The 127,735-nt window shown below is 44.7% G+C and overlaps 2 protein-coding genes across 4 annotated transcripts; one reads left to right on the top strand and one right to left on the bottom strand.

Moving 5' to 3' along the window:
• Positions 1–8,765: 8,765 nt before the first annotated feature.
• SMAD9 (SMAD family member 9) lies at positions 8,766–78,091 on the top strand. Of its 3 annotated transcripts, none has more exons than XM_037892479.2 (7): positions 8,837–8,976; positions 30,151–30,780; positions 41,149–41,406; positions 47,038–47,145; positions 55,560–55,781; positions 65,224–65,480; positions 70,230–78,091. In XM_037892479.2, the coding sequence occupies exons 2-7, from the start codon at positions 30,369–30,371 to the stop codon at positions 70,371–70,373; spliced, it is 1,401 nt and encodes a 466-aa protein (XP_037748407.1). In that variant the 5' UTR covers positions 8,837–8,976; positions 30,151–30,368; the 3' UTR covers positions 70,374–78,091. The 3 variants fall into 3 exon arrangements, with proteins under 3 accessions (XP_043387922.1, XP_037748407.1, XP_007070956.1); XM_007070894.4 differs by lacking the exon at positions 8,837–8,976 and adding an exon at positions 9,266–9,575; XM_043531987.1 differs by lacking the exon at positions 47,038–47,145 and having other exon boundaries at positions 8,766–8,976.
• A 13,884-nt stretch (positions 78,092–91,975) lies between these two features.
• LOC114022150 (regulatory factor X associated protein) lies at positions 91,976–98,220 on the bottom strand. The gene is made up of 3 exons (XM_037900273.2): positions 97,607–98,220; positions 95,667–95,774; positions 91,976–93,886 (listed from the first exon to the last, which is right to left on the bottom strand). Exons 1-3 carry the CDS (start codon positions 98,054–98,056, stop codon positions 93,776–93,778), a joined length of 669 nt encoding a protein of 222 aa, XP_037756201.2. The 5' UTR covers positions 98,057–98,220; the 3' UTR covers positions 91,976–93,775.
• Positions 98,221–127,735: the final 29,515 nt, after the last annotated feature.

Below are 127,735 nucleotides of genomic sequence, written 5' to 3'. Positions count from 1 at the left end.
ATGATAACTGGGAACTGTTGACGAACATTTTACTATATGACCCAAAAGCCACATTCCCACAAATTGAGAATGAAGACTATGCTGTTTTTTTTTTTTTTTTTTTTAAAAACAGCCTGACTTAGAAGGGAAGTGAAAGCAGCTATTAAAAAAATTGATAGCAATGAATATAAAGCCAAGAATTTTAGGAAAATTGATAAGGGAAGCAAAAGGACATAGGATAAATCTATAGCCAGAAGAGTTAAGGACAATAAGGAGTTTTGGTACATCAAGAACAAAATGAATCTTAACAATGGTATTGATCCATTACTAGATAGAAATGGTAGAACTGCCAATATTAATGCAGAAAAGGAAGAAGTAGTCAATAAACATGTTCTACATTTGGGGAAAAAGCAAGATGTATTTATATCATATGATGATGATAAAATACTTTCCATTCCTACAGTAACTAGGATGTTAAACAGCATCTACTAAAGTTAGATTTTTAAATTTTTAAATCAGCAGGTGCAGATATCTTGCATCTAAGAGATTTAAGATCTGGTCAAGGAGCCATCTGGCCACGATTTTCAATAAATCTGATTACCCAGGAGATGTTCTAGAAAACTGGAAGAAAGCTAATGATGTCAATAATGAAAAGGGGTACACAGGATGATCCGAGTAATAACAGACCTGTCGGCCTGACATTGTTCCCAAGTAAAACAATGGAACAGCTGTGTCAAAGAGTATAGCCTGTAGCACCCCCTGTTGGCTAGCATGGCTCTACTGCGGCCTGTCTCAGTGCTCCTCTCCCCCTTAATTCCCCACAGGCTAGATATTCTGGGGTCCAATGAACCTTTTGGGGTCCAATTTTTTAAGTCCTGCAGAGTCTTTCTAAAGAAAACTAAAACGTAGAGACTTCATCCCAGTTTCAGCTGGGCCCAGTGCCTCCATCATGAGGACCTGTCTTCCCCTCAGTTTCAACACTCCCTAGAGGGAACAGACTTCCTCCCTGGGGGGCTGTCTTCCTGCTCTCCCTGCACCTCCTGCCTGGAGTTTTTCCGTCTCCACAGACCTTCCCCCTGCTGACTCAAGGCCCTGCAGGAGTCGTCTTACTCCTGGCAGCGTCTGCAAGCATCTCCCCACAATCCGCAGCTCTTGATCTCCAATCCTCCACACCCCTGCTTTATAAGGCCCAGATGCCTTCACTAAAGTCTTATTGGGCAGCAAGTATTTAGTCCAGGTGCACTGGACCCCACTCACCCCTGCTCCCTCTTATGGGGCCAGTCACCCTGTGGCAGGCTGATATGGAATAATGCCAATAAATACAGGCTTATGGAAAATAGATCTTGTCAAATTAACTTTTGTAAGAAGCTTACAGGTTTGGCAATAAAAATAATAGTGTTGATTTAATATACTTAGACTTCTGTAAGGCATTTGAGTTGGTACCAGACAACATTTTGATTAAATCACTAGAATGATACAAAATTAACATGCCACACATTGAATAGATTAAAACTGGCTAGTGGATAGGACTCAAAACTTCATTATAAATGGGGAATCATCACCGAGCAGGGGATGTCTAGTGGGGTCCCACAAGGATCAGTTCTTGGCCCTATGCTATTTAACATTTTTCATCAGTGACCTGGAAGAAAACATAAAATCTTCACTGATAAAATCTGCAGATGAGATTAAGTTTGGAGGAATCGTAAATAAGGAGAAGGACAGGTCACTGAAACAGAGCAATTTGGATCTCTAGGCAAGCTGGGCACAAGCAAACAATATGTGTTTCAATACAGTCAAATATAAGGTCATACATCTAGGAATAAACAGCATACTTACAGGATGGGGGATTGCATCCTGGTAAGCCGAGACTCTGACAAAGATTTGACAGTTAGGATAATCAGCTGAACATGAGTTCCCAGTGTGACACTGTGAGGGGGGAAAAGATTAATGCAACCCTTGGATGTATAAAGAGGGGAATATCAAGTAGGAGTAGGGAGGTTATATTCCCTCTGTATTTGGCACTGGTGTGACTGTTACTGGAATACTGTGTCCAGTTCTGGTGTCCACAATTCAAGAAGGATATGGGAAAAATTGGAAAGGGTTCAGAAAAGAGCCATGAGAAAAATTAAAGAATTGGAAAACAACCCTTATAATGAGAGACTCAAGGAGTTCAATCTATTCTCTTATCAAAGAGAAAATTAAGGCATGACTTCATCGTAGTCTGTAAGTACCTACAAAGGGAACAGAAATTTGATAATAGATTCAGTCTAGCAGACAAAGGTATAATAAGATTCAGTGGCTGGAAGTTGAAGCTAAACAAATTCAGACTAGAAGTAAGGTGCACGTTTAATAATGAGGGTAATTAACTACAGGCACAACTGACCAACGGTTTCTAGTGGATTCTCCAACAGTGGCAATTTTAAAATCAAAACTGGATGTTTTTGTAAAAGATCTGCTTGAGTTCAACCACAGCTATTGGACTGGAATGAGGAGTTCAGGGAAGTCCCATGGCCTACTTTATGCAGGAAGTCTGACTAGACAATCACAATGGCCCCTGCTGCCCTTAAAATCTATGATTTTATGAATATTGTTTTTTTGCCCTATGGCAATATTTGACAAAACCTGAAGTAAAGGAAATGGCTCAGGTGAATGGGATAAATAGTTCAGAGAATCTTCAAGCTGAGCGTTCATATTCCTTTTTCCCAATACCATGAATGAAGTTCGGGAAGTAGTAAAGGCAGGGAACTATATTGGTTCTTGAACCAATGCCGACTGAAACTGAGAAACATATAAATATTTCAGCCAGGCCAGGCAACCGGCGGAGAAGTAATTTCTTATAACACATACTTCAGCCAGTGATGGCTAAAAGAAATGGAAACCTAATAACTGGAGAACATTACCATTATCTATCTTATCCAAGGGGTTTTTAAAGCACCAGTACCATAGGTCACTAAGTTGTGAACACCATCAAGTAAAAAGCTGAAAAAAAATCCCACAGTAGATATTCTTCTTTCTCTATCTCCCCATGGTTTCTAGTTTGGAGGTGTAGGGTTTTCTGAGTGAGAAGCAGGGAAGGCAAGACTTAATCAATAACATGGGCCTTACATTTCAGACTGACCTCAGTTAGTCTTGGGCTCAGTCAGATCTTTTTGGACAAGTGATTCTGCAGCTCAGGTCCCACCAATAATGCGCTGTACTCACTGCTTGAGAATCTTATCCTGGATTTCTTCAGCTGCATTTGCCCTGTGGAGGAACAGCTGTCTTCGTTGGTAACAAATAAAGATAGGTAGCTGGGACTTAACCTCTTACAGGCCTTGTAGATTAGGACCAGGATTTTGAATTGGGTCAGAAACACAGAATCTGTGGAGCACTGGTAATATCTGATCATGATCAATTTGATGAAGTTAATTCAGATGTATACCATTGTAACTGAGAGTAGAATTTGGCTCAAAAACTATAATCACAAATAGTAATACTTCATTCCTGAATATCCAGTAAATGACAACTAATGGAGAAGGGTACTTAGACAAGCTGAACAACAAAAATCTTCATTAACCCAAAGCTGAACCAGTGCAGTGTAGAAAAGTGCCCTATCAAGTTCTGGAACCTCAAGAAACCCAATAACTCAAGTCAGCTTGACTTCTTAAAGTGGCTGATGGTTCATCTTCATTCCCCGCCAAATACTGTGCCCTTTACATTCTTGCCATCTCCTCTGAGTCTAACAAGAAAAGTGCCACAAAAAAATAGTAACATGGCAAGTTTTAGTTCAATACTGTTTTGAACCAGCTTCTGATCTAGAGGGGACAGGCTCCACGTTCCGTTATTGGTATCTTGAGCCATTCAGTCTGGTCACTATTTACATTAATACAATTTACTCTGATAATTACTAACCTGTTGGCTTGAGCCTTGTTTTTGCTGCTGCTGCCCTAACTTTCTCTTCTCCCCCCCTCCCCGCCCCCCCCAGTCTTTTTGCATCTCTAGAATATTCTTATACAGTCTTCTCAGATCATTGTACATCATTCCACCACTGATTATTTCCCTTTTTTCCTTTGCTCCTTAACTCCTGCACTACTCAACCTGTCTCACTGCCTCCCTTGTTGTGCCTTCTTCTTCTGTCTCTTTAGCTTTATATTTTAGCTTTCAAAAGCTGCAGCTGAAATTGTGAAACAAAAGTGGTTCCAATCTCCTCGCTGTGAGAGAACAGAGAACCCAACGACTCACTATGAGCGCAGTAGTGCTGAGCCTGTTGAGATAGATGTTGCACTAGTTGGCAACTGCATCAATTTGTAAAACGTCCTGTCTTTCTTTTAGGAACTGGCTTCTCAAGTCACAAGTGGGAAGAACAGATTGATGTGTCTAGGACAGAATGTGTTTGTTGGGAACAAATGTTTTATTGTGACAATTTTAGAAAGGCTGTATTTGAAGACTGCTGCTAGTTAAAAGTTATATGGTGTACGTACCTGATCAGGGCCTTGTGGTTTTAGGTATGCAGAGGGAGATAAAGTGCCTGCTCTGAAAAGTTTACAATCTGTTGTAACCAGAACACTTCAGTTCACATTATTGTATGGGGGTTGTATTTAGCTTATATCCTAAAAGTAAAGAAAACAGAGCATCCTCTGTCTAGAAGATACCCTGCTATATTTACTCTCTGTTTCTCCTATACAGCTTCCAATCTAAAAAGACAAAATACAGACGTAAGAGTAAAGGAAGAATTGTCACATAGTTTTAGGGCTTGTGGGAAATGCTAGGTCTTGAGGAAGGATTTGAAGGAGAAGGCTACATGACATGTAGGATCAGGGAGAATGTTCTATACATAGGGGGAAGCGTGGGAGAAGCCAAGAATTTGGGTGGGAGGGAAGAGTCATGGAGAAAGGTGGGATTAGGAGAACTCAGAATTTGAACAGGAGAGTGAGAGGTGATGAGTGATGACTTGTAGGCTGAAGCAGAGCCTGAATGTGAAAACAAAGATTTTCAAATTGACACAGAAGGGGATCTGGAGCCAATGAAAGAACTCAAAGTAGGAAGGGGTGATACAGACTAGGGCTGTGATAACATATTAACTATATTCATGAGGTGTGCTATTCAATTGCTTTCCTGGGGATTGAGGCAATGCATATCGTATCCTCTCATTGTGATAAAGTGACTACATCAGGTGCATTGTATAATCTGAACTGTAACTGTGCATGCAAGAAACGTGCTCACTGTGACAGATATTGCAATCCCATGCAGTATCTTTGGGGACTGTTGTATTAATGATTTGTGTACGATTGCGTTCTATTGCATGGGGGACGGTTGCCACAGCTCCTGCAGAAACTAAAAACAGTGGGGGCTGAGTAAGGTGAGTCAATAAGACTGTAAACAATTCCAGAGGGGTGGTACCATGCCCTGGGATGGTCTGCATACACTTGTTCAAAATGGGTTTTCTGGAGATCGAGAGAGAGAGATGGATATAAAGGCTGAGTTTAAACAGAGTCAGGGTCTTCCATTTAGCTTAGCAAATTAACTGGAGCTTTGGTCCTAAAGCATCCCCAAACCCTTGCTGAAGAACTGAAAGGAACGCTGGCCCCCCAGACTCCTTATGTAGAAGATGAGTGATTACTGGTATGTTTAATAAGCATGTTGGCACTTTTATTGCTTTAGTTTTTTCTGCAATACTTTTGCCCTAAAAATAAATATACTTTGCTTTGGAAGAGTTGTGTGGTAACTTGTAGCAGCTGGCACACATTGCTCATTGTGCTTGGAGAGAAAGCACAGCTCAGGTGCTGGTGTTTAGGCAGACTGGCTTGCTGGGGATATCACAGTATAAGGGCAGGGGATTGTGCAGCCTTAAATCCCCCAGTCAGAAGGGAGTAGGACCTGGGTCCCTGCCCTGAGGCAGATGACAGCTGGAGGCCTCTCACCTGACTGTGCACTCCAGGAGTGGACCATGGAGGGAAGATACAATAGGTGCACTCGTTAGCTTCACCATTTCACTAAATCTGTTTTTAAATCAGTTTAGTTAAATCTGTGCAAGGCTTGTGTGGGCACATTTTAATTTGTTTTTAACTGGCTTATATCAATTTAACTTAAAGTCAGTAAACAATCCTGCTGCTACAGAACACTGCAGCGTATTGTGCACCTTTTCTTTACGTCTGCAATGTAATGTTTCAAGTATATAAATCTTACAGATAAACAGTATTATGGGTGTAAAGGCTCATGTAGCACCTCGGTACTATGGTGACAGCCACTTTATAAATGTTTATAATAGATTTTTGAATAATGCATCTGTTCAACCACTCATCTATCAAGAAGCCTCCAAGTAGGTGATGGAAGACAGCAATAGTAGGGATCTGGCAGAAGCCTTGAGATGTGTAGGACCAGGCAGGGAAGCTGAAGCGGTCCAAGAATTGGATAGTTCTATTATTATCCCCCCAATCCCCACTGCAAACTTTTTATTATGGAGCTATAATTACATTTGTGTGTGTGTGTGTGTGTGTGGTGGGGGGGTGTTCTAATGCCTACCCAAACCACCTAGCTTAGCTGCTATGTTTTACTATGGAGACAGTTTGTAATGAAAAAGTTGGCAGGGTGAAATTAACTGACCAACATTTGGCAGCATCTTTAATCATCCATGCAGACAGGTTTCAGAGGTTTGGGCCCTAATTCAATTCAACTGGAACCCCTCAGTGCAACTACAGCTCTAGATTTAGCCAGTGTTTGTTATGTACTATCAGTGAGGCTACGATTTAGTCATGGGTATTTTTAGTAAAAGTCATGGGCAATAAACAAAAATTCACAGCCCGTGACCTGTCCATGACTTGTACTAATACCCCTGACTAAATCTTAGCTGGGGGCAGGGGAGAGGGGTGCTGCTCTGGGGGGAGGGGCAGGAGAAGCAGGGGACCGCTGCTGGCAGGGGGGAAGGGGCAGCCCCCGGGCCCTCCCCCACACCAATTCTCCTGCCACCCCCGGCCCGCCAACACACTGCTGCTCCTGCCACCCAAGGGGCCAGGTCCTCAGGCGGGGACAGTTCCTCAGGCGGTCCCCAGGGCTAGCCACACCAGCTGCTGCTTGGGCGGTCCCCAGGGCCAGCTGCCTGCGGGGCCGCCCGAGCAGTTGGCTGCGGAGCTGCTCCAGCAGCAACCGGTGTGGCTGTCCCCGGGGCCACCTGAGCAGCTGGCCCCTGGGGTCAACCACACTGACTGCTGCAGAAGTCACAGAATCCGTGACTTCCGCGACCTCCATGACAGACACAGAGCCCTAATTATCAGTGCCTAGAGCCCTAAATTCACAAGTACCAGTTATTTCTACGGACTTCAGTTGCCAGTGGCTGTAGCCCTAGAGATCACTGGTGGCTGTCATTTCTCTTTAACGCTATGTATCACTGCTTCTATAATATACTTTGTTACAAGCTGTTAAACAGGGTGCAACTGATTATTTAAATATTTAATAGCTAATATCTAATATTACTAGGGTGACCACATAGCAAGTGTGAAAAATTGGGGCAGGAGGTGGGGGGTAATAGGCGCCTATATAAGACAAAGCCCCAAATATCGGGACTGTCCCTATAAAATCCGGACATCTGGTCACCCTAAGTATTACAGATAGGTAATATATCAGCTATGATTAACTGTTTACAAATTATGATCCTCTGGACAATTTAATCTCTTAAATTGATTTAACAATCCAAAACTCCCTTACAAATGTGGTTTGATGTTATTTACAACACATTTTGTATTAAAAGGGCAAAAGGAAGGCCCTGAGAGCCTCATGCACACAGGAGTAGAGGTAGGATCTCCAGTGCTCCAGCTATGGAGGAGAAAAGCCTTATGCCTATACTAAGCATAGTGCCTCCAGGGCTCCTGGGGTGAAGAGGAGCAGTATTGCTGTCAATGTTAGCTGGCTCCCACCCCTTGCACTTTTGACTCCTAAATGGCTGGGCTAACGGGGCCCTTTAGAACCTCTCTCGCCTTCCAACACACTGCTGTCACCCTAGCAGTGATCTGTCCCATTATATATTAGTGCAGGATATAGAGCAGTAGAACATTGTCTACGGCGGGTAAAGATGAAATGGTTTAACACCTTTTATAAACACTGTTATAACACGTTCTGTTGCAACGTACGGACAAACACGGCTGTCAGTTGGATGCATTAGGAATAAACTCATTACAGACGTACCCTCAGCATTGATTACCTGGCAGCGCCACATCCTTGGGTGGGAACAAGAGTCACAAGGGACATGCCATTGCTTTTGACAGGTGAGTGAGTAGGTAAACCCTGTACAGGGAACAATCCTGCTTTGGGTAGAGGGATGCAAGGGGGTGACCCACTGGTTATCGTCCACAGCTAACTTCCCTGCATTTCCAACCACCATGGATGCTGGGGGCTGAAGCACACTAGCCATCTGGATTCTCCAAGCACCCAAGTTAAGTCCTAGCCCCTCTAAGAGAGTGGAACACACCAGTGAAGGGGGCCCCAGGAGCCTTTTTGTTTAGGGTTTGTACAGGGCCTAGCACGCTGGGGCCTGGGGCAGACTTACCTGTTTGTACAGCGACTAGCACGCTCGGGTCTGGGGCAGACTTGCCTGTTTGTACAGCCCCTAGCACGCTGGGGGCTGGGGCAGAGGTGCCTGTTCGTACAGCTTCTAGCACGCTGGGCTCCCCTCACTGAATACCAAACACCCCCCCGCGAGGAGCCGGCCTTGCAGGTGGCGGGAGCGGGGCGGGGCGGAGCAGGGCCCCCCTCCCCCAGGGGGAGCAGGGGTTCGGCGCGGCCCTGACCCCCCCCCCGCGCGGCTGGGGTGGGCGTGGGCAGCGCCCAGGGGCGGCACCGAGGCAGACGCGCTCCCTGGCCGCGCTCCAGCTCGGCGCACTAAGGCAGGCTCGGGCTCGGCGGCTCCAGCCTGACTGACGCCGGCCGGGACTGCTGCTGCTGCTGCCGCCGCCGGCCCCTGCCGCAGCCCCGTCCCCGCCGCGAGCTGCTGAGCGAGCCGCAGAGAGGCGCGCGCGCGGGCGGCAGGTAAGAGCCTCCTTTCCCCTCCCCACGCGCGCCGGAGACGCGGCGTGGAGCTGCCCCGCGGCCAGGGCTGCGCCCCGCAGAGCCCCTCGGCCGGCCAGGGGTGGCGGAGGCTGCTGCCTGCCAACCTCCCGCGGCTCTGCAAACTTCTCGCTCGGCAGGAGCCTGCGGCACGTGCCCGCCCCGCACCTTGGGAGGAAGGTGCCGAGACGGGCACGTTTGCATGGCCGGAGAGCTGGGGGGAGGCGACGGGACCGGACCGGACCGGACCTTTCTCAGGGTCCCCTTGTCCGCGCACACAAGCGGGAACGCGCTCCCCGCCTCTCTGCCCGTCCTGAGACAGAGCAGCGGCGGCGGCGGGGCGCGGGCGCCTGGGGTGGAGGCTGCCGCTTCTGCGCGGGCGTCGCTAGCGGGCCGGGCGCGGACTCGGGGCACGCTTTCCCGTGCTGACCCAGACGAAAACGCACCTCCGTCCAGGGCTTCATAATTATAGTCCAGTGGAGGCAATGAAAGAAATGGCTTCTGCCATGGGGTGGTGGCGTGGATCTCTTCCATTTAATTGCCCTGTATTGTACTTACCTTGCAGGCATTTAAAAACAAAGGTAAGAATGTGCTTCTCAAGTGTTTTCGGGCTGCTACGCGGATTGTTTCCCTGTGCTAAAATACTTGATTCCCCCCGCTTTGCTGGCTGGTTCCTATGCCAGATATTTGCAAGAGGGAGGGAGGGGGGAAACAGATACAGGAGACAAACTGACGCCAGTATTGTGATCGAAAGGAGGAGCACAAGGAAAAACACTTTTATGGATGGCTAAACGCTGACACGTCTTCCCGCTATTATGATTTCTTTCCTTCTAATTTAGCGGGAAAAAAAAACCACATGGCACGTTTTGAAACACTTTTCCCTTCATATTTAATTTTGTAGTCTAGAAATCTTGCTACTGGAAATACCTGCCAATGAAACATCAGTATTTGTCAGATTTTGTTAGCACATTTGGGTAACTAGCATACCAATCTGAACCAGATCAGTGTCTCTTGGACAAGCAATTACTACCAGTGAGCAGGATTTCCAAAACAATCTTCTCAGCTATGGGAAGTCGCCTGATTTATTTTTTTTAAAGCAAGCCTCGACAGCTGCAAATGGAGGAAATTCATAGTTGGTTCAGTTTCTAAATTGTTATATAATATAGTGGGGAGACTTCCAGATATTTGTACTTTCAGTCTAAATGTATATGAACTGTTAGCAGTTGTACTTGCTTTAAAGGATTCTCATTAATGTGAATAAAAATGAAGAATACATGTATAGTTAAATGTTTATTCTAAATAGATATAAGGAAAAAATAAATTCTTGACAAAAAATAATCAACCTCTCAATGAATGAGTTTTCTCTTAAACTCATAGAAGCAGGAAATAAGGTACAAGTTCTTGGACTGTGTTCAGGTTTGGGATTGTGCAGGAAGGACAGTGCAGATAAGACAAAGTCATTACTTTATAAATTAGATGCACGTAAGAACGTGCTTATAGAAGTTAGGAGCACATTATTTTCTAATCTTCTGTGATGTAATCTAAAGGAAGTACTGTAAAATTCGTCTTTGAGCAATGAATCCTCACAGCAATGGCTTGGACAACTGTCATCACTCAAACTTCATCCTTTTATTCAGCCAGACAGCTCCCTTCTTTTAGATTTGATAGGTACCAACGCTATTGCTGATCTGCGCTAACATTTGTTGGCTGGTTTGTGTTTGTTTCCTATTCGCTTTTAAAACTGGGAAGTAATTTTTACGTTTCCTTTGTTATACCAGTTCAAATAAGTATATATCAACAAAGTTTTTGGTAAGTGAAATTTGTTAAGAAATATATAGCTATATATTTACTGAGCTCTACAGTGGTTTCAGATTCTCATCTCTGTCTGGCTTTTCTAGGAGAGGGAGAGGTAAACGTTTTCTTCTTCGCTTTATTCCTGGCATTTAGAAACACCAGCAGTTTTGCAAAAGTGACTAAAATATGGATCTAGTGTATTTTATTACCACTCACTGTGGTAATTAAGGTTGTAAAATTATTAAAGGCACCCAGAGTCTGGGATAGACACTTCTGTATATGTATAAACTGAAATAAAATACAATGGCGTACATCCCCAGTACCTTACAATACTCATTTTCACAGTGTGCTTTTGAGGTAGGTAAGTATCTTATTTTAACACATTTGTCCAAACCCAAGAGACACATACATATATGCCCAAAACATATGTTGAGGATAGAAATATGTTTAGAGGAATCAAATATCACGAAGGTCTGGATGCTGCTCCCATTGAAAATCAGTGGTAGCACTCACATTGAGTTCAGTGGGAACATAACTGGGGCTAACCCCCTAGAATAAGACTAGATACACAATAAAAGATGTCACAAAACATTGGATAGTTAATTCCCCCACCCCCCTTCTTTTCTTTACAAACTTTCTTCATCTTAACTATCTGCTGTTATCAGTCAGGGAGATAGTGTGTCCCACAATCCTCTCTCTTGAATACTAAACTGTTGTAATTCTAGTGGCCAGCCTAATCCATCTTGATAAAGTTTTATTTTCCCCTTGTTTAGTTCAGAGGCTGATAGCTGTTAATTATTAGTGACCTCTAACCAGAGCACTAAGTAGAGTATTACTAACGATAGTGGCTAGCTGCAATTCCAGGATCAGCTGCACTGTGCCTTCTGTCTGTTTTAAATGAAATTAATAGACTAAAGCTGGCCAAGAAGAAGAAAATGTGCTTTTGAGTAATTTGTCCATTGCAAATAATATAGTGTAACATTACTAATGAGCGTTTCTATAGATTCTATTTGCTCCGAATATTCTTTGGAAATAAGTGTGGGGGGGGGAGAAAGCATGGTAAATATTTTAAGTAAAAACAAAATACCAAAAAAACCATGTCTGCAATTGGTGGTTGTTCCATACTGTCTGATTTACTGCTGCTGGTTGCTATAAACAATAATATCGATGTTTATTTGTACATTAGCAGCACAAAATAATGAATAAGTAACAATATGAGAGCTCTATGCTGGTTTAGTACTGTCTGAGAGCATTTGACATAAGAAAAAATCAGAAACAGAATTCAGTTTCATAAAATGGCCATTCAAAAAAAATAACCTAACTCATTTTCATTGGCAGTTTTTTTGCATCATGTTCAAATAATAAGATTAATATTTATGAAAAGGTGCTTATAATAAAGCATCTGGGACTGCTCCTGAGAATGCAGTGGGAAATCTATTGTTTATTTTTAGTTAACTGAAAATCTTGCAGCCTCTACTCAAGAGAGCAGTGCCAAAGGGTTTCAGGATTGGAACCAAGACTACTAAAATCCATTCTAGTAAATGCATTTGAATTAGAATTAAGGTAAGATACCAGATTTGTGTTGCAGATGCATGTGGCTTTAGACAGATGTGGCTTTGACCATTAAAGGTTTCTGCAAGAATTGTTGCAACACCTTATACAAACAAGATATAGACTGTTTCTTTAGTTCAGAATCAGGATTGCAGCAAATAAGGCAAAGATGTAACTCCTCCAGGCAGATATATTTTTGGGATGGTGCACAGATGTAGAAAATTTCTATGGCTTTTTCTTTCCAAACCTACTTTCATATGCAATACTTCTTCACAGAGCTAATCCCCATCATTCTGGTGGTTGACTTTAAGGTTAGGGTTGCAAAATTCACCCTATACTCCCCCCTCCCCCCCATTGATTAGGAACACCTTTGTGTATCCTCACTGTTCTTAGAGCAGGAATGCAATTCCTGTATCTCCTCCCGCTTTCTCTGTCATTGTCAGTAACTTCACTATCCTCCCCTCATCCGAACTCTTGGTGACAACTTTGGCTTCTCTCTGTTTCCTCACATCCTTAGCCAAATCTTCTCTCTTTTTTTTTTTTCTTGACTGTACTTTCCAAATTCCTCCCTTCCTTTCTTTCACTGCTGCCACAGCATTAGTCCACACTGTGGCAACTTTCCATCTTTGATACTGCAGCCTCAAGCTCTCCAGCTCTGCTCCCCATCAGAAACACCACTGCCAAAATCCTGTTCCTTTTCCTCTATGCTTCAGTCATTTCTCCATATAAATACACCCTCTGGAATCTCTATACACCAGCTTTTCTTCTTTCTTTCACATTAAATTTTAAGCTTCGTACTTTCAAATCTCATATGGTAGTTTCCCATAAGCTCCAAAGCTGTGGTCCATTTAAAAACAAATCAGGATGTTTGTTCAGTGTTAGGCCTCCTTCCCCCCCCCGCCCCTCCTTCCCAGGTTTCACTGGCCATAGGAGTAGGTCCATCACCATTAGCTGGTACTCTGTTGTTTGTTCTCTATTGCATCATACTTGGTTATGCTTCTATTCTGTAAGCAGTTTGAGGTATGCAGCTGTTACGTGATTTGGTTTACACTTCTGCAATGGAGTGTTTGCTAACTTTACTGTAGTGTGTAAATAATACTTAACTGCAAATGATTGTGCTAGGCAGTCACCAACATTCAACAAAGTTGAAATGTTTTTTGGTTTTGTTCTTTATTCTGTTTTTGTTTTTTTTGCATTTAATTTTCTAGGTTGTTTTACTTAAGTGTGCAATCCTTAAAATGGTGTAAAGCTGCCTGAAATAGAAAATAAGACATTGGCCAACACTTCCACACTTCAGGTGCTTAAATTTAAGCACCTAATGCCACACATTGTCTCTTATAAAAACACCCTGATTTTTAGAGGGAGTGAGCACCCCACAACTCCAGTTGAAGTCATAAGGAAGTGCAGTTGTGCCACGGATGGGGACTATATATGTACCTGGATGGATGGGTACCCAGCTGTGTTGGTCCTTAGCCATGTTATAGTGAAATACTCAAATCCCATATAAAGAAGAAAAAATTCTGTGCGTCCTTATACCCACTTTAAACTTTGTGTGCTTAGGAGAAAATGGAGCATGATGGAATTACAGCTACTTTATTTGTACCTGCTGTCAATCGGATTGGAATCAATTCTGAAAGTTCTCTCTTCTGGAATTTTTATTTTGAAACCTCATCTGTATTTGTTTCGCATTCAACTACACCAAGCTATGTCTTTGTAAAACACATCACAACAGTGTTAACATAACATTAATAGTCAGATGCTGAAGGATTTCCAAACATCTTTGGTTTCTCCTTATTTCAGGGAAAATTGAAGGCTCTCAGCACCTAGTAGAACCTCACCGAATTGGGCCCAAAATCTCTTCTGTAATAAGCTGGAAAATTTTACGCCTATGAAGATCTAATATTTGCTTCATCTAGTACCTTTGTTTGTATGGCACAGTAGAGATCAAATAGTACATTGTGTTCTAGGGACCTGAGATACTAAATTTTCCACATAAAATATCCTCCAAATGAAAAGTCCGCATTAAGTACAGGTTAGGTAACAGCTCTTTACGTATATCTCCATTACAATATGTTGAACGTCTAATTCCGAGCTATTCCTTTTCCTAAAATGGTTGTGTGGGAAAATCTCCAGGAATCCCAGTAATTGATCACAAGGATTACAGGATCTGATTACTATGGAAATACATTCTAGCTCAGCCCTGAAACTGAAATACTTCTGCAGTCCCCGTCTTCCTGTAAGTGTTTGTCATTATGGCATTTGGATGTGCACTTCATTTGAGAAGGGCCAGCATTTATTTTAAAAATCATTAACTCTATTTTTCTAATTTTTCCAGCCGTTTCGTTTTTAGGAACAATGTTGGACATTGCTACAACTTAGATGGGAATGCTTGGTATGCAAGGAATTTGGGACTCTTCCTGCCTGTAAAATGGGGATAATATTTCCTTTCTCCTAGTCTTTGTCTTGTTTATTTAGGTTGTAAACTCTTCAGGGAAGAGACTTTGTCTTATTGTGTATCTATTAGTGCCATTCACCAAGGGGTCCTGCTATCATATGGGTAGTCTAAACACTAATAAATAATAGCAGTAATTGGTTAAGCCTCCTCTTTCATTGTCTCGGGAAACCCCTCCCAACAGTCCTTAATCAAACAAAACTCCTTATTGGCTTCAAATGGAAGTTTTGCCTGAGCAGGACTGCATGATTGGGCCCTTGTTCTTTATTCTGGTAAAGGTCTAGATCATCGATTGAAATCAACGTGTGAGGTTCAGCTGGAGAATTAAGCCCTAGCTGTGCACCAAAGACCCAGTCTACACTAGAAAACTAGATCAGTTTAACTATGTCAGTCAGGTCGTTAAGCTGGCCTAAGTCCCCAGGTAGACAACACTAGGACAATGGAAGAATTTTTCCATCCACCAAGCTACTGCTGCTGGAGGAGGAGGATTAACTACAGCAACCAGCGAACTCCTTCTGTTGGCGTAGGTAGTGTCTACTTTGAAGTGTTACAGTGGCGCAGCTGAGATGCTGTAGCACTTCAGTGTAGACACTACCTATGCCAATGGGAGAGGTTCTCCTGTCACTGTAGTTAATTCACCTCCCCGAGAGGCAGTAGCTAGGTCAATGGGAGAGTCTTTCCATCAACCTCATGCTGTTTACAGGAGGGTTAAATTGGCATAGCTATCTCTCACAGAGGCATGGATTTTTCACGCACCTGAGAGACATAGCTGTGCCAATGTAAGTTTTCTTATAGATCAGCCCTTGCTGAAGCCAAGCGTGGCTCATTATGTATAGACAGGGACATCAGTTTCCCTAAGAAGTTAATACTTTAATACCCAGAAAGCCAGTACAATCAAAGGGAGATGATTCTGAGTAATTGTGCTACTTATATGTATACTAAGCTGGGACCTGGTGGAATAGGGTGGGCCTGGGTTCCACTGACCCTGGCTCCGTATGAGGGGCTGGATGTGCACTAACCTTTAAGCCAGAAGGCTGAAGTCATAGACTTGCTGTTTGCACCAGTCAGGAGGCTGAGGGCCGTAGACTGTTTAAGTGCTTAGCCCGGCCCAGAGAACCAGGCCCATAGACTATTGTTGTTCCCACCTACCAGGACTACCAGCTCATGGGGGTTCACTAAACCCTCCTGCTGGAGACCTGAACTGCTATTCGGCTGACTTACTCAAACTTGGATATGGCATTTAGCTTCCTAAAATCTATACAAAACCTAAGAGTCCTGTCAGGTTTTGGGACGAGGACAATGGGGCTGCACCATTTGCTTTGGGACCTTTCAACTGCCCCCAGGTCCAACGTTGCTGTACCTCCTTTTCCACTATCTCCGTGTTCCTTGTAGCAGGGGCCGAGTGGTCTCTTGGACGATCAACCCTGCCATCGTCAATATCGTATGCTGCGTGAAGGTGGTCTATCCTGGTAAGGCTATGAACACCTTTAGTAGACTCCTGACCTGCCTTTGTTGTTCTTGGGTCAGGTTGTCCCCAATCTGTGGCTCTCCGGTGTCAGTCAGGATGGGCGCCAGGAGTCCTAAGTCTGACTTTGGGACATACGGGGCAATCCAGCAGCCCCTCTCAATTCTGCCATGGCTTTAGGAGATTTATATCGTAGACTTACTGTTTCTCTTTCTTGTCTGCTTGCCAGATCTCATAGGTGACCAGCCCCAGCCGGCAGATGCCTGGTGGCAAGGACCCTGTGAGGTTAGCAGTTTTGATTCATCTGAGGGGAGCAGGAGGATGACCCTCTCACCGGGCTGGAAGGTTCTCTCCCGGGCTCCCTTGTTGTAGGTCTGCTCTTGATCCTTCTGCGTGCTGGGGAGATATTTCTCTTGCTAAGACCCACTACTCTCACCAGCTGCTCTTGTGCCTGCAAGACGTTGCAGGAGGCCCTGTGATGGGGACAGTTCCTGTTCCCAGCTCTCCCACATCTGTGGCTGCCAGGCATACAACAGTTCAAAGGGGAGGACCTGCATTGATGATTGTGGGACCTTCCAGATGGCCATTAGTAGGGGTGGGATGAATTGGTCCCAATACTGGAGGACTTTTGGGGGAAACTTCGGTAGCATACCTACGGCCCTACCAAATTCATGGTCTGTTCTTGTAAATTTCACAGTCCTAAAAATCTTGAATGTAGTGGTTTCAGATATTTAAATCTTAATTTTCATTGTGTTGTAACAAAAGATGAATATATATTTAAAAACAGCAAAATATAGTCCTTAAGTGAGCATTTCTCAAACTACAGGTCCCGACCCAAGAGGGTGTCGCAGTATTGTCACCCTTGCTTCTGCGCTGCCTTCAGAGCTGGGTGGCCAGAGAGCAGCTGTCAGGACGCCCAGCTCTGAAGGCAGTGCAGAGTTAAGGGTGACAATACTGCAACCCGCCTACAATAGCTTTGCAGTCCCTTTTGGGTTAGGATCCCCAGTTTGAGAAACACTGTGTACTTTTGTATACTTTCACCCTATAGTATAGGTAAAAGTACACAAAAGACCAGATTTCACGGTCTGTGATGCGTTTTTCACAGCAATGAATTTGGTAGTGCCCCACTCGTGCCAAGCATTGCATGGTGTGGACGTCATGGTCAAGTTGCAGAATGGCTTGTTGGTGGCACTGGGGCACCACCAACTGATTCCGGGTTTCTTGCATCTGGGGGTTGCGGTCAATGTGGTATAGGCATCGCCTGTTAACTCGAATTGGAGTGCTGCCCGGCAGGGTTCCGTGATTCTCCTATCTGGCTTTAAGATTAAACTCGATAAGTTTATTGAGGAGATGGTATGATGGGATAATAGGATTTTGGCAATTAATTAATCTTTAAATATTCATGGTAAATAGGCCCAATAGCCTGTGATGGGATGTTAGATGGGGTGGAATCTGAGTTACTACAGAAAATTCTTTCCTGGGTGTCTGGCTGGTGAATCTTGCCCATATGCTCAGGGTTCAGCTGATCGCCATATTTGGGGTCGGGAAGGAATTTTCCTCCAGGTCAGATTGGCAGAGGTCCTGGGGGTTTTTCGCCTTCCTCTGTAGCATGGGGCACGGGTCACTTGCTGGAGGATTCTCTGCTCCTTGAAGTCTTTAAATCATGATTTGAGGACTTCAGTAGCTCAGACATCGGTGAGAGGTTTATCGCAGGAGTGGGTGGGTGAGATTATGTGGACTGCATTGTGCAGGAGGTCAGACTAGATGATCATAATGGTCCCTTCTGACCTTAATATCTATGAATCTGTGCTAACTGCTCATACGCTCAACTAAGCATGAGGGTCTTCCTGTTGATCTTGGCTGAAACCTGCCCCAAATTCGGCAACTCTTCATCACAGGGTTGCACAGGGTTTTTCCCCTTGTCAGCAGTGTTGAGCTCGCTATCTTGACATTCCCGGACACTCGGGTTGGGTCACTGGGCATCTCCCTCATCCCTTCAAGGAGGTCTCCCTCAAACGCCAACTGTGGATGATTGGATTTGGGATTTGCAGTACATGGGACCTCCATGAATCACCCCCAGTCGCAGCCGAGGATGGCTGGATATGCCAGCTTCAAGGCCAGAGCCTGTCATGATCCTAGTTTCACTGTTTACCATCCTGGTGACTCGAGCAGTGGGCTACGGCTTCACATCCCCGTGAATGCACTGGAGGCAGATGATCCCTTCTCGTGGGCCTTGGGGGTCCTAATGAGGTCTTGGCAGATGAGGGTCTGCCCAGACCCCAAGTCTGAGTGCAGAGACCTGCACCCTGCTAACCTCCACCAGGATCGTCAACTTGTCGGAGGGTTGTTTATGGACTTGAAGGAAGTTACAGCCCATCATTGGACGTTCCCGGCAGAGGTGGCTGAAATGGCCACAGGTGAAACATGGGCTGTTCACCATGGGATGGTGAAACATCAGCCCATCTTAGCCAAGCATCCAGGCACGGCAGGGCCGGTCTGAGTTGCTTTTCCACCAGGGTTAGGGGCAACTGGTGTTGGTAGTAGGGTAGCGAGCTGCTGCAGGCATTTGCTGCTGGTCCTGGTGCTGGGCCCCCAACTCTCTTATTGCTGCTGACTGCCCAGCTGTTGAAGGAGCTGCTGCTGGCTTTCCGCAAATCACTTTATCAGCTTCTCTATATCCACCATGGTGGGATCTCTTTCTGTCCCCTTCTGTGGGGTGGTCTCTGGTTAGCCCTTGGCTCATCCCCTTGACTCGGGTGGGATGGTGCCTGAGTTCACCACCACCTTGTAGTGTTCTTCCCTCTTGGGGTCAGGGGCACTCCTTCTGATGGCATCAGGAAGTAAGCATGCCTACCGGGTCTGACCTGCGACCATGCAAGTTGGCTGAATAGAAGTTCAGGTCTCCAGAAGGAGGGTTCAGCACACCCCGATGAGCCAGTAGTCCTGTTCTCCTGGCCAGAGTGAACAGAAGTCTATGGGCCGGGTCTTCTAGGCATGGGCTATGCACTTAAACAGTCTATGGCCCTTAGCCTCCTGATGGGGGCAAACAGCAACAGTCTACTTCAGCCTTCTAGCCTAAAGGTTAGTGTGCGTCCAGCCCCGCATACAGGACTGGGGTCAGAGGCAAAGGGGACCTGCTATATCAGGTCCCAGCCCAGGGCCCGGGCAGGAGTGGGCAATCCCGCCTAGGGTGACTGTCACTGTAGGCGGGATTTTATAGGGACAGTCCCGATATTTGGGGCTTTTTCTTATATAGGCTCCTATTACCCCCTCACCCCTGTCCTGATTTTTCACACTTGCTATCTGGTCAGGCTAATCCCGCCACAGGGAAATGTGTGGTTGCTGCCTCACGTTGCGGCAGCGCAACTGGGCCAACCTCTTGTTTCTCAGGGCTACTTCCTACTGGTTCTGGCTGGCGCTGCTCCATCACTGCTCCGTTGCCACTGGGCTCTGGCGCTCGGATTTACAGTCAGGTGACCCTTACTCTGGTGTCTTCTCAGGGTCTTTTGTCTCCTGGGGCAGTGGGTAGACTTTCTTCCTGACGGCTGGTCCTAGATTCTGCTGATGGCTTGGCTCTCTGGGAGGGATCGTCTGCCTCCTTCCCTGGTCTGGCCCCAAGTGAGCTGCAGAGCCCTACTCTTATACTTCCTGTCCTGCCTGTGCAGTTCCTGCAAGGGGGGGCGGGGCGGTATTAACTACTCCCACCATGGGGAGTTAACCCCCTCTGTAGTGAAGGGGGGCCACTCTGCCTCAGTATGGGTCCATAGTGATTCTCTTGCTTTGCTCCTTCCATCACAGCAGTAAACTGTAAGATCTGAGATGGATATTGCTCTGATGAAGACAACTGATACTTACTTTGGGCCTGATCCTGCAAGCTCTGTATCTGAAGCTACGATTGATTACAGTGGGGTTTGGAAGGGCTGCAGGATTGGGCCCTGTTTGTATGAATCAGCAGTAAGTGGATGGAAAGACTTTAAATAATGACAGGGTTCGGCAGAATGCCATGTAAAGAAATCTGAAAGGCCCAGAATTCCTCCAGAGTCTTCGTGCAGAGAGAGGAGATTTGACCCCAGTGGACATAACAGAGGGTTGAGTCCGGAAGCTCCTATGGGTGGTGTGACTCCTACACGGATGTCATTGGAGGCACAGAGATGTCTTCATGAATGCCGAGTGCCTCCATACTGGCTCAAGAGCTCACTGCTGCTCCAGCCTGAAGCTGCCCTGAGACTCTCACCCCCTTAAAGTTTCCATGGTGAAAGGAGCTGTGTAAGAAAGTTAAGTTAGCCTTATTATCTGGATTCTTTGCTAGATTGGGAGAACCTGTCCCCTCCTCAGTCCCAGACACCAGCCCCTAAAAGGTATGTTTATGTTGCAGTAAAAACCCCACGACTCTATTGTTCAGGCTCAGGTTGGAGCCCAAGTTCTGAGACCCACCCCCTTCATGCATTTTCAGAGCTTGCGCTCCAGCCCAAGCCCAAACATCTCCATTGCAGTTTTTAACCGCAGGGCCCAAACCCCGCGAGCCCGAGTCAGCTGACTTGGGCCAGCCATAGCCACGCCGCGAGTCTTTTATTGCAGTATAGGTGTACCCTGAGAAGGGTCCAAGCTAAGAGGTCTGGTGGTATAGAAGCGGCTGACTTCCTTTCCATCAGGCATGGGGAGTCACTAGCAGTACCATACAGCTGAAGTAGTTTGAGAGTCATGGGTAGAGATCCAGGACTGATTACAGTGCTCAGGGAGAAAGGAGTGAAGATCTCTCTCATCACACTACGTGTCATTCAAAGGTGAGTGAGTGAGAGAATTCTTTAAGGGTAAAATTTCTGGGGTGAAATCCTCACTGTATTGAATTTAGTAGCAGAACCCGCACTGCTTTCAATAGGGTGAGGATTTCACCCCAGCTGCTTTGCTAGTATTTGCATGTACATGTGACAAGAAGACAAGGTTTAGAATTACTATTATCAAAAATCCTTCTCTCAAGTCATAGTTAGTATAAACAACGAAAGCTAGATTATAGGGTGTCCATGTTCAGACATGTTAGGCAGCGTTTAGAAATTGTAAATGACAAAGGAGGGTGGGGCCTAGTGTTCAACTGTGTAGATAGTCTGAAACTGAAATTCACAGGCTTCAAAATACAGGCCACTTAAAAATAAACTTAATGTGTGGGTCACTGAATTCCCTTCAGCTGCAGGCCTGCTTTCATCGTTATGTTTAATCTGAAGCTGCAATAAGATTCTTCCATCTTACCTCGTATTTTTTGCTTCCCTTCAGCTTTTTTCCTCCTGTCTTGTCTGCTTTCCTAGTTTCCCTTTCTTCCCTTTCAAAATGGTTTTTCTGTCTTACTCACCCCCTCAGCTTTATTTCCATGCCTCTCAACTGTACCTTGTTATGGGAGTTAGTGTAGCCTAGTGGATACATCTCTGGACTCACACTCTGGGACCTGGATTCTGTTCACAGTTCTCCCACTGATCTCAGTTCACCTCTCTGCCTCAATTTTCCATCTGTACAATGGAGCTAATGATACTGATTTTCTGCTTTCTGTGAGATCTACTGATGAAAAACACTATATAAAAGCTAATTATGATAAAGCATTGTACTAATTTTAGACCCAAATGTATGTGACTTTACCACATTTTCATATTTTAAAAATTGTTTTTTTTGTCCTTTGCTGCTGTGTGAAAGACCTGCACAAAGAACAGGGGGAACTGACTGCAATGAAACAGAATATACACAAAGTGGTGTCAAATGCACACATTTAGAAAAACCCTGGGGGGAAAAAACACTCTTTCCCTATGATCTCTTTTAGTTACAGTAATCTGAGGTGTTAGCTGTAACAGTAGTATGTAGGAAATGTACCGATAGTATCGCTTTAAACACACAGTCCTTTATATTGGAGACATTTTCTCTGCAGATGGTTTCTTTTCCCTTTGATTCTTGTGGAGGTTTAGTTGCTGTCTTATAGATTCACTGTTTCCCAGTGTCTAGGAATATGTGATCCCAAAGCACTGCACAGTGTGTGTCTAGACAGCCCTCTGAGAATATCTTCTCTGGGCCCATATTTAGCGGTTTCAGTGACACCGAGGCTGATGACAGCAGTCTTTTTCTAGACGGGTACCCATGCTGCTTGTGAGTCAGTCGGTTGGGTGTACAGTGAGAGCAAGAGCATTGTACGCTGTGTCCTGGATGGATGTGCAGTCGGGCGCAGTTCTTACTGTAGATATGTATGTACACAGCATTAGGCAAAACTGGATTTGCTCTCTACACAGTAGCTTGTAGCCATGTCCTGTTTCCGATAAGGCCAGTGGAACTTTTCCCATTGACCTCAACAAGAGCAGATGATACCTGCTGGGTGAAATCCACCGCTGTGTAGAAGATCAGCACAAGGGCTGTGCACCACTAAACTCCTCAAAATTGGATTTAAATGGGTCATAAGTGACGCATAAGCCTTGTGCTAGTCCTCTGTGCAGGAGTAAGTGCCACTGGCTGCACCATTTCTTCGGTGGGCTCTACTTGAATTGTCCCAGAGTCTGAGGCTCCCAAGATTCATTCCTGACTACAGGGCTCTACCATGCCAGGGCTGTGTGCTGCTGCTGGACAAACTGATGCAGCTTTCATTACATTACTAGATGCCTTTTCACTGACTTCATTGGGAGTTGGATCAGGTCACAAAACAGCAAGTGTGTGATGGCTCTGTGTCCTTTGCAGTCCTCTCCTCTTAGTGTCAGGCTCCCTAGCAGCATAGGCTTCAATAGAGCCACACTGCCAGGGTATTCTGTAGCCTGCAACAGCCTTTGGGTCCTTCTTAAAGGGTCTTCCTATCACAGAAGGAGTCTGTGGAAAAGTAATATGGCTTCATGCTGTCTTACCCTTCCACCCTGAGCTCTATGGAAAGTGAGGTATGCCAGAGAAGTAACTATTGACTGAATGATGCAAGGTATTCACACAAGTGTTGCATGTGCTATCACCACAAATCTTGAAATTCAAAGACAGTAAGACCAGAACTGGTGGCAACACTGGATCTCAAATGGCAAAGCTCATGACTTTGTAAAACTGTAGAGTTTGATCAGAGTTGAGACACACTTTTCCCATGGACTCAGGTCATTCGCATAGGAAAACATGTCAGATTATCAAGGCTGGAAACATGTCAGACTCAAGCATTGCTTAAAGAATGTTAGAACTTTAACCTGGCAGTGCTGCAGGCACCCACTGCCAGTATGAGTTGCTCGATACAAGATGCTTAGGTCTGAAACAAATGTGGTCCTAAAAGATTGTCTAAATTAAATTAAGTTGTGAATTACCATATTTCTGTCTTTACAGCACTATAGCAGAGAGGCTGCCTAAGTATTTCCTAATGGAACATCCAGGCACAGGAACAAATGGTTTAGTCTGCCGAGCAGCCTGCAGTATTCTGTAATCTAATAGCACTGAGGTAGGATGCTCTGATGATAATATTAGTCAATAGCAGTATGGGGTATGTATATCTAAAAGCAGCATTTAATACCATTTATGCTTTGCATGATCATTTAGATTTTTTTTTTATTCTTGTTTTAAGAGAGAAAAGAAGGAGCACGAAAGGAAATCGTACAATATAGCCTTATCTTAGACTTCATCACATGGTTTGCAGAGCACTGCTTTTGCTTTTATACATGTACCCTTGGCTGCTCTCCCACTAACAACAATAGTGTTCAGACTCATGCTGAGGTCACTGTTGAATTATTTAATTTGACTGGAAGAGATTAATGTGTTTATTTAAAACCTTGTTCAAAATGGAAAAAAATCTCAGAACAATATTCTTACGTGTGTGAGTTTGTATTCCACGTATGCTTCAGATCTGCTAATTGTAAAATTACATTACCTTATCAAGAACAGTTGTTTACATACATTAATGCCTGGGGACACCCCTCAGATAAGAAATGTGCCCCATTTTCCCCATCAGCCTATAGCAGGTACTTACAACCATACTGATACAGCAGGATTTAGTCATTGGCTCTCTAGGTTCCCCATTCCTGCCGTAGGGCCTGATCCACTAGTCATCATCAGTGCTCCTTCCCATTCATAGAATCATAGAATATCAGGGTTGGAAGGGACCTCAGGAGGTCATCTAGTCCAACCCCCTGCTCCAAGCAGGACCAATCCCCAACTAAATCATCCCAGCCAGGGCTTTGTCAAGCCTGACCTTAAAAACCTCAAAGGAAGGAGATTTCTCCCTAGGTAACTCATTCCAGTGCTTTACCACGCTCCTAGTGAAAACGTTTTTCCTAATATCCAACCTTAACCTCCCACACTGCAACTTGAGACCATTACTCCTTGTTCAGGTTTTTGCTTTCTCTCATGAGGCTGGAATTTGGAGCAGCCCAAACTCAATAGCTGTGTATAGAGTAGAGTCTGGATATCCGACTGCTGGGTCAGACCAAAGGTCTGTCTAGCCCAGTATCCTGTCTTCTGACAGTAGACAACGCCAGATGCTTCAAAGGGAATGAACAGAACAGGGCAATTATCAAGTAATCCATTCCCTGTTGTCTAGAAGACCCAGCATCTGGCAGTCAAAGGCTTAGGGATATCCAGAGCATGGGGTTGTATCCCTGACCATCTTGACTAATACCCACTGATAGACCTATCCTCCATGAACTTATCTAATTCTTTTCTGAAACCAGTTATAGTTTTGGCCTTCACAACATTCCCTGGCAACAGGTTGACTGTGCATTGTGTGAAGAAATACTTTTTGTTTGTTTTAAACCTGCTGCCTCTTCATTTCATTGGGTGACCTCTAGTTCTTGTGTTATGTGAAGAGGTAAATAACACTTTTTTTTCCTCCACATCATTCATGATTTTATAGACCTCTATTATTTCCCCCCCTTTAGTTGTCTCTTTTCCACGCTGCACAGTTAAACACTTTTTAATCTCTCCTCATACGGAAACTCTTCCGTACCCATAATAATTTTTGTTGCCTTTCTCTGTACCTTTTCCATTTCTAATATTAGCTTTTTTGAGATAGGGTGACAGGGTGCTGGAACAATTTGTATAGTGGGGCTGCTGAGAGCCATTGAACCAAACTGAAACCAAACTGTTTATGATGGGAACCACTTCAAGCTGCTGCATCCCCAGCACTCCTAGTTCCAGCACCTATGTGGGGTGACCAAAACTGCATGCAGTATTCAAGGTGTGGAGGTACCACTGATTTATACAGTGGCATTATGATTACTGACTTATCTGTCCCTTTCCTAATGGTTCCTAGAGAGACAAGGTAGTTGAGTTAATATCTTTTATTGGACCAACCTCTGTTGGTGAGAGAGACAAGCTTTTGCGCTACACAGAACTCTTCTGATATTAACTCACTCATCTTTTCTCTCTAATATCCTACCGCTACAACACTGCATACAACTAATGGTTCCTAACATTGTTCGCTTTTTTTGACTGCTGCTGCACATTGAATGGATGTTTTCAGGAACTAACCACTCAAGAAAGAGATCTTGGAGTTATTGTGGAAACAGCTAATTTAGACTGCATCATTTTGTATGTATAGTTGAGATTGTGTTTTCCAATATGCATTACTTTGCACTTATCAGCACTGAATTTTATCTGCCAATTTGTTGCCCACTTTTGTGAGATTCCTTTGTAACTCTTCACAGACTACTTTGGACTTAACTATCTTGACTAATTTTGTATTATCTGCAAACTTTGCCACCTCACTGTTTACCCCTTTTTCCAAATCATTTATGAATATGTTGAACAGCACTGGTCCCAGTATAGATCCTTGGGGGATACTGCTGGTTCCTCTCTCCATTCTGAAAACTGACTATGTATTCCTATCTTACCCTTTGTTTCCTATCTTTCACTAGTTACTGATCCATGAGTGGACATTCCCTCTTATTTCATAACTGCATTGTTTGTTTAAGAGCCTTTCGTGAGGGACTTTGTCAAAAGCTTTCTGAAAGTCCAAATACACTATCACCACTGGATCACTCTAGTTCCTATGTTTGTTGACTCCCCTCAAAGAATTCTAATAGATTGGTAAGGCATGATTTCTCTTTACAAAAGCTGTCTTGACTCTTCTCCAATAAATTATATTCATCTATGTTTTGGATAATTCTGTGCTTCATTATCGTTTCAACCAATTTGCCTGGTACTGATTTCAGGCTTACTGGGCTGTAATTGCCAGTATCGCCCCTAGAGCCTTTTTTAAAGCATCAGCATCACACGAAGCTGATTTAAGTGCTAGGTTACATACCACACTAAGTAGTTCTGCAGTTTTATACTTGAGTTCCTTCAGAACTCTTGGGTGAATAGCATCTGGTCCTGGAGACTTATTAGTGTTTAATTTATCAATTTCTTCCAAAACCTCCTTTATTGACACCTCAATCTGGGACAGTTCCTCAGATTTGTCACCTAAAACAAATGGCTCAGGTGTGGGAGTCTCCCTCTCATCCTCTGCAGTGAAGACTGATGCAGAGTTTTCATTTAGTTTCTCTGCAATGGCCTTGTCTTTCTTGAGTGCTCCTTTAGCACCTCAATCATCCAGCGGCCCCACTGATTGTTTGGCAGGCTTCCTACTTCTGGTGTACTTAAAAAATTTACTATTAGTTTTTGTGTGTCTTTCTAATTCTTCTTCAAATTCTTATTTGGCCTGCCTAATTATACTTTTACACTTGACAGAGTTTATGCTCCTTTCTGTTTTCCTCCAGTAATATTTGACTTCCAGTTTTTAAAGGAGGTTTGTTGCCTTTAACTGCCACTTTTACTCTCTCTTTTTTTTGCTATGGTGGCATTTTCTTTTGGGTCTTTCGTACTGTTTTTTTTTAATTTGGGGGGTATATTTAGTTTGAACCTATATTATGGTGTTTTTTTTAAAAAAAAAAATCCATGTAGCTTGCAGGCATTTCACTCTTGTGACTGTACCTTTTAATTTCTGTTTCAACTAGCTTCCTTGTTTTTGGGTAGTCCCCCTTTCTGAAGTTAAACATTACTGTGCTGGCCTCCTTTGGTATTTCTTTCTCCCCAAGGATGTTAAATTTAATTATATGACAGTTGCTATGACCGAGTGGTTCGGCTATATTCACCCTCTTGGGTCAGATCCTGTGCTCCACTTAAGACTAAATCAAGAATTGCCTCTCCCACTGTGGGTTCCAGGACTAGCTGCTCCAAGAAGCAGCCATTTAAGGTGTCTAGAAACGTTCTCTCTGCATCCCTTCCTGAGGTGACATGTTCCCAGTCAATATGGAGATAGTTGAAATCCCACATTATTATTGAGTTCTCTATTCTTATATCCTCTCTAGCCTCCCCAGACATTTCACACTCCCCATCGCCAGCCTGGTCAGGTCATCGGTAGTATATTCCTACTTCTGTACTTTTCAGTTTCTATCCATAGAAATTCTATGGTACAGTTTGATTCATTTAAGCTTTTTGGTGTATTTGACTCTCTGCTTTCACATACAGTGCCACTCCCCCACCAGCATAACCTACTCTGTAATTCCTACGTATTTTTGTCCTCTGGTTTTACCATGTCCCATTGATCGTCGTCATTCCACCAAGTTTCTGTGATGCCTATTCTATCAATATCCTTACTTAATACTAGGTTTACCCATCTATTTAGAAGTATTTAGACTTCAGCATTTGTATACAAGCACTTTTATAATTTGTCACTTTTTAGTTGTCTGCTTTCATGTGATGTAATTGAATGGGACATTTTGTCATATGACTGTTTTTTTCCTCCATTTCCTAGCTTTACTTGTCAAATTCTATCCTCTTCTCTTTACTAGGATATAGCGAATCCTCGTTAATACAGCCTCCCCTATGGTATGTCTCTGTCCAAACTGTGTGCTCCTCTGCACCTCTCAGCTTTACCCTAGCCTGTAGTTTAAAAATTCCTCTATAACCTTTTTAATTTTACATGCCAGCAATCTGGTGCCATTTTGGTTTAGGTGGAGCCCATGCTTCCTGTATAGGCTCCTCCTTTCCCAAATGTTCCACAGTTCCTAATAAACCTATAACCCTTCCTACACCATCATCTTCTCCTGCAGTTTTGCCTGTCTACCTGGCCCTACACATGGAACTGGAAGCATTTCAAAGAATGTTATCTTGGAGGTTCTGGACTTCAATATCTTACCTAGCAGCCTCAATTTGGCCTCCAGGACCTATCTCCTATCCTTCTCTATGTCATTAGTGCATACACATACCACGACCACTGGCTCCTTCCCAGCACTGCATATAAGCCTATCTAGGTGTCTCGAGATCCACAATCTTTGTACCCCGCAGGCAAGTCACCATGCATTTGTCTTGGTCACCACAAACCCAGCTATCTATATTTCTAAAGATCAAATTCCCCATTACTAATATCAGTCTCTTCCCAATAACTGGTATTCCATCCCAGGAGAGGTATCCTGAGCGCAAGAGGATACCACGACATTATCTGGAAGGAAGGTCCCAACTATGGAATCGTTTCCCTCCACTCCACTTTGATGTTCTCCTTCCCCGAGATTTTCATTCTCAGCAGCACAGAGGCTGTCAGACTGGGGGTAGGACTACTCTGTTGTGTCCCGGAAACTCTCATCTGTGTTGTGCCTCTCTGTCTCCCTTAGCTTCTCTAGTTCAACCACTTTGGTCTCGAGCCCATACACGGTTTCTGAGGGCCATGAGCACGTTGTACCGAATGCACACATATGGTATCTGCCCTCAAAGCAGGTAATAATACTTGCTACATTCAGTGCAATAAACTGGATCGCTCCCACTCTGCTGCTGGACTTTTGCCTGCATTCTTTTTATTCCTGCAGCTTTTTTGGGGTGTGTGTGTGTGTGGATTGCGGTGGTTTGGGTGGGGAGTGGTTTACTGGCCTAAGTTTAGAGAATGTTTGGTGGATCTGGCTCTCTGGCTCCCTCTCAGAACTCCCCTGTTTACTGCTCCTGTTCGCTTGCTCCTCTGGTCCCTTAGGCACTGGCTTTTTAAACCCCAGTTTTCCCTAAGTAGCCCTATCCCCTGGTTAATGGATCCTAAACAGATTAAGGATCAAAGCCTCATTAAGAAGCTCGTAGCCTTGCCTAGCTGATTCCAGACAGGCCTTAGGGCCTGCTTCTAGGAGGTGCAGAGCATCAGTCAGTTGGAGTTGAGGGCACTCAACACTTCCTGGAAGGACCAGGCCATTTGTTTGGTAAACTGATCCAGTTGTTACACAAGTTTGGGAATTGCTGACCTAGACCAACTACAATTCACTGCTTTATGAGCTACTTGATTTTATTTTGATAAATCATTCTGGCTTGTTGAATTCATTTATAACGTAGCACAAAGACTGGCACTATGGCATTGAAATAAGTGTGTGTGTATTTTGTACACAGAAATGTGTTTCTTCCTCCCTGTTTTCAATTCACTCATGCTGTTCATGTTTTCATGATAAGTCTTTTCTCCCAGTGCTTGTCATATACATCTGCTGGGCAAATAGGGTCATATGGGCAACAACAAAGACCACTCTGATTTGGGGCTGCATGACAAATGTCCTTTCCTCCTTGTCCACAGAGGAAAGCACTCAGGTACAGAGCCCTGTGAGGTGCCGGGTGTACAGACTCTCTTGGGCACAGGCATTGTGGTGGTCAGCTTCTTGAGGTCCTCCACCTCCCATGCTTTAAGGAAGGCCCTCAAGAAGCTGACCACCACAGGAGAACAGGAAGTGAATTCACTAGAAGCTGACTGTAAACACTAGTTAAAGTGACTAGACTCTTTGCTCGGTCTAACGTCCAAGAAATATAAAAAACAAGGGTCCAGCTTCCAGGGATAGCATTGGGCCCAAAATAGCAAACAGAGTGAAGAGTAAACACACTTTTGAACTTATTTCTCTTTTTATCTAATTTTATTAAAAACATAAGTCAGGAAATGTATTAAACCTAACTATGGATTGTGTGTTTGTTTCAGGCTTGATCAACATTTTCTTGGTATTGGGGAGAGGTCTGAGTCCCACCCAGTTGGAATGTTCTCAAACTGTGTCTAAGATTAGGAAGACTGTTATGTGGGGAAGAGACTTTCTGTGAAGGCACCTGCCCATCTGAATATTGTGAAGACTTCACCCAGGCTTTGTAAGCAGCAGAGAGATTTGTGCTTCTGTTTACACTTACACACCATCTTTGCTTCTTATGCACTCCAGCACCCCTATTAGCTCATTGTTCTCCTTCACCAGCCCAGCAGTGAAGAGACTGCTGGGCTGGAAGCAAGGAGATGAAGAGGAGAAGTGGGCAGAGAAGGCTGTAGATTCCCTGGTGAAGAAACTGAAGAAGAAGAAAGGCGCTATGGAAGAACTTGAGAGGGCTCTGAGCTGTCCTGGTCAGCCTAGTAAGTGCGTCACAATCCCACGCTCCTTGGATGGGAGGCTGCAGGTGTCTCATCGCAAGGGGCTGCCCCATGTCATCTATTGCCGAGTGTGGCGTTGGCCCGATTTACAGTCTCACCATGAATTGAAACCACTGGAATGTTGCGAATTTCCATTTGGCTCGAAGCAGAAAGAAGTTTGCATCAACCCCTACCATTACCGGCGCGTGGAGACCCCAGGTAATATATCAGCTGAAAATGATATAAATATATATCAGCTCTTTGGGTGAAATGTCTGTACTTGCTGCATCATAACTAATCTTATTGTGAAATCATAACAAAGAAGGCTCTGTTCAGCTGGAAAGATCAGCTGTCTTTTCTGCAGAAAGGGATCCCAGATCTAGCTTTTGCCCATAACTGTGATTTACTAGGGGCTCGCCTCTCCTCTGGTAAGATAGAAGGAAATCCCATTGACGTGTGAGAGGAGAAGGACATCAGGAACTTGTCCAGGGTGCTGAAAGCTTTTTTCCTTTGATGTATTGGGTGCTAGCTGCCCTGAGAACCTCACTAGATAATGTGCTGGCACTGTTGTGCCCATTAGCATGAAATGTAGGCACAAACTAGTCTCTCCATCCTGATTGGATCTTTGCCCGACTCTAAAAGGACAAAAGCTGACTTGCTAATCCATAGTAAATGGCTGTTTTAAAGATTAGAGTGGATCTACAGCAATGGATTAATTGTCATGAAGGTACACCAAAGATCCTAGACCTTAGATCAGTTCCTCTTAAAATACCTGCTGTCCTGCTGTTGTGAGTTTTTTAGAGCTGGGTGGACATTTATACCTTCCCCCTTTCACTCCCCCCCCCCCCCCCCCCCCCCCGCAAGTCCTCATGCAACTTTAAATTTTTCTGTTGAGGGTCATCTTCAGGGTAGACTTCAACCAGGATTGTAAATCCCTGCCCTTATCACAGGATCAATCCATTGGGTTTGTGTGGCAAAGAAACTGCTGAACAATGATTGTAAAATTGTTGAGTCCAATACTGGTCTTGTGGCAATTTATTAGTGAATACGATTTGTAGTTAGTAACTAAACCAGGTACTGCCATTGATGATCCTCTGTCAGTCATAAACTTTGAAGTGACATTAAGATCAGATAAAGTGAACTGTGGGATTTTTCTTTTATTACTGTTTCATATAATTTAAGAGAGAAAAAGGCATTTGTTAACATATATGCAACAATGGCTGCACCCCTTCCTGGTGTTCCTTACTTTAAAACTGAGCTCACTCCAAAATGGATCTGAACTGCTAAAAACATTGTTTTGTCTAAAATCTTACAGGTGAATTGATAGTTGTCTAATTTGGGTGGAAATGGTTGATTTAATGATTTACTAAAATAAGCTATTCAAATTATCTCCAAAAAGACACTAAGATAATATCCATTGTGTGTATCTTTGCCTTTGAAAGGATGTTGGCTTTATTGTCATCTTACACTGGTGTAAATCAGGAGTAATTCCATTTATATCAGTATATTAACCACAAACAGCACAGATCTTATGATCTAGTCAATGTCTGCTAACAGCTGTTGTTCTGCGATAGTTTTGGATGCTGCTGCAGGAGCTCTGAAGTTTGTTGTCTTTGCCCTTAAGCCCAGAGGGTTAAGGGTCAGGCTCTGTCAGTATTTGGTCCTGGTGCCGGGCATTCCTCTCCTTTGAACAAAACGTGACAGCTCCCAATTGTCTAGGCTGCAATCCATTTAAATAACAATTCTGGTTAGCTACAGAAAAATACAACACTCTTCATATCTAACTGTGGTTCCTGTAGGCTTGTGTGAGTTTCTTTGTGTCTTAGCCTCAGGAGCTAAAGAAACTGAATCTTGAATTGTTCAATAATAAACCCAGTGATAGTCTCAGAACTGCTATGCTGTATCGATCTCCACAAATGTCCTTTTTTTTTCAACTCACTCTTTCCATAAATTCCATTGTTCCCATTCTATTGTCCCTTCTCCTGAGTGACCCATTCTGTAGTCAGGTCCATAATTTAAATTCAAAACCAGTGGTTTTGATTTATTCAGTGAGTTCTTCCTATCCCAAAGACGGACGGGACTCACCATGGAAGAGGGCGGAAGGGGAAAGAAGGGGCAGAAGATATCCACCAGGGAGACCAACTCTAAGCTCCAGCCTGGAACTCGAGATGCACTGACCCCTCCCTCTCTCCTCAGGCCACCTCGTCGGCTTTGTGACAGATGCTGAACAACAGAACGTAGGTTGCGTGTGGCTTCTGCCACTGCCAGCCTCCCTCCAGTGAAACTTCCCCAAGCCCACAACTGCTGGTGGAATCCAGGCAGTGACTTTGGCCCAGTGAACAGTAGGTGCTGTTAGAAAGCACCACTGTCACTTCCCTGGTTTTGAAACATCCCCTTTATTTGCAGGACTGAGGGTTGGAGAAAGAGAATAATCCTTCCAATTCAGAGGAGGTGGATTGGATGGCTAGAGTCATTTCCCCATTCTCCAGGTCAGAAGTCTGAGTTACAAATGGATTACTGCCAACCAAAAGTGCAATTTTAAAATAATGTGAAAACTGCCTGCTCTGTTATTTTTAAATGAGATCGCTCTGTGTACTGGGTGACAGACAATGGAGCTTCTAATATGCAGTGCTGCTGCAGACAGCAGAAGCACAGGTGAACTTTTGACTTGCTATAAATGTGTTTCATTGTCCAGAAAGGAAGATGTGGTAACTCCCCAGCCAGTGGGCTGCCTAAAAATCTACTCTACAATATTTGTATGGTTGTTAGCATGGAAAAGTGGCTGTGGTCCAAGAGTGAAAAGGACCCTGGGAAACTATTTGAATCCTTGTGAAGCTTAAAACTGACCATCTTCCCCCTTCACATGCTACATGTCGTTGTTGTTACTGTAGGGTTGCCCATGATCAAGAACACAGGGAAAGTTCAGGGAAGGGGGGAATCTCATCTAGGACTGCTTTCTCAAAAGTGCAGAACTCTGTGGCCGTGCACAAGGGTCAGACCCTGAAAATGTGCAATTGTACCCAGAAGCGGATTAGGGGTTTGTGGTGCCCTGGGCTAGAGCAAGTGGGGGCCCCTCCCCACCCCTTCCACCTGCAGTCCCCCTCACCCCCCTCCTGGTGCTCCGGCCGGGGAAATGGGGCTGGGGCGCGGGGGCTTCCCCCGCCTGCAGCTCCTGGCAGGGCGTGGGGGCTTGCCATGCCCTGCCCGTCGGGCACAGCTGCTGGGGAGTGGGGTTGGGGGACAGGGGCTTCCCCTGTTCCCTGGCAGGAGTGCCGGGGTGTGCATGGATGCCCCAATGTGGCAGGGCCCATGGGCATGGGCCCTGTTGGCACAGTTGCTAAACCGCCACTGATTGTACCCTTTATTAAACAACTGTATGGGGGATAAAAATGTGTGAAAATTTTGTTGTGTTTATTAGCAACTGCAGCCACAGGCACAACAGGCAGGTGCACGTGTAAGCTCTGAGTGCCAGACAACTGTCTTCATCTGGTGCCTGGCCAGGTTTTCAGCAAGAGCTACTGCAATAGATGAGGGTGGAAGGCAATAGCCAATAAAGAACCTAGTCCAGGAGCAGCAATGGCAGGACTCAGGGGATCAGCTCATTGGTCGCCAGCTGTGCTGGGGCACATTGTCATACTCCTGTAATGAGCAGGAGGAATAATGTACCCCCACAGGGCCAGGTACAGATATTAGACAAAAGGTAGGGCAAAGTAGAGGTGAACTAGGTAAATCACTCGTGCAGACTGGGTGTGAGGGGGTCATACAGGGTTTCAGTGTCATACCTGTGGTTATCCTGTCTCCAGCATGGCAACCTCTTACGATTCAGAGAACGGCATCTGCGGGCAAAGGAGCAGGGAGAATAAGGAACCTCTGGAGATTTACTAGCCACAAACGAAAAAAACCCGCCACTCTCCTTGCCACCCCAGTAGCTTCACCCCTCTGGGCAAGGTATGGCGCAGGCAGCAGAAAGATGGAGTGATGTGACAGAAGCAGTGCACTGGAGAAGTGTGCCAGTCAGAGCTGGATATAACAGTTTATTGAGCTTATGAAGCTGCAAGGCTTGGAAACTCCCCTTGCCCACTTATCCTGGGCAAGTAGGAAGCCTTCCCTGGCAAGTGCCATCAGCACCTGCAGACTGTCAGGGTTCATTTAGGAAAAAAATTGTTTCTAGTCCTCACGGTGGCAAAGAAAACTTTCCAAATACAAAGAGAGCACAAGTGATGCAGTGCTAGCTTCCTAAGTCTGTAGGCAGGCTACTGTAGTGTGAATGCTGCTCAGGGCTTCCACAAACTACAGTAGAGTGAAACTGACCATGACCATCCCCTCTGTGGCTGCTGTAAACCCTGTGGGCCACCAGGAAACTGACAAAAGTCTGGTCAGTTTCATGCTACTGCTTGGGGAAATTCTGAAGAGCAGGAGCATCAAGCACTGGAGCTGCTCACTGGAGAGAGAAGACTTTTAAACCCCAGCAGCTAAGGGAGAGGTTGAGCAGCAAAGACGCATCACAGTCAGGAGATTGGTGGGAGGTGGGGGACCACCAACCTGAACTCATCGCAACCAGGAGAGAGGAACACGAAAAAATATTCCTTCTTTCCGGCAGCCAGAAGGGATTGGTGTCAGGTTGGAGGGTTCCAATTTATCGTACACATTCAGGTAAGAGGCAGATTAGACAGATGGAGTCCTAGAGTAGGACCCATGGACAGCACCCTGGTAGGAATCCCAGTGCCTTCCCAGTTTCCCAGTAGTTGAGGTGATGGCTTTTCTCTTGGGCATTGCCTCTGGACAGTGAATCCCCTCCCCACTCCATCCCAACCATTTGTACTGGTTTTTAATACTCAGTCCTCAGGCTATTAGATGTTATGTGCCAGAGAGCGGGTGGGAGTGTTGGGGGAGGCAGGAGATAGGAAAAGGTTGATGGGATAAGTTATGAAAGAGTAATATGATATTGAAAGAGATTGGAGAGGTGGCAAATGGGGAAAACAGGAGAAACAGAATAACTCGGGGGGATCTAGTGGAGACAATGTTGGGCAAGAAAAAGAGAACACAATATGAAAGGATAGAGAAGGAAAACTTAAAAACAACAGATGCTACAGACAGGAAAAGTTGCACCCCCATTTTTCACAGAAAAGAGAGAGAATGAAGTGAAACCAGGAAGTGAAAGGAAGTCTAACAAAAAAGGTGACCGTAAGTTTCGTTCATAAAAATTTATTAAATGGAAAATTAATTGACAATATGCTATGATTAAATACAACACACAGCTCTGTCCCTTTCCATTGCTGGGGGCATGACCTTTGGAGCAACATAGCAGTACAAGTTAATTTTCACCCTTGCTAGTAGGGTTAGTCCTTGGACTAGAGGGCACAAAATGTTATTCCAGGCATTTAAAGTGCATTCACTGACTTTGCTATGCAGTTAGCAACCATATCTATCCAAGGGTATGTCTACACTACAAAATTAGGTCGATTTCTATAGAAGTCGATTTTTAGAAATCAGTTTTATACAGTTGACTGCGTATGTCCACACTAAGCTCGTTAAGTCGGCGGAGTGCGTCCTCACTACTGTGACTAGCATCAACTTACGGAGCGCACTGTGGGTAGTGGCCGCCCATTGGAATTCTGGATTAAGCTCCCAGTGTCTGATGGGGCAAAAACATTGTCGCAGGTGGTTTTGGGTACATGTTGTCAGTCGCCCCTTCCTCCGGGAAAGCAATGGTAGACAATCGTTTTGCGCCTTTTTTTCCGTGTAGACGCCATACCACGGCAAGCATGGAGCCCGCTCAGCTCACCGTCACCGCTGCTGTTTTGTCCTGGGTGCTGATGTCAGCAGATTGTGCAATACGACTGCTAACCATCATCATCCACCGCTTCCGCTGCAGCTCTGCTCTCCTGGTGCCATGAATCCACCTCGCAGGTCCTTTCGTCATTCTGTATAAATATCTATTCTTGTGGCATCCGTTGTCATCCATCGCTTCCACTGCAACTCTGCTCTCCTGCAGACGCCATACCACGGCAAGCATGGAGCCCGCTCAGCTCATCGCTGCTGTTGTGAGCATTGTAAACACCTCGCATGTTATCCTGGAGTATGTGCAGAACCGGGCTAAGAGACGCTAGCATGAGGACGATTTTGATGAGGACATGGACACAGATGTTCCTGAAAACATGGGCTGTGACAGTTGGGATATCACGGAGGCAGTGGGGCTGGTTGATACAGTGGAACGCCGATTCTGGGCCCGGCAAACAAGCACAGACTGGTGGGACCGCATAGTGTTACAGGTAGGGGATGATTCACAGATGCTGCGAAACTTTCGCATGCGTAAGTCCACTTTCCTTGAACTCTGTGAACTCTTGAACTTTCCCCTGCCCTGAAGTGCAGGAATACCAAGATGAGAGCTGCCCTGATAGTTGAGAAGCGAGTGGCAATAGCCATGTGGAAGCTTGCTACGCCTGACTGCTACCGGTCAGTCGGGAATCAATTTGGAGTGAGCAAATCTACTGTGGGGGCTGTTGTGATCCAAGTAGCCAGTGCAATCATTGACATTCTGTTATCAAGGGTAGTGACTCTGGTAAATGTGCAGGACATAGTGGATGGCTTTGCCGCAGTGGGGTTCCCTAACAGTGATGGGGCGATAGACGGAACGCATATCCCTATCTTGGCACCGGACCACTTTGCCAACCAGTATATAAACCGCAAGGGGTACTTCTCAATGGTGCTGCAAGCACTGGTGGATCACAAGGGACGTTTCACAGACATCAACGTGGGATGGCCGGGAAAGGTGCATGACGCTCGCATCTTTAGGAACTCCAGGCTGTTCAAGCAGCTGCAAGAAGGGACTTACTTCCCAGACCAGAAAATTACCATTGGGGATGTTGAAATGCCAATGGTTATCCTTGGGAACCCAGCCTACCCCTTGCTCCCGTGGCTCATGAAGCCGTACACAGGCAGCCTGGACAGTAGTAAGGAGCAGTTCTACTATAGGCTGAGCAAGTGCAGAATGGTGGTAGAATGTGCCTTTGGACATTTAAAAGCTCGCTGGTGCTGTTTGCTGACTAGGTTAGACCTCAGCGCAGCCAACATTCCCATTTTATTGCTACTTGCTGTGTGCTCCATAATATCTGTGAGAGTAAGGGGGAGACATTTATGGCGGGGTGGGAGGTTGAGGCAAATCGCCTGGCGTCCAATTTTGAGCAGCCAGACACCAGGGTGATTAGAAGAGCACAGCAAGGCGTGCTGCGCATCAGAGAGGCTTTGAAAATCAGTTTCATGACTGGCCAGGCTTTGGTGTGACAGTTGTGTGTATTTCTCCTTGCTGCAAACCTGCCCCCTTTGTTGATTTTAATTCCCTGTAAGCCAGCCACACTCCCCCCTTCGAAATAAAGTAACTATTGTTTTGAAACCATGCATTTTTTCTTTCTTAATTAAAAAAAAAAAGGGAGATAACTGACAAGGTAGCCTGGGTAGGGTGGGATGGGGGAGGAGGGAAGGACAAGGCCACATTGCTTATTGTAGCCACACTACAAATCAAACTGTTTTAATGACAGCCTTCTGTTGCTTGGGCCATCCTCTGGAGTGGAGTGGCTGGGTGCCCGGAGCCTCCCCCCCCCCTCCCCCCCCCGTTCTTGGGCGTCTGGGTGAGGAGGATATGGAACTTGGGGAGGAGGTCAGGCAGTTGTACAATGGATGCAGCGGGGTTCTGTGCTCTTGTTGGCTTTCCTGCACCAGATGCTTCGTCATGTCTGTTTGCTCCTGCATTAGCCTGAGCATCACCTCCGCTCTTCGCCCTCCTGCCTCTGCTCTTCACGCTCACTTAATGCTTTCCTAGCCTCTAACACTGAATGCCTCCATGCATTCAGCTGTGCCCTATCAGTGCGGGAGGACTGCATGAGCTCGGAAAACATGTCATCGTGAGTGCTTTTTTTTTTTTTTTTTTTTTTTTTTGCCTTCTAATCTGCGATAACCTCAGGGACATAGATGACAGGGGGAGCATGGAAACATTTGCACCTGGGGGGAGATAAAAAGGGAGGGTAAAATTTAAGATGATACATTTCTGAGGACAAAAGGGAGACTCTTTCACAGTGAATCAAGCAATTCACAGCAGACAGCACATGTACTTTAGGTACAAGGTCGCATTTTGCCTTTTATATTGAGCGCCTGCCAGTATGGTGACACATCACACATGGCTGGGCAGCAGAATTCGGTTTCCATGCAGCCATGGTAAGGTAAAGGGTACATAGGGTTGGCTTCTTATGCATAACATGTGGGAATGTTTTCAAACTGCAGCACCCTCCTTTCCCAGAGCAAGCAGTGGGTTGGGTTTCACATTTAAAAGGAGGGGCTGCGGTTTGTGGGTGGATGTACAGCACACACCTCCCCCCACCCCACCCCGTGGCTATTCTCCGGGATGATCCCTTTTAGCCAAGCGCAAACAGCCCAGCAGGAACGGGGTCCTTTTACTGTTCCCTTACAAAAATTCCCCTATTTCAACCAGGTGACCGTGAATGATATCACTCTCCTGAGGCTAACACAGAAAGATAAAGACCGAATGTTGCTTGAATGCGACCAAAACCAAGGACCATTCGCTGACATGCTTTGTGCTGCAATGATTCCAGAATACTTTCAGAGTACTTCCAGGAGAGCTTCATGGAGATGTCCCTGGAGGATTCCCACTCCATCCCCAGACACGTTAACAGACTTTTCCAGTAGCTGTACTGGCCGAGAATGTATCCCAATTCTTTAGGGCAAATCAAACCTTAAACACTATTGCTTTTAAACCCTGTACTGTAGTTACAAATGTGCACTCACCAACGGTGCCTTCTCCAGCTTCAGGGTCAGGGATCCTGCCTTCGGAGGGTATTGGCTCCAGGGTGATGAAAAGGTCCTGGCTGCCAGGGAGAACAGATTCACCGCTTGCCTGCTGCGCATTCTCCTCCTCCTCCTTTTCCTCATCCACAAAATCCTCCTCCCTGTTGCATGAGACTCCCCCCTTGCAGGTGTCCACGGACAGTGGTGGGGTACTGGTAGGGTCACCCCCTAGAATGCCATGCAACTGATCATCGAAGCGGCATGTATGGGGCTCTGACCCAGAGTGACCGTTTGCCTCCTTTGTCTTTTGGCAGGCTTGCCTGAGTTCCTTAACTTTCACGCAGCACTGCTGTGTGTCCCTGTTATAGCCTCTTTCCAACATGCTCTGTGAGATTTTTGGCAAATATATTTGCATTTCTTCTTTTTGATCGGTGTTCTGCCTACACAGATGCTTCTCCCCGTACAGCAATCAGATCCAGTGTCTCCCGTTCGCTCCATGCTGGAGCTCATTTGCGATTCTGCGGGGACGTCATGGTCACCTGTGCTGCTGAGCTCGCCACGCTGATCAAACAGGAAATGAAATTCAGCATTTCCCGGGGCTTTTCCTGTGTACCTGGCTAGTGCATGGGAGTTCAAAGTGCTGTCCAGATCGGTCACAATGGAGCACTCTGGGATAGCTCACAGAGGCCAATACTGTCTATTTGCGTCTGCACTACCCCAAATTCCACCCAGCAAGGTCGATTTTAGCACTACTCCCTTCACCAGGGAGGAGTACAGACGTCGATTTTAAGAGCCCTTTAAGTCTACGGAACGTGGCTGGTTGTGTGGACGCTTTCATTTTAAAATTGACCTAACACTGCTAAATTCAACCTAACCCCGAATAATGCTAGGTTTCAAAGTAACAGCCGTGTTAGTTTATATTCGCAAAAAGAAAAGGAGTACTTGTGGCACCTTAGAGACTAACCAATTTATCTGAGCATAAGCTTTCGTGAGCTACAGCTCACTTCATCGGATGCATACTGTGGAAAGTGTAGAAGATCTTTTATACACATGCTTTATATATGTGGTGGGGTTGGGGGGGTGCATGCATACTCTCTCTCTCCTTGTTGAAGACAGCTGGAGTTTTGTTCATGTAGCAGCTGCGGAACTGGGCCGGCTATCTGAAAGCGTTAGTCATACTGTGTAAGGAATGGTACCCTGTTGCCACTGAAGAAAGAAGAAAGCTCAGTTGCTGAGCAGATTTATTATCCACTAGTTCAGTGGTTCTCAAAGCCGGTCCACCGCTTGTTCAGGGAAAGCCCCTGGTGCGCTGGACCGGTTTGTTTACCTGCCACGTCCGCAGGTTCGGCCGATCGCGGCTCCCACTGGCCGCGATTCGCTGCTCCAGGCCAATGAGGGCTGCGGGAAGGGCAGTCAGTACGTCCCTTGGCCCGCACTGCTTCCCGCAGCCCCCATTGGCCTGGAACGGTGAACCTGCGGACGCGGCAGGTAAACAAACCAGTTCAGCGCACCAGGGGCTTTCCCTGAACAAGCGGTGGACCGCCTTTGAGAATCACTGCTCTAATCTCAGTGAGGGGTGCTGGATGAACTGGGTTGTAACAACAACAAACCACGAGGATGCTGGTAAAGGGTATTTAAAATATGTTTGTAACACATTTATAGCAGCATTCAGAGGATAGTGTGTCTGAGGTGACGTTTTGGTAGTGTGGTGGGTCGCTCAGACGCAGAAAGAGATACAGCATGCTAGAGTGAGTGGTTGACTAAAACTTGTACTCTGTTTGTTTTCAGTGTTGCCTCCAGTGCTGGTTCCAAGACACAGTGAATTTAACCCGCATCTCAGCCTCCTTGCCAAGTTCCGGAGTGCTTCCCTCCACAGTGAGCCTCTGATGCCACATAATGCCACCTATCCTGATTCTTTCCAGCACACTCCCTGCACTCCTTTTCCATCATCACCCAGTAACATGTTCTCTCAGTCACCCAGCAGCATCAGCTACCCTAACTCTCCAGGAAGTTCTTCTGGACCAGGAAGTCCATATCAGCTAACAGGTAAGCAGTAACTATGGTCTCCAGATGTCCACCTGTGTCAGTGAATGTGAATGCAGGAGGAGATCTTGCATGGTATTTCGAGGCTGAAGCAAAAGATGGACATGCTCTGTTAGGAGGCTAAATAGATGAAAAGAAATTGAATGAGACTCTCCTTTAATACAGCCTGTGAGCTCTGGGCAAACCCAATAGCTCTCAAGGAGCTTAGAAACTCCAGCGGGAAAGTAAGTGGAGCTTGTGAACTCCCCAAGTTCAATAGGTTTGGACTTTTCCTGGGAAGGGGGACAGGGAAAGTAAAATACGAAGACATTTGTTGATGTCACTTGAAGTTCATGAACAGAAAGACTTAATTCAGGAAATGAAAAAGGTAACTGATTTAGTGCCCACTGCAGATGATGGAGGGACTCCCATGGACTTCAGAGGATGCTAAGTCAGGTCCAAGGTTCCCTTCTTTGTAAAGTTCACTCATTCATGTTGCACACATTGTGAACCTCTTACTTTTTAAAGTTTCAAGGAATATATTGATACTCGTGGTGTTCAACGTATGCCATGTGAAACAACTCCAAATTAACATTACTACAGAAATCTTGGCTCAGATTCTGCTCCTGTTACACCAGTGTAAATCTACTAGTTTCAATTTTGAATTTACATGGATGTAATTCAGAGCTGAATCTTGCAGCTTGACTTTTGAGCATCTAAATTCCTGTCCTTAATGTTCTCATTTGTCCTTTATTTATAATCCGACACTATGGACATAGGAAGATTTTGTTTTCCTACCTGTTCTATCGTTTCTTTTTTGCATCTTTAATCATTTTAGCTCATATTCTGCAACCTCACTGATGTACTCCCAGAATGACAGGGTATAAGTAGGGCCTCTCTTTTCACTCACTGTGGTTCTACACCTGGGTAACTGTTGACTTCAGTGGAGCTGCTCCTGATTTATACTTGTGTCCTTGGAAGATGAGGCCCATTGTAAATTACACAGTATGGATGTCTTGCGAATTCAGCTGATCCTGAAAGCTTGTAAAACCACTTGAAAATGTAAGTGGCTTAATCTGCGTTTTAGCAAATCGGAGCATACGTGATTCTGAATTGGAGACAAAATTATTTGATTGCGATTCAGTCAGGGACAGCTGAGTTTATTTAATTTTAAAAAGGCTATGGTAATTTCAGGAACCTTCAAGATGTGCAATAGCTATCTGGGTAACCGCATGACTCTCTTTTCATAACCTTCATCTTCCCTTCCCCCTTCCTTCCTTTTCTTTGTCACCCTCACTTGTTACATCTTCCCACAAATTAGATTGTAAGTTACTCAAGACGGGCTAGCTTATTGATGTGTTTGTACAGTGCTTAGCACATTCATCTCTTTTGTGGACTGTGAACCTTGCACTGGACGGGGAAGGGTTAACCCTACATTGTGGGTTGAGGAAGGCACACCCACTTCATTCTACTAGGCATGCTCCAGGTGCACTGATATAAAAGGGAGCAGCTCGGCTCAGTTGGGGCTGACTGCCATGGAGGAAGGACGTGTGCCACCCACCCCAGCCAAGGCTTAGCGGAAGCCCGGGACCCTAGGAGCCAGGGGATGCCGCAGCCCAGGCAGATGCCAAGGCAACCCCGGTGGCCTTGCAGGGTTCGGAGGCACTGGAGAAAGGGCAGACTGGAGAACCTAGAGGTAACGGACACCTGACCATAGCAGCAGGGACGACAGCAGGAAGCAGCCCAGGGGAGTCAAACGGTGGACTGGTGAATGAGCCAAAGCCTTGAGTCGGAGCCTTGCTCCGCTGACTCAGTGGCCTGTGCTACAGCCACTACCAGGGCCTTGGGCTGGGATCCGGTGGAGAGGGAGGGCCTGGACCCCCCTGCTGGGGGTGCAACCCCTCCCTCTGTTTCTGGCAGTGGTCACTAGGCCTTACTGCCATGCTGTCAATGGCGAATTTATTGACTCTGGCCACTAAGCCTTATGGCCCTGTGGACAGGGGCGAATGTAGAGGTTTGGGCCATTAGACCTTACTGCCCTGTGAGAAGGATCGGATTTCCTGACTCTGGCCACTAGGCCTTACTGCCCTGCGAAAAGGGGTGGATTGACTGACATTGGGCCCTAGGCCTTACTACCCAGTTGCAAGGGCGAATTTATGGACTCTGGCCACTAGGCTGCACCGCCCTGCTGATAATGGCGAGCGTATGGACTCAGGCTGAGATGGATGTAGGCGTAAGATACATATGTCCCGCCCCCCGCCATTTCCTAAGAGAGGCAGGCACAGTCGCCCCGCACAGGATGGGGTTTCCCCCAACCCTGTCACAGGACCCACCGTTATCCTGGCCTCCCCTCCTGCAGCCCCAGATAGTCCCTCTTTCCTTGTGGCTGGTTCGTGATTGCCACCAGTGTGCTAACTGTCCACTTGCTGGCTCCAGACCTTTCCTCAACACTGCTGCTGCCCACATCCCTCTCTCCATGCTGTTGCCCAAGCGACATGGGAGCGGGATCCAGGCAACAGCACAGGAAAAACAACCAGAGCCAGCAGGCAGACAGTCAGCATCCTGTACCCATCCCAGATGTATCCCGTAGGTGCTTCCTCCGCTCTCATGCCTGGATCCCACTTCCCATGCCATTGCCTGCTGCCCAGGGGAAGTCAGTGTGTGAGAGGGGGAGCGCTTCTGGGGTATGTATGACCCACCTACCTTGACCCTTCTGCCACCCACAGTGAGTTGGGGCCCACCATTTGGGAAACCCTGATTTAGCACATTGGAGCCCTGGTCCTGGGCACTGCTGAAATATACGTAATAATATCAATCTGGATACTGCAGTTCTTGCCTTTTTGCTGGTTCCGTGGTCATTTTACAAGTTAGTATGTATTTATCCGCTATACGTGGAGGGCCACCCAATGCCTATGTACTACTTAATTCCCACTTAAGCCCTCAAAATAGGGTTTAAGTGGTGCACAGTGTTGGGGTTCCCCTAGAACTCCAACTCTTGTCTCTTGGGTTCTTTTTTTTAGTCATGCAGGAAAGCTATGCTGAATTGATCAGATTCAAGTGTAAGGGGTTGGCATAGGGCAGGGGTCAGAAACCTTCAGCATTTGCCGGGGGCCGTGCCTGCGGATGGTCAACGTAAACAATATATCTTGCAGCCTGCCAGCAGATTATCCTGGTGGGCCACATGCCGAAGGTTGCCGACCCCTGGTATAGGGCATACAACACGTCCAAAATTACACTGCAAACTTTCCTTTATGTACATTTACAAATTACATTGCATTTACTATACATTGCATCCCATGTTTTGGGATTGGCTTGGTCATTTTGTAGGAACCAACCCCTGTACAGCATGCTCTGTCCATGCACAACTTATTCTTTACCCCATCTTTATGTTTCAGACTTAACTTGTCCATTGTAAATGGTTCCCTGGGTGTTTTCCCCTTATCTTAGCCGGTGCAGACTTGCTGTTTCCAGCCTGCTGATCCATTTACCTCTCTAATCCTATCTCTCACCCATGTCCAATTACTCACATCAAGCCAGGTCAACACAGATGTCTTTTGCTGTCTCTGTGCACACGGGTGAATATCAACCTAGATACTCTTATTTGTCCTGCAAACATGTAAACACCAGTGCAACTCTATTTGTTTGTAGTCCCATTAAATTGCTACTCCCAAGAGTAAATTGACTCCCATGCTTAAATGTTTGCGGGATCGAGGTCTACATCTGTGTTTTCAAATATGAAAACAAGGTCTTTATTTCCGCTTTCTAAAGCACTCTGTTCCTTCTTGGCATATATTAGAATGGAGGATGTGTTTTCCTGTTCCTAGGCTGCTGTTCTGTAAATGAAAAAATTCAGGAATTAGGAGCTCTGTTTTTGTAGTTCATTTGTTTATTTTTCATTAGTGCGTTTGGTTCTTTGACAAAAAGATCGGTCAGATTAAAAGAGAGTTGGCCCTCCCCAAAGTGTGAGGGGATGAATGCCCGCTCTGTCCTCCGTGAGCGTCATCTTGTGTCTCTTTCTGAGAGGCAGGCTGTCGTTGGTAGCCAGCAGCCAGTGCCATAGATTATCTTGGCTGGTTAAGGCTAGAGGGAAGGTGCTAGTGGAAATGATCAAACGTTTTAGAGGCCAGTCTCCCTCTGCACATACATGTGTGGAACTGCAGCCTCTGTTCTAAAATATTTGTTCTGCAAATTACTGGCCAGCCTCTGCTCCTCCATTTGTGAGAGCGGTTCTTGAGATAGTGGGGATTGGGTTAATCCCACCTGGATTAGATCATTTTTGTTTAAATACATCTTTGCACATCTAGGTCCGGACCATTTCATGACCCAGAGAGTTCTGATTAACATGGTGGAAGATCTGCCGGTAAGGGACAAGGATGTCTTCTCCCTGCTAATTATGTTAGACCTATCACCAGGTGTTGGTAGCCTAGCTGTGGTCCATGGTAGGTGTGGGTGTTGCCACGACTCTTCTGTGACTGAGCTGCCTTGTAGAAGGGAGTTCCCAAAAGCTAAGGGTGCTCATCATTGTCCAGTTTCCCTGCTTGCTCTGTTCTGTTCCTTATCTTGTTGAACGTGTATGAACCGGATGGGAGGTAGGGATACGGACTGGGATACAGAGTGATACTAGTGACTTCTAACTGTGTGCCTCCTTTCCTGTTGTCCTGCTGTAACTATCTCTTGGTTGTCTTATAGACAGATTTGTTTGGATGGGGGACAGTTGGCTGAAACTCAATCCAGATAAAGCTTACGTAATGTTTCTGGCACCTCTTGTTTTGAAGTGGTTGTGGATGCTTTTTGCACCTCCGTTATTCCCAGGGCAAGGCCACCACTTGCTAGGCAGGTCAGGAAAATAGGGGTCATTCTGAATTGCTTTCCAGAATGGAAACTCCTAGTACAACACTACTTCACAGTGGCTATCACTCGACCTGGAAAGTGCCCGGTTCTGTCTAATGCAGAACTCATTACAGTTATACCCACGTTCCTCACAACTATTGTAATTCAGTCCTGATTGGTCTTTGCTTGAATCTGATCCGGAGGCTGCAATGGCAGCAGAATGCAGTGGCTCTCATTTGCTTCATGGCATAGGGCAAGACAGTTAGCAATGCCTGCCTTCCACATTCTGCCTGTAATCCATCTGATTCATTTTCAGGTCTTGCTGACTGTGTATTAGTCTAGGCCTGTGTGTGGCTCTCTCTCCCCCGTCAAGGCAGTTGAGATCAGCTAGTGTGTCTTTGCTCTCCAACCTCACCAGTATTCCATGTGAAGCGGGCGGGGTTCAGGGAGCCCATTTATGGAACTCCACTCTTTCCATGGAGTTTGGGTTTGAGGCCAAACTGGGACTGGGTGCAGACTAACCAGTGCCAAAATCAAAGCTGAAATTTCTGTCATCTTGGGCCACATCCAAACTGTATTTGGAAATTAGGACCCTTCTGCCTTTGGACCTGACACAGAGTCTAAACCATAGGGACAGGTTCATCTCCAGGGATTTGAATCTGAAACAGTCTTGACCTGGAGTTTGAGGAGGGCAGGGGTTCAGACTCGGGTTCTGTTTTGGACCCTTCTCCAGTTAAACTATGCTGAAGTAGTGTTGAATAGTTACCAGGCAGACCTGGGTAGAATTTACCAACTTGCTGATCTCAGTGTCTTTCTGTTTTTTAGTTGAAACGCCCCCACCTTACAATGCAAGAGAAACACCAGGAAACCAAAATGGACGATCAGTGGATGCAACAGCTGACAATCAGTTAGTGCTATCATTGCCCAATGGAGGTAAATCTGCTGCTGGAGAAACTGAAAATATACAAGTATTTGTACTGCTCCCCAGGGAAAAATTCTTAGCCAAAGAATTATTATATATTCTTCAGAGCAGGAAGGCCTATTGTTCTTTTTCGAGTGCTTGTCCCTATGTGTATTCCACATGTGGGTATGCATTTGCACCGTGCACCTGAGTCTGGAAATTCTTCAAAGCAGTGTCCGTTGGCCCGCACATGCGCAGTAGATCTCCTTGTGCTTCTGGCCTAGGGTATAAGAGGGAGTGAGGGTTGACGCCTCTCCAGTTCCTTCTTACTGCCATATGGTCTGAATCTGACTCATGTCCTCCGTCACTCAGTTGTATAACCTGCAAAGAAAGAAAATATTTGTAAATAGTTATATATTTTAGCTTAGTAATTAGTAGTTAAATTTATAGTTAGCATAGAATATTTCTTTTCCCTGATTGGGGAACCTGCTCCTCTGCTCTGGGACTGTGCTCAGATTCCCAGGATTCAAGAATTGCATCTCCTGCCCTTGCTCCTTTTCCATCAGATGGAACATCAGCGGTGCCTGTATTGTCTGGGTGAGGCACATATCTCTGCAAAGTGCAGGATCTGTCGCTTCTTCCCACCCAGAACTTGAGAAGCCTGTGAGCTTCGCCTACGAAAGCACGTGAGGGAGAAGGCTAGGTGGCTCTCATCTGTGCCTCTCCAAGCACATGCTTTGGAGTGGAGCCTTCAACATCTAAGTCCAAGGACTCTTCTTGTAGGGCTGCCCATGAGAGTAGAGGGCACTCTTCATGGGCACAAGGGCAGATCCCCGCCGAGGACTGTCCACAAGAAACGCCCTTCCTCCCTGAGCCTGTCCAGGTGAGGTGAGAAGTTGCCTACGGAACCTCTGCTGATGACTCCCAGATTGGAGGACAAGGCACATCTGTAACAGTGGGCTTTGCCAGATCTGAGGTTAAGGAAGCAGCCCAGGCTTGTCATTCAGTAGCAAGAGAGGGATTTAAGAATTCAGTGACTCAGGTACCAGGACAAAAGATTCTGATTTTATTTGCATCTGTGGGGTCACAAAAGTTAGAAGTATTAATGGAAACAAACACCATTATCCAGATTGTAGTGACGAAGATCAAATAAGGAATGAGGGGAGGGAGGAATGTGTAACGCAGCAAGATCTAAGTCAAAATCAGGACTGATTTATTGACTCAATTTGGGGTGAGTTACTTATCCATCGTAAAGCACTCTGTTCAGAGGCTTTAGTATTTCCATCTTTTTTTTTTTTTTAATGTCACATTGCTGTAATACATACTTATATTTTCTGAATAATAAGTAGTGTCACTGGTGCACAGAAAGAGCTGTAGAGAAGGTCAGCTCTTCATCCCCACGCTCTGTGTGGGAGACCTAGCGAAAGCTGGGAGGGTTGGAAGCCCCCATCCCTATGCTAAAGGCTAGGGCATGGAACAGCTTTAGAGCCACTTTGCAACTATTCTTCTTCGAGTAGTGTCCTTGTGGGTTCTCCACTGTAGGTGTATCTGCGTCCCTGCGCCTCTAATCGGAGATTTTAGGTAGCCATGTCATAGAATCATAGAATATCAGGGTTGGAAGGGATCTCAGGAGGTCATCTAGGCCAACCCCCTGCTCCAAGCAGGACCAATCCCCAACTAAAGCATCCCAGCCAGGGCTTTGTCAAGCCTGACCTTAAAAACCTCTAAGGAAGGAGATTCCACCACTTCCCTAGGTCACCCTTTCCAGTGCTTCACATGTGGTCTGCCTCAAGGCTATATAGCGCTGCGTGGGTGAACCCCCCCTCAGTTCCTTATCGACCACCTTTGGCCTCCAGCTGAGCGAGCAGTTGTTTTGTTTTTTTTTCTCTCTCCACATCTTTAGCTTAAGTAGTTGTTGTTTTTGGTTCTTTTGGTCTTCTTAATAGTTAATGTTTCTGTTTACCCCGCTGGGCTAAAAGAAGAAAAAGAACTTTAGTTTACCTTTCCTTCCCTTGTGGGAGGATCCCCCTTGTCCCTCCCCCCACCCCAGGGGTGTTGAGAGGTTATTCTAACTTCTCTTGGTTTAAAAAAAAAAAAAGAGAGAGAGAGAGAAGACAGAACATCTTTTTTCTGCATTCCTCACTGCTAGAGAGTGACAGCTCCTACCTCCCTGGGCATGTCTGGCTCTCCTAGCTTCAAGAGGTGCCTCTCCTGCAAGGAGTCGATTCCTGTAATAGCCAGACACTCTCACAGTGTCCAGTACCTGGGAGAGTCCCATATCCCTCAGAAGTGCTCCCTCTGCCACCAGCTAAAGCCGAGGTCTCGCGAGACCTGGGAGCTGAAGTTAAAAGTCCTCCTTATGGAGAAGGCACTTCAGCTGCCAGGGGACTCCGGTGCCAACCCTGGATCCTCCCCGGAGCTTTCAACTTCAAAGGGGGTAGAGACGCAGAAAAAACAGCAGATTCCCCCCATAAAGGCTCAAGGAGAAAGGGCTCCAAGCACCGTTGGCCTGTCAAAGGGCTTCCCCAGTGTGATCGGCCACCTCAGTACTGGCAGCTCCGAAATGCGGTACCCAGAAGCATCAGGGTTCCTCCGCTGTGAGCTCAGCCGCACTGCCTAGAGAAGCGGGGGCTCAGGCTCCGAGGCAGTGGTACTGCCCCCTGAGGAGAAAGACAAATACCGTATTGCCTCTAAAGGAGTGGCACCGAGTAAACCTTTGTTACCAAATTTGACAAAACTCCCATTTAGGGAGTGCTCTGCACCTTCACAACCATCGGTACCAGCAACGTATCACAGACCCTCTCTGTGGTACCGAGTGAGCCGATGATACCGCAAGGGTTCTGGTATCCTAGCGACCTGACGGTTGGTGAAGAAGCACAATCGCCATTACTCGGTATCGGAGCCCCGGTACCGAGTGCATCCCGGTGCCCGGAATCATCCTCAGCACCAGGCTGTATGCCACCAATATCTTGGTTAATGCCGCCCTTACCCAGTGATGAGTCTGACAGTGACCAGAAGGATGTCATTTCCCTGGCTTCTCACCATGGCCCACTGTTACAATACAAGGGTCCTCAATTCCATCGAGCCAACTATCGTGCTATGGGCCCCTTGGGCGTCTCCGCCATCCATGCCTTTCCCTCGCCTATGGCTGTATGAGGATCCTTGGGCGACGTACACATCCCACACATCAAGGGTGTCCGTTGTCTCTCAGAGAGAATCCACCAAATTGTCCCCTCCGACCTCTCTGTCCAGAGCCCCTGAGCCAGTGGAGGAGGAAGCTTTGGAAGAACAGGAAGAAGGACTTGAAGGAGAAGCTACCCCTCCTGAAATCTTCTCCTCATCTTCGCCAGACAAGGCTGTAATGCCCCCCCCCCCCCAATCACTTGGTGATGATTTTAAGACCAAGAGGGTGGCAGATGAGCTGCAAAGTCACCTGCAGGAGGTGACAGACACATTGCAAACTGGTGAATATTCTGCACACTGCCTCATCATCCAGAATTGCCCTCCCAATTAATGAGGTGATTCTAGATCCTGCCAAAGTCATCCGGCAGACACCAGCCTCCATTGCACCAACCTGCAAGAAAGCTGACAAGAAGTACTACATCCCTCCCAAAGAGGCAGACTTTTTGTTTTAAATCTGCAACCTGACTCAATTGTAGCAGATGTGATTAATGCACGTGGCAGACAACATCATGTAAAGTCGACCCCATACAATCGACACTGGAAGAGGCTAGATCTCCTTTGGAGGAAAGCATATTCATCGGCAACATTGCAGTTTAGCGTCGCGAACCTCCAAGCTGTCATGGCCAAATGTGATTTGATTAATTATGTGAAACTCAGTGCATTTGTGGAACATTTACCAGAGGTGCAGAAGGCGCAGTTTCAGGCCATTGTCAGAGAGGGCCAGTTAGTAGCTAGAACTGTGCCACAGATGGCACTGGACACAGCTGATACAGCGATCCGCTCGGTGTCCATGGCAGTGGTAATGAGGCGGGCTTCCTTGTTACACCTTTTCAGTGTTGCCCAAAGAACTGTAGACGCCAGTGGAAGATCTCGCGTTGAAGGGCCCAAGCTCTTTGTGAATAAGACGTACTCTTCTCTCTACACCCTGAAGGATTCCCGGGCCACATTACGCTCTCTGGGAATCTACACTACAGGACAAAAGAGAAGATACAGCTCTGAACCACAGCAGAGGTCATGACCTCCTCAGTACCCATCGTCACAGCATGATTACAAACCGCAGCGCAAAAAGCCCACAATACAAAAGCGGAAGCAGTCAGCACCCCAATCCGCATCCTCTCTTCCCGCCTCCGCTGCACACTTTTGATGGGTTGGTTGAGAGTCCAAATAGCTATTTCTTGCAACATCAGCTGCCTTCTATCTGTCATGTCCTGTTGGAAGTCGCCTGGTTCTCTTTCACAGCAGTTGGGACAATATCACCTCTGACAGATGGGTCTTGGAGATTATTTCGAAGGGTTATGCCATTTAATTCCCTTTCCCTCTTCAGGGACCCTTTTCATGAGAACCTACTTCACCACGAACATAGACGTATTACACTTAGGGGCCATAGAACCAATCACGATGCAACTCAGAGGCAAGGAGTTATACTCCAGTTATTTCCTGATTCCCCAAGGCGAAGGGAGGGTAGAGGCCCATTCTAGATGTAAGGGCACTAAACAAATACGTAAAGGCACAGAAGTTCCAGATGATCACCCTAGCAGCCATTATTCCAGCTCTGGAGCAAGGAGATTGGGTTGCAACCCTCAGCCTACAAGATACTGACTTCCACATCTCCACCCTCACGAGTCTCATAGGGACAGTCCAGGCCATCCCCCAAACATCGGCCAGGAGCTTTCTGCAGCTGCTAGGTCATATAGCAGCATGAACCTTTGTCACTTCAAACACCCAGATGTTCATGAGGTGTCTTCAGATGTGGCTCAGTTAAGTCAATTCCCCGAACAGGGACAGACGACTATGCAGGGCACTGATAGCAGTTTGGTTAAAGTACTTTCTGGATAGGTTTCAAGCAGGTGTTCCATTTGTGCAGCCACCACCGACACTGACTCTAACAACAGACGCTTCCCTAATAGGCTTTGGAGCCAACCTATGTGACCGAAAGGTTCAAGGCAAGTGGTCTTCCACAAGAGTGGCCCTCCATATTGATTCTTTGGAGGTAATAGCAGTCAGGAACATCTGTGCACGCTTTCTGCCATTCATCAAAAATACCCACACAAAGGTCATGATGGACAATGTGACCTGTATGTTTTACATAAATCACCAAGGAGTCACCAGATCTCCCTCCCTCTGCATGGAAGCACTCAAACTTTGAAATTGGTGCATCCATCACAGTGTGCTCATCTCAGCTGTGTATCTGCAGACTGCAACAGCTGACAGTCTGTCGGAACTCACAACCACAAATAGGAACTGAACTCAGGTGCTTCACAACATATTCACCCTTTGGGGAACCCTGACTACAGATCTTTTCGCTATTTACTGAAACAGGAAACGTCCTCGCTACTGCTCCAGGGCTGGCCTGGGGACACATTCACTGGGAGCTGTACTCATCCTTCTATGGGACAGGGACCTTTATATGCCTTTCCTCCATTCCCTCTCATATCCAGAGTCCTCTTGAAAATCCGACGGGACAAAGTGTGAGTTATTCTGATTGTCCCCTTCTGCACAAGACAAGTCTGGTTTCCTTACTGGACACACATGACGGTATGCCCTCTAGTTGCTCTTTGGCCCATTCCTCACTTGCTCTCTCAAAACAACAGGATGATCCTTCGCCTCAATCTGCGGATCCTCCATCTCAGTGTTTGGCTCCTTCGTGGTTCCAAGACTTAGAGGTAGAGTGCTCTGACAAGGCGAAATATGTGTTGCTACAGAGCCAAAAGTTGACCACTCAATGTACTTACCTACAAAAATGGAAACAATTCTAAATTTGGTGTCATTCTAAGCACATAGACCAGGCTTTGTCCTCTCTCCCTCTGGTTTTAGACCTCAAGAGGTCAAAACTCTTGCTCCACTCCCTTCAGGTACATCTTGCAGCCGTAACGGCCTTCCACGATCAAGTAGACGGATACTTGGTGTTCACTCACCTGCTGATGCATAGATTCCTTAAGGCATTGCTAATCTCTTCCCGTGTATGAGACCACCCTCTCTGACCTGGGATCTTAACCTAGACTTAAACCTCCCTTTGAGCCCATGGCAGCTTGCTCTCTCTTTCACCTGTCCATGAAGACAGCATTTGTAATTGCCATCTCCTCACGTAGGTGCATAGGAGAAATTGCGGCCCTGATAGTACACCCCCTATTCGTGGTCTTTTTTAAAGATAAAGTAACCCTGAGGCTGCATCCCAAGTTTCTCCCTAACGTTGCCTCCTCCTTCCATATGAATCAACAGATCCATTCCCCTGTTTTTTCCCCCCGAAAACCACATTGTGACAACAGGAAAGCTGCTCTGCATATGATGTTAGAAGAGCACTAGCATTCTACTTGGACAGGACTAAGGACTTTCTTTTATTCACAGAAAGACACAAAGGCTCTGTGATATTGGCTCAGTGTCTATCCAAAAGGGTCTTCAGTTGCATTAATCTCTGTTATCAAGGACTCAACTTGTTGCCTCTATCCGGAGTCTGTACGCACTCCACAAGGTCAATTTCTACCTCGGTTGCACTCTTTAAAGATGTTCCTATCTTGGAAATCTGCAGAGCAGCAACTTAGGCCTCTGACCACACTTTCACAGAACATTTATGTGATCACTGGAGATTGGGCCTCCGATGTCATCTTCGGCTCCTCAGTACTCTCTGTAGTAACAAACTCCACTCCGAAGCCCCAGCCCACCATGGGGGATACTGCTGTGAAGTCACCTACAGTGGAGCACCCATAGGGACGCTATTCAAACAATAAAAAGTTACTCACCTTGTGCACGTATGGGTGATCCACAACGTGCCCTTCTCCCCTCTACTTCAGAGTTCTCAATATGGGGCTGTGTGGTAGAGAAGGAACTGAGGGAGGGTTCACCTACGCTGCGCTAGAAAGCCTTGAGGCAGACTATGAGGGAGGAGAGCGCATGTGCGGGCTGAACAGACCTAAAATCTCCAATTAGAGTCGCAGTGGAGCACCCTTAGGGGGACACATCTTGAAGAACCATCATTACTGCAGAAGGTGAGTAACTTCCTCCCTCTACGGCCTCTGGGCTACAGTAGTGACTACAGACCTCAGCTTGCAGACCTACTGACTTGCTCCTCCCTTAGCCCACCCCTTCACCCGTCTCAGAGACAACCACCGAGGAGCAGTGCCCCATGGAATCTGTGGTATGAGAAGTTCCTCTGCTCTGGTTTCCTATGGGCCTGCTCTGAGTGCAGTTGTTATGATTGCTCCTTGTACTGAAGTATTGCACAGACGCCAGGTTCAGGGCTTCGCTGTGCTGAGCACTGTGCAACACATATTAAAGGACAGTCCCTGTCCTCAAAAGCTTACAATCTCAATTAAGACAGGAAATCACAAGTGCATGTAGCCGACAACTAGAGGGGAGGGAGGATGAGGGTAACCAAGCTAGGAACGTGTGGGTACATATCACACCCATGTGGCAGCCACCACGTTTCCAGTCATCTTTCCTCTCCCCTCCCCCACCACAAATAAATACTCCCAGAAATATTAAGGACATCACTGATCCCTGCTGGCCACCTGCCTAGCTACTCTCAGTTGGAAACATATTGTACATTTCACAGCAGGAGTGGGTTTCACTGCTTTTTGGGTCTCAGATGCCCATGGCAGGGGGACAGGTTAATTAATGCTCATGGGACAAATAAGATTCAGTTCTAATAAGCACCGAGATGGATCCTTATCCAGACTTTGAGTCTGCAAAACTTGGGGTTCCAGCAAGAACGGCCTTTTGTGTGGCATTTTGGCAGGCCATCCTGAGGTGTGTAAAAATTAAAAATAAGAAATAAAACAAAGGGATGATACATGCAAAACCTCCTTGCTTGGCGTTAGATTTAATCGCATGTTGCATGAAGGCTCAGCTCACTTTTTATTGTGAAACTGAACCAGTTTGCTCACTCCTGGCTTCTGTTTGTCAGAGGTACAGTGCACATAACTGCCTGGGCACTGCAAATCTAACTCAACCTGGAAAGCTTCCAGGGGGGTGATTGGGCACAGTGCAGTAAAGAATTTAAGCACGTGCTCTATTTTAAGCATACGAGTTGTCCCACTGGAGTGTCAGTGGGACTACTCAGATGCTTCCAGTTAAGCAAATGCTCAAGTTCTCTAATGTTCTCCCTTTGGAAGCGCTAGTCAGCAAACTAACAAGAAATGGAACTTGCTGTTGAGACTGCCGCTGACGAAAAGTGACTGATTAGATGGAGATCATGGTCTGAGAGTGTTTGGATAGAAAAACAAGCATTACTGTAACCTAGGCACCTGATTTATTTTATTTCCTACAGACTTTCGACCTGTTTGCTATGAGGAACCCCAGCACTGGTGCTCAGTTGCCTACTATGAACTCAACAACCGAGTAGGGGAGACTTTCCAGGCTTCCTCTCGGAGTATTCTTATAGATGGATTCACGGATCCTTCAAATAACAGGAACCGATTCTGTCTTGGACTGCTCTCTAATGTCAACAGGAATTCAACTATAGAAAACACCAGGCGACACATAGGAAAAGGTAAGAGCAAATTCCCTCTTATTGGTGAGGAATAGAGCTTGGAAGAACGTCCATTGTCTAGAACTAGAAAAGTCTGTCTGTCCATTGTATCTGTCTACCTAACCAACATGAATGTAAAGCCACCTGCTTGGCTTCTTTCTGAAGCAGTAGATGAGGCACTGGTTCTTTACTGGGAAGAGGGTAGCTTTTTACACAGGTTATTTACTTGGCCTATATGAAGCCCATAGTTAAAAACAAAACTTTGCTCTAACTTGGAAGTATGTGTTTTCATTTGTATTTATCAGAACTTCTGGCAACTGAGAATATTGCCATTGAAATGTCACTAAGAAAACAATTATTGGTGCCTTGCTGCTGGTTTTTCTATCACCAAAAAGCAGGTGGAGACAGACAACACACTAACTAGCTGAGCCATAAATTTAGATAGCACTGCTAAAGTTTCCTCTGTTGCTTTTTTTCTCTGGCAGGTTAAGGAAACCAGTCCAGTCTGATTCTGTGTTTCTGGGAACTTTTACTAATTAAATCTAAGAGAAATCTAAGGTTCTTTTTCAAGTAGTTGCCCACATGTATTCCACTTCTGGTGAAGTGCACATGTGCTCCATACACACAAAACTGAATTCTTTTGGCCAGCAGCATCCATTGGGTCCATGCCTGGACTCTGTATGCCCTCGTCTCCCCCACCTGAGGCCGGAAAGAGCAGAGCAGGTCCAGCCATCCTTCAGTTCCTTGCGATCGCCTGTGGCAGTAAGACAGAACCTCTGCAGTGTCCACTTCACTGTACATTGTGTGACTTTTTCTACTCGTGTATATAAATTCATTGTAGATAATGTCATTAGTATAGTTGTTATTTTTCTCTTACACCTGCTAGCTTTAAAACAATCACTATTTTTTATTATTTTTTTTTTTTTTAGTGTCCTTAGAGGCTTCTCTGGTACCAATATTTAGCTGCTGTAGCTGAAACAAAATCCCTGGAGTTCAAAACTTGCCCCTCCTGTGATGCAACTATTCTGCTCAATGATGAGCATTTTAGATGTCTTTTTGCCTTGGAATCATAGAATATTAGGTTTGGAAGAGACCTCAGGAGGTCATCTAGTCCAACCCCCTACTCAAAGCAGGACCAGTCCGCAACTAAATCATCCCAGCCAAGGCTTTGTCAAGCCGGGCCTTAAAAATGGAGATTCCACCACCTCCCTAGGTAACCTATTCCAGTGCTTTACCACCCTCCTACTGGAGAGTGGCCCATCCCCGTCAGATTCTCAATCTGCCCTCCCCTTCTCCAAGAAGACACAGAAGGCTGCTACTTGCTGCAGCTCATCTCTGTTAGCAAGTTCCAAATTGGGTAAAAGTTGTCCAGTCGCCAGTATTTAGTGGAAACCTCTGGTCTGTGGCAGCCAGGTTGCTGGTCACCTCTTTGATCTGTCTTGCCTTTCCTCCCTGGGAGCTTGGCATCTGGATATCCCAGTTTGCCTGGAGTTTTTGAAGTTGTTGCTCCAACGGAGATCTGACAGCTCTCAGCCCTTTCTGGGAATCCTCCAGATGCTGCTGTAATTCGTTTTGTGAAGTTTCCAGGTCTTGTTTTAAATTCCTTTGTGAAACCTCCAGCTCTGGTTGTAGGTCTTGTTTAAAATCCCACTGGACATTTTTGATTGAGCAAGTACCTCCTTTATTTGTTCCGTCTTGGTTCAACAGAAGTCCAGCTCACAGTCTCTCTCTCCTTGGAAACTGGATCCCGCACTTGGCATCAGTGTGGCCCCTTTTCAGCCTGAGTGGCTAGTCACATTATGGGGCCCTGGGGATGTTCCAGCTGGAAGTAGAAGTTGATGGATTCTGATATTCTCTTTGATGCAGTCTTGTTTATTTATTAGGAATGTACAAAGCCCCCCTTCTCCGAATGCAGGAGGAACCCAGAACAAAAGGAGCAGTTTCTTAGTTTACAGCTCCAAGCCTCTTCAGCCTACAGCCCAAAAAAATCTCTCTCTCGCTTTTTCCAGGGTCACATGGTGTTCATAGGCTACTGCAGGGGTGGCCAACCTGTGGCTCCGGAGTCGCATGCGGCTCTTCAGAGGTTAATATGTGGCTCCTTACCTAGGCACTGATTCTGGGCTGAAGCTCCAGATGCTAACTTCGTGTGCTGGAGGGTGCTCACTGCTCAACCCCCTGCTCTGCCCCAAGCCCTGCCCCCACTCCACCCCTTCTCCGAAGGCTACTGCCCCTTTCCCTGAGCCTGCCATGCCCTCACTCCTTCCCCCTCCCCCCCCATAGCCTCCTGCACATGTGAAATAGCTGATTGCGGTGGGTGGGTGGAGTGGGGAGTAGGCACTGATTGGTGCGGGCTGTCAGCAGGTGAGAGGCACTGGGGGCTGGGGAGCGGATGGGGGCTGCTGACTTATTACTGTGGCTCTTTGGCAATGTACATTGGTAAATTCTGGCTCCTTCTCAGGCTCAGGTTGGCCACCCCTGGGTACTGCTTGGCCGCCTTGCTTTTTTGCCTCTCTCTCTCTCTCTCTGTTCTTGTCTTTTTCAGTCGTATATAACTTCTGCTATTCCCTTCTCTCCCCCATACACACCTACCCAAAACAATACTCCGCCAAAAGCTTTTGGGTGGGTTCACACACTCCTTGTATTTTAGGTGAGGGTTTATGCTCATAGGCATGTTAATTGAAGGGTGAGTTCACACCTATCAATCTCAATGGGGGTTTAACTCAACCCACAATAAGGTTTCCCCCATCTCATAATATCTTCCTGCCACTTCTGTGACCAGCAAATGGATCAGCAGTTTTAACCTTCTCAAAATAAAACAAAGCATGGAGTTTTGGATTTCCTTCTCCCTCTTCATAGACCACTGCTTTCTTTTTTGTTACTTCTCTCTCTGAGGGGATCTGAGTAATTGGGACATTTTAATGCCTAATGCCAGCTCTGATCTTGTCCCGTAGGCACCAAGGCTACATCTACACTACCACTTTTGACATAGCTACTGCCACTCGTGGAGGTGGTTTTATTATGTTGATGGGAGAGCTCTCTCCCACAGGCATAGAGCAGCTACACAAGTGGTCTTACAGCGTCGCAGCTGAATCAATACAGCTGTGCTGGTGTAAGCTTGCTAGTGGAGACATGGCCTAAGGCTCAGTTAAAACAGGCTCCTAGCATCTACTGAAATCAACAAAAGTTAGAAGCCTAAATGCCTTTGTGGATTTGAGCCTAATGATCTTCTGTTCTGTGACTGGTCCTCTTCCTTGTTCACAGAACCGTGAATCAGCACAATTCTGTTTCTGTCTTTGCCACAAAGTCACTTGGATGAGTTGCTGAAACTCTGTGTCTGGGTTTCCCCTCCGTAAAGCTGAAATAATAACACTTCTCTAACTGACATTAGTTGTCTGAGGATTAAGTACAGATGTCCCCCGACTTACGCAGTTGTTCCATTCCGGAACACCATGCGTAACTTGAATTTTGCATAAGTTGGAAACGTACACCTGACCATTACGTGCAAAAAAAAAAACGCTCCTATTTCTAGCTTACGGAACTTTTTCCATAAGTGCGGATTTGCGTAAGTTGGGTCTTGCGTAACCCGGGGAGCGTCTGTATTTAGAGTCTGATTGGCACTTAGAAGATCTAAAACAAAGTATGAGCAATGATGTTGACATTTAGTCTTATAAAAGTTTTGATATAGGTCACTGATGCATTGGCAGGCCAACGGCAGAAACAGGGAAGAAACAGGAAACTTGGCTCTGCCACAGAAAAATAAGCAACCCAACCTCTACTATAAGTGTTTCCAGGAGAATTCTAGCCTTTTAAATAGTGTCTCCTTTCCTGATTGGGATCCAGAATAATCAATAAATGTACATGCCCCTGTTGGTATAATCCCAACTGCCTCTATTGAAGTGTACATTTGAAGAAATAAACAAACTCTGAAGTGTTCAGTTATGGATTTCCCCCTTCCATTGGAATGGCTTCTGCTGGAGGACATAAAACAGCCAAATTGAACTGGACTATTCCCTGCTGAAGATACACTCAAGATTTTTGAGGTTGTAATTTATTTAGTTGCAGTAGTAAGTGTTGGTCAGAAGCTTTCATTAAGCAATGATCAGCTAAACTACATTTTTTTTTTTTTTTAAATGAGGGTCCAACAGAATACAACTCTCAGTGGCCCTAACCATTTCCCAGTCTCAAAACAATATTTTAATTATCTCTAGTTCAGTCTTAAACTGATTGAAATGGTGAAGGCCTAAACCAAGTAACAAATCTGATATGCTTTGTACAAAAAACAGCATATCTGAAGGCCAAATGCAGGGATGCCATTCCTCGGCCTCCCGCCTTTCTACGTATTGTCCTTTGGAACAGTTAAGATGTTGTGTTGCTTCATGAAACCCCAAATAGTTATTTCTTTTTGAACAGTGGAAATGAGATAGTCGTCCAGTTCCAGTTTATTCGAAAATAAAGACAAAGATTGTATATAAACATACTCTAGTATAGTAGTGTGTTGTAGATCCATAAACAGCAATTGCTAGGCCTCTCACGGTTAAAATTCTCATTTGAGGCAGCTAATTCCTATGAGTTTCTGCCCAAAGGGGAAGAACGGGAATGATCTCCAGAGCAAGAAGAAAATGTGGTAAACACTAGTGGTTCTCATCTGTTCAGATTTGAAGATCTGTCTGTGTTGATTAAAAATCCTAGAACCTTACATTAGCTTTCTTCCTTTGAGTAGATTCCTAATTGTCCATGGAGGATCCTGGTCCAGCTGAGACTCTCTTTATTTCTCTGCATTTCCCTATTCATCCAACTTGAAAGGAAAATGCCCAGAAGGAGTGGAAATGCCCTAAGCACAGGACTGTAGGACAGGACTAACGATTCATAGTTCCTAAAGCATGTCAGATAGACAGATGAAAGCTGTTGAAATGGATACAACTATCTCTTCTGTTAACAGAAAAAACAGTGAGTAAACAAGATTAGATCATTAGGATAAGTGTATGTAATAGAATTGTCATCCAGTGTACCAGCCTGAAACTGTTTCCTGGAAATACCACATCAAAGCAAGTAATAATCCCGAGCATAGTGCAATTATCTGCTAGAAATTGGTCCAGTTTCATCAGTCAAACTTCAAAGACAGACGTGAGGCTTCTGATCTATTTACTTTGTAGTACCGAAAAGATCTGGAGGATTCTAGGGTGCTGGATCTCGGGAATCTGAAGAGATGAACGAAATCCCATAAAAGCATGGGAACTCCTGATCTGGGGATTCTGGAAGTGAGTGCAGGTGACTGGTTGTCATTGAAGGTGCTTGTCTCCGGTGAATGCACACTGGAGAAATGGAAATACTTTTGGCATTTTAGTTTCATCATATGCATATTTTTTTTTAAAATCCACAAAAATAAAATAGTGTCACCTAAATTTTCAGAAGTGACTTACGAGTTTGGTTGTCTTTCATTTTGGATGTTCAGTTTGAGATACCTTTTAAAGGGATTTGATTTTCAGAGGGTGGGTGCTCTGCATTTTCTGAAATCAGGTCCTTTAAGTTGTCTCAAGTTGGGCACCCAAAATTACTAGTATCTGCTGAAAATTTAAGCCACAGTGAATATTTTTATTTCTGGTTTTCTCTTCCTGCCCTGAGGCTAGTCAGTGGTAGTGTTCTCGCTGTGTCTGCCTATATCACATACTTCTATTGCCCCTTCACTGTAGTGTCTGAGCAGCTCACTGTCAGTACATGTGTTTATCCACACAACATCCCTTTGTTCCCACTTTACAGATCGACCAAAAAAAGAGGCAGAGAGGCTTGTCTTCATTGCAACAGATAGCTCCACTGTTACTACACTTGAGCTAGCTTAGCTTGAGTGAGAGCAGCAACACTGTGAGCTAGAGATTAACTTTAGCTAGTGCGTGTGCAACATTAATTTGGCTTCCTTGTGCATGTGCGTTATGATACAGTCTTTAATTACGTGATCATATAGTGTGTTTTCCAGAGAACCCATCTCATTCAATGCCCAGGCTGGACCTGCTCTGGAAATGAATCAGGGCTGTGTAGTGAAGGCAACCGTTTGTATGACTCCTGCTTCATTTATTGCCAGAGTTGGAAAGTGTGTGGTGAATGAGGCAGGGGACTACAGGAGAAGAAAGTACTATATAATACTTAGTAGGGCTGTCAAGCAATTAATTTTTTTTAATCATGATTGATTGCGTGATTAAAAAAATAGAATATTTATTTAAATATTTTTGGATACTTTCTACATTTTCAAACATATTGATTTCAATTACAACACATAATACAAAGTGTACAGTGCTCACTTTATTATTTTTATTACAAATATTTGTACTGTAAAAAAACAAAAGAAATAGTATTTTTCAATTCACCTAATACAAGTACTCTAGTAAAATCTCTTTATCATGAAAATGCAGCTTACAAATTTAGAATTATGTACAAAAAATAACTGCACTCAAAAATAAAACAGTGTAAAACTTTAGAGCCTACAAGTCCACTCAGTCCTACTTCTTGTTTAGCCAATCGCTCAAACAAGTTTGTTTACATTTGCAGGAGATAATGCTGCCCTCTTCTTGTTTACAGTGTCACCTGAAAGTAAGGACAGGCATTCGCATGGCACTGTGGTAGCCAGCATCACAAGATATTTATATGCCAGATGCATTAAAAATCCATATGTCCCTTCATGCTTCAATCACCATTCCAGGGGACACGTGTCCATGCCGGTGAGGGGTTCTGCTCGATAACAATCCAAAGCGGTGTGAACCGACGCACATTCATTTTCATTATCTGAATCAGATGCCACCAGTAGAAAGTTGATTTTCTTTTTTTGGTGGTTCGGGTTCTGAAGTTTCTGCATTGGAGAGTTGCTCTTTTAACTCTTCTGAAAGGATGCTCCACACCTCGTCCCTCTCAGATTTTGGAAGGCACTTCAGATTCTTAAACCTTGGGGTCGAGTGCTGTAGCTATCTTTAGAAATCTCACATTGGTACCTTCTTTGCGTTTTGTCAAATCTGCAGTGAAAGTGTTCTTAAAACAAGCAACATGTGCTGGGTCATCATCCGAGACTGCTATAACATGAAATATATGGCAGAATGTGGGTAAAACAGAGCAGGAGACATGCAATTCTTCCCCAAGGAGTTCAGTCACAAATTTAATTAACACTTTTTTTTTTTTTTTTTTTAAAACAAGCATCATCAGCATGGAAGCATGTTCTCTGGAATGGTGGCCGAAGCATGAAGGGGCATACGAATGTTTAGCATATCTGGCACATAAATGCCTTGCAGTGCCGGCTACAAAAGTCCATGAGAACACCTGTTCTCACTTTCAGGTGACATTGTAACTAATAAGCGGGCAGCATTATCTCTTGTAAATGTAAACAAACTTGTTTGAGCGATTGGCTGAACAAGAAGTAGGACTGAGTGGACTTGTAGGCTCTAAAGTTTTGCATTGTTTTGTTTTTGAGTGCAGTTACGTAACAAAAAAATCTTCATTTGTAAGTTGCACTTTCACGATAAAGAGATTTTACTACAGTACTTGTATGAGGTAAATTGAAATACTCTCGATTACAAATATTTGCACTGTAAAAATGATCAAAAATAATTTAAAGTGAGCACTGTACACTTTTTGTATTCTGTGCTGTAATTGAAAATCAATATATTTGAAAATGTAGAAAAACATCCAAATGTATTTAATCAGTTGGTATTCTATTGTTTAATAGTGCATATAAAAGGGAGATTAACCGCAATTAATTTTTTTTTTAATTAATCGCGTGAGTTAACGGCAATTGATCGACAGCCCTAATACTAAGTACTCTGAAAAATCAGGTGCTAATGTCTCAAATGGGGCACTCAAAATTAGTGAATACATTTGGTGTTAATCTGTCTGTCCCTCGGTTCCCCATCTGTAAGGTGGAAATTCTACCCCCTCCTCTCTGAGTGTTTGGAAAATTAATTAATTTAATATTTTTAAACACTCAGATGCTGCAGGAAAAACACATGAGGAAATTAATACTGTTGTCTTTGTAGCAGGGTTTGAGTAGTGTAAATAAGGCAGGGACCACGCATTGAACAGTGAGGATAAAACAAACGGTTGAATGGCTGCTCGGTAAGAGAGTACCCTCCACTCTGTGTACTGAATGAGGTATATCCAGTGTGCAGTGGAGGAAATTAAGACTGCGTAGGCAACCTTAATTCTGTCATTTCCTAACTTTGTAGTATGCTTGATTTTGCAACCTTAATAATGTTCTTTTGGTGTAGTTTTTTGGTATGGAATAGAATTGTGACATAATTCACTGAAAGGTTTGTTCTGTGCATATGTTACATTTAATGTGTATGTATGTAGGTGTTTATATGTATCAGTAGCAATATTTTATTATTTTGTATAGGAAATCTGTGACTTTACAGTAACTATCATTAGGGTGAGATACAGGAATTACATGGCTGGAATAATAATGGGCTGGTTCCTATATGTAGGACTGCATGTCTGTCCCTCCCCATCAGTCTCCAAGGGAGGCCATGCCCCTTTACTCCCAGGCCCCTGGCAAGACAAGGGTTACTGGGGGATTAGCAGTCTCTGAGGCCCTGGACCTCTAAGTAGGGCTAGGCAGCAAGAAGTCCAGGGCTCTGGCCTCAGGCAGGGCAGAGAAATGAGTGGTCTAACAAGCTCGGCCCTCAGACAGGGCAGAGTAGCTAGCAGTCTAGGGCTCAGGCCTGCAAACAGGGCAGAGCACCAGTCTAGGGGCTCAGGCCTTCAAGCAGGATGGAGCACCAAAGAGTCTGACATCCTAGCTCTGGCAAATGGCAGACAAATGCAGGCCTCTTGGCCTAAAGTGGGGAGGCTGCCACCATAGAGTGGGGTTAGCAGTAGGGGGGACCCAGGCCCACCCTACTCCACTGGGTTCCAGCCCAGGGCCTTAACATTGGCAGATGGTTCCGCCAACGGGTCAGCGGTGATCCAGCCGAAATACGCTGACCTGGGTTCAGGTAACAACACAACTGGACTGTAGTCAGCTGTCCCTGGGCTACTTCCTATGCTCCCTTTGCTGTGTACCTGTGTCTTGGGGTTGTCCTCCATACCCCCAGAATATGCCACCAGCAGCAGCTCCTTGGCGTCCTGGTTGGCTGACAGCTCTGGCAATCCTGCCGAGTTAGCACGGTTGAGGTCCTCTTCAGGCTCCCATTCTAGCAGCAGGTGGGAGGCATCTGTCTCCTTTGGTGGCTCTAGCCGAACTGAGCTTCATACTTCCTCGCCTGCCCTTTATACTTCCTGTCCCACCCCTCTGCTTTTGGCAGGGTGGGCGTGGGTGTCCTGGCTCCGCCCACCAAGGTGTGGACAGGGGTTCCTTCCAATCAGTCTCTGAGGGAGACCACGCCCCCTGGCTACACTGTACAGAAGTAAAGTAGCCAAAGTGTAAAGCCCTGATATAATATACGTCAAGGATTACAGAGAAATAACTCGTGGGTTTTGTTCTTTCAAGGTGTCCATCTGTATTATGTTGGTGGCGAGGTGTATGCAGAATGCGTGAGTGACAGCAGCATTTTTGTACAGAGCCGCAACTGTAACTATCAGCATGGCTTCCACCCAGCCACTGTCTGCAAGATTCCCAGCGGCTGCAGCCTCAAGATTTTCAACAACCAGCTCTTTGCCCAGTTGCTCGCCCAGTCAGTCAACCATGGCTTTGAGGTGGTGTATGAGCTGACCAAGATGTGCACTATCCGAATGAGCTTTGTTAAAGTAAGGATTCCTTTTCTTCTGTTGCCTTTCTGGAAAGAAAAGGGAAGTCCCTGGGATCAGTTAACTGTGTTGATCTTTTACAATAGAATTTTTTGTCTAGCCACTAACATAAAAAAATGTATTAATGCTCCTAAACAATTCACAGTCTGTAGTTGCTGTAGAATGAAAGTGATGGGGCCTAGCTGTGAGGTGCTGAACTCCTTCAGTTTTCATTGAACTTGATAGGAGTTGATGGTGGTCCATACATTTCTGATCTCTCGCTGCAAGGAGTGAAGAGAATCTCTTCAAAGCTGTTCATCAATCCCAGCCGTGTTCAGCTAGTGAGTTAGTATCTCCTTATGATCAATAGTATTGAAGACAACTGCCCATTGCCCACTGACTTGAGGAGACTGTTGACCACTGAAACTATTGCTTTTTTGGGCCATGGCCTGGTCTAAAGCCAGACTAACTGCTCTCCAGAAACTTGGAATGTATCAGATTCTGCTAGAGTTGACTTTTTTCTACTATCTTCTCAATGCCCTTTCCCAGCAAGAGGAGACTAGGGCCAGATTTTCACATCTAGGTCCCCAAAGTCAGACTCCATAATCCGTATTTAGGCGCCTAGATAAAGGTGGGATGATTTTCAGAGTGCCCGTCATTCCCATTCAATATCATTTGAAGTTGGGGTTGCTCAGCACCTCTGAAAGCCAGCCCATTGCTGTTTAGGTGCAGAGTTCGAAGCCTGACTTTAGGCACCCAGCTTTGGAAATATCGACCTAAGTGAAAAATGAAAAAGCTTAGGAGCAAGGGATAGAATACAGAACCTTTTGAGCTCTGCCGGCAGCTTGTCCTCTCGTTTACAATTACAGTTTATAACCTCACAGGCCGTCCATCTCCCATTAGTTTGTCCTGACAAAGGCCATGTCTACATTTCGCAGGATTTAGTGACACGGCTATGTTGACGCAGTTGTGTCTCTAAAAGTTGGGCAGTGTAGCTGCTGTTTGTCGACTCTTTTGCCAACAAAATACTTTAACATCTCTGTTAAAGTTTAACATTGCTGAACCACAAAAGTTTTGTCTTTTAATTGCTAGTGTAGACATAGTGTAAGAGGAGCCTGGTAACTTTCAGGTGGTTGAACAAACCTCTCCCAGTGCCTCTACAGCTTATGATTGCAGTTCTGGGAGAAAGCTAACCACAGAGGACTGGAAGTTTTTTCTCTTCACTTCTTCAGCTCTCGAAGACTCCCTCAGTCTAGTTGATCTTGTTTGTAATAACTGACAGGTCTTTGCAGCTTTATACAAGAAGTGGTGCTGTCCAAATGACTGCAGTAAGCTGAGTGTATTTATGCCAGAGGGGACAGGGCTTTTGGGCCAAGAATCAGGACTGATCTGCCTAGAATGAATATCAGCAGGGTCAACCCCCCCCCCCCCCCCCCAAAGTGTCTAAACAGCTTCCTAAGTGCAGACCTTTCCTATAAAACCTTAAGGACCAAAGTCCTATCTGCATTTTGTGGACATTAAAAATCCCCTGGCACTTTTTTCCTAAGCGTGCAAGCCAAAGTCTCCCAAGCCATGATCTGCACTGTTATGCTGTGTTCCAGTTGTGGAAGGAATTGAAGTCTTGTACAACTCAAGCATTAGTAGCGAAAACAGTGCTCTTTGTTGGAAGACATGAATGGGCATGTTTGTTCAGGAAGTGCATGCAACACCTTCATTATCTCAGTAACTCACTGGCGCTCTCTTTGATGTGTTATCTGGAATCAAACCCGAGTGGCAGGGAATGCTGTTGTGTTTTCATGCTGAACCAGACTGCTCCCATGTTATCATCTTGCTTTGCTGAAACAATTGTAAACATTATCACCCTTTTGGCTCCCTATCCTCAATGTGTGAGAGGTCCATTTCTAATCTTTTCAAACTTCATTGCTCCTTTTTATTTGTTCCTTGGAAAACTGCTTTGGGAGTCCTCGTATGGTCATTTTTGTCGCAAAACCTTATCCTCTCCTCCACTGGGGACGGAGGGTGCAAGCAGCTGCTTTCTGTCCCTTCTTCCCCCAGTGCACCCATGCAGCAGCTGGTTAGGATTACAACGTTGTGCATCCTTGAGTGCTGTTAACTGTAATGATACTAAGAACATATAGAATGCTTTTCATCTATAGATTGTGATGTTCTTTACAAAGGTGGGTATCATTTTCCCTGTTGCAGATGGGGAAACTGAGGCACAGAGAGGCTAAATGAGACATCCACAATCACACAGCTTGTCAGTATCAGGAACAGAACCCAGGTCTTCTGACTCCCAGTTTGGTTCACTTCCTCTTGGACTACACTGCCTGAGGCCGCAGTGCTAAGGAGAGGACCTGGAAAACACTTACTGTGGTGCTTCACAGCTTGAAGGGACTGCATAGCTTGTTCATCTAGGGCATGGCCAAGCCCCAGGCTCCCTGCATATAGGCTGCTGTTGGTAGAACCTGCCAGGAGGGGCCTGTGCTTCTCCTACTTGGAACCGCCAGTGTGGACTTCTGCTGAGTTCATTGCCTCCAAACCTCTGAGCCATTTGCTCTATGCTGGCAAGCAGGCTCTTGGACCCTCCACTTGGTCACTGCCATCCCCATCGCAATCATATGGCACAAGACAACAAGGTTAGGATTTTGCCCGTAGTTTTGATTGCACTCCCTTTCTGATCACTTCAGAGAGCTCCTCCATCTGCTTAAGCTTCCAGCTTCATTTTAGTACTGGGAGCCAAGAATTCCAGCTGCAGCTCAGGGCAGGCTGTTCATAAGCAGCAGGAGTTGGAGTAACTTTCTTTGATAGAGACACAAGCAGCAGTCACAGTTCCTTGCCATTTTAGTCACGGTGGGTTTGAGTGTGCAGCATGAAGAGTAACAAACCCATTAAAGACAGGTTTCAGAGTAGCAGCCGTGTTAGTCTGTATCCGCAAAAAGAAAAGGAATACTTGTGGCACCTTGGAGACTAACAAATTTATTTGAGCATTAAAGAGCCTGAGAACGTGTTCAAGCAGCCACAAGAGGGAGCTGTCCAGCCACCTAAACAAGATGGATTGGACATTTGGCTTGCTGCAATGTAAGTGATTGTTCCATGCACCAAACTAGTCAGGTGTGCACAAACTTTGATTTTTTTCCCCTCAGATTGGCAGTACCGCCAATAAAGTGAGGGGCTTAGGCACTTCTGACATTTGTCCTACTGTCTATGCACTTTCTGATGAAAAAAGAGTACAGAACACACCAGTATTACAGATCCAGGAGGTCTGGTACATAAACTGGGGCCAATGTAAAGAAAAGAGTTTTTATGAAAACTTTTCCAGAACTTTAATGTAAACTGACTTCACTGCAGCCCAGAATGACATTAATTGATTAAAAGGAGCCTGTTCGACAGGTCCCAAAGCTTACTCTTCTCCCTGTAAAAATTACACCGTATTAAAGTAAATGTCTCTTTGGTGATGACAAACCTATTAGCCCTCCAGATCAGGAGCTACACAGATAAACCTCAGCATCTTTGCTTAGTGACTCACTAAAAGTGCCTGCTCCTGCCAACTCCACTCATGCTGACTAGTATCTTAGTTTGTGCTTAGTCCTGTTGACGTCGGAGTTCTGTTCCTGGCTCTGACATTGCCCAGAAGTGTGACTTTGAGCTAGTCTTGTAATCTCTTAAGCCACTTAACTCAGTGAAATCAGCATGGTAAGGTACTACGTAGCCCCCACTAGGTGTGGTAGAATTGGGCCTTCTTTGTTTGGGCTGAAATTGGGCATAGTCGCTCCACTAGGTTTCATACTGAATGTTGTGGTTTATTTTATGCAGTTAGTTGCACAATAAGAATTCAGTTCTGCACCCATTGAAACAGACTTGTTGGTTGTCCTGGTGCTCCAGGACTCCAATGCATTATTAACCCCATCATACTCTCCTGGGGTCTCTCAAACCCCAGTAAGAGACCTGGGCAGCTGGCAGAGTGGCCTCCTGCTACAGGATCCACTGTAGAGAACTGTTGAGAAGCCGAAGGCTTCTTGTATATCCCGTCTCCCAGTGGTGGGGTCTGTGAGAGCCAGGCACAGAGAGGAACAGAGAGCAAGTGTGTGTATGCCCCATTTACCTTATCTTAAGGTGAGGGTGTAGTTGTTGGAGGAGGCAGAGAGAAATAGGAAATGAGGGACATGGGAAGATTGGAGACCCAAAGTGAGAATGGCAGAGCAGGAGATGAGGGAATGATGAGATAGGGAATGGGAACATACACAAATGGGTGAAGCCCAAAATGTTCCCCACCCTAGAGGAGAATCAAAGAGAGGAGGAACCCCCTCCCCCTCCATTAGAAGAAAGGCAGGGGGAGAGAAACCCATGCACTCAAGAACCCAGAATGAGAAAGCTATGAAGCCTCCCCACAAGGGACAGTTGCAGGTCAGAATCCCCAGAAGAGGAAGGGGGTTGATGGAGGATGGAAAAGCCTATAAATAAACTAAGTGTAAATTAGAAGAGGCTCATGGGGGCCTTGTAGGAGTCTTTAGTATTCAAACATCTGTGTGAACCACAGACTTTTAGATAATCATGTCACCAACAATCTTAAATTCACTGAAATGGATAGACAGCTCTGGCCCTTGAGACTCCCCACTTGCTGGAGAAGTTGGCCCTAGGAAAATGTATAAAATGCTGGCAAATTAGTTGACGTCGCTGGCCACTTTCCCACTGGCTACAATGAAGCTGGGCCTTTAGTGGTGGAATTACAATGAAAAAACCTCACCTTTTGATCCTTTGGTATTTCTGTAGGGCTGGGGAGCAGAGTATCATCGCCAGGACGTGACAAGCACTCCCTGCTGGATTGAGATTCATCTGCATGGACCATTGCAATGGCTGGATAAGGTGCTCACACAGATGGGCTCACCTCATAACCCCATCTCCTCAGTCTCTTAAGAATCATCTCTAGTATTACCTATAGGATGGATGCTATTGCAGGCAGTGGCTTATAGAATCTCCAATTAAAAGAAGTTTCTATATGTAGATGTAAATATATATACATAGTCTACTATCCCTATTTTTTTCATGATATGTTTTGTTGTTTCTAGTTAACATGATGCTAGTATAACAAGGTGATAAATTCAGGGTTAGCACATCTGTTCTCTTATATGAAATAAACCAGATCCCTGCAAAGAGCTAAACATTTCCTGTGAGCATCTTCACTTCCCACCCAAGTCTTTGAGAGGTGAGAATTCTCAGCATGCCATATGGAGTAAGAACCCCTGGCTGTAGAGAACCAACACCACAGCTGTGCACCACATAAACCCATTTTAAATTCTGAGGACTTAAGCAGAACCAAAGTGGCCCGCAGGATTTGTGCATAGGGTGAATTTCAGCTGGTGAGTTAAAGGAATAAACAGCAGTTTCAGTCTGTCTCCCTATTTGTGACATTCTGCAGGGTACCATATGGACTTTTGAACAGCTGTGTCCCTTCTTTTCGCAACCTGGGGTTGCCTTTTACACTGCTTGTTGTGAGAATAACCACTCCTGGCCTGTTCAAACACAGCCTCTAGCATGCAAAATCACTCCCAGCTGAAAGATCTGACTGTTCTAGCCAGTCTCTCCTGAATTATATTACAGAGTGACACCAGCAAATTCTCAGTCTCAAACTTGTCCCCAGAAATATGTGTCTTGTACTGCCCAACACCTTCCTGGACAATACAAGTTCATAGAAAGTCCATCACTTCATTAATAGAAAATGATATACACGAGCCTTGTTATCTCAAATGGAGGTTCCCAAACACTTCAGTCCAAACACACTGGTTTAGATAAAACAAGTTTATTAACTACAGAAAGATAGATTTTAAGTGATTACAAGTAATGAGGTATAAAAGTCAGAATTGGTTACAAAGAAATAAAAGGTAAAATGCAAAGTAATAACTTATCAAACGAAGTGAATTCAAAGCAAAGGTTTTTCCTCACCACATGCTTTTACTGGCTGAACTCCTTCAGGCAGGCCCCCTCCCCCAGTTCGGTGTTTCTTCAGGGGTCTTTAACGCTGTGAGCAGCTGGAAAGGGAGGAGAGAGGTGATTTGGGTCCTCTGTTCCTCATTTTTATATCTCTAAGAGGAGGAAAAGAATCATCTCCAACTGGGGTTCAGGTGACAGCAAGTCTGTCTGCCAAGATGCAAATTTATCGCTCACACCCTTCTTCCTGCCAAAGAATGACCGCTTACTCAGGCGATTGTCCATTTGATTTTGTTGACACCTGGCAGAGGCATCCATTTTCCTTTTCTCTGAGGGACTGGTTTGGGCTGCTTCCCCAGAATTGGAATATGCCTTATAAGATTCTATGATGTTACTAACTTTACATACAATGTTGCCAGACATATTATGCCAGGATAATAATCAGCGAGTTATGAGTTTTCAAACAATATCTCACAAGGCATACTTTGTACAAGATTTATCATAGTTTCGTAAAGTACAGTCTGTCACACTAAGGCAAAGCATTACGGGCCAGGTCCTATGAGAAGCTTAGTTTTCCACATGTACCGTTGATTTCAGTGGGAGCTGCTGGCTCACAGGAGGTGTTCAGCTCTTCCTTGTCAGAGCATCCTGGCCTAACCGCAGTAGTCAGATACTGTTGACACAGTAGTGTATGGTACTGTTGCACTGAAAAACAAGAACAATTTCATTTAAACAAAACCAAAATCTATGCATATATATATATATAAAAAAAATGAGTTAACTTCTACTGCTTTTTGCAAGATAGATAAATAAATAAATAAATTAAATACTTATCTGGCATGTAAACTTCATCCTCTCCACTGAGCAGTATTGATGTATTTTGTTTTTAAATTAGAACTATCTGTAGTTAGACAATTGTGGTGCTATCCATGGTACGTCTAAAAGGGACTTGGAATCTGAGTCACAAAAGGGAGGTAAAGTGTAAATTGTGAAATTACATAACTAGCTTATTCCCTGTGGGAGAGCCTGTGTACTGGGTACATGGCAGAGTTGGGAGCAGCAAACATACAAGAGTGGGAGGTGGGAGTGGGATTGAGTCGGATACGTTTACTGTATTGATGGTGCCTTGCTTTGGGGACTGACTCTGGGCCCCTGATTATTCAGGGACTCAGCAGGTGATGCTCTCAGCCAGTCTCAGGGGGCAAAGCATACAGTGCCCATCCCTACAGTTGCTGGAATAGGCTGTTTACCATCTTAGCCATAGGCCTTGGCATTTGCACAGTGGTTTTGGCCATGTTGCAGGGAATGGCCAGGACTGCAGGGGGAACAGGAAGTCCAGAGCAAAGCAGTGGGCAAAAGTGTTTTATAAGCTTCCAGTCCACGTTCCCTCTGCAAGTTGGACAAGCTGTTGCCTACACTCTGGTGCATGGAACCAGACTGGCAAAACTCCACTCGCCCAGGACACGTAATCTTTTCTGAAGGGCACCAATCCTTTTTCATGATCACCAAAAACATGTGAAAGGGGTGGGTGAATATTTGATTATGCCTAGGCAGGCCAGCTTAGCTAGCTGCCAGGAACCAGGTTGCTGTAAGGGACAGAAACTCCAGTAACTTCATAGATCCCGCTTTTTACTAAACAGAAGAGTTACCCTGAAACTTTTATTGAACAGAATGATTTTTCTTTTCTCCTTGCACAATATCTAGAACTAAGCATTGCACTGTCCAATTGTAAGAAGAGGATTTCTGAAACCTTTAGGTATATGTTGTATAAAAGTTAAACAACATCTGTTGAAAAGATTTCTCACAACTTCTAGAAGTTGTGTAATATCTATTATAAGGTGATAATTATGAATGTAGCACAAGAATTTTTAATAAACCAACAGGGTTACTTTCTTTGAATACAGCTTCAAGCATTTCCAACAGTGTTATTGCACAGAATAATAATTTATCATTAAATTCTGTGCAAGATAGCAAGTTTTCATGGGAAATGTATATTGGTGAAAAGCCCCATTCTGTCACCACTTGATATCAGCAGCATCATTATCTGACAGGAGAAGCTTGCTTTATAATCTCCCACAGCAATGAAATCAAGTAATATCGGTACAGAGCAACTCTAGGCATGCCATTTACTGCTTAGCAGAGTTGACGAAAATTAGTTGGAAAAGACTTTTTCATCAGCTCTCTAATCTTCTCTACACAGCATCCACTGCATCAGCAATGTCACCCTACTGGGGTCTTCAAAATATTCATTGCTCAGTTTCTCCACCAATTTTTCTGTGCTTTTCTGACTGCAGCTCCCCCTCCATTTTTAGCAATTGAGAATGGAGAAAACCCACTTGCTCCATTCCAGCAGCTAGTTACTTTCCCCCATTCTGTATCCTAGGTTCATCCTTCCCTTCTGCGCTGCCCTTTTCAGTAAAAGACAATTGACTCCCTCCAGCCCAGAGGGCAGAAGTTGCAACCTCCTCCTCCTCCTCAATCCCCTGTTAATGCCTGTATAGAATGGACTTGAATATAGACATTCTCAGCACCTTCCTCTTCTACTCGGAGAGTGAACATGTCCCTTCCAAGGTGCACCTGGTCTTTGTCAGCTTTAGAATCCAGTTGTCTCCTGCTGATAGTGCAGCAGAACCAGCTGCACCAGTCTCTTTTCTAAAATATTTGCGGTTCGTAGGGGGTTTCACCGCTGGAAAGCAATGGCATTTGCATTTTAATAACCCATGTGATTTGTGTGTGATTAAAACACCAATCACCTCAGGTTCGCTTTTTCCCTCCTGCATTCCACCGTCCTGGGAGCAATCCTTATAAAAATAGCCCCATTAACTTAAGTAGGACTACACCCCTGAGTAAGGCCTGCAGTACCAAGTTCCTAGTGTGTAAACCCCACTTGCCTTGTTAAGGTATGTCATCAGGTTTTAAAGCACTCACAGCAGACGTGGCAAAACCCTAAATTACACTCAGTCCAAATTTTACAAAAGCAGCCACTGATTTGCAGTGCCCAGCTTCAGCCACCTTACACCAAATCTTTAAAGATACTTAGGTGCTTACTGCCATTGATGGGAACTAAGGGACTAAACATCTTTGAGGATCTGGACCCTTGGGCCTGAGTTTCAAAGGGCCTCAATGTCTGCAGCCCTGATTGATTTTAGCTGGGTGCTCAGCCTCTTCTGAATGACAGGTCCACATTGTCTGAAACTGGGCATAAATTTCCCATAACTTATGGCAAGGTAATTCTGTATTTCACTGCAATGTTTCCCCATTGTAAACAGTGATATTTTCTGCTCAAAGGTCTTCATGAAGCTGTCAGCTAATATTCAATTAAAAACCTTTAAATGAACTCGTAAATACTCCAGCTTTTTAGAGAGGCTGCCAGAGAGATTTAAAAGCCACTTAGAGGAAAACTACTTAGCAAAGACAGGTTTTTTAATGTTTTTTTTTTTTTTAAAAGCTTCTGGGTATCAACAATTCAAACCATGTTTAAGGTTCTTACAGAGAAGGCCAATGTATCAAGAGAGTTATGAGGTTTGAGCTGCTGGTGGCACAAAGAACATTCATCATGGTGCTCAGACTGCTTATTTTCCTATTAAGAAATCTGTGCGAGAAAATTGTTGTGGGTTGATGGTAGTTTAATTTCTGCCAGTATTTCAGAAATAGCAGAAAATTTCAGAGCCCGTTCAAGCAAACTTGGCATCCCCCATGAAGCCATCAGTTGGCCCCTTCTTCTTTTTCCCACCCTTAATCCCCCATTTACCCCACACCAGATGGGCAGGTATATAGAGTGTCCAGACCCGGTGAGTGCATGTGTTTGTGGAGAGAGTTAAGAGGTTTCCTGTTAAACAGGAGCACAGAAGGCCTTGCAGTGCAATAGTTATGACTGCAATAAAGGGGAAGACATCCTCATTCCCCTTAGGGCCCAAGGTCCTGTTGTCCCTGCTCCACAGAGGATATTATTGTGACACAGCTGCCAGCTAGGGAATCTAGAGCCCAATCCAACACCCACAGAAATCAGTAAGTCTTTCCAGTGAGTCTAATGGGTGTTCAGTCAGGATTATAGTCTAAGTCAAACTGTAGTGAAGTGGCCCACACATTAGCTCTGCAGGTTCATTCCTGGTAGTGACCAAGACGGTGGTTGCAACATTATCACAGGAGAGCTCTGCTAAGGAGAGGCAACTTGTATTCCACACCTTGTGCCACTGAAGCATGAACATCAGTGGGCCCCCTCAGCTTCAGGATTGAGGGAGAGGCATCTGCGTCTAGCTTTGTCTGATTTGACCCTGCTCTTTCATGGCTGACAGCATTTATTATCTGCTTGCAAAGCTATGAGAATCAGGAAGCATCACTCACCACTTGCTGCTTAGAGAGCTGTCCAGTCCCTTAGATTTATAGTGACTACTATGGGAGAAACTGCATCTGTTTCTTTCAGTTGAATAGAATCATTAATGAAGCGTGGCTGAATTTACTTGTTCTTGGAATGGATCTCAAAGGGAAAGCCAGTGTTCTTGGCTCATTAGGGACTTTTTCTTTCATGTGCAACTTTAAGAATACTTAAATTCTATCTGATAAATCTGGGGGGAGATCTATAGACCATTTGAAATGTAATGTGTGATATCATCCCTAGCAGTGCAGGGCATTTTGTGATGGAAGTCAAAACCATAGACAAGCATTTCATCCATCTTTCTATTAATCTCTCTCTTTCATTATTGATTCCAGGAAAACTAGAAGCAGATGCGGTAAATAAAGGTTGGGGAACAATGGAGTAAACTCAGAATAGAACACTCATTAAAGTGTCATTTTCAAAGCTGAGACATGTTGCTCATAATGCAGATTATGCCATTGCCAGGAACGCTGGTTTTATCCTGGGTGTCTCCTGCTTTTGAGTTGGGACAGGCAGCTAGTCAGAATAGTCTGCAGGTACAATGGGGAGCTTTAGTGAAAGAGCTGAGAAGGGTCCATGCAGGGCTGCAGCTTTCTAAAGTTTTTAGGACTAAATTCTGCTTCACTGAGGGACCAGGGAGAGTGGAGATGAGCTCATGAGCAGAATGCCCCAAGGAAAGGTGTGATGGTAGGGAGCATGCTGGACAGTGTACTTATGTGTGCAGCAGAAATGTGCAGCTATGTGTGCCTCCCTATCCTCCCATCTGAGTCTGTGCATGGGGCAAAAGCGCCTAGCCATAGCCCCAGTCTGGCTGGGCACTACATATCAGGAACTATGGACTGGGGCTAGCTGCCCCCACGCTGTTAGGGAGTTGTCAGGCAGTGTTCTGCCTGGCTCCTGGATAGAGGAGAGAATCCCTGTACCCTCTTTCACCCAGTAAACTGCTGGAATGACTCGACAGGGAAAAAAAAGGAGAGTCACAGTCAGCAAAGCCTGTTTCTTAAGGAATAACCTTTATAACAAGAAATCAAAATAAGTTCACATGAACAAAAAATCTCCGCAGCTTGGGGGCTTCAGCATAATGCCATGACTCCTGGTGTAGAGCGAGCGCTACCTTCTTAATGGCATCCTCCTCCCAGAACAACCACTCTCAGAGCCCTTTCCTTTGAGCACCTCTGCCAGGTGAAGAGAGGCTGAGTGGTAGTTAAACCTTGGTTTAGAAGGGGGTCAGCTAATACTCCTGTCAAACACCCACTTTGCCCCAGAGCACCTGCACAAGACAAGACAACATACAGCTTTTATTTTACAATCAACTGCCTGTGCAAAGTAGATCACATACTTCCTCCTTAAATTGATTCCCTGGGTTAGAACATAAGAACAGCCATACTGGATCAGACTAATGGTCCATCTAACCCAGTATCCTGTCTTCCGACAGTGGTCAATGCCAGGTGCTTCAGGGGGAATGAACAGAAGAGGGCAATTATTGAGTGATCCATGCCCTGCCATCCAGTCCCAGCTTCTGGCAGTCAGAGAGACTTAGGGACAGCCAGAGCATGGGGTTGCCGTCTTGGTTAATAACCATTTTGGGTTTGGCTTGTTTAATTCTGTTTTAAATTACACACTGTGTCCTTTGGAGTCAGTTGCACTTCCATCATAGCTGGAAATATTCACACTGGCAAATTGTGAACTGTTTTCTGATGTGCAGTCTTTTTGTTACACATGTATACTGCTATTTGTATTCTGAGTTAATCCTAAAATGGTCGTGCATAATAATAGCACAGGAAAACTAGACCAACCAGTTAATTTCAAATACATAATTCATCATAAATTGAAATCCTTGGAAGTTTGGTTAATCCTAACCTCTTGCACTTTCAAATACATTATCATGTCATCTGTATCAAAATGTTTCTGATATTACAATGTGTGGTAGAATCTCATTAATTCACACTCATGCCTGTGAGACACTGCAGATTAGCGAGCACGGGAGCAAATTTAACAAAGAGCAGGGATAACTCATCACTACATTTTCTTCATTTATTTTGGCACTTTTAGTTCTGTTTTAATTATTTATAATTCTTTCTAAAATACAAATAAATTTACCACAGCATATTTTGTAAAGATAACTCATTAGTAATTCAAGATCTCATTACAGCACTGCCTCTGCTATTTAAATTTTGCTGATAAATGGGAAGATTAACCCCTTTGTGTGTGGATTATAAAGTGTGTATAGTAATGAAGGCTCTAATCCTCCAAAAATGTATGCATGTGAGGGGCCAAACTATGGATTTGAGAGGTTCTCTGCTGTTTATTGGTATGTATTAGTTATCACACTCTACTTGAGGGAAAAACCAAGTACAAATGGAATATATAAATATACAAAGGCTTGGAAGGATTAGATTTTTATTGTTGAATGTTAGTAAACATCAGTTTCACTGTACACACAAACCAGTAGGGAAAGTATCCATCTGTAATAATTTACAAATAGGTGAAGTAAGAAAAATGCAGCTTGAGAACCTATGAGAGAATATTTACTTTGTATATTTTCATATGTGATGCTGAAAATGTGTGTTCTAATGGTTAGAAAGCTTTAATTTTTTGGATCTCAATGTCTGCTGTCATTAAATAATTATTGTCTGACACCTCACCCCATAATTTCCTTCAACTGTGAAAATTTAAATGGATAGAAATAAAAAAAATGCTTAAAACCCATAATTTTGTGCAATTGTGAAAGTTTAAATAAATAAAAATGGAAAAAAACGCTTAAAATTAAACATTATCTGTCAAAATTATTTCAAACAACAAATTCTGCCCAGCCTAAATACACAAGAGTAAACTACATGAGTTCTCTCTCTGGTTGATTTCTGCCATTTCTTCCTCCCACTGTCACAGCCTGAGCAAAACTTCTTCATAGTCCAGAAAAAAGGGATTTAGGGTACGTCTACAATGCAAAAATAAACCCATAGCAGCACTGGGGCTGCCTGAAAACAATGTACTTAGTCTGATGTTTGAATAACACACCTCTTAAATCAAACTTTCATTTCTTTTGGCTAAAATTATCCTAGTGTAATAGCGATCATACATATCTTGTGCTTACTGTTAATAAAGTTACTTCCAAACTGAGAGCAGTTTTTCGGCTTGCATTTTTCTGTGTGGCTGAGATTTACAAATTAAACCTTGATAAGGGTCTAGGGCCCGGTCCTGCTCCCATTCACTACAGGCGCAGGAGCACGCCCCTTAGAAAACAATCAGATGAGTAAACTACACAAATGAAGAACCACTGGACTCTGGTTCTTCAAGTGCTTGCTCAAGTCTATTCCATTCTAGGTATGTGCATGCCCATGTGCAGTGTCGATGGCGACTTCTGCCATAGCAGTATCTGTAGGGTTGGCTGCGACGTCATAGAATCATAGAATATCAGGGTTGGAAGGCACCTCAGGAGGTCATCTAGTCCAACCCCCTGCTCAAAGCAGGACCAATCCCCAACTAAATCATCCCAGCCAGGGCTTTGTCAAGCCTGACCTTAAAAACTTCTAAGGAAGGAGATTCCACCACCTCCCTAGGTAACGCATTCCAGTGCTTCACCATCCTCCTAGTGAAAAAGTTTTTCCTAATATCCAACCTAAACCTCCCCCACTGCAACTTGAGACCATTACTCCTTGTTCTGTCATCAGCTACCACTGAGAACAGTCTAGATCCATCCTCTTCGGAACCCCCTTTCAGGTAGTTGAAAGCAGCTATCAAATCCCCCCTCATTCTTCTCTTCCGCAGACTAAACAATCCCAGTTCCCTCAGCCTCTCCTCATAAGTCATGTGTTCCAGTCCCCTATATCATTTTTGTTGCCCTCCGCTGGACTCTTTCCAATTTTTCCACATCCTTCTTGAAGTGTGGGGCCCAAAACTGGACACAGTACTCCAGATGAGGCCTCACCAATGTCAAATAGAGGGGAACGATCACGTCCCTCGATCTGCCGGCAATGCCCCTACTTAATACATCCCAAAATGCCATTGGCCTTCTTGGCAACAAGGGCACACTGTTAACTCATATCCAGCTTCTCGTCCACTGTAACCCCTAGGTCCTTTTCTGCAGAACTGCTGCCTAGCCATTCATGCCTAGCTAGTCTGTAGCGGTGCATGGGATTCTTCCGTCCCCTTGAGTGCTGTGCTCATGCATTGGTATATCAGGCACCACCGGCCCTACGCCCTCTCAGTTCCTTCTTACCATCCGTGACGGTTAGTTGGCGTGCCTTGTCTTGCATTGCAATAACGTTAGCAGTTCTTTCAGCCCATTGTTCTGTCTCCTTTGTAGTTAGTTATTAGGTACTTAGTCTTAGTAGTTAAGAGTCCCAGCTGGGACTTCGCTGCGGAGTGCGGCATGCCCCCAGGCTTTAAGCCATGTTCATCATGTACTCGGCAAGTGGTCATTAGTGATCCCCACAACAGTTGTTTGAGGTGTCTGGGGGAATCACATTGAAAAGACAAGTGCAGGATCTGCAAGAACTTTCGCCCTAGAACCCAGAAGGAGCAGGATAGCTGAGGGCCCTCCTCATGGAGCCTGTGCTTGGTCTTGCCTCAGAGCCCTCCCAGTCAAACTGCATGCCTAGTACTTCGGCGCCAGTGTGCAGCGCACCACTGGCACCAAAACCCGCCCGGCACCGTTCCCCAAGAGGCGGCTGAAGCCCAAGGGCCCATCGGCACTGCAAGACAAGGGGGTTTCAGGCAAAGGACCTGTTATCACATGTGCCTCCCCCGGAGCTACACAGGGGTACCGCTGTGATCAGACCCCTTAGCCCAGCCAGGGATCCATCTCTGACTCCCACAATTTCAGGTGCCTAACCATCAGGCCCTCCTAGGCAGGTACAATTTCAACTTGTGGGACTCCATCAGCACATTCAAGGAGGGCCTTCCACAGGACCAAGCCCAGGAGTTTTCCACCTTAGTGGCTGAGGGCAAAGCAGTGGCAAGAGGCGCCCTCCAGATGGCCTGGGACACTACAGACTCGGTAGCCAGGGTGGTTGCCTCTGCAGTGGTCATGAGGCACAGCTCCTGGCTACAGTCCTCCAAGCTGTCCCAGGAGATACAAACTACCCTCCAAGATCTCCCATTTGAGGGAGCAGGGCTCTTCTCGGAGATGACCAATATATGGTTCCACGGCCTTAAAGACTCCTATGCCACCCTCCAGTCCTTGGGCCTGCACACCCCACAACAGGCTAGAAAGCCATTCCAGCCGCCGCCTCTCCCACCTCCATCAAGGTTGTGGGGTGTGTGCCGGTCCAACTCCTACACAAAAGGAGAAAGACAAGGGGTTTAAGTGACAGCAACCTTTGTCTTCCCGCTCCTTTGCCCAGCTTGGCCCCTCTCGAGATCAGAGCAGCCAGAAGCAGGCATTTTGAGGATGCACCCAAGAATGGCGCCCCAGCCACTTCCCAGGATCCACCCCCCTGCTTTTTCCCCGACCGTCTACCCCCCTTCCGTTCAGCCTGGTTGTGGCTGACCTCGGACCATTGGGTGCTTGACCCAATTTGGTCCCGCCTCGATTGTTCACTACAAATCAATATCAGGAAGCTCAAAGTGGTCCACTTGGTCTGCCTTACCTTCCTACCTCACCTGAAAAACTGGATGGTTCAGGCCCTGATAGACAATACAGTGACTGTGTTCTATATCAACAAGCAAGGCGGAGCCAGGTCATCTGCCCTTTGCCAGGAAGCTCTCAGGCTATGGGACTTCTGTGTGCAATACGACTTCCATCTCGTAGCCACGCACCTCCTCAGTACCAGAAACTCTTTGGCGGATTGCTTCAGCAAGACTTTCTCGTCTCACCATGAGTGGTCTCTCCATCTGGAGATGATCAGCAGCATCTTCCATAGGTGGTGTACTCCCTGAGTGAAACTGTTCGCGTCCAGACACAGCAGGAAATGCTACGTCTTCTGCTCCTTTTGAGGGTCCGACAGAGGCTCTCTATCGGATACTTTTCTGCTCCCGTGGTTAGAGGCTCTAATGTACACCTTTCCTTCCGTTCCACTGATCCACAGAGTCCCCATGAAGATTAAGCTGGACAAAATAAAAGTGATCCTCATAGTGCCAGCTTGGCCACACCAGCACTGGTTCGGCACGCTGCTGGACCTCTTGATGGTGGCTCCATTTCAGCTACCGCTCTGGCCGGATTTTCTCTCACAAAGCCACGATGCCCTCCTGCACCCGAACCTTGCAGCATTGCACCTAACGGCTTGGCTGCTGCATGGCTAAATGCAGAGGAGCAGGAGTGCTCAACCAGAGTGCAGCAAATCTTGCTGGACAACCGAAAGCCCTCCATTAGAGCAACCTACACAGCCAAGTGGAGACGTTTTATGTACTGGTTCTCCAATAAAGGCATTTGGCCCGAGCAGGCTTTGCTGCAGTTAATCCTAGTTAATCCTAATACTTCTGCACCTCAGGCTCCAAGGCCTTGTCATCCATTAAGGTCCATCTGGCTGCTATTTCGGCTTTCCATCCGCCACTAGAGGGCAAGTCAGTTTTTGCCCACAGCATGACTGCCAGGTTCCTCAATGGCCTTGAGCACCTCTATCCACATGTCATGGACCCAGTCCCTCCGTGGGACCTAAATCTCGTGTTATCCCGGCTCATGGCACACACACATCCTTTGAGCCGCTGGCTTCCTAGTCTCTCCTCCTTTCCTGGAAGGTCACATTCTTGGTTGCAATAACTTTGGCCTGCAGTGTCTCTAAAATTAGGGCACTTGTCACAGAACCGCCCTATACAGTCTTTTACAAGGACAAGGTCCAACTGTGTCTACACCCAGCCTTCCTGCCCAGTTTCATAGGGGCCAGGAGATTTATCTGCCCATCTTTTTTCCAAAGCCCCATAAGTCGGAGGAGCATCAGCTGCATTTCCTAGATGTCAGAAGAGCGCTAGCCTTCTACATTGAATGGCCCAAGCCATTCTGCAAATCTATGCAGCTGTTCGTCGCACTGGCCAACAGAATAAAAGGTCATCCGGTGTCTGCTCAAAGAATTTCTTCTTAGATCACTGCCTGCATTTACTACTGCTATGACCAGGCAAATACCTGGCCTGCTAATGTGGACAAACAAACTAAAGTGATAGAGAAATAGGAAGCCTCTGTAGAAAGTTTAATATAAATTGAATAGATCACTACAAGAGCTCATCCCCTTTCAAGGACTATGGAGGCAGCGTAGTGCCTGGCCTGAGAAGACTGAAAACTGCAATACTAACCTGATCATCTTCTCTCATGGATGAATGTGACAGCTTCAGTACCATAAACAATACTCTGTATCCAGGTCACTCCATTCACTCAATAACCATAAAGCCTGAACAGATGTTTGTGAGCCTTGATAGGCTATCTGGCAGAACATTTCATCTACGAAATTGCATCAAATAATGGCTTCTGTGTGGATGATGATCAGCCAGTGTCACATCATGCAAACATTGTAGAAAAGAAGTGGGAATTGGACATAGATCAACATGACCTGTTATGAATCTGTTTTCATTTTAACAGCATGAGTAAATTGTTGGTGGAGCAGGAGTGCCAGTTTTTCCCAATCTGGTCCCTGACTTGGAGGGTAGCGAAGACTCTTGCATACATTGGGCAAGTGGTGTATACATTTGAATGCTTGGCATGTCACATTCCCCCCCATTCTGTATATCATCTCATGGTCAGAGAAGTCAGCCAGAATGTAGAACACTAGGGTTCTAATCCCCACTCTGCCTGTTTTGGGGCATGCACTTGAACCCAGATCTTCCCTCTCAGACAAGAGCCCTGGCTACTGAGCTAAATCATATTCTGGGGTGGGGCCCTCTCAATCTCTACCGTAGAAGCTTTGTATATTAAAAAAAAAACTTAAATAGAGAGAGAATGACTCTAGCCCCATGGTTGGCACAAACACTGGAGAACTGGGTTCCAATGACTATTTAATTATTTTATTCAAAATGAAAGAGCTTCAACAGAAGATACTGAGATAAAACCACAACAGAATACCCCATAGCCCAGTGGCTAGGGCATATAGATGGGAGACCAGACTTGAAGTTTCTGTTCCAAATCAGGCAAAATAGGGATTTGAATCTCTGTCTCCAACATCCCAGGTGAGTGTTCTAACCACTCAGTTACTGGGAATAAAAGCCCACTAACTTGTTTGACCAAATCTTCCAGCAAGGCATCCAGTCTGGTTTGAAGACTTCAAGAGATGGAGAATACACCATGTCCTTTTGTAGCTTGTTCCAATGATTCATCACCCTCACTGTCAAAAATTTGTGCCTTTAGGTAAGCTAGATCTATCAAATATACTTATTTAATATGTTAAACTCTGAGAAGGATTTATGAAACACTCAAGAAAGACACTCTGCCCCAAATAAATATCATACTTGAGAAAATTAAGCTAACAGATACTAAAATAGCACAGATCACGTATTTCTGAGTTCAGTCGGCTTGCAATACGGTAGATAATAGATATTTGAGTTATATGATGTGCTTGTAAAATGGACTGGTATGTATAAGTTATTATGCAAGGAAGTAGCCTGTTCAACCACTGCATGCAAAATTCTAATTTTCAGATGCCAATATCTCACAGTTTAAGGAAGGCATGTGAAAAATTTAGCTTCCTTGTTAGACTGTCAAGGGCAATCAGAGTGAAATCTAATCACCAGCTGTTATGTCTATGTACTAGGACAGACAACAGAATAACAAGTTATCAATATAAGGATGATAAGCCTCACAAAGAAGTTGCTAGTCCCAACATGACTTGATTCTGCTTTCCTTTTTTTATATTTTATTTTCATCCCATACATTTTATTCTTTTTGTTCTGAGTGAGATCAGCCTAGTTCTTGAAGCATAGTTCTTCTAACTGAAGTCATTTTATGTCACATCTTTAAATTGTACGGCTCCTAACATGCTTTACAAGCTCAGTAAATCACAAACAGCAAACTACTTCCTGAGTTATCACTTCACCTTAGTAAATTAATGTCAGATTGTTTTTAATAAACTGAAATCATTAGACAAGTGTGATATATTCCTGCTTCACAATATCCAAATGCTGAAAGTTACTAGTAGCTGCGTAAATGGAGGATTTGCTGAATCAGACCTTCAATTTAAACATTCACAAACATAATTTAGATAGAATGAGTATTTTGAGTGACATTTCGGAAAGACCCACCATTAACAAATCAAATTCTGATAATTATGTATTATTGTAACAATTAGCAGTCATGTTAACTATTACTAAAAGATTAAAAGAAAAATTTCTAATTTACTTTTGCATTTGACAGCACTTTGTGTAGTCCATTTCCAGATTTACTCTTTGTAGACCAGTTTCTTCTGGTTGCCCCATCTCAAAAAAAGATATTAGAATTGGAAAAGGTACAGAGAAGGGCAACAAAAATGATTAGGGGAATGGAACAGCTTCCATGTGAGGAGCGATTTAAAAGATTGGGACTTTTCAGCTTGAAAAACACACTATGGGGGTGGGGAGGGATATAATAGAGGCCTATAAAATCATGAATGGTGTGGAGAAAAAGCATTCTTTACCCCTTCATATCACACAAGAACCAGGGGTCACCCAATGAAATTAACATGAAGCAGGTTTAAAACAAAAAAAGCACTTCACACAATGCAGTCAACTTTTGCAACTCATTGCCGGGGATGTTGTGGAGACCAAAACTAATGGTTCAAAAAGATTCAGATAAGTTCATCAATGACAATTAGCCAAGATGACCAGTGATGCAACCCCATGTTCTGGGCGTCCTAACCCTCTCACTACAAGAAACTGGGCCCTGGTCTACACTAGGACTTTAGATCGAATTTAGCAGCATTAAATCGATGTAAACCTGCACCCGTCCACACGATGAAGCCCTTTATTTTGACTTAAAGGGCTCTTAAAATCGATTTCCTTACTCCACCCCTGACAAGTGGATTAGCGCTTAAATCGGCCTTGCTGGCTCGAATTTGGGGTACTGTGGACACAATTCGACGGTATTGGCCTCCGGGAGCTATCCCAGAGTGCTCCATTTTGACCGCTCTGGACAGCACTCTCAACTCAGATGCACTGGCCAGGTAGACAGGAAAAGAACCGCGAACTTTTGAATCTCATTTCCTGTTTGGCCAGCGTGGCAAGCTGCAGGTGACCATGCAGAGCTCATCAGCAGAGGTGACCATGATGGAGTCCCAGAATCGCAAAAGAGCTCCAGCATGGACCGAACGGGAGGTACGGGATCTGTCGCTGTATGGGGAGAGGAATCCGTGCTATCAGAACTCCGTTCCAGTTTTCGAAATGCCAAAACCTTTGTCAAAATCTCCCAGGGCATGAAGGACAGAGGCCATAACAGGGACCCGAAGCAGTGCCCCGTGAAACTGAAGGAGCTGAGGCAAGCCTACCAGAAAACCAGAGAGGTGAACGGCCGCTCCGGGTCAGAGCCCCAAACATGCCGCTTCTATGATGAGCTGCATGCCATTTTAGGGGGTTCAGCCACCACTACCCCAGCCGTGTTGTTTGACTCCTTCAATGGAGATGGAGGCAATACGGAAGCAGGTTTTTGGGGACGAAGAAGATGATGATGATGATGAGGTTGTAGATAGCTCACAGCAAGCAAGCGGAGAAACCGGTTTTCCTGACAGCCAGGAACTGTTTCTCACCCTGGACCTGGAGCCAGTACCCCCCGAACCCACCCAAGGCTGCCTCCTGGACCCAGCAGGCGGAGAAGGGACCTCCGGTGAGTGTACCTTTTAAAATACTATACATGATTTAAAAGCAAGCATGTGAAAGGATTACTTTGCCCTGGCATTCGCGGCTCTCCTGGATATACTCCCAAAGCCTTTGCAAAAGGTTTCTGGGGAGGGCAGACTTATTGCATCCTTCATGGTAGGACACTTTACCATTCCAGGCAAGTAACACGTACTCGGGAATCATTGTACAACAAAGCATTGCAGTGTATGTTTGCTGGCGTTCAAACAACATCCATTCTTTATCTCTCTGTGTTATCCTCAGGAGAGTGAGATATAATCCATGGTCACCTGGTTGAAATAGGGTGCTTTTCTTCAGGGGACACTCAGAGGAGCCCATTCCTGCTGGGCTGTTTGCCTGCGGCTGAACAGAAATGTTCCCCGCTGTTAGCCACAGGGAGGGGGGAGGGTTGAGGGGGTAGCCACGCGGTGGGGGGAGGCAAAATGCGACCTTGTAACAAAAGCACATGTGCTATGTATGTAATGTTAACAGCAAGGTTTACCCTGAAAGAGTGTAGCCAGTGTTTTATAAAATGTGTCTTTTTAAATACCGCTGTCCCTTTTTTTTTCTCCACCAGCTGCATGTGTTTCAATGATCACAGGATCTTCTCCTTCCCAGAGGCTAGTGAAGATTAGAAAGAAAAAAAAACGCACTCAAGATGAAATGTTCTCCGAGCTCATGCTGTCCTCCCACACTGACAGACCACAGACGAATGCGTGGAGGCAAATAATGTCAGAGTGCAGGAAAGCACAAAATGACCGGGAGGAGAGGTGGCGGGCTGAAGAGAGTAAGTGGCGGGCTGAAGACAGGGCTGAAGCTCAAATGTGGCGGCAGCGTGATGAGAGGAGGCAGGATTCAATGCTGAGGCTGCTGGAGGACCAAACCAGTGTGCTCCAGTGTATGGTTGAGCTGCAGCAAAGGCAGCTGGAGCACAGACTGCCACTACAGCCCCTGTGTAACCAACCACCCTCCTCCCCAAGTTCCATAGCCTCCACACCCAGACGCCCAAGAACGCGGTGGGGGGGCCACCGGCCAACCAGCCACTCTGCCACAGAGGATTGCCCCAAAAAAAGAAGGCTGTCATTCAATAAATTTTAAAGTTGTAAACTTTTAAAGTGCTGTGTGGCATTTTCCTTCCCTCCTCCACCACCCCTCCTGGGCTACCTTGGTAGTCATCCCCCTATTTGTGTGATGAATGAATAAAGAATGCATGAATGTGAAGCAACAATGACTTTATTGCCTCTGACAGCAGTGATTGAAGGGAGGAGGGGAGGGTGGTTAGCTTACAGGGAAGTAGAGTGAACCAAGGGGTGGGGGGTTTCATCAAGGAGAAACAAACAGAACTTTCACACCGTAGTCTGGCCAGTCATGAAACTGGTTTTCAAAGCTTCTCTGATGCGTACCGCGCCCTCCTGTGCTCTTCTAACCACCCTGGTGTCTGGCTGCGCGTAACCAGCAGCCAGGCGATTTGCCTCAACCTCCCACCCCACCATAAACGTCTCCCCCTTACTCTCACAGATATTGTGGAGCACACAGCAAGCAGTAATAACAGTGGGAATATTGGTTTCACTGAGGTCTAAGCGAGTCAGTAAACTGCGCCAGCGCGCCTTTAAACGTCCAAATCCACATTCTACCACCATTCTGCACTTGCTCAGCCTGTAGTTGAACAGCTCCTGACTACTGTCCAGGCTGCCTGTGTATGGCTTCATGAGCCATGGCATTAAGGGGTAGGCTAGGTCCCCAAGGATACATATAGGCATTTCAACATCCCCAACTGTTATTTTCTGATCTGGGAATAAAGTCCCTTCTTGCAGCTTTTGAAACAGACCAGAGCTCCTGAAGATGCGAGCGTCATGTACCTTTCCGGGCCATCCCACGTTGATGTTGGTGAAACGTCCCTTGTGATCCACCAGAGCTTGCAGCACTATTGAAAAGTACCCCTTGCGGTTTATGTACTCGGCGGCTTGGTGCTCCGGTGCCAAGATAGGGATATGGGTTCCATCTATGGCCCCACCACAGTTAGGGAATCCCATTGCAGCAAAGCCATCCACTATGACCTGCACATTTCCCAGGGTCACTACCCTTGATATCAGCAGATCTTTGATTGCGTGGGCTACTTGCATCACAGCAGCCCCAACAGTAGATTTGCCCACTCCAAATTGATTCCCAACTGACCAGTAGCTGTCTGGCATTGCAAGCTTCCACAGGGCTATCACCACTCGCTTCTCAACTGTGAGGGCTGCTCTCATCTTGGTATTCATGTGCTTCAGGGCAGGGGAAAGCAAGTCACAAAGTTCCATGAAAGTGCCCTTACGCATGCGAAAGTTTCGCAGCCACTGGGAATCGTCCCAGACCTGCAACACTATGCAGTCCCACCAGTCTGTGCTTGTTTCCCGAGCCCAGAATCGGCGTTCCACAGCATGCACCTGCCCCATTAGCACCATGATGCATGCATTGGCGGGGCCCATGCTTTCGGAGAAATCTGTGTCCATGTCCTGATCACTCACGTGACCGCGCTGACGTCGCCTCCTCGCCCAGTATCGCTTTGCCAGGTTCTGGTGCTGCATATACTGCTGGATAATGCGTGTGGTGTTTAATGTGCTCCTAATTGCCAAAGTGAGCTGAGCGGCCTCCATGCTTGCCTTGGTATGGCGTCCGCACAGAAAAAAGGCGCGGAACGATTGTCTGCCGTTGCTCCTACGGAGGGAGGGGCGACTGACGACACGGCTTACAGGGTTGGCTTCAGGGAGCTAAAATCAACAAAGGGGGTGGCTTTACATCAAGGAGTATTTCAGGCAGGACTTCACGGAGGGTTCCAGTAAGAAATGGTGCACCTAAGTTATTGTTCTTATTGGAACAAGGAGGTTAGCCTGGCCTCTGATTGATACATGGCTAGATTTACCTCGCTGCACCTTCTCTGTGAGTGACTGCAGTGTGACCTAGAGGAATGAGTCCCCTAGATGGGGGAGGAGGCAAATGAGTACAAAACAAATCTGGTCTATTTCTTGTTTTGATCCACTCCATCTATCTTTTACATCTTTGGCTGGCAGCAGACGGTGCAGAAGGACTGCATGCCATCCACATCTCATGGCTGCTCGGCAGAAGACGGTGCAGTAGGACTGCTAGCAATCCGTATCACCTGCCCACTCACCCTAAGACAGTTCAATAGGACTGACTGCAGGACTAAAGAGAATGACCTGGTCAAGTCACTCCAAATTTAGTCCCTGCGCCCATGTCTGCCCAGGCGCTCCCAGCCGACGCGGCCAGGAGCACCTCGGACATGACGAGGACGGCTACCAGTCGTACTGTACCGTCTGCTGCCAGAAGGCAATGGGTTGCTGCTACTGTGTAGCAATGCCGTACTGCGTCTGCCAGCACCCAGGAGACATACGGTGATGGTTACCTGAGCGGGCTCCATGCTTGCGGTGGTATGGCATCTGCACAGATAACTCAGGAAAAAAGGCGCGAAACGATTGTCTGCCCTTGCCTTCACGGAGGGAGGGAGGGAGGGAACGGGGGCCTGACAATATGTACCCAGAACCACCCGCGACAATGTTTTAGCCCCATCAGAGTGCTCCATTGTGACAGCTCTGGACAGCACTCTCAACTCAGATGCACGATTGTTTGCCGTTGCTCTGACATAGGGAGGGGTGACTGAGGACACGGCTTACAGGGTTGGCTTCAGGGAGCTAAAATCAACAAAGGGGGTGGCTTTACATCAAGGAGTATTTCAGGCAGGACTTCACGGAGGGTTCCAATAAGAAATGGTGCACCTAAGTTATTGTTCTTATTGGAACAAGGAGGTTAGCCTGGCCTCTGATTGATACATGGCTAGATTTACCTCGCTGCACCTTCTCTGTGAGTGACTGCAGTGTGACCTAGAGGAATGAGTCCCCTAGACGGGGGAGGAGGCAAATGAGTACAAAACAAATCTGGTCTATTTCTTGTTTTGATCCACTCCATCTATCTTTTATATCTTTGGCTGGCAGCAGACGGTGCAGAAGGACTGCATGCCATCCACATCTCATGGCTGCTCGGCAGAAGATGGTACAGTACGACTGCTAGCCATCGTCATCTCTTGCCTGCCCAGCAGAAGATGGTACAGTACGACTGCTAGCAATCCGTATTGCCTGCCTGCTCACCATAAGATGGTTCAATAGGACTGACTGCAGGACTAAAGAAAAAGACCTGGTAAAGTCACTCCAAATTTAGTCCCTGCGCCCATGTCTGCCCAGGCACTCCCAGCCGACGCGGCCAGGAGCACCTCGGACATGACGAGGACGGCTACCAGTCGTATTGCACCGTCTGCTGCCAGAAGGCAATGGGTTGCTGCTACTGGGTAGCAATGCAGTACCGCGTCTGCCAGCACCCAGGAGACATACGGTGACGGTTACCTGAGCGGGCTCCATGCTTGCGGTGGTATGGCGTCTGCACAGGTAACTCAGGAAAAAAGGCGCGAAACGATTGTCTGCCCTTGCTTTCACAGAGGGAGGGAGGGAAGGGGGGACTGACGATATGTACCCAGAACCACCCGCGACAATGTTTTAGCTCCATCAGGCATTGGGATCTCAACCCAGAATTCCAATGGGCAGCGGAGACTGCGGGAACTGTGGGATAGCTATCCACAGTGCAACACTCCGGAAGTCGACTCTAGCCTCGGTACTGTGGAAGCACTCCGCCGAGTTAATGCACTTAGAGCATTTTCTGTGGGGACACACACACTCGAATATATAAAACCGATTTCTAAAAAACCGACTTCTATAAATTCGACCTTATTCCGTAGTGCAGACATACCCTGGGAGTGCACAACAGGAGATGAAGCACTTGATAATTGTCGGGTTCTGTTCATCCCCTCTGAAGCTTCTGGCATTGGCCACTGTCAGAAGACGGATACTGGGCTGGATGGACCACTGGTCTGACGCAGTATAGATGTTCTTATGTATGGGCTCAGCAAATTGTTAACAGGCCAGAAAACTTTAAAAATAAGAAAATGAGATTGTAAAAAAAAAAACAACAAAAAACAGAAAACCCCATAATAATTGGCATGGGAGCTCTGGGGCAAGTATAGTACCTAAAGTTTTTTTCTCCTGCTGATAATAGCTCATCTTAATTAATTAGCCTCTTAGAGTTAGTTTGGCAACTTCCACATTTTCATATTTTCTTATGTATATATATCCTCTTCATCATATGCAGAGAATGGAACATATAGTAAGTGGGCTGTAGCCCACAAAAGCTTATGCTCAAATAAATCTGTTAGTCTCTAAGGTGCCACAAGTACTCCTGTTCTTTTTGCGGATACAGACTAACACGGTTGCTACTCTGAAACCTATAGTAGCAAAGACTACTGTAACTTTTTTTTTTTTTTTTTAATTAACTGAATTGCAAGTTGTCTCGCCCAAAATGTTTTCACAACCCCCCCCAAAAAACTTAGCAAATTAGACCAAAAAACCCGCACTACTTTCTTCTATATATAAATATCAGAATAAAAATCTATAAAATTAGTATTTATTTTTTCTTTTCATATAACAACCATTTACACCCTGAAAACACTTTATCTGATTTTATCTTTTTAAATGTGTGGTCTCTCTCTGAACACAAGCAGTTTGGAAATGCAGCACAGTGTAAGGCTACCTAACCAGAGCTAGTCATTTTAATACAGAGACAGAATATAAAAATGAATGTACAATACGTTCAAATAAGAAGTAAAAGGAACATGAGTTTTTACAACAAAGTTGCTCAAAGAACACTTATTGGTCCAAAATTTTTTATACAAAATTTCTTAAAACATGTTTGAAATGAGAACCACCTGCACAATTCCAGACACACAATTGCTGTTTAATAGATTCCTATCTGAACAATTTCTGTAAATAAATACATCTTACACAACACCCATACAAGAGTAACAGAAATATTATTGAATTGATACTTATTAGTGGACCTTAAGAGTCTGTACCAAAGTCACAGCTTAATAAGTACCTATACTATTACTTAAAAACCCTCTACTAGAAAATTAGTTTTAATACTAAGAAAAACTCAGGATTCATTATTTTGTGATATAATGTTTCAATTCTTGAACAGGTAAACCAGTTGTTACAATGAACAATTTTAATTAACTAGAAACCTGAGTGGATTAGATTATATTTCTTTTGTATGAGCTCTTTTAAAAGGTTTTTTTTTGGTAGGAGGAAGATTACGGATAAGGAACAAGTGATATGGATTTAGTTTTACTCTTTGCACACAGATATTATAACTAAATTCAACAACTTTAACTCTAAATATTTCATTTTATTCACTTACAGAGAGGAATGAAAGTCACTCATGGTTTTCAAATCCAAGACAAATAAATAATAATTAATATAATTCTTAAACAGGATCATCCACGAGGTCACTTTATCACTCAGCAAGCTACGGTCCACCACTACTGACCGCCAATTCTTTGAATATTACTTTTTGTAAAGTTCATGAGCACTGGATAGTGGAAGGTCATTTAAACAATGGAAAAACCTTAGGTTATTTTCTTTTTTGCACTTTAGTTCTTCCTTTAAATGGCAATTTCTCCTTTCTATTCATTCTGGGACTATTTTCCACATCAATTCCTTCAAACTACCCACTACGCTGGTTACAGCCCTGTAGCACTTCTTTTAGAGAGAACAGCTAAACACTCCAATCCAGCTAGACTTGTGAATTATGGACACAGACCAACAGGATCAACCAATGACTTACACTCTTAGCCATTAGTGCAGCTACCGCATGGCATTATTTTGTCTATAACTGTTAGTGCAACAGCATCTAATGCCTCCAAGCCTCTTAGATCCCTGAGCAATATGCTACTATGTCATCTTACCGGGCTGGCTCAAAGTCAGTACTTATTTTATTTCACAACTTCCACAGAAAGTAATTGCCTCTATTTCTTCAATGATTATCATCAAAGAGTGACTACACTGAAGCTATGAAATCTTTCACATAGCAAAGTGTTTAGTTTATAATGGAAGACTTTGCTAGGGGTAGGGGGTTACGTAAGGATTACTGATACAATGACATTTATATAAAAAATTATGAATAAGTTACATTTCTGAAACAGAATGGGGAACCAGATTCCTCCTGATTTGCTCACAAATTTGTGGACATCCACACAGCTCAGAACCTCAAAAGTGCAACCACAAAACAATACAGGTATAATGCAGCAGCAACAATTTTAGTCTTCCATCTTAACACGCCTTTTTTCATTTATGTCAGATACATATCCCTCCACCACTTCAGCAAGAGATTCTGCTGCAGATCTTTGTCCCCATTACACGGGTGCTCCTGGAAACTGTTGCTGCCTTTGTTCCAAAGCCTGTTGACTTAGCAGTTGCTGCTGTTTCTGCAGAAACTGTACCACCTCCGGACTTCTTAATAATGACTTAAAGAAAGAAAAGAGGATATTTTAAATTGACACCAAAATATTTGAGATCCTTGAATAAAAGGTGCCATAAAAGTGCTAAACATTATCTACTGTATTAGGAAATGTTTTCATCCTTGTGCCACTTGGAAAAAGAACTGGCTTTCTGGAAAACTTCAAGATGTATACAATAACATTCCATTTAAAAATACCCTTATGGTTTATGAGATCATGTCCTCCTCCTTCCCACATACTTTGCCCCAGGTGGGCTATATTAAAAACAAAGGGATCTTTCCTAAAGAAATATTGCTGAATGAGAAAAAGGGGCAAAGCACTGAAGAAGACAGCAACACAGTTCAAGGAGGATCTGTGCCTTGCTTTTCCCGTTTGGTGGGCAGAACCATGAATGAAAGAGCTTCAATCTTGCGCAAAGGCCTTTCAAAGAAATATTTACTTTTCCCAAGATCATCTGGTTGCTATATTTCTAGGGAAATCATAAAAGTGTTTTCAGTTTCCATTACTAAAAGGACCTTGTCAAGTGCAGCTAAGAGCTGTGAAGGTACTGTCAGTCAGGCAAGGGAGCCAAAGAACTGCAATACAATAGCAAGACTCAGAGAGCAGCCAAAGGGTTGCTTTGTGACTCCAATTTTTCTGCAGGCTACTTTAAAGAATTAGAGAAAATAACTTCCTCTTCATGAACACTACTCCAAAGTTTATTTCTAGACTTTAAATAGGTGCTTCTTCTATATATTGTATATCACTGGGAGAGGAGAGACAAAAATAAGGTTAATTTGCTGTAAACCTAGGGTTCTGAGGTCTTTTCTTTAAAGACTTTCATCTTCACAATATCTGGGACCTGGAGTCCTCCATTTTAATCATGCACATAGGTGGCTAAAGAGACCTCCAGCACAATAATCAGGGCAGGTTATGCTGCTTTTCATTGTTAATGGAGGTAGTAGATGAGCAGTTTGATTCTCTTTTGATGGAAGGAGATTAAAAGCAATGGTGAAGGCACAGTAGAAACAGTCACAATAAAAGCCAAAACCACCAAATATATTACGTTCTCTCCTCCATGTAAGTGACCTTCAGGGAAGGGAGTTAAAGGAGCCACAAAAATGATCTTGTGTTGACTAGAATGTAAAACAGATGTTAGTGTTAGTGGTTCTCAAACTACTTACCATTGTGGGCCACATCCAATAGTACCTGTATGGCCCTGAGGATGTCACATGGGCTGCAGCTCAGTGCTGACTGGGCCCCAGGTTGAGAACCACTGGTGTATACAATATCATAATAAGTGAGGTAGTGAGTCTAAGAATTCTACTAACTTTATTTCTTACACTGCCATGACTGAAGCTTGCACTGGAACCATTTAAAGTGCACATCTTACTGTTTTACTGGAGACTTTACAGCAAAGTTAGGTTAACAGATTAAAACATCCTATATACATTACGAATGATATCTGCCCAAAGAAAGAACTGCACATTTCTCTAATAGTACAGAAATGTCCACGTGCAGCTAATGTAATTGTGATTCATATACTCATGATTATTCATATTTGTGTTCTGAGCAGATGTCGAAATGTGCATCTTTCATGTCTACTCTGATTTTTCAGTTTTTAAAACGTGTTTGTATAACTATGTAATGCACAACAGCAATCTACTGACTTCCAAGTTTCCAGAGGGGCACCAATAACTTTCAATACATATTCTATATGAAAAGGTGTGAGCAACAGAATTTTTCAAAAATTGGTTCTCAAAATGCAACCCTACTATCTTCAGCCTTGTGAAGCCATGGTACTTACCAGCCTTTTCTGATTCAATACTTGTTCTAAAAGAGTAGGTCTTGCTGGGCGATCTCCAATAGACCCTGTTCTTTGTTTTGTAATAGAAACTGAACCTTCAACGCAATCCTGGACATGAGACACAAAATACAAGAGGAAAGACATATGTTATACGTTCAGTCATTACAACGCATTTTCATTTCTACAGGGGAAAGATTTCAGAATAAAAGGGCCTGCTTCCCCTTCCTAACCTGTGGACGGAAATAAGGTGTGCCAGAGAGAAAAAGAATCTACACAATGTTCTGCTTTTCTCCTTTCCCTCCATAAAGCTTCTAGTCTCCACTCGCCACAGTGAGCACAACTCCAAAAACTGGTGAATTAGACTTCTAAATTAGACTCCTAACCAAGTTACCATAGCTAGCTAATAAAATTTTAATCTATTTGATCAAAAATTAAGTAATTTGAAACAGTCCAATTGTTCCCTCCACACTTTTTAACCATATTTCCGTGAAAGTAATGTGTGTCTAGAGAATCTGAGGTTGGAGGCCAGGTCAGGCTATACTCGCAGCTGCAGTTCTATCCACATTTTAGCACAGATAAGATGCTAACTTCACAATATCCTACAGATTCCTCACACTGGTTTCTCTCTGGCCTGAGGCATCCCACCCTGTGAAGTTTGTTAACTATTCTTCCAACTGAAAGGGGTCAGGCAAATACCTATCCTAGCATCTGCTACTTCAACACTGTTGAAGAAAAAGAAAAAAAATGAAAGAGACCTATTAGGAGATGAACAAGATTGTCTACAGTGCTTGAAAGCATATAATCTATTTTTAAATGTCAAAAGGCTCAGCCTTTATTAGATGCATATATGGATATTCGATCTTGAGTCTCATTAATCTTCAAAGCCTAGTGTAGACACTACATAGTTGTGGAAAAGGAAAATCAGGCCCCTTCCAAAACCATCCCCTCAGTACATACCGCCTCCATCACCATTTTTTTAAACTCAGTAGAAGAAATGTGGTTTCTCCCTTCCAAATACTATTCCAAGATATAATACATGCACAAAACGCAAAATTTGCTTGAAAACTCTTTATAAAAAATTATGGCAACTATCAGAGACTACATTGTATAGAGTTTGGGATTGAGAGCCAAAACTGCTGAGTGCTAATACCAGTTCCACCACTGATTTACTGTGTGATCCCTGTGCCTCTGTTTTTCAGTTTATGAAGATGTTGTGAAACTCCATATAGCTCTGAATGTTTAAAGTATTATACAAGGACTAAGCATGCTTACAGGGTTTCATAAGTGTAACAGACAAGGGGCAGGGAGGGGGGAGCAGGAAAGCGGATGGCCAAAAAGTTATTCTCTGCAAGGCTTTCCCTGGCACAGTGGCCTCAGTCTATAAGAGGGGTGTGGATTTCCTTCTGGTACAGGAGAATTACTATTATTGGAACTACCTGGGCCACCACAAACATGCTTAGATAATTGGAACTCGACAGGACAGGAAATCATACCAGGCTGACAGGCTCGTTAGAAAGAACTCACTTTGTGTGGGGAGAAGGGGCAGCCAAAAAGCTAGGCAGGTGATGTAAATAACTAGTGCCATTCTGCACTGAATCTGTACCTTAGTGGAGAAGAGAACTAGGAGAGTTATGTGGCTCTACAGTGGGGGAGGTGCCGTTCCCGGACACCTGTAACAGCAGCAACTAGTGGCAGGCTAGGTTTCCCCCCTCCAATGGGGGAGCCCGCCGAAAACTTGATTACCTGCAACTCTCCCTTCGCTCAAGTGATTCGGTGTGTTGCTAACTGGTCGCTGCACAGCAAGCCACCCTTGCACACAGCGGTGGGGGTGGGGGGGGGGGGTGCTGATGTGTAGCCTCGGCTGCCCCCCACCTCCGCACATCTCTGCCCTAATACCGCGGCAGCGTGGCACAGCGGCGAGCCGGGCGCAACCCCCTCACCTCGGCCCGCGCGCTGGCCCCCGGAGTGGCAGCCCCGCCCTGCGCCGGGGGCGCCCCAGCCCCGCCGCCGCCCAGGGCCTGGTCGCTCTTCTTGCGCTTGTACTTGTCCTTGTACATCTTGTTGCGGTGGCGCTTGCACATCCAGGGCTTGCGCTGCTTGGCCACCTGCGTGGTGGTCTCGCTGCAGCCCTGGTACGTGCAGCTCTTGCAGCCCCCCGGGGGGGCCTCCCCGCCCGAGGCCGCCGCCGCCTCCTCGTCCTCCAGCTCCTCCGGGCTGGCCGTGCTCTCGCCGCCCGCCGGCTCGCCCTCCTCCGCCGCGTCCCCTTCGCCCTCGCCGGGGCCCAGCTCGCACAGGAACACGAGGCCGCCGGAGGTCCCCGGGGCCTGCGCGGGGCCTTGGTGCCGCACGATGCCCCCCGCCGCCTCCTCGTCGCCGCTGCACGGCTGCATCACCAGCAGCGTCAGCTGCGGGTGCGAGGAGGAAGCGGCGGCGGGACCGGCCCGCAGGGCCCTGCTGCTGCCACCCAGACCCTCCGTCCCGGTCTCCCACCCAGCCAGCGCCCCAGGCGGCTCCGACCGGCAGCCACAGAGCAGTGACTGCGCAGGCGCGGCGGCCCTGACCAGCGACCAAGTGCGCGTGCGCGGGTACACCAGCCACCTCCTGGGTGCCTGCTGCGCATGCGTATGGGCCAGGGAACGCATGCGCCTAGGGGGCAGTGGCAGGCGCGCGACTGGGCCCGCTTTACGGCGGCAACTGTTGAGGGGAGTTTGGAGTGAGCACGCATGCGTAGTATGGAAAACTAACTTGGCACCTAGGGAAGAGCCACACCAGGGCGTGAAGTCCGCGTGCGCGGCGGTCGTTCTCTCGCGACCCCAAGACGCAATTTACTGCGCGTGCGCAAACCTCACATGGGCGCAGAGGCGAGGCGTGAATCATAGAATATCGGGGTTGGAAGGGACCGCAGGAGGTCACCTACTCCAACCTCCTGCTCAAAGCAGGACCAGTCCCCAATTTTTGCCCCCGATCCCTAAATGGCCCCCTCAAGGATTGAACTCACAACCCTGGGTTTAGCAGGCCAATACTCAAACTACTGAGCTGTCCATCACCCCCAAGATGAGATGAGGAGTGGGGGCCTGCGGCGACCTTAAGCACCCAGGGTAGCTGGGGTGGTCATTTGACAATGGAGATGCCTTGTCTGCGGAGGTCCGTGCGTGTGCCGGGCGGGGCAGCCCCACTCCCACATGCGTTGTTGTGCCGGAGAGCTGTGGCACGGGGCGCCAGGCCCTGCTGGGGCTACCCAGACTTTGGGTACAACCCACACTGATGAGTATGTCACACCTGCCCTGCAACCTAGGGTGCCTCGCAATGCCCTGCTAAAGGAGCTCCCAGCATGCAGGCCACCCCTTGAGTGTCTGTGCAGCTGCCACCTGCCAGCCACACATAGCTTACACTCTGGCTCTCTCCAGCCTCCGTCTTACTGTGGGGTGACCCCCAGAGCAGCCCCTCCCCCGCCAGTCCTGGATTTCCCCCATGCACAAGTGTGCATAGTGTACTGCCCAGCCCACTCCTGGGCAATGCAAGCTTATATGAAGGCCCTCATTTTATTAATATAAATTATATGCACAGATTGTGTTGTTGCAAATGGAATTTCCCAAGCACTTAAATTCAAATACATTGGGTTAGATCAAACAATAAAACAAGGGTATTAACTACAGAGAGGAAGATTTTAAGTGAATACAAGTAATGAGACATAAAAATCAGAAATGCTTACAGTAAAAATAAAGATAAAATGCAACTAGTGCCTAACTTAAACTGTGTTAAACTCAAAGTTTTCTCACCACTTGCTCTCCACAAACTTCCTGGCCAAACTTTTTAGGGCAGGACCCCTCCTTCTGTTTTAATGGCTGCTTCCTTTGTTCCTTCTGGTGCAGTGAATCAACAGAGAGAGAGCAAGGAAAAGGGGTGCCTTGGGGTGTTTTCCCTTTCTTTTTATAGTCCTGTCTTCCATTTGAGAAGCATTTCCAGCTGGGAGTATGGGTGACAGGCAGACTCTGTGGACAGGAACCCCATTCTGTTTCTTTGCTAAAATGTAGATATACCCCCATATCTCAATGTGTGTACTTTGACCCGTTAAACTTTTACCCCCAATCGGGGAGATTGCAGATTATGTATTCCTTACGCCACCTGCTCCTAAACCGAATTTCGCACCCCTTGATAATCTGTACCTTATTCCCTGATAACAAGAAACTTCTATGCTTAAACTCTGTACCGTTTTCTTTTTACTTCAACATCATCTTAATAAAATTATTATTTCTGCCCATGCCCTTTTTCTTGCCAGTGAATAACCAGTTAGCAGGTAATGACCCAATGACCTTGTTTACACCTGGCTGAGATGTCAGCTTGCCCTTTATCTTTGAGGAACTGGTTTGGTCACTCCCCAGGCTTGAAACATGTTTTAGTAACACCATACCGTGGAATGTTATAGTTTTACATACATTGTTGCCACATATGTTACCAGGACAAGTGAAATTATGAATTTTCAAATGATACCTCATGAGGTTTACTTTGTACAAAGATTATTACAATTAGTATGCAAGGGGTGACTAAAGGAGTACAGTCTGGCACAGGCTCTTAATACTGCGTGTTTGTTACACTGTTGCAAAGAGTGACAAGGAGGAGGGGGTGAAAATGACCCAGAAATGTGCTATGTAACTTACGGACAGCCCCTCTAGGCTCCCACGCTCCCACGCAGCCCAGCAAAAAAACCAAGCCACATGGTGATCCAGGGAACTGTCCTGCTCATCTGCCCCACAAATCAGCCTGTGAGTAGCCCCGCACCTAGGGCTGGGCAGAGTCTTGCCTGCTCCCTGCCTCATTGTTACCCAGCTCTATCTAGGATGCAGTGGAAAGAACCACAACACGTATCAACAGCACCAACACCTTCCATTTTTGAAAAGCACTGATGTGCCTTCTTGCATGCATGCAACAAGAATCTCGCCAAATTTGTAGCCCTCTGAAAGAACCAGCTCTGAACTGGTACCTAGAGTGAATTGTGTTGATGAATTGTATAGAAGTTACACATTATTTTTTCCCCATCCCTGATCTCTGTCTTTCGATTGTGATCTTTGTGGTGCAGGGATTGTTCATAGGTGTTTGCAAAGTGCCTAGCACATAGAGGGCACTACTGCAAATATGTAGCAATAGTAATGAGATTAATAATATACACCTCAGACAATTAGGGCTATTCTCAGAACCCTTTTACTCAATGGTGAACTTGAGTAGTTCTGCTGAAGTCAATTAATTTTATTTGTTTTGATTTAAATGCAACTAGACAGAATGCCTGTCTGAAACTCTAGATGTCCTTCTGAGTAATTAAAAACACAGTACAAAAATAATGACAAAACCTGAATACTACCACATTTCTCCCCCCTTCTCCACAAAACCATATAATAATTAGTTGGAACATGTTTTATACATCAGACCCCTTCACATGCCCAACAAGCAAAGGCAAAACTCTTTACAAAATACCCCAGCCCTTCCTAAGGGTCCTGTCTACAGATGGGTTTTGCAACATGCCAGGAAAGCCAACAGGCATGGGCTATTTCAGACCAAAGTGGAGGATTACGTCCAAAATTGAGAGGTCTTTGCAAAGACCACCCTGTTGGCAGCTCCCTCTCTTTTCACCTGAGGAGACGGTATCTCAGGCACTTTCTCTGATCTCAGTTGCAGCACTGGAGTTCTTACTGGAGGGCTGTGCTTTAAAGGCACAATTTGGCCCTTAGTTAGTATAATTGTTCCTCAATTTCTACACCTGAAAAAATGAAGATAACAAGAATGGGCATATTGAGGTTTGATCTACACTATAGATCTATATTGGTATGCCTGCGTTGCTCAGGGGTGTGAAAAATTCACACCTCCGAGTAACATAGTCATACCGACCTAACCCACCGTGTAGACAGCGGGATATCAGCAGGAGACCTTCTCCCACTGACATAGCTACATAGCTCTTGGGAAGGTGGATTAACAACACCGACAGGAGAGCTCTTTCCCATCAGTTTAGAGCATCTTCATTAAAATGCTACAGTTATGCAGCTGCACCCATGTAGTGTTTTGAGTGTAGGCTTGCCGTGGGTCAGACCAATGGTCCATCTAACCCAGTATCCTTTCTTCTGACAGTGGCCGGTGCCAGATGTTTATGTTTATGTGATGAACAGAACAGGGCAATTTTTCAGTGATCAATCCCTTGTGATCCAGTCCCAACTTCTGGCAGTTGGAGATTTAGGGATACCCAGAGCATGGGATTGTGTCCCTAACTATCTTGGCTAATAGCCATTGATGGATCTCACAGGGATGTTGTAAGGCTTAATTAGTTTGCAAAATACTTTGATATCCTTTGATGAAAGGCACTTTAGAATGCAAAGCAAAATATTATAATATTATGATGTTTCTACTTTGTGTTAACCAGAAGGTTGCTTTTTGAATGATTTGGAACGTTTCTGCATACGAAGAAACAGAAATGGAAAAGGAATGGATAGCTAATCAATTTAGCCTAACTTTGAACTCATGGAATATTATGGGTTAAAAATTGCAATGAAATATTGTTTTGTTCCTGATGTGACTAGGAGAGACTGTAGAAAATGTGGAGAAAGAAACGTTCAAATGCAAAAAACAAATGCTATATGCCATATACCATTTGTACCAGCCTTGATTTTGGGGAATTAAGGCCATGTTTTGACAATTTGGTCCTTAATCTCCATGTCCCAGCTGCCCAGCTGGGAACAGATACACAGTCTTTGGCCTTCCCAGGTTTGTCTAATATCGGATGCCAAAAACTGCATGCTTAAATCATAGATATTCATCTGTGTGCAGGCTGCCTACTCGGGTTTGAATAGAGTCTGTACATTTCTGATCTACATTAGTGCTCATAAAGTGGTTCATTTTGATGTGCCAGAGCTTTTGTGCCAATTTTTTAGTACCTAGTCCTCAGTAACTATCCTGGTGAGAAGTACTCATTAGAAAAGCAGTCATTGGGGACAGAATTCAAGAAGATTGTGAGAATATTGATGATGGTGAGAGTATTGGTGGCACATCATCTAAACTAGTAAACTCATCCAGTAGCCACCAATACAATTAATCTCTCCTGGCTTCTGCTGCCAGCAGCACAAAATACCACCCACTACTGGTGGCTTTTGACAGTTTTGCATTGTTTTGATTTTCTTGACAAATAACACATTTTTCAAAGTTTCTGGAGAATCTTTTTCTCTTTTATGTAAGATCTGAGGGGCTTGTATCCTCCATGGCTTCATATACTATAATTTCCCAGCAGAGGTAAAATTCCCAAAGTATATTGTTAGCATTACTACCGCCATTTTTCATTTTGTACATATGTATAGACTGGTGATAAATTAGAGTTATTAGGTCATAACTGAGGAACTGGGGAAGCTATTATCGATTGGAATACACTAAGAATATATTGACAGGCAGTGATGTTTATTCCAAATATTAATATAGGGTGAGAACTAAGTATTAGCACATCAACCTGTCTTTCACTATCCATATGAAGTGATTAGGCCACTTGAGCTGCCCTAGTTCTGGCATAAGATGGCACTGATGTGTATATTTGCAGCTGCAGCAAAATTTTCCCTTTTATGAGGACAGAGGGTATGAAGTCTGTTTGCTTATTGTTGTTTAAGAGTGTTTTGCACACAAAGTGCTTTTGCTGTTATCTTTTAATGTGTGTATCTCATGAAATATTAAGACCTTCAGTGGAAAGTGAGATGATGAAATTCATATATCCAATGTTAAGGTAGCCCTACAGAGAAACCATAAAATAAATGCAAATTATCTTGTAACCTTATTATACCATTATAAAATGAAAACATCAAGCTAAGGAGAGTGCCTGAGATTTTAAAACACAGCTTTGAAAGATACATGAATAATACAAGGAAATAGAGCCTTCTGAGTAAAGCTGTGATAGGGTTGCCACTTTTGGTTGGACGTATTCCTGAAGATTTCATCACATATAACATAATCTTTAATTAAAGATTAATCTTTAATTCCTGGAGACTTCCGGACAATCCTGGAGGGTTGCCAATCCTAAACTGAGAATTAATTTCATTTAAAGCCCATCTCTTAACAAAGACATTTCTTTTTGAAAAGGATTCAAAAGTTGATAGCAGAAAAAATGGCTTCTTGTCCTTTAGTTCTATTGCTCATTTTACTGCTTAACACCATCCATATTGAGTCATAAAACCTAGTGAGAAAACCATGAGGAGATTCTAAAGCCTGGTAATAGGAAAACCTGATACAATCAAAAAAGACAAAACAAACAAAATGGTGAAATGTGCCTTTCGAATATTAATTCCTTGAAAGCAATGAATGTTGAACCCTCATCATTAATGGCAATGCAAACTGCATTAGACTGCCAGTGGTGAACTTCTTAAGGTTTTGTTTTGATAACCAAAGTTTTGATGCTTATATTATCATATACTATAAACAGCCTTTCTCACAGTACTGAAGTGTTTCGGTTTTCCAGACAACATGCAGAAGGACATAGCCTTTCAAAAATAAAAATTGACTACATTTTTGCAAACCTCAGTGTGACGGAGTATACACCTGTGTTCACCCTACACACTACTGTAATAATGTTTGTACAAGGTCTGCCTTGTGAGGTATTATTTAAATAACTTGCTCATCAAGAATATCATGACAAAATGCACAGAGCAACATTATATGTAAAGTTATGAACATAAGTTGAAATCATGACTGAACTATGTTTCCTAGATAAATCTGGGGTGTGGCTAAAACAGTTTCTCAGAGACAAAGGCAAGCTCTGGTGCCTCAGCCGGGTCTGACCAAGGCTGATGGACCATTACCTGCTAAGTGGCCATTCTTTGGCAAGCAACTGGGCAGGGACAAAAATCTACATTTTAGCAAAGAAACAGCATGGAGTTTTCTTTCTTCACTAGATTGCCTGTTGCCTTGCTCCCAGCTGGAAATGCTTCTGAAAGCGGGGAAGAGACTATTAAAAAAGTGACAGATACTCCAAGACACCCTTCCCTTTCTCTCCCTGCCCAGCACATTCTCTGCACCTCAGAAGACAAAAGGAACTGCCACTGGACTTTGTGGGAGGGATCCTCACCTGAAGAGTTTGGTCAGTAACCTTGCTGTGTTGTACCAATAAAATAAAAACCAGCAGGATCTTATTAAAGGGAAAAAGGCAAAATACCACATTTATTGTGAATACAGAAAGAATCATAGTAAGCAGTTAGTTACAGCTGTAACATTCCATTCAATCTCATCTTTATTCACACATTCATTCATACACACACACACACACAGGTTCTGCAAGGTTGTTATCATAGTAAGCAGTTAGTTATAGCTATAACTTTCCATTCAATCTCATATTTATTCACACACACACACACACACACACACACACACACACACACACACACACACACACACACAGGTTCTGCAAAGTTGTTATCATAGTTACCAGCCTTAGAGTTGCTCATGCCAAGCCACTGGCCAGGTGGCCTGGACATGAGGAGGGAGCAGGGCCTTGTCAGATGCTCATCTGATGCTCCTGGAAGTTGGTTTGCAGAATCAGACCCCAAAGTTCTCACTTTTTAGAGTCTATTTTTATAGGGATTTCTTCCTATGCCAGTCTATGGGAATTGCTGCATCATGCTGTTGCTGAATCAATCAGCAGATAGCACATTCCTGATGGCTCCAAGATGTTATCTTGTTCTTTGGTTCTCCCATTCTTGAGGCTGTTGGGTGGATTCCAGTCTGCCCTCCGGGGGTCCTCTGGTTATTTCCACTTCACGCCTTCTTCAGCCGATGGACACTGGATTCTTAGGCTGGCACCTCCCTGATCATTTAGTTATTATCCACACCAAGCATCCATCCACATACATCCTCTATCTCTATTTTAATCACAATTGTTAATACAACAAAAGGGCGGGGAGTTTCTGGGTGCTGTTTCTGTTGTTAGAGTATTGCTTTGAGTCTCTCTCTCTCTGTGAATTGCTTTGAGAACAGACTCTGTCTTAGAATGTACTAACACAATTAGCAGCTTGCAAGTTTCACACATAGAGGGAGAGAAACAGTACCAAAAACCAAGAGACCTCTTAATTAGTAATACCCTGGAATTTAAACTATGGGGAATCAAACTCATTTGTGATTTTAATACAGAACTTCTTTAATATGATCCAACAGCTGAAAGCATGTGGTGGGAAATTTTGCTTGAATCTAATATAGTTTGTTAAGTTAGGCACTAGTAAATGTTATATCTTTATTTTTATGACTTGTATGCCTCATTACTTGCACTTACTTAAAATCTCTCTCTTTGTAGTTAATAAACTTGTTTTACTATTTTATCTAATCCAATGTGTTTAAATTGAATTGTCTGGATAACTATTTAAGATAATAAGCTTGCATATTATTCCCCTAAAGGAATAACAAATTTAATATGTTAAACTGTCCAGGAGCGGGCCAGGCAGTACAGGACATACATTTCTGTGGGAAAATCTGGGACTGGGGGTGTGTTGGGGTCACCCTACAGCATAACCCAGATTGGTAAAAGCCAAGGTGTGGATGGCTGGCTGGCTGCAGCACATGCACAGACATAGCTGGGAGTAACTTGGAGGCTGTTTATGACCAGTCCAGACTGGAGGCTACATCAGCAAAGCAGTGTAAAGGGCACCCCAGGTTACAGGACTAGTCTAGATTGTGCCCTGCTATGTCAAACTCAGAAAAAAGTTTGGGATCAGTTTGGTCTGAGTTGTGGAAAAAGGTTCAGGTTGTACTAAAGGCGTGACATGTCAGAGTGCTGGTAAAAGGCTAGTTTTTATTTCTTGGTCTCAGGCACATGACATTTCTCAGGGGTATTTCTGTCCCATGGCAGGGCACATCCACTGATTCTAATGGTTACTGTTATATCTGCCTCCTCCCCTTCATTTATTTATTTTATATTAAATGAAAATAAAATGATATCTGATTAAAATTAATTAAAAAAACATAAATAGAAATGTGCAGGCGGGAGGTCAGGGAAGATGATCTCAATCTCCTGGAGAGAAAAGGGGATTATTTCGCCTCTTAGCAGACACCTGTCCTGAACTACTATCGCTGAACCTCAGCTGCTTTTTGGTTACCTGGCCACTTCGTGTTCTCAACACAAAGCCTTCTGTGATAGCCTTTTCAGCAGCTGGAGTGGATTTGACATCTGGATCCCATGTTTGCTGCTATTGCGTTTTTCATTGTCTGTGACTGGGTGGGCATATGTTACTTCTTTTAGCATAGGTACACTATCAGTAGCATTTTGGATGTCCTCAACAAATGCAGAGACAGTGTCCTTCTTGATTGTGATTAGATGTCTTCTGTTCCTTTAGAGTGGGTATAGCATATAACTTTGATGTAGATAACATAGCGGTTACTTTGGCAAGGGTCAATATCCCTGATTCTAATGACTATTGTTACATTGGTTGACTGTTATTTTTCTAAAACATTTAATCCATTTCCACTTTACACTGACAATGCAGAAGATTTCAATGTTTGCAGCCCAAAGTGTGTGAGCACCAAATAGAGAGAAAAATAATCGTGTATAGTAAAAGTAGGCATAACTACTGTGCTTGATGAAGTGGTAAGGATAAGTAATGCAATGAAATGAAGAAATGAAAAAAAATGAGGTTGAATATCAGGAAAATTGGTGAGGTCCATTAGGCTGTAAAACATTCTTCCAGTAGAAGTGATAAAAGCCCAGTTGCTTTGGACATTTAAAACTAGACTGAACAAAGCACTAGAAAGTGTTAGCAAAGAAGCAATCCTGTGTTGTCAGGGAGATGGACCAGATGATCTATGAAGTCCAGCAAGTCTTTCCACTTCTAACATCTATGGCCTTGGGGAATTTCAGTTGTTTACGTTCTCTAACTCATAATAATGGTTGGGCCAGGGGGTGACCTTTTTTGGCTCTACTACTTAACTTCCTTCATGCACTGATTATGGAGCTATTCATATTTCATCAGAGTCTCAAGCCAGCTACAAACAAGTTTTGCCCTACATAGACCTATCACCTTCACTTTAGTCAACCAGCAAGATGTTGTCTGTGAGACTTGCACAGTACATACATGGACATTCTGTGTCAGGTCAACCATGCAACTACTTCTTGCAAAGTTTTAAAACTTCTTTCTGCTTGCATATTTAGCTCAGCATCTATATTTTATTTTGTCTTCCTGGTCTTATGCAAAGAATTTCTCACATATAGGTGTTTTAAAAATCATCCAATTTTTCTGATTTTCATGATTTTTTTTTGGTAGCACTCATGAGTCACCTCCATGAGTGAGAATTGTTTCATGTTATGTACAGAAAGTTCTTTTCTTGGACTGCAATTATATTTCTTCACCTCTTCCTACTGCCTCGATCAAACTGTGAAATAGCAATTCTGCAAATTCTTATCTGCAGGTACAGATGTTTCAGTTACTTGTTTGTCCTTAGGAAACTGCTTTTTTATTATTATTAAATTGATTGTCATGATGGGTATCAGGGGATCACAGACTGCTAGTCGGGATGGAGATTGTCTCAGCTAGACACCAAGTAGATGAAAGGGGGTATAGGGAAGAAGGGTGGTCCTGGTATGGAAAAGATTGAGAGTTGTTGGCTTATGCAGTCACTGATTAAGACCATATTCCTCTCACTAATTAAGATTTATAAGTTCTTCATTAATGTGTTGGCCTGCCAGCTGCTCTCAGGGCTTTAACTCTCTTTGCCATTAGCTGGTCAAGAGCCTGCTGTCATGAATAGCAAAAGCTTCTATTGACTTCAGTGTGATCAGATTCAGAGCATCTCAGAAGGAAAGAGCTCCCCCAGGGGAGAGAAAGGTTCACACTATTCAAAGGACTGAATCACTGAATGATCCTGAGAATGTAACACATCAGTGCTGAAGCAGCTGTGTGCTTCTCCCCTGGTTTTGTCTCTGGTTGATGCTACACGATGAGTTTTCTGTCAAAACATGCAGAAATGGCTGATGGAAGGAGAAACAGACTAATATATGTATGTGCTATGTCCCTGCAGCTGCTCTCTGACTGTGCCTTCTATCTTGGCAATCATATCTCATCAGACCCTGTTGATCTTCAAATGTGCTGTGTTTGTGTAGAGAGGCAACTGGGAGGGAGGGGAAAACACACTGCTTAGGCTGCTTTCCCCTCCAACCTCAATCTTCAAACCAGTTTTCTGCAAGTGCCCAATAGAGGGAAGCATTTGGCTCTAAATTGTTACACACTAAAATCATGGAGTTGGGAATACTTTAAAAACGCATCTTGCAAATGCTCAGAACATCAACAAGTCTGCTTTTCTCCTCACAGAAATGACAGTAAGGTGGGGATGGTAGCATACTTCCTCTCCCCTTGAAGGCATCACCAGCTTCAAAGTGCCTTGTCACACTACAATTGTACAACTGTACAAAAAAGAACTTAGTTACTGCAGCATTGATTCTTTTCCCATTTATAAGTCATTTCTGTTACATGAGCTGAAACCAAGCATATTGTACACCAAGTAATATTACAAATTTGACTAAGGATCTAATTAATAGTCAGATCATAAACTTTAATCTCATTCTGCTTTTCTGCAGTTATTATAAGGTAGCGGGGTATTTTCTAAAAATCTGAAAGCACATGATTCAAGCCATGTTAGTCTTTTGCTTCTTCTGTCACTGTCACTTATTGTGGGCCAAATTCTGCTGCCATTACTCACTCTGCATAATAACTTCCTCTGTAAGGGAGGTAGCATCTGGCTGTAAACATTTGGTAAAAGACATTTAGTGTACGCATAGTTAAGGGTTGAAAACAACAGTGCAGTGCTCAGAGGATAAAGCCACTGCTGGTGCGCTGGTCAATGGGATCTGAACTGGGTGAATGTAGGAAGCGGAGATGGTGTGGATTTGTGATTCTATTGGTGGGGAAGGAGTAGTGCAAAGGCTGAGCTCTGGAAAATAAAAATAATGACAGGATGAAGTTTAGCTCAGTATGCTTCAGCTTTTGTCACAAAAGGTCTTTTGGAGGAAAGTACCTAGGAGTTCTGATCAGCTACCTCATCTACTGTGGGCAGACATTATTTTCATAAATGCCAGTCTTAAGCCATATTAATCTGCTTGTGCGTTGTTACAAAGTTTTCCTGTGCTGTTTTCTGTTTTCACTTTTGAAAACAATGTATATAAAGATCTCAGATAGTGATATTATGTACAAATATGCCTGTTTTCTATTATATACATATATATATATAAAAATGCTAAGGGACAAATTCTGCCCTGACTTACATCCTGTACAATTACATTATGTCAGGGCAGAATTTGACACTAAGCATCATTTACTTGATGAATTGGGGGAAAGGGACAATGTTTCATTTTATAAATCAAGCCCTTACATCAAGAAGATCATGATACCTTTAGTTATCCCTACAGTAACAGGCTGATCCATCTTGCTTTTGGAAAAAGCCCAGCAGCAGAAAGGCTAAGCTACTTTTTACCCCTTTCATATCCATGAAGGTTTATAATTAGGGCCCTACCAAATTCACATCCATTTTGGTAAATTTCATGGTCATAGGATTTAAAAAATTGTAAATTTCATGATTTCAGCTAGTTAAATCTGAAATTTCACGGTATTGTAACTGTAGGGGTCCTAACTCAAAAAGGGTTCTGAGTAGTTCACAGAAGGACTGCCACCAGCTAAGTAATGTGAGAGGAGCACAACACATTTCTCAGTCCCTGACGGCCATCTTCTATGACTTTGAGATCTTTCTCCTCCCCTCTGTGCCAAGGGAAGGCAACAGAAGGGTTGGAGTCATCACTTCGAAAAACAACTTTGTGTTAACTTGTCTATTAAAGGTGTTATATAAATGCAAATTCCTTTCTAGTCTACTCTGTCACCAGTATTGCATTTGTCCCACTGATAAGGTTTCATATGAGAAATTAATCTAAGAAATTAAAAATTAGCTGTATAAATTTCTAGAGTGATGACTGCTACAGTTCTGGCTGTGAATGTGTGAGATGCTTGTGGAAAAGGCAGCTGTGCTCCCACAGAAGAGACAAAGATAATCTGAACCTCACGCTCCCTACTTGGCTGTCCATATCCAGGAGCCCCCTTGCTCCCTGACCCCCCAGGCTCCTTACTTTTATTGCTATCTAAACCCTATGCTCTTTTCCTTGTTCGTAAATCATAGAATCATAGAACTGGAAGGGACCTCAGAAGGTCATCTAGTCCAGTCCCCTGCACTCAAGGCAGGACTAAGTATTACCTAGACCATCCCTGACAGGTGTTTGTCCAACCTGCTCTTAAAAATCCCCAGTGATGGAGATTCCACAGCCTCCCTAGGCAATTTATTGCAGTGCTTAACCACCCTGACAGTTAGGAAGTTTTTCCTAATGTCCAACCTAAACCGCCCTTGCTGCAATTTAAGTCCATTGCTTCTTGTCCTATCCTCAGGGATTAAGAAGAACAATTTTTCTCCCTCCTCCTTGTAACAACCTTTTATGTACTTGAAAACTGTTATCATGTCCCCTCTCAGTCTTCTCTTCTCCAGACTAAACAAACAAATTTTTTCTATCTTCCTTTATAGGTCATGTTTTCTAGATCTTTAATCATTTTTGTTGCTTTTCTCTGGACTTTCTCCAGTTTGTCCACATCTTTCCTGAAATGTGGCACCCAGAACTGGACACAATACTCCAGTTGAGGCCTAATCAGTGCGGAGTAGAGCAGAAGAATTACTTCTCATGTTTGCTTACAGTACTCCTACTAATACATCCCAGAATGATGTTTGCATTTTTTGCAACAGCGTTACACTGTTGACTCATATTTAGCTTGTGATCCACTATGACCCCCAGATCCCTTTCCGCAGTACTCCTTCCTAGACATTTCCTAGTCATTTCCCATTTTGTATGTGTGCAACTGATTGTTTCTTCCTAAGTGGAGTACTTTGCATTTGTCTTTATTGAATTTCATCCTATTTACTTCAGATTATTTCTCCAGTTTGTCCAGATCATTTTGAATTTTAATCCTATCCTCCAAAGCACTTGCAACCCCTCCCAGCTTGGTATCATCCGCAAACTTTATAAGTGTACTCTGTATGCCATTATCTAAATCATTGATTAAGATATTGAACAGAACCAGACCCAGAATCGATCCCTGCTGGACCCCACTCATTATGCCCTTCCAGCATGACTGTGAACCACTGATAACTACTCTCTGGGAATGATTTTCCAAACAGTTTTGCACCCACCTTATAGTAGCTCCATCTAGGCTGTAGTTCCCTAGTTTGTTTATGAGACGGTCATGTGAGGCAGTATCAAAAGACATACTAAAGGAGTCCAGACCAATTCATCTGTATGTTAGTTTTGCTCAAAATAGCTGTTAGTCTGATAAGAATGTATTTAGTGTTTAGACTCTAGTTGGGGAGCCAACTAGGGGGGGCGCTTTTCTTGACCTGCTGCTCACAAACCGGGTAGAATTAGTGGGGGAAGCAAAAGTGGATGGGAATCTGGGAGGCAGTGACCATGAGTTGGTTGAGTTCAGGATCCTGACGCAGGGAAGAAAGGTAAGCAGCAGGATACGGACCCTGGACTTCAGGAAAGCAGACTTTGACTCCCTCAGGGAACAGATGGCCAGGATCCCCTGGGGGACTAACATGAAGGGGAAGGGAGTCCAGGAGAGCTGGCTGTATTTCAAGGAATCCCTGTTGAGGTTACAGGGACAAACCATCCCGATGAGTCGAAAGAATAGTAAATATGGCAGGCGACCAGCTTGGCTTAATGGTGAAATCCTAGCGGATCTTAAACATAAAAAAGAAGCTTACAAGGAGTGGAAGGTTGGACATATGACCAGGGAAGAGTATAAAAATATTGCTCGGGCATGTAGGAAAGATATCAGGAGGGCCAAATCGCACCTGGAGCTGCAGCTAGCAAGAGATGTCAAGAGTAACAAGAAGGGTTTCTTCAGGTATGTTGGCAACAAGAAGAAAGCCAAGGAAAGTGTGGGCCCCTTACTGAATGAGGGAGGCAACCTAGTGACAGAGGATGTGGAAAAAGCTAATGTACTCAATGCTTTTTTTGCCTCTGTTTTCACTAACAAGGTCAGCTCCCAGACTGCTGTGCTGGGCATCACAAAATGGGGAAGAGATGGCCAGCCCTCTGTAGAGATAGAGGTGGTTAGGGACTATTTAGAAAAGCTGGACGTGCACAAGTCCATGGGGCCGGACGAATTGCATCCGAGAGTGCTGAAGGAATTGGCGGCTGTGATTGCAGAGCCCTTGGCCATTATCTTTGAAAACTCGTGGCGAACGGGGGAAGTCCCGGATGACTGGAAAAAGGCTAATGTAGTGCCCATCTTTAAAAAAGGGAAGAAGGAGGATCCTGGGAACTACAGGCCAGTCAGCCTCACCTCAGTCCCTGGAAAAATCATGGAGCAGGTCCTCAAAGAATCAATCCTGAAGCACTTAGAGGAGAGGAAAGTGATCAGGAACAGTCAGCATGGATTCACCAAGGGAAGGTCATGCCTGACTAATCTAATCGCCTTTTATGATGAGATTACTGGTTCTGTGGATGAAGGGAAAGCAGTGGATGTATTGTTTCTTGACTTTAGCAAAGCTTTTGACACGGTCTCCCACAGCATTCTTGTCAGCAAGTTAAGGACGTATGGGCTGGATGAATGCACTATAAGGTGGGTAGAAAGCTGGCTAGATTGTCGGGCACAACGGGTAGTGATCAATGGCTCCATGTCTAGTTGGCAGCCGGTGTCAAGTGGAGTGCCCCAGGGGTCGGTCCTGGGGCCCGTTTTGTTCAATATCTTCATAAATGATCTGGAGGATGGTGTGGATTGCACTCTGAGCAAATTTGCGGATGATACTAAACTGGGAGGAGTGGTAGATACGCTGGAGGGGAGGGATAGGATACAGAAGGACCTAGACAAATTGGAGGATTGGGCCAAAAGAAATCTGATGAGGTTCAATAAGGATAAGTGCAGGGTCCTGCACTTAGGATGGAAGAATCCAATGCACCGCTACAGACTAGGGACCGAATGGCTAGGCAGCAGTTCTGCGGAAAAGGACCTAGGGGTGACAGTGGACGAGAAGCTGGATATGAGTCAGCAGTGTGCCCTTGTTGCCAAGAAGGCCAATGGCATTTTGGGATGTATAAGTAGGGGCATAGCGAGCAGATCGAGGGACGTGATCGTTCCCCTCTATTCGACACTGGTGAGGCCTCATCTGGAGTACTGTGTCCAGTTTTGGGCCCCACACTACAAGAAGGATGTGGATAAATTGGAAAGAGTCCAGCGAAGGGCAACAAAAATGATTAGGGGTCTAGAGCACATGACTTATGAGGAGAGGCTGAGGGAGCTGGGATTGTTTAGTCTGCAGAAGAGAAGAATGAGGGGGGATTTGATAGCTGCTTTCAACTACCTGAAAGGGGGTTCCAAAGAGGATGGCTCTAGACTGTTCTCAATGGTAGCAGATGACAGAACGAGGAGTAATGGTCTCAAGTTGCAATGGGGGAGGTTTAGATTGGATATTAGGAAAAACTTTTTCACTAAGAGGGTGGTGAAACACTGGAATGCGTTACCTAGGGAGGTGGTAGAATCTCCTTCCTTAGAGGTTTTTAAGGTCAGGCTTGACAAAGCCCTGGCTGGGATGATTTAACTGGGACTTGGTCCTGCTTTGAGCAGGGGGTTGGACTAGATGACCTTCTGGGGTCCCTTCCAACCCTGATATTCTATGATTCTATGATTCTATGAAATGCTCGTAAGCTGCTGCATGCATTAATCTCACTTGTAATGTCAGTATTCCATGCTATAAGAAAATATGTACGTTTTGCTTTATAACTCCCAGTTCTTTCTTTGCTCCATCCCTTTTACCTCTTGCTCTTAATTTTCTAGCGCATAGCTCCCAGCTAAAGAGACTAGCTCTTTCTGAGGGTGTATGTTTTAATTCTGCAGTGGTAAAGCATACTGTTAATTTGTATTTCAACAGTCATGTTTAAATCCATTGAGTCTTTAGATGAAAACCAAGAATGTGTCTAGTGCCAGGAATTGTACAGGGAGCCTAGCCACCCAACTTGGGGCTGTGAATTGCACTTGGTGGCAGGGTTCTTAAAAGTTAGGCGCTGCACCTCTCAGCTTAAAGTCTGCTTGTAATCCCACTCTTTCTGTCTTGTTTGCAAGGTTTGTCTTTGCTGGGGCCATTAGATTCAAAGTCGTTCTGGGCTAAGGGAGTAGCGACCTGTTTGACACAGATTTTCCACTGTATGGCTCCATGTACATTCTTGGTACTATGCAATCATCATCATCATTTTAAAATTCCGACTGATTTGACTTGCTCATACATCTTTATTTGTAAATTCCTCATAATTTGTCATAGAGTAGTCTTCCAAGAGCTCTCACCTATTAAAATAAAACCAGCTGAGGCTACTTTCAAATGCTGTAGTTTGTGTCACCAGCAGATTATACAGAATCATAGAATCAAATAAATGTAGGGCTGGAAGGGACCCCAAGAGGTCATCTAGTCCATCCCTCCACTGAGGCAGGACCAAGTATATCGAGACTATCCCTGGCAAGTGTTTGTCTAACCTGTTCTTAAAAACCTACAATGATGGGAATTCCACAGCCTCCCTAGATAACCTATTCCAGTGCTTAGCTATCTTTATAGTTAGAACGTGTTTCCAAATATCTAACCTACAGATTACTTCTTGCCTTACCTTCAGTGGACATGGAGAACAATTGATCACTGTCCTCTTTATCACAGCTCTTCTTTTGTATGGAAATAGCAACATTTACAAGTTAACAGAAAGGTTGTAATCCATTTGAGGCTTCAGGAGATGCCAAGTGCGCCTTTGGTATACCTCCTGGAAATGAAAAGATGGGAGCACTTGTTCACAATGTGTTTGATGATTTGGAGATCTCCACATTAACACTGTGGCAAATCCTTGATCCCCCATTTGTGCATCAGGTGTGTGCAACATCCTAATATCGTTGATGGTCGGCCACTGTCTTCAGCAGAGCAAGAGACCAGATGGTGGGAATCATCTGTGAGGTGCTTGTTGTTTACATCAGAGCCTGCCCATTGCATCTGCCAGGTGTCTTCTGGGTTGAAGTTGGATGATAAAATAATGTCTGCAGCCCTTAACATGTTTGAAGACTGTTATCAGGTCCTCCCTTTTCTCAAGACTGCACATGCTCAGGGTTTTTTTTAACCTTTTCTCATAGGTCAGATTTTCTAAACCTTTTATCATTTTTGTTGCTCTCTTATGGATTCTCTCCAATTTGTCCACATCTTTCTTAAAGTGTGGTGCCCAAAGCTGGGCATAGTATTTCAACTGAGGTCTTATTAGTACCAATAGAACAATAGGACAATTACCTCCCGTGTCTTACATAATATACCTGTTAATATATCCCAGAATGACATTCGCTTTTTTTGAAACTGCATCACATTGTTGGCTCATATTCAATTTGTGATCCATTATAACCTCCCGATGCTTTTCAGTGGTACTACCACCTAGCCAGTTATCCCCCATTTTGTAGTTCTGCATTTGATTTTTCCTTCCTGAATATAATATTTGTACTTGTCTTTAATAAATTTCATCTTGTTGATTTCAGACCAGTTCTCCAATTTGTCAAGGTTGTTTTGAATTCTAAACTTATCCTCCAAAATGCTTGCAAACCTTCCCAGTTTGTTGTCATCTACAAATTTTATAAGCACACTCTCCACTGCATTATCCAAGTCATTAATTAAAATATTAAATAGCACCTGACCCCAGGACAGACCCCACCTCCCACTACATACATCCTTCCAGGCTCTGATGTAAACAACAAGCACATCATAGATGATGCATAATCCAGCCTCTAGAATAGCAATAAAAACTCCTACCTTGCCAACCACCCTTCAAATGGTTTTATATATTTCCCAAGGGTTAATTTAACTTTGAGTCTAGCTAGCACATGGAGTAAATGTAATTCCAGCTAATGTGCTATACTGGCGATTAAACCTAAGTGCAGCCTGGAAGGCTATAGGCTTTTTCCTGTAACAATGTTAGGGCTTAATAAAGAGCAATACCACTGTAAAATCGTTTAGGCCTTGAATCACTTGGCCTAATGTTCACTGTGTTTGTTTCTGGAGAGTTTTTCCACGTCCCCATCAGAACTCTAAACCTTCCCCATTTTTCTTTATTTTGCACTTCACTTTTACTCTTGATGCCCTGTGTTGCAGCCCCCAATATTCTAGCTGAGGAAGACTGGACAGGAGACTGCAGAGCAAACCTATCAACTCCCCTATATTTGGGGCCTGATCCAAAGTCCACTGATGTCAATTGGGAATCTCTGGATAAGGCTGCTAGAGGGAAATGCCTGCAAATTCCTCTTGCCCACTCATCCTCAAAATGCTTATCCAGCCATATCTGAAATATGAGCAAGACATACTCTATACCCTCCATAATAAGAGGCTCAAGGAGAAGAGTGAGGAGAGAGTAACAGAGTGAGAGGACCAAGAGTGGTTAGAGTAGTTATGGGGAAAGAATGGAGGGAGAGAATGGGAGAAGAGAGTGGAAGAAAAGAAAATACCCTGAAGTTAGACAGAGAAGAGGAGAAAGGAAAAAAATTAGAAAAAAATATCTTGAGAAAAGGTTTTAGGGTTTTTGCTAAACTCTGTTATCTTTGCTGCCTGGTCTTCCCATATACCTTCTGTGTGTTTTGTCCACCTGTAGCATCCTATTTGACACCTAGACTGTAATCCCTCTGGTGCAGGGTATGTTTTCTTTGTTATTGGTCTGCATAGCACCTTGCAAAAAAGAGGCCCTGATCTTGGACTGGCATTCTTAGGTGCCATCATGATAAGAAAAATAAGCCAAAATATTTTAAAGGTGTTACGAAATGTTTCTTTAAATGCTTCTGAGGGAAGATCAACATTGGAGAAGACAGAATAAAAGAATCACTAAAAAATAAAATGGAGAATATGAAGGGACCATGACATCCTGCTCCTGCAGAGTTTGTGGAGTCAGGAAATGAGCTATGGTGAAAGTGAGTAAGCAGGTCACCCAGAATCACAGTTGGGACAGAAACACCATTAATGTCAGTGTTGTTCAGCAGGTGTAGAGTTCCTCTTTGTCCAATCTTCAAAAGTCTAGATTTGTGAAAATTCTAGCATGATGCAGTCTGCCTGGCATCCTATTGACACATCCAAGAATCTTCCACAATGAACCTCAAAGCCTGAATCACTGTTGACAGTGCGTCTTTCTGTTACTGTACTCCTGGGATTTTGTGGCACATGGGTTATCTCAGTGAAATCTGCACAGTTCAAGTACCCCAACTTCTTAATTCTCTCAGTCATCTCTGGAATGTTGGCCACCTAGATCTCCTCCCCTGCAGCACACTATGGATTGCCCTGAAAACCTCCCCCACAGAAGCCTCCCCCATCATACACCACCCACCATAGGTGCTGGAACTAGGGCTGTTCAGGGTACTGCTGCACTCCTTGGCTTGAAGTGGTTCCATTATATACTGGATTTACAGTTCGTTCAATGGCTCTCAGAACCCCCACTATAAAAATTGTTCCAGCACCCCAGCTCCCACCTCCAAACTGGTGCCAACTGACCAGTGATTATCCACGGGGTGTTCACACCACTCTGTCTCATGAGGAAGGGAGTTCTCATCCTTGTGGTCTGGTACTTTAATGTTGGGGCTGGCTCGCCCCACGACACTCAGGAAAGTCTGCTTCCCCATTCTAAAGTTTTGCAGCTATTGCTGCTTATTCCATGTCATGAGTACAACTCTGCCTTACTAGTCTGTGGTCATGTACAAGACGCCAGAGTAGTTCCCTGTGATTGTCTACCCACTGAGGATCATCCACAAGTACAGCATGCAGCCATCTACTAAGGTGATGAGCTCCATGAGCTATGTATATTGATAGCTCCAGCCCCAGAGCACCCACAGAGTCGCCCCCTATGTCCCCTCAAATAAGTGTAGAACACTAATAGTGCAGTCCTATTTTTGCCATCTGATTCATTTGATATTAATATATTTCCCTGTGATTTTCCTAAGACACTTGCATTCTCTTGTTTTTCCTGATTAAAATTCTGCTGGTCAGGACTCAAAACACAAAGCCTAATCAGACACCCAATCTGAGGAATCTCACAAAAAAAGTCTCCCTCCTCATTGCCCCTCATCCTGCCTAATAGTACCATGTGTCTTTATTGACTCCCACCAAATCCGTATGGAAAACATTGAGCTAATGGAATGATTTTAGTATTCAAAAGCCTTTTCCTGAATCAAAATGAGATCATGCTTGATCTCTGTAATTAAACTACCACCTGACTGATTCATCAAAGTACTTTCTCACAGATGAAAAATTGTAATTGCTGGAGGAGCATTCCTCTGACTAACAATGGCAGAATGTGGTCCCAACACATGGCCCAGCTTTTGTGCCAGGTAATTAAAGCTCCTTAGAAAGCTGTCCCAAGCTGAGAACCATAAAGTCTGGATCTTGCTCTCCTTCTGGCTCAGTAAATTATGAAATGCCCTTCAAATCATGACCTTTGAAATGTTGCAAAGCTTTTTCAGAGCACCGAGCACTGCCTACATATAAGAAGAAAAAAAACAAGGTTAATAAAAGCATGATCACTTTTGTTAAAAAACCCAATTCCTTAGAGTTTACTAGGAGGAAATTACCTTTCCATGGTTCTTGTAATCTGAACTATAAAAGTGCAGTGGGTGACTGCCTTATCCTTACACATTTAACTGCTTTGTTGCTACTGTGCTGTGTATGAAGACTGAGTAGAATACACTTCTGTTCATGCACAACTGGTGCCATGGGATAGTCCATGATCTCTTCTTGTTATTTCAGTGAAATATTAGCATTAATTATTACTGCTAATGATTATGTTGTTATTTATGTAGCACCATTGGTGTGACTGGCTCTTTACTGATATTAATGTCATGAGACTTGCTTTGCCTCAGAGACTTCATCAACATTAGGAAATTGACCCATTGCTGACAGTTGTTGTCAGCATATGTCCCTTTGAGCTGCCCCAACTAAGTCTCAAGAACAGTACCTGTAACAGCACTGAAAATGATCATGTCCCATTCACACTTGTGGTTAAACTCTTCCAGCACTAGTTCAGGGAGACCCAATGTCAGCAGGAGGTAATTTTCGTAGTGCAGGTGAGGTCTCTGAGGCAAATATCTCAATCACACCAATGATTCTGCATAAATATTAAAATAATTATTGGTCCTAACAGTTATAATAGCAATATTTCATTGAAATTGCCACCAAAAATCATGGGATATCTGAGGCTACATATCTACACCTCAGAAGCTGGAAGAATAAATAGTTTATGCTCTAATCATCCTGAAACTGGTACTGTAAAATTGTATTGCGGTTGCTTCCAGAGCCCTAAATGAATGAGAATTAAAAATCAACTGGCTTATTGCCAACCAGCACTACTGCTCTTCTGAAGATCATAGCTGACATACAATTACAGATGGAAAAGACTTATTTGTAATTTTTTGTTCCATTGAAGCACACTACAAGGACCCAGTTGTTAATAGAATTGCTTCCATCTGCTCCTTTTGGTTCCAAATATAAGGCTGACGACTGACAACACGAAAATAAATCTCTGGGCCAAATTTGCTGCTGGCATAACTCCACAGAAATCAGAGAATTTGGTCCTCTCTCTGAAGGATTGAGTCGGAATGGTTTAGTGAAAACCAACATGAGATGAATGCAAATAACAGTACTGTATTTGTGTAGTCTGTTGGGTCATCCTTTTGTCTCCCTTGCTATTGTTTTGTCCATGTAATAAATATCTAGTTGTGGGGGCTAGTATATGAATGCATAGAAGACTGATTGGTAACCTCTAGCTGATAAAGGTCATACAGTTGCACTGGATACATACTCACTGCATTTCAACACTCTCATACTTTGCCTGTCTCTTTTTGCAAAGAGCCACTGCAGATACATCAGCTCACTGACAGGTTAACACTCCAGTGCTTGAAAGGCCTTAAATAAGAAGAGTAGAAGGTGGGCAGTTAGCAGCCAACATTTGCACCCTTATGTTGAATGCCATGTCTACATTAGGGACTTTTTTGCGGGGAGGGGAGGGAAGACATCACCCCCACTCTTAACAGTGGTTCAACTGCACAAGTTGTAACACTGGTACAAATTTCTTTCTAACTATCCCTAGTGTAAACACCATTTGAAAGGGAGGTTTTTATGACTCTCAGTGCAGTCAAAAAAAAGGTGGACAACCCAATTTAACAGACCAAAGCATACTCAACATTTGGAATAATAACAACAAAAAAGCCACAAGTTGAGGGTGGGGTAATTTAAGGCTGGGAAGTTTTATGCAGAATCTGACATGAATCATCTACTGTAAGGGACATTTTCGAAAGACTTTCCACCATTGCCCACACTGGTTCAGGTGAGCAGATCTCATCCACACCATGCAGCCAGAGGGCCCTGTATGCGAGTACTTTCCTATATAGCTGACCTAGTGTTAGCCAATGGGATTGTTGTTCCTAAGTCACTTAGATACTTTGAAAATCACACACTAGGTCACCAGGTTAAATCTAGCCCAGGTTGTGAGTAACTAAAAGTTGTTACAGTGTGAAGGCTCTTTGATGGTCTATGTGAAATGAGTGAATTGTCTCAGCCCTGTTCCTGCTATATAAATATTCTGAGCGCAATACCCTCTATTCCAGCGGTTCTCAAACTTTAGCAACCCAAGGACCCCCATTTTGATTTAAAATTTTTCGTGGACCCCCAAGCACCCTGCTCAGCCCCAGGGCCCGCCCCCACTCCATCCAAGGCCCCACCCTCACCCCACTCCACCCCTGCCCCTCTTCTTCCCAGCCTCTTTCTGCCCCTCCCCTAGGCGTGTCCCATCCCCACTCCTCCTCCTCCCTCCCAGAGCCTCCTGCATGCCACTGAACAGCAGTTCTGTGGCATGCAGGAGGCACTGGGAGGGAGGGGGAGGAGTTGATCAGTGGGGCCGGCGGCCCCAGATATGACTTGTGGACCCCCTGGAGTATCCTCGTGGACCCCCAGGGGTCCGTGTTGAAGAAACGCTGCTCTATTCTAATTGTCAAGCTTATTGGCCATGTCAACAGAAATACTGAGAACTGACTGTGGATATAGACCTGCTAATATAAGTGACCTCTCCAAATTCATGGTGAAGTACATCAGAGGGGGAACTTGGACAAGCTTGCACTGCCTCTGCTTGTGTCATTGCAGGCCAGTCATTCTGCTGCCTGCTTTCAGGAGCATTGCATTCCCTTATTGCTGTTCTTATATACAAGGAATATCCTTATCCTGCTCAAACCCACCCTGTTTACCCGCAGAGGCTATTACAGATTGGTATTTTTGTTATTTCTGCGTAGTCTTCTATACATCAATATGACTGTGTTGTGAAATCACTGCAAACGCTGTGTAAGGCTTACATCACCACATGGGCCATTGCGTCACAGTGTTCTGGTGTACTGTTGTACATAACCATGTCATATCCAGAAAAGACAGAAATCAGCCAAGACTCTTGTGATTTCTTTTGTACTGAGACTGGCAGCTGTCAGGAACTCAAGATGGCTCTGGGCGTGGTCACCTAGCAACCCAATAAGCTTGGCTGGGCCCAATAAACCTCACTAAGTGACTGTGCTCCCTGATTGGGCAGAAGGGCCAACAGATCCCTGTTTAAACCTGGTAGCAAGAGCAGCACAGAGTCTGCTCAATGTGTTTCAAGCCTGCAGCTGTACCAAACCTACTTCCTGTCCAGCCTCTGCTCTGCTCTGCTCCAGCCCTAGTCCCTGGCTTCCTTTGAACGCCCCTGATTCCTTGCTCTGCCCGCTGGCTTGTCTCCTAACCATGACTCCTGCTCTGCCCTTTGGCTCTATTCTGGGTCCTGGCTCCAACCACTGGCTTACCTCCTGACCATACCCCAGGCTCTGCTCTCTGATTCTGCTCCAACCACTAGGCCACACTGCCTACACTTCAGTGTGTGACAGTAGCATGCATGCTGTTAGCTTGCATGCTGATGCAGTGGTGCATAATTAGCCTGCATCGGACATGAATTACAATGGTGATGTCAGACATTAGTGGAAAGAGAGAGCAAGCTATCCTTCAACTTCAATGACATCTTTGTCAACTGAATACAGCCTCTGAGGCTTTCATTCACGTTGAGGGTTTTGTAGTTCAGCAGTTTTTCATGATGAACTCTAATGCACGTCCATGCCATCTTACAAGAACTCTTTTTGGGGATGTCTGTTGTGTGATTAAGTGCTCTGAAAAGTTCAGGTATATTTGATGGTTATGGAATTTCAAAAAGTCAAGTCAATCAGGACATCAACTGGAACCTATTTACATCATAATTTTCTTCCTTTGCTACCCAGGTTGGTCCTGAGGAGATGGAGAGTTCCAGAGGGCCTGGTTTTACAGTACATTAGTAAGTACAACTTTGAGAAATCGATGTTTTTAAAATCTATTAACCGATAACGTTACACAGTCATCTCCCTAGCTTCTTTGACTCTCCCACATCTCTCATTCTGACTTCAAATGGGGTTTGCTCTTTCAGGAGTATACAGTAATTCCCAGTAGTGGTTGTTACTGATAGCTTATAATAGAGCTCAGCTGTGTTGCTCCTGGATTTCTAATCAGCTTAGTAATGAAAGAACTCCTGTCAGAGATTTGCTCTAAATAAGGCTATTTCATATTCAAAAATAGACAAGCGAAAACTAGACAATATATTTACAGTATTAGCTACAGAAAATGAAAAGTAAGAGAGCTGGCTGGTGTGTTGCTATGCTGCATGTCTTCATCTGAACCTTGAAGTTAGCTGGGTCTCAGATGCAGGCATCACCAACTTGACTTTGTCCCAGGATTTATAAATCCACTTATTGGAACTGTAAAGCAAAGTAAGCAGTCATGGGTAGGGCTCCATGTTTGTCACAGAGAGTGCGGAAGTCCCGGATTGCATGACTTCTGTGACCTCCGTGACGTCTGCAGCTGCCAGAGTGGCTTACCCCCGGGCCACCTGACCAGCTGGCTCTGGTGATAGCCACACCAGCCACTGCTGGAGCGGCCCCGCAGCCAGCCACACCAGCTGCTGCTGGAGCGGCCTTGGACCCGGGACCAGCCACAGCAGCCGCTCCTCTGGTGGCCCCGGGCAGCTGGCTCGGGGACCGCCCGAGCAGCAGCCGCTGCGGCTGGCCCCGGGGACTGCCCGAGCAGCGGCCGCTGTGGCTGGCCCTGGGGACCGCCCGAGCAGCGGTCCAGTGGCAGCAGGAGCTGCTGCAGTTTGGTGGCTCCCGGCAGTGGTCCCTGGGTGGCTGGAGCCACCTCTGGCCTCCGCAAGGCTCCTCCCATGGTGGCAGCCGGAGTAGCTGCTGGCCCCCCAGGGCTTTCCCCCTGCAGCAGCAGGTCCCCTGGGGCTACCTCCTGGCAGTGGGTCCCCGGGACTCTCCCCATCCCCAGCAGCTGGTACCGCAGGCCCCCCAGAGCTCCTACCCCTGCAACACTCCCTCCGCCCCCAGGATTCAATCAGGGCTATTTATGATATAAGTCATGGACAGGACATGGGCCATGATTTTTTGTTTCTTGCCCTTGACCTGCCCATGACTTTTACTAAAAATGTGATTAAATCGTAGCCTTAGTCATGGGATAAGAGGGAAGGTCCTCTCATGGAGCAGTAACTGGTTAAAAGACAGGAAACAAAGGATAGGAATAAATGGTCAGTTTTCAGAATAGAGAGAGGTAAATAGTGGTGTCCCTCAGGTATCTGTTCTGGGTCCAGTGCTGTTCAACATATTCATAAATGATCTTGGAAAAAGGAGTAAGCAGAGAGGTGACAAAATTTGCAGATTATAAAATTTGTCAAGATAGTTAAGTCCAAAGCAGACCGCGAAGAGTTACAAAGGGATCGAACAAAACTGGTGACTGGTCAACAAAATTGCAGATGAAATTCAATGTTTATAAATGCAAAGTAATGCACATTGGAAAACATAATCCCAGCTATACATATAAAATGATGGGGTCAAATTAGCTGTTACCTCTCAAGAAAAAGGTCTTGGCGTTATTGTGGATACTTCTCTGAAAACATCAGCTCAATGTGCAGCAGCAGTCAAAAAAAGCGAACAGAATGTTAGCAACCATTAGGAAAGGGATAGATAATAAAACAGAAACTATCATAATGCCACTATCTAAATCTGTAATACACCCACACCTTGAATACTATATGTAGTTCTGATCACTAAATCTCAAAAAAGATACATTAGTGTTGGAAAAGCTACAAGGAAGGGCCACCAAAATGATTAAGAATATGGAACAGCTTCCATATGAGGAGAGATTAATAAGACTGGGACTTTTCAGCTTGGAAAAGAGATGACTAAGAGAGGATATGATAGATGCCTACATAATCATGAATGGTGTGGAGAAAGTGAATAAGGAAGTGTTATTTCCCCCTTCCCATAACCAGGGGTCACCCAATGAAATTAATAGGCAGCAGGTTTAAAACAAACAAACGGAAGTGCTTCTTCACACAACACACAGTCAACCTATAGAACTTGTTGCCAGGGGATATTGTAAAGGCCAAAAGTATAACTGGGTTCAAAACAGAATTAGGTAAATTGCTGGAGAATAGGTCCATCAATGGCTATTAGCCAAGATAGTGATGGATGCAACCCCATGCTTTGCATGTTCCTAGTCTCTGACTGCCAGAAGTTGGGAGTGGACAACAGGGGATGGATCACTTGATGATTGCATGTTCTGTTTATTCCCTCTGACACACCTGGCATTGGCTACTGTTGGAAGACAGGATACTGGGCTAGATGGACCATTCGTCTGACCCAGTAAGGCCATTCCTATGTTCTAAAGCCACTTTACCTTGCCAGAGGGATGTAAAGTGGCCTTAGTGGAAATGAGAACTGGGCCTACAGTGCTTTACACCCACTTTGCACAAGTATTAATAACTACACAAGGCAGCAGAGGAACATGACCCATAACCAGTCCCCTAAACCTTCCAGTTCCCTTTATGCACAGCCTTAAAAAGTCAGCATGTTTTAAAAGTTTCGCTGTACATCTGTCACAGTGGACATTTCAGACCCTGTGCACTGAGGTAGTTTGTTCACACAGCACAGCAATTTGAGATGAGCTCCAAATTAGGGGCACATGCTGTAGTATTTGAGAGAGACAGAAGTATACCAAGTATTTTTTCCTGAGCGATTTTCTGTGTGGAAAGCAGTGCACACGTTATAAATTGGTAGAAAAGGTCAGATACTGTACAGACATTCATGTACCTCTTGCTGTTTGATCCAACAAAATTATCTGTCACATCTGGTCTACATTCAGTAGAGAATCGAGCTGTCTAACTGACTCACTCTGGATGTCCATAGCCTTATGTTAAGGCATTAATAAAATAATGAGGTTGTGAGTGTGTTGCAGTGCTTGTGCTCACACACACACACGCACACACCCTGCAATAGCCTAATCTTATTTTCATTCAAGGCACAGTACAAATACCTCAGACAACAATTTAACAGTTATTAATCAGCGAGAAAGTTCATTCAGAACCTAAACTGGATGCTTCTCTTCTGTTTCTAATCTCCACAGTGAGTCACCAAACCACGTTTCATTATAACAAATGGGTTTCATTCTGGATCTTTATTTACATAGCATCGAGACAGCTTGAGATGGTGGTTCATTTCACTTACCCGGCATTAATCATTTCTAAAACTAAAGTTTTTAATTCCATATTACACTCATCAGAAAGAAGGGGGGGAGGTAGGGGAAAATCACACGATGATATTTATTTCCCCACTACTTTGCAATTCTCTGTGCATCTCATTCCTTCCTAGTTTTTCTCACAGCATTTTTCCTGGAAGAAAGGATCCCTCATTCAAGAGGGTTGGAAGGATATCTGTGTCGACTGAAAAGACCATATGTCCAGGTAACTGGGATGAACAAAATTTTTCAGATGACCCAGGGTCATTTATACAGTTAGCCATCCCCCCCTATGATTTACCCTTAACCTTTCGAGACCCTGGCATCATGGCATCTAAAGAAGTCTCACTGCTATTGGCTGTTTCCTCCTGATGTAAAGCTATAAGATTCTACTGTATGGCATTACTAAGTTTAAAAAAGCAGGCACAAACCAGTTCCTCAGAAACAAAAGGCAAACTGACACCTCAGCCAGGTATCAATATAATCAAATGGACTTTCTGTGGCGGTTCAATGATGAGACAGAACACAGATTTATTCAAGCAAGCAAGCTGGTCAGCTGAAATGGGCTGCTGCCTGTCAGCTTTCCACCTTCTCCTTTATTATATTTCTCCCCCCTGCACATTACCTACTTTCCCCGCAAAGGAATGCATGACATTGATTAATATTCTTGTTTTTCAGCCTCTATCTACTACATTCTTAATTCTCAGGCCTTAAGGCCAAGCCAAGGAAGCTTCCCACGATTACTGTCCTTTAATCAAGTTCCCACCTTTAATCAAGTTCCCAGGGTTCATATCTGGTCCTCGTCCTTGGACGGAGCAATGTGTTGCTCCTCACAACGGTCAGGGTGTGCCCTGACTGTTTGCAGGTGGATGGACCAAACATGGGCCCTTCATCTCCCCCTTTTTGTTTAATTATACTCGGCCCTCTCATGGGAGCCGGCAATTTGCTTTTGCGAGCAATTTAACTCCCAAATAGGCAAGGACATAACTCGGGGAGCTTGCCAGGGCGTATCTCTACAAAGCCTTAGCAAAGAGGGAATACATTGTACACAGCAGCAGCAAAAAATAAGCCCAATGATTATAAACACAGCATAACCGAAAAATTGTCGCAGCCAGCCTAGAGATGGCAGCCAACCTGTAAGCCAATTCCAAAAGCCCTCAAACCCCACATCTTGACGTATGTGTGCCGTAAGATTGGCCAGTTCGGCCAGTCTAGTCTCTATGGAACGACTATTATCAGTTAAATTAAAACAACACATATGCCGAAACGTGGAACAGCCTAGGTGATGTTTCAAGAGTAGAAAATCAATGGCTGCTCTGTTATCTAAAATTGCATCCCTTAATTCGTGTTGCTCTGCATTAAGTAGGGCAATTGCCTTGGATGTTGTATTAATT

Source organism: Chelonia mydas, chromosome 1, assembly GCF_015237465.2.
Source record: "Chelonia mydas isolate rCheMyd1 chromosome 1, rCheMyd1.pri.v2, whole genome shotgun sequence".
Taxonomy (NCBI): Eukaryota; Metazoa; Chordata; order Testudines; family Cheloniidae; genus Chelonia; species Chelonia mydas.
Note: the sequence above shows the minus strand (reverse complement) of the source record. Positions and strands in the feature narration are given on the sequence as shown.

What these genes read in the sequence shown, in the direction of transcription:
- SMAD9 (XM_037892479.2), top strand. Translation starts at nt 30,369, where the DNA reads ATGCACTCCAGCACCCCTATTAGCTCATTGTTCTCCTTCACCAGCCCA. An exon ending in AAGTCCATATCAGCTAACAG is followed by an intron (nt 41,407 to 47,037) that starts GTAAGCAGTAAC and finishes TCTGTTTTTTAG; the next exon opens with TTGAAACGCCCCCACCTTAC. An exon ending in TCCGAATGAGCTTTGTTAAA is followed by an intron (nt 65,481 to 70,229) that starts GTAAGGATTCCT and finishes GTATTTCTGTAG; the next exon opens with GGCTGGGGAGCAGAGTATCA.
- LOC114022150 (XM_037900273.2), bottom strand. Translation starts at nt 98,056, where the DNA reads ATGCAGCCGTGCAGCGGCGACGAGGAGGCGGCGGGGGGCATCGTGCGG. An exon ending in GGGCCAGCGCGCGGGCCGAG is followed by an intron (nt 95,775 to 97,606) that starts GTGAGGGGGTTG and finishes TCTCATGTCCAG; the next exon opens with GATTGCGTTGAAGGTTCAGT. An exon ending in TATTGAATCAGAAAAGGCTG is followed by an intron (nt 93,887 to 95,666) that starts GTAAGTACCATG and finishes TCTTTCTTTAAG; the next exon opens with TCATTATTAAGAAGTCCGGA.